Source organism: Syzygium oleosum, unplaced genomic scaffold (assembly GCF_021117445.2).
Source record: "Syzygium oleosum isolate NSW1041296 unplaced genomic scaffold, Sole_v2.1 Sole_v2.06, whole genome shotgun sequence".
Classification (NCBI taxonomy): domain Eukaryota; kingdom Viridiplantae; phylum Streptophyta; class Magnoliopsida; order Myrtales; family Myrtaceae; genus Syzygium; species Syzygium oleosum.
The window spans coordinates 4,554,314-4,691,097 of NW_026607490.1; the positions used below are offsets into that span (position 1 = coordinate 4,554,314).

The window sequence follows — 136,784 nt, forward strand, 5'->3', positions numbered from 1 at the left end:
GACCAACTTTACAAATGTCCAACCCGTCAATAAGTATCCGCCCTCCAGAGGGTTCGACCACCCTGAAAAACGCTTGGATGAGAGTGGACTTTCCGCTGCCCGTTCGTCCAACGATTCCGACCTTTTTCCCTCCAGGGAACGTGCAGGTGATCTCCTTGAGGATCACTGGGAGAGAAGGAGCATACTGGATGCTGAGGTCTTGAAGCTCGATTTTTCCTTCATATGGCCAGTCAGGGTTCGGCCTGGAATCTTCAATCACCAAGGGAGCTTCGCTCGGTATGTTGGTAAATTGAAGAAGTCTCTCGACCGAGATCATTTTGTTCTCAACATTGCACAGATTCCATATCACCCACGCTTGGAGCACGTTAAGGTTCAAACCGTATGTTGCCACTAGCCCAGCCAAGCCTGAGATGGAAGTTGATCGGTTCAGAGGTTAAGTTAACCAGTCAAGGAAAAAGAAGGTCGATACTTATCGTTTGATTGCATCATTCATAGCCCTTGAAATTTCACACATTTTTGGGGACCTGTTACACTAAATGCGTAATGGAGAGAGGGACTTACTGGGATCTACGGCTGACCTAGGGAGGCTCACCAAGATAACCAGGACAACAAAGAAACCAAAATTGAAGAGGAAGTTTATCCGAACGGAGAGCCATTCCATAGTGCTGCTGTTATGGAAGACTATGCGAGAGTAATTGTCGATCAAGCTAAGACACATCCTAAAGAAATGATCTTCCTGGTTGAAACAACGAACTATTGCCGCCCCTGTGACTGATTCCGAGAATTGATGAAGGATTGGAGCCTTCCGTATCCCAACCATCCTGGCCAGTTCTCTGGCCGTGGTGATGTAATAAGCCTGCAGAACACAGTTTTGGCATGCAGTCAGCATCACTACGTGTCAAAATAAACCTGCTGGAAGCATATGCAAAGAGCTTTCATGTCCTCAGAAATGGACCTCATCTGAATTAGTAATCTGTAACTCTATGATGCTATAAGCACAGAGATATAACATAACCGAAACTTGAAAACTTGCCTGATACCACATGGAAATAGCAAGGATTAAAAGGAAGAGAACAAAAACTTCCCACGCCACCTGGGACATTAGGACGATTATACTTAACAACTGAATTAGAGCAAACACCAACCCTGCTAACCGGTAGGGAATGTCCGTGTCCACTATGCTTTGATCCTTGGAAGACTGGAGGGAAAAAGGAGGAAAAACAATGCTGATGTCAATCTCTGGCACAATAAGTATCAGACCAGTGATCTATATAACAGAAAGCAGAAATTCAATGAACAGACCCGGTCAAGAATTCGGCTTGAAGGGGTGGAGTCAAAGAACGAAATGGGTGCACGGAAGACCGAAGAAATCATGCCGAGGAAGAGATGTTGAGCAGTCTCAATGGCAATAGTAGCCAATAGAACTGCCCGTCCCAGAATAAAGATCGAACTCCCACCAGACAGCAAGATGAATACTCCGATCAGCTTTTCTCTGCTGATCCTGCGATCGTCCTCGGTCGCCCAAGCAATCCAATAATTGCTCGCCATCTGTAACCCTTGAAAGAGAACTTGGCAAAGAAGAATAACCGGGACCAGCGCACCCTTATAAGCATAAGTCACAAAGATCGAGTAAACGCTCCATTTGACACGGCCAGTTTCCGATTCTTCTTCTTGCGTTTTCTTCGAAAGCTTTCTGTTTTTAACGTGATCCTCAGAGTTTTCTTCCATGACTTTGATTTGGCTTGCTTGGTGTGGCTTGATGGTTGATGTCCTATCTTCTTGGGCTGGGTTCACTTGATTTAAAGACTGTCTATGAGCAGACAATTGCCTAACAAGTTCACCCTGCGGATCCGCAATTAGATCTTCATACTTCCCTGACTGAATTATGCATCCATCTTTCATAACCTACAGAATTGATGTGTTAGACAAAAGACATGATAAAATGCCTTAATGGAGATAATATCTTTTATGTTGTAGTAAGGTGTTGCTTGCTCCATGACTTACAAGAACAAGGTCAGCGGCATCTAAAAACTCCAATTGATGGGTGGAATAAATGACAGTCTTCTGAGACAGCATTTGCAGAAGACATTTCTGCAAAAAAGTTTTTCTTTTGAGGGAACTTGTAGCAAAAGGAAATGCAAGAGAGAGTCAAAAAGTAATGAAGTTTTGATGCTTGCCTTGTACAGATGAGTCCCAGTGTGCGCATCGACAGCGCTAAAAGGGTCATCCAGAAAATAAACATCGGAATCACTGTAGACTGCTCGTGCTAATTGAATCCTCTGCTTCTGTCCTCCGCTCAAGTTCATACCTCTCTCACCAACCACGGTCAAATCTCCATCACTCCACATCTCGACGTCCTGTTTCATGGCACAACTTTCCACAACATTCTCATAGAAGGCGGAATTCAATTTCCTGCCAAACAAGATGTTTTCTCTCACAGTTCCAGTTTGAATCCAAGCACTCTGTGGTACGTATGCTTTTGTTCCATTGACCCTTATTGCTGCCCCAGCTGTTCTAGGAATCTCGCCAAGCATACTACACAACAAGCTTGTTTTACCAGACCCAACAGCCCCGCAAACAGCAACCTTGTAACTTTCCATTATTTTAATCTTCTCCGAGATTTTCACTGTAGGTTTTTTCAAAGTTTGATCTCCTGAATCCCAAGCATATTCACCGGCCTCAATCTCGACAGCAACATCTGATGGATTCGGGGATTGATAAGCCAATAACTTCTTGATATCCTCTTCTTCAAGGAACTCTTGGACACGACAAATGGAGACCTTAGTTTGCGCGACCATGGAAATGAGCTCAGGCAAGTTATAGATTGGCTCCTGCAAAATCCTGAACGTCGCCAAAGCCGAAAGAACTTTACCTGATGATAATGGTATTTTCAAGATAATGCAAACGCCGAAAGTAGCCACTGAAACTAAAGTCGGCGAAGCCCAGAAGAGAAAAGCCACCGCAGAGCATGTGTAGAGGTATCTCTTCAGTGAACTTCTCTCCGTCTCTCGGAGTCGGAGAATCTTGTTTATGAATGTCAGTTCCCAAGAATGCAGTTTAAGGACTCTCATGCTCTTTAGAGTCTCGGAGGTCACTTTCATTCTAGCGTCCTTAGCTTCCATGATCTTTGAATGATGCCTTTCTTGCATATTCGCTAATGGCGTGTTGCTAACCATTACAAAAACTGTGGAAGCGAGAGCGGCAATTGCGGGGGCAGCGCCGAGATTTCTGTACAGAATGACTAGGGCCAAAAATACTTGGACCGGAAGCAACCAAATCCCATGAATATATGAGCAGAAGTCCCCGATTCTCTCAACATCCACATTGATCAAATTTACAATCTTCCCATCACTTTGACCGGCATACTTGATTGATTGACACTTCCTATAAATCAATGCCATAAGGCCAGCTCTAACGCGTATGCCAATTCGCTGAGCACCAAAATACCACTGCCTTTGAGTTAGTGACTCGATAGTCTTTGAAGAAAAGAAGATGAATGCAAGAAGAAGTCCAAAACAGTAGCTTGAATCTTTGCGCTCGGAGGACAAGAAATTCACAAAGCTTGTGATCAACAAAGGGCCCGCATACGAAGCTATTGTATTAATTCCTATCAGCAAACAAACATAAAACACAAATGTCTATCATATAATTGCCTAGAGATGCAACTAAAGAAACAGAAGGGAAGAGACCAGGACAACCATAAGTACCTGCCAGTACTCCATTTTTGGCCAGCGATCTCCATATGGCAAAGCTGATTGCGTTCGGCAAAGAACAAGGTCCAAACTTTTGTTTCCTCAGCGATTCCTCGAACAACGATGAAGCATGCTCTGCACTTTCAGACTGAGAAACCAAAGGGATATGGCCTAATTCGAGCTTTTGCTTTCGACCCGTGCAGAAAAGGGGGTTCAGCCATTGAAATGTTAGTCGGCTCCAAAACCCAGCATTATCAAAGCCATCCGAATCTATACATGGACTCTCTCTCTCTTTCCTAAGCAACGGTTGGTTGAGATGACGACTACTACTAGGCTTGGTGGTGCAACTAATGACCACAACACTAACAGAAATCACTAGCGAAAAAGGGAGGGACACGAACTCAACAGTATTGGCTTGTAGGGGAAGAGGAGGCAGTTCCTTGGACTTTGTCAGTCGGAACACCAAGTAAGAAGAGACAGAAAGTGAACAGTAAACAGTGAAATAGACCCACCAAAGGATTATCACAAGAGGCCAGTTGCTTCTGCCCCCATCGACAATTGTGCTCCTAGTGTAACATGAAATGAAAGATGCGAGAACCCAAGTGACAGCCCAAGAGACACTGTCATAATCCACAATTCTGTGAGCCCAATGACGATAAACACAAAAGCCAACGTATGTCATGGAGATTATGAGACTGCAAACCAGAATCACCATTGAAGAGACTCTGAGTTTTGTCTTTATTCTGTCACTGTGGATCAACTCTGCATCACCACCACCAAATCTTCTCCGCTTCAAAATGTCAATCAGAACCCATGCCACCAAAACGAAGACAAACACTACATTCACTAGTTCAAGTGCTATATACAGGTTGACAGGTCCCAACACTCCGGGTGAGATGCTTCCCATTGAAATGGCCATGGACACAGAAAAACTCTGCAACTATAAGAACCTGCAATCCAAATGAAAAGGAAAGAAAAAAAGGAAACTTGGTTCAATTTTTTTGCGCTAGAATATCAAGAAGCTGCAGAATGAGGAATTGAACGGTTTGTTTTTCTTGCTTTCGCGGATAAACTTCAGGAACATGTACAGGTAATGGTGGGAGCTTCCTCTTTTTCTTTTCTTTTTGATTCAAACCTGGGAAGAGAGAGGAGGATGAAGAGAGCACGTGGTTCTTCGTCGTGGGTGGGTTGGTGACGAGAAAGTGCGCTTTCACTGGGACTGGTGATCACTGAGTTTGGTTTCTGAGACCGTTTAAATAGATGCCAGACAGCCAAAATCCGAAAAAGAAAAAGAGAGAGCAGAAAACAATCACATCGCATATTCTCAGTGTGCCTAAGAGGGAATGTCTATATATATTTTATAGTAATATCATCATTATGTTACCGATGCAACACAGCAAAGAGATCAGAATCTAGACCGCCGCTCCCCACCGGTGTGGTAAAAGGAAGGCTAAGATCTGTAAAAAAAAACGCTGAGTTCGGTTCACGTGGGTAACCCACCTCTTGAAGAAGACTCCGGGCAGGCCAACAGTCACGCGGCACGGCCACTGATAAAGGGATTGGGAGGTGAGGCCGGAGAGTACCAGGTCTGGAGTTCGATCCCCGCGAGCACGGCACACACGTGTACGTAGAAGAGAGGAGCGAGACCAAGAAAAAAAACAAAGACTCTGGGCTGTCACCGTTTCTCTTGATAAAGCTTTCCTTATTTGCGTTTTCCCCCTTTTCTCCTGTTGCCTCATTCTTTCGCCGCGGGACATTCCTGGTCCGTACGGGGTCGCTAGTTGTCAATCCTGAAGGCAGAGGATGTCTTCATCTGTCTTCATCTAACAACAAAGAACAGAATCTGTCTCTCGGCTTTCCTTGTTCGTATTCTCGTACCGAGATGAACACCTCCCGAAAATGCAGCACCAAAACAAAAAACAGAGAGAGAACAAAATGCGGCAAGAGAATATCCCCGTGATCGTAGTCCTATCAATATTCTCTGTCAAATAATCTGTGTGGATACCTTTTATTTTTCTATTTTTCCCAATCGGCGTGTTGAAAGCATTGCACCCACATTCGCAAGGATTTTTATGGTGGATATACTGCGAGGGATTGGGGATGGGGCCGGTGAGTACCGGGTTCAAAATTCAATCCCCGTGAGCAATGCACACACTTATACATAAAAGAGAGGAGAGAGACCAACAAAAAAAAAACTATGAATAATCGATTACTCGGTTTTATTTACGAAATACCAAAGTTTAATGGCGTGAAAACTGATCTTGATAAGACATAATTTTAATTTTATTTCCCTAATAAAAAAAAGGGAGACCACATATTATATCATAACCCAAATAAAAATAATCTCTTGTGAAGAATGGGATAAAGGTAGATAGGATATGTCTCGAGCTCACCTCTCTTCTCAATCCCCTCTATCCACCCATGGTCGCCAGTCGCTGCCTCTGCCACCTATAGCCTCCGCTGCCACCCACAACTTCCCATCGAGCTCTGTCTGCATTGCCAGGAGCTCATGGCTAGATCCGGAGCTCCCCATGTCTGAGCTCGACTCAACCTTGGTGATGGAGGAGCTCCATGGCTAGATCTAGACCACTAACCGCCGTTCCCCTCAATCCACATGAGCGATCGACATTCTAGCTTGGATATTCGTATATATTTATAAAATATCAGATATCCCATTCTTATCCAATTCGACTTATATACTATTCGACCTCAATTTATTCGATAGAGAAGTTCAGACAATCAAGCGCAACCCAAATTCACAAATAAGATCGTGGTTGCTCTCCTGTTTTTTTGGTCCAACATGGATGCGCCCCTTTCAAAAGGGTTCAAATTGCCAACTCACTCCGATACGACGGTTTGAGAGACCTTTCTGGATTGACACGAGACTAATGCGGGTGGACTACCGTGCAGAAAGAACGTCCATCGTATTCAGTCATCACTAAAAAGCAAAGTTGAAGGCGACAAAGGGGAGAAATTATAATTTTTAAATAAAATGGCAAACACGAAGCAACTTGTATGGTCAACTTTTCAACTAAAATAGACTTATTTTCTGTCCACTAGGTTTAGGAAAACATATGATGGAAGAAAGAAGAGCGTTCGAACTCAATGACAAGGAAGAATTGTACATATTAAAGAGGAGATTTCGAACAAAAAAAGAAGAGGAGATTAATTTTAAATTGTGAATTGTTAGTCTATTTACTGAAAGAGAGTTTCCATAAAGATTGAGATCAATTAACATACACACTTACGTCGCGCTTTCTATTCGGATAGTGCATTTCGATTCGTCTACCTCCCTAGTTAAATAAATACGCGACTGTCATAAGTTTAGAGAATTAGTCGAGCTGGTCAATTGACGGTCACACGCCATCTCAATAAACATAGATTTAATTTGTCCTTCTTAAGATAATCAAGAGTCAGCGACTTCACAAAGGGATAATTATTTTTATTTTTTTTGGTCGAGAAGGGACAGTTTAGTTAGATAATATAATTGGATAAGCATTCTCATGCTTATCTTTTTTTATACCTTAATTAGGATTTTTAGGGAAACTTGCTAACAAATTAAAGACATCCGTGCACCCAAAAAGAAAGCAAAGATCTCACCAAATTATGTGCAATCAATTCAATTTGGATTTTTGTACATCAAGAATCAAACCATTCAATTCTCTCGATGTACAAAAGTCCAAATTGAACAAAGGTTCACTGACCTGGCCCGACCACACCTGCATATATATATATAGTCCCTTATTTAATTATTGCACTATAGAATTCTTTCTTTTTGGCTTGCAACTCCGCCTCTATACTTCTTTATTTTAATCTTATAAATCTAATTTGTGGGGGACAGGTCACCTCATTGGGCCCTACAAACTGGACTCTTCCACTAACCACAAGGACTGGCTTTCCAGGTTGGCAAAAGAAGTGCATTTAGGCACATGTCTGGCTGCTATATATGTGTGTTCCTGTATATATATATATATATTGAAACTCAAAAAGAAAAGCCCCCTTTTATGCCTTTTGATTACTCATCATTTTGTTGTAAATAAATGTACTTATTTTTATGTGAACTTTATGACTTGACGTAATATTTTTTTCCTAATTCAAAAATATTTGAAAAAATTAATTAGACAATGATGATAAGGAGCGAGTTGGTCAGAGAAAAAGTGCTTTCCAAAACTCACTCATTGGCAACATTGGAATGGACCAAAAAGTAAGATCAATCTCACTTTTTCAAGTCACACTTTTTAGATTCATTAATGAGTCCTCTCAATAAATTTATCAGGTTACCAATTGAATAATTATCTCGTACTATTATGCTCAATAATTAAATGAGCATGTTTCTTGTAAGATATGATTAGTGAAAATTTAAGTTTTGAACTATGAATTCTTAACAATCCGAAAAGGAATTCCTTAAAAAAGTTAAAAAAATCATAAAGCTATAATTCAAGGGTCAATCTCGTTTGGACAAATGGGCTAAGCCTAGCCAATTGATCAGCACCCTTGGGATATTCGAGGCAACCTAGAACTGAATCTCAAATTATTGACTTACTTCTTCCATAAAGCATGGACATGATGAAATATGCGGGATAATGACATTATTAAACTCTGGACTTTTATTATTTTTCAATCTATATATCTGAATCCTCGATCTTTAGTTTAGTATATAATGTCAAAACTAAACTTTCAATTAAACCAATTGGATTCTTAACCATTTTTTATTCCGATGAACTTTCAATTTCGAGGACTAATTTGGTTGTTATCCTAACAAAGGGTGCTTAAGTATGATAAATAAATTTTATGTCAGAATCGGCGTTGAATAAAGTAAGTAAAATTCATCATTTTATTGAGACGGGACAGATTATTTGTTACTCACTTTCTCAACACGCATGTTTCTATCGAGTTTCCTAAGCTCGGTAGCTTACATAGAGAGAAACGCACGTCTCGAGTTGGATGGACTCAGTAGCTTTTTTTTTTCCTCCATTGTCGGGGTTCGGACCCCAACTCGGCGTCCCCGTGCCGTCGTGCCCCTAGCGGCCACGCCGTGTTATCGGTCAATTCGCCACATGCTCGAGCGGAAAACGGGACAAGATCATCAATGAAGGTAGGGATAATGAAATAAATAGTCCATAAATTATGACTAAATGTGCAATGTAGTTCCTGAACTTTTAATTTGTTCAATGTCGTCCTCGAAATTTTAGTGCATGTTCAATTTAGTCCCAAAATTTCAAGAATCACATTGAACATTTAGTTAAATTTCAAAGATTACGTTGAATAAATTAAGAATTGATGAATTATATTGCACAATAAATCAAAATTCAATGATCGGTGGTGTCGGGAACAATGAGTCGGCCACATTGGAAGCGGTGAGGTCAGAGAGATAACTACTGTAATCCGATTGGACACATTGGACACGCGGTGGGCAGGCGGAAGGAGTGTGGTGGTCAATGGCAGGCTCAGTGTAGCTTGAGGGTGACTCGTGTCGCGGTTAATACTAGTCATTAATCTCACGTTTAATCTTTCTATAATCACCTTTTTGGCCATCTCTGAATTTTTTTAATAATTTGATGATGATTTGATTCCCTTTTTACTTTTCGTGGCAGCACCCGCAGAAACTAGCCAAAAGTTTTGTGCATCTCTAGTTTAAAGAACGTTGTTTTTTTGTGATTAATTATGTGTTAATCAGTGCATCTTTCTATCCATGTACAAAAAAAAAATTTGTGGAGCTTCAAGATCGATTGGCGTCTTTTTTTAATTAATTGATTTTGGATGTTCGACACTACTTGGTCACGTGAAATTTGGCCCTTAGGATAGGATATGGATGAAGTTTTTGTTGCCCGGCAACTGGGCTTGCTAAACATGCCGCGTACCGCGTACCGTATCAATCGAAATTATGGCAAGGACCCGCGTGATCGCAACGGAATGAAAGGCTAAATGGAAAAATTTTCGTGGTTATTTTGTGATATCAGTGCGCAGCATGTATTCTACGCATTTCGTTTCGAACAATATTAGTCAAGGGTGGCTGCGAATGTTTTTCTTCCCCCTCTTAAGATAGGATTGACACAAACCGAGCAAGGTGTGATTGTGTCAAAAGAAAGAGTTACCATATTTACGTGTGTACTAACTATAGTATTGTTAACAAATTTTGATACTCAAAAGGCGAAGTAAATATATTTGAGGATAAACGGAAGAGAACGATTAGATATAAAAGATAATTTAGTTCTGCTCTTGTTCTCGGGATCTAATTCATGATAATTACTATGTGAATCTCGATTTTTAAGGAGCTTCTTATGGGATTTTTAAGTTCTTCACTATTGTAAATATAAAGTTGTATTGGCAAGTGGAAACGGGAAAAATAAAAAGTATGTTTCTTTTTGGAATTTGCATCTTGAACAGAAGGATAAAGTCACAAAAATATAATTTGTTCATGGTAAATATAAGTGAAATGGTAGGAAGCGATTGATTTGGTCCCCTCGACTTTCTGTCGCATTGGTTGCCTGAGACCGCCGCAACATCCCGGCAATGGCAGCTCGGCAGAGGTTATTCCCAATCTATATATATATATATATAAAGTAACTCTTTTCTTTCCCTTTTTGTTTTTCGTTTTATTCTTACAGCTATATCCACATTAATATCCGGCCTTTTACCAAGCCGAAGCTAGCATACATCAGATCCCCGCAATTCTTATTATACCCTAATATAATTCTTGTCCTGACAATCGAAGGCAAACTCGATTGATATGGGAATGACATGCAATTCCAAGCCGGCCTAACTAGAGCAATTTGAGCTGTGACGCATGCAAATTACCAATGGACTTTTCTAAATTAGGATTCTTTGTCGAGGTGAGAGTCGATCCACAAGAAATTTCTCAGATGGTTCTTTTTCTCTTAGCAGCCATTTTTAAGTCAATTTTTAAGTCAATTGGATTGCCGTGGAGAGCTACTTTTATAATGGAGAAAAAGAGGGAGAGAGAGAGAGAAGGCGGCAGGTATGCTCTTTTGAAATGTTCAAAGGCGGCTTTTTGATATGGTCCAACGTGGCTACACTACCCACTTTCACGTGCATGCGTCCATGGCCATAACAGCATCTATCCTTTGTTTCGTGTAAGGAAAGGGGAGAATTACTCCCATGATTCTCGTATTGCTTTAGGTTTTGATTCCGGGGCCATGCTGTGCCGTCTCTGTCACCCTCGTCCTCCTCCTTTAAGGTGGAGGGTCAAATCGAGTCGAGTTTCTTGCGAATAACTCGCGTAACTATCGGCCAAGCTGGAGCTCGCAGATATTTGGCTCGACGAGTTCGCCGGCCCGATCGAGCTTTTTATTATTATTTTCAAATGTATTTGATGGTTATAAGACTTAAAACTCATTTGCATTGCGTGGTTTGGAGCTTATTATACTTAGGCTCGAGTATTTATCAGTTGATTGTAATCAAATCGAGCTGAGCCGAGCTCGAGTATGTATCTCGATTTTCTAGTTCAGCGGAGCTCGAGTATGGTGCCTAAACTTGTGAATACTTTCTTAATTTCTTTCTAACGTGGGGACTTCGCGTCACGAGAAGAATTACCTATCAGGTTTCTCTCTTTCCAATGAGTATAGTCACGCGTGAAAACAAAGAAGAAATCATATCCATATAGAGCTGAACACGTCTTGAGGAATCTGAAGAGCTTTCGTAGATTCGGAATTAGGGTTTTTTTTTTTTTGCACGTGACTCGTTGTACAAATAAATATTAGATATAATTTAATATTAGCATAAGGCTTCATATTTCAATTTTTTTTTTCATTTGCAAATTATATAGCAGCCCGAAAAATAGCGTTTTTATTTTTTTAGTTTTTATTCTTTAACGTAGAGTCCGGCTGCGACTTGGCCGTTGACATGACTTTATAGCTTTGCTTTGGGGGAGAAGAATATTCTGATGATTCGTACTGGACTAATTAAGTCACATTTATCATGTTTAATTGATGACTTGCATCGGATCCTATAAAATTGACCAATTAATTTACATATTTAGTCGTCGAATGTCTTTTCGATTTCGGCATTTTTTCATTACCATGTCTTTAGGATTATCTTATCTTTTCAATTCAGGAGGACAAAATTGAATCGAGTTCATAACACATTATAATAGATCATTAGAAATCTATTCTAGCTGATATACTCGTGATCTTTTCTTTAAGAGGTTTGACTATAGCAATTCTAGCGTCGGAACGATTCGAATGTCATTTTTTAATTGACCGATTTATCGCGTAATATGTACATACATCCCTTTGATTTTAAGCTTATTATGAACTTGCCAAGAACCATAACGATGCTATTCTCGGAGAGAAAAAAAAGGGGGTCCGGGCCCCGAAAATGGAAATTGTTTTCAAATACATGCATCGGGTAAATGTCAAGTTTTGGTAAGAACACTGAGATTATGCACTTAATTTGAATAGAACGGACAAGTAGATTTAGTTTAACCTTGTGCGCTCAAACTAGTTCTAAGTTTCTAATTCAACATTAACATTTTCACAAAACAATAAAGAATCCGAATTAGGTGGATATATAACTTTATACTTAAATGATTCGCTAGCATTGTGCACATTAATCTCATAGCTCGCCAGAAATTAACGGGTTACATGTTATACTTAAATGATTTGATCAAACGTTGTTGAGGCACAATGAAGATGATTCGTGGAGAGAGGGACTCGAGCAACAGCGGACCCGAAAGAGGGGCAAGCGGCGGTCATCACCCCCGGTCGTTGCTCGTACCTTAAGATTCTGCCCTAGTCAATTTTTCTATGCGTTTCGTGTGACAAGTCTACCGAAAACTTTTAGATCTTTCCCGCAACTTAACCCTCGCCTTCTGTCGACCTCACGATTCCTTATCGTCGAGGCGTCTCTCTTTGAGCAATATCTGGAGCATTGATTCCTTTTCAGGACTATTTCTACCCTAAATAAAGTTGATGCATCACCGTTGAGAAGTACCAAGAACACTATGGTCATCCTAGAACTTGAGATTTCTATGTGTTTCCAATGACAAGTTTACCAAAAATTTTCAATCTGTCCCACTAAGAAAGTTACCCATCGCCTACCACCGCCCGCAGTGGCTGCGTTGGTTTGCGCTCTAGTCCCCCCACGAAGGGATCAGAATTCGAACCCCAACGTAGTCGTTAAGGATTCTTAAGTGTGGCGCCGTGGTGGTGGGTCCTGCACTAGCGTCACCCCAGATTTACCCCTCCGGCTGTCGGCCGTGCGGGGGGTTCCTGAGTTATCAAAAAAAAAAAAAGTTACCCATCGCCTTATCTTGACCTCGTGATTCCTGATCGTTAAGCCAGCTCTCTTCGAGGAGAATCTGGAGCATTGATTCCTTTTCAGGACTAATTCCACCCTAAATAAAGTTGATGCATCCCTGTCGAGGAGTGCCAAGAACGCTATGGTCATCCTAGAACTTTGCGAATTTTCTCGGATGACTCATCGGGATACCTCATTCTAAGCGACATCTCCGCGTTGGAGACGGACAATTAGTCGTGTTATCAGATAAGATACTCCAACAATCCCGCTCGCAGGATGAAGAAATGAGAGAGTCATCATGTCGACACTCTGGCGTTCGAGACAAGAAAAAGGAACTGAGACGAGGAGTCAAAGTTGGCGAGAGATTGATACAGAAAGGAGGACCCACCCACTTCTATGGTTTGGTATATTCGTCATCAGCCTTTGCGATTCAATCGTCATGCGCCTGGAAAAAGATCTCCATTTTCCTAGAGATGTCTCTGCTTCCTACCACCTTCCTTTGTCTTTTCCAAGCTCACCAATGCCTTTATCCCTTTGGTTTTGTGGTGACCATTTGTTCTTCCGCAAGGGGGAGTGACCGTGTCGCAGCTTTCATCGGTCAAACCTTGAGAATTAGAAAGATCAAATTGGACCACCACTCCATTTTATTGAGAGAGGCCGTCACATTTGAAGCAATACCACCTCCGACCAAAGATCCCCACAAAAACGCTCGCCAAAGCCCGATAACGAATTTTCCAAGCCACTGATAGCGAAATCCACCCGGATTAGTGGCTTAAAGCTGATCCTCTCGTAGACAAACGATTCGGGAAAGCTTCAATTCATGTCATGACCGAAGCAAGTAGCCGAGAATATTCGCATGTTATGATGACATTATGAGAAACAGCACGTAAACATCTTAATCTTTTGCAACGCGTTGGATTTGCGTTATTTCCACAAAGCATGTAGCGAAGTATATTCACACGTCGTAATCAGTGCAGCGAGAAATTTCGATGGTTTACTTGTCGAAAGAGAGTGTTGTGATAAGATTATGAGAGATAGTGCGGAAGCATCTAAATCTTTTACAACGGATTTTATTCGCATTATTTCGTTAACATAGCGTGGATAGGATGAAACCCCTGATGATCATGAATGTTGGTATGGCTATGATATTGGTCCTGGTGAGATTCTTGAGGTAGCTTTATTTATCCGTCTCTCAAACAGACAAAAGTAGGCCAAAAGAAAAGGTTGAGGTTGAAATGTACGTAAGCTCTTTTGATATAGTGGTTGTGAAATCATTCTTCCTTTTCCCATTTCTGTGGAAAACAAGCAAATGGCTCATGCCACTCATGAAGTCGATTAAGATTTCTTTCTTCTTTTTCTGCTTCTTCTTTTGGCTCTTGATTTTTTGGTTTTCTGCCACCTTCTATTCCTTCTAGAAAGCGATTGGTTTGGTTTGATTTGGTTTGGTTTGGTTTGGTTGTGGGTGGCAATGTTATTTGTGACAATGTAGTTTGAGTCGTTCCACTAAAAATTGTTAGCTTGATCGATGTTCGCAAACTGTACCGGAGACAAAATCGTAAGGGTGTCCGTGTTCGCTTTTGGTTGACGGTCGTGAGACATGAACTGGCCAATTCGGTTCGGTTTTCGGCACATTAAGGTTACGCTTAGTCGTCTGGATTTTTAGTCAGGATTAGCAGTGAGCAGTACCAGGTTTCGTTCAGATTCCATCTAGAACCTAACATGTTCAACCTACCCGTTGTAATAGGTTCCTTAATTTTTGGAACCTGAAACTTACCTTGCATACTCAGAAACCTGGAACCTTCTTATCACATGTTCCAAGGTCGGTTCTAGGGTCTACCTAGGTTCTTTCATACTCTTAATTGAACGATTACAGTGAATCATCACTTCTAATGAATCACAACTTATATTTAAACACATGAAAAATATGGAAAAATAACAAAGTAAAAGTCTTAATTATGGATATCGCCGGAAATGGAAGCTCATACTAATGATTTCATATTACACACCCATCATTGAATGCCATGGAATGCTGCAGGATTACACAAAAATATAGAACAAGAAAAATACAAAGACTTGTTCAGGTTCTAGGTTCCACTTGGAACCACCAATCCGGTTCTTAGATTTTCAGTTCTACCTTGGAACCATGCTCATCCCTAGCCAAGATAGGACTGAATATGATATGATATGAAATTCTAGGATTTTGCTATATCCTATCCGTTGTTTAGTAAATCGTGGTAATAATGTCAGATATTTTCACATGTTATCATGTTAATTGTTTGCTATGAACGACGTATCAGTGTAAATGAATATAAAAATTGCACAAACGAACGTGGTAAGGATCTCTTATACACTCTTGCCTACTTCATTTTTATTGCTTATTTTTTTATTATTTTTCCCTCACCTTTTTTTAATTCTTTTATTTTTTATTTATCTTTTCCCCTTCCATCATTCTCTAATAAAATTTTATTAAATAGTGAACTACACTAATATACCTAAAATATGTAATAAATATAAATATTTTATATTTGTATTTATATTTCTATATGTGAAATTTATATAATAAGATAGAAAAAATGAATTATTTATATGCAAATATGATTTTAATTTTATTAATTTAAGAAGTTTGTTATTCAAGAAAATAACTTTATATTATGGACGTTAAAAATCCTATCTACCTTTATATCACCTCTCCCATGGGATAATTTTATCTGGGCTATATCCCTTTTATATCCAATTTTATCCTATTTTGGGCAAGCATCAAATAGAAGATAGGATAAGCCGAATTTTATCCTGACTACTCAACGTAGCCTAAGCTTTATGTAACAAGCTGGGAAGGGGTTGCTTGGGCCAGCATGAGCCAGGCCCATGAGGCCCATATTCATGGGACCATGCCCACTTTCCCACTCCTTATGAGTACAGTTGCAGCAGTCTTGTTGGGCTTAATTGAAGATCCAGCCCAGCCCACTGAAATTTGTATTTTCAGAAAAGACTGCATAATGTAGGTGCTTTCATTGTTGTTTGCTCCTGCTCGTTTTAAGAACGATGCTGAAGCCATGGCGATATCAAAAAGCTTCTAACCATGATACTCTGTAAAAATAATTAAATTTGACCTATTACCAGAGAAGCTCTTATCCTAGCTTGTTGTTCGTAAAGCCTGAGCGCACTCGCAAAGTGGTTGGCCTTGGCACGTCTCAAGATTGATCCGCTTCACCACCACCGACTCCTCGTGTATGCCTAAGAGGCATGGACCTATGTGACTCTGTAATGACCCGATATGATCGGGATTGGAGGAATTTAACCGTACCCGGTGGAGCACTGGTCAGGATGTGATTGGGACGGACAGACATTTCCACACCGAGTTGAACTATGGATCGGTCGCCAATCAGTGATCGACACGGTATAGGGCAAAAAAGAGCATGTTTTTAGAGAGCTTGTATTTTCGACGTGGTACTTTTACGCACTCTGTTCTTTCAATGACAATGTGAAGTGCGAGTAAGTGCAACCACAAGTACTTTCCTCTGCAATAGCCAAGAAGAGGGCACAAATTTTGCTCGTTACATCCATTCATCTTTTCCGCGTTCTGATTAAATAGTACCTGAAGTTCATTCGGAAAACAAGGGCTTGGACTCCCCGGTGCGTAAATTAGTAATGGAAAGGTAATATCGAATTGGACTGATTTGCAAAGTATAAAGATTTCATTTATTCATCAGATTCAAACCCAAGAAAAACCACGATTTAATGAACAAATCATCCCATCGCTTCTGATCAAATCAGAAATAATCCTAGTTTTTGAGCTACATTGGCAAAAGTATAACTTCTTGTTGCGAAAACATATCAATCGCCGACATCTTTAGTTGGGATCGGAGAAGAACTTGTTGATGGATGGCATGATCTCAGAGGGTCTGTTGCGAACGAACTTCCTGACGACATGCTGCGAGTACTTCTCACCCTCTGCGAAGTTATCGAGCACCCCAGCGGCTCTGTTCTCTTTGGTAACTCTGGAAAAAGAACATTCGCGAAATCAACATCAGCTTCACAATCATGAAATGTAACTGCTGAATATTAGAAAACCCTATTCACAAAGGGACACAGATGCCTCAGGTCCAAAATAACCTTCGACAGAAAGATGTTTGAGAGCCAAAATGTTACCTGACTTCTGGGTTAGTGCAGATGTTTCTTATGAGTTGCATCCCGCAGATGCCAACCGCTACACCAACCGCGGCAAAAAGAGGGTACACCTATTTCGCGAGAACGAGAGAAGAGAGCCCCATATTAGTCCTCAGCGAGTCGCATTAACACATTCATGATAAAAAAATAAAAAAAAGGTAACAAACTCGAAACCAATGTTGCTCGAAAAGGTAGTTTAGGCTTGTGGGGCAGAATGACCCGATAGACAAATGATGAGGAAATTAGTACTAACTCTCGAGAATGTGCGAGTATCGGTGACCATTAACAAAAGCATATCAATTATCAAATCCCTACGTTTGTTATATAGCAAAGCCGCCCCATCAACATATCAATCTCGGTGACTCGAGACAGATTGAAGCTGCCATAGAAAGATCTTGAAAACTGCATGGATGGTAATTAGATGTGCATTCGAACTGATGTACATTAATCTCTGTGGTATATGCTCAGATCTCTAGATCCATGTCACGATCTTCCTAACCATCTTTCCAGATCCTAGGTAAGACATGCTAATTGAACTCTTAAAAAAGGAAAGAACTAGCACAGCAACCGCCATCTACGAGTTGCTGAACCTACAAACCCAGCCCCATGAAAGGCACGATCACACCGTCACGTACAGACCAACAAAACCAAGCTCTCAAACTTCCAGACAAAACTCAACAAAACGACTATATAAAAAAAATATAGTGATAGAACATGGCGTGCACCTCGGGCCTGATCCATCTGCTGGCGGTGGAAGAAGCCATTGCCAGAGAGACAGAGATCTGCGGAGAGGGAGAGAGGGACGAAGCAGGAGCAGACCCTTTCCTTTACTCTCCGAGCAAGAAAGCTTGGAGAGGAAGGCAGAGAAAGAGACAGACCCTACCCAGAGAAAAAACAACGGAAAAGACTCCATCTTTATGGGGGGGCACCAACGTTTTATTAATAGGAAAGAAAGAAGAAGAAGGAAGCATATCTGCCTCGATTGGAATTTGACTGAGAAGCGGGTCAACGATGAACAACCGCCGACCATTGAGATGGGCTTCGGATCGCGAACGGTGAGCTGTGCTTCTTCTTGGGTTGTCCTCCCGAATATTCAGGGGCGATCTGCTGTCCGTGGCGTGTGAAGATTGTGGCGTGCGGACCAAGAACAGGCTGTCCCCGTCCTCTACGCACGCGCGATCCAACAGCTCTCAGCATTGACGTTTCGTTGGGGGGAATTGAGGAAGAAAAAATGGAACTAGAGTTTGATTTGGTTTGACTTTTTACTCCTTTTCTTTAGGATTATTTGGGCAGATCAAAGGCTCGAAACGTAGTAATACCGAGATGTTGCATATAATTCTTCATGATTCTTTAAAGTCAATCGAGTAAAACCGGCAGTATGACTTTTTTTTCACACGGTGTGTTTTAGGTGTGAGCATGGTCCAGAGTAGAACTGGCCATAGGAACCGATCCGGTTTTAGGTTCTTACGGTTACCGGTTCGATTCCCGGTTTCAAAAAATAGCAAAGCCAGTACCGTACGGTTCGGTTCCCGATTCTTGGGTAAGAATCGAACCGGGAACCGAGAACTAGAAATTATATATTGTAAGTGATGTTTATATCTTTTTATGTTGTAATTCACTTAATGAGTGAATATTTTATTCAATCTATTCTTCTTCTTTTTTTTAGATAGGGATTGCTTGTCTTACTGAGTAGATTATCATTAGTAAATAGAGTTTACGAGTTCTGTTTTTGGTCAAAGAGTTTATGAGTTGAAGTGAAATGAATATATATGATGAAGCTTTCGAATAATTATTGTAGTTTAATTAATAGTAATATAGATTTAAAACTATTATTAAGTGATTAACTATGCTTGATGTTTCATTTGATTTCAGATGGTTATAATTTGTCATGGATGATTGAGGACTGAAGTTCTATAATTTAGGTTTTATGTTACGTGTTTTGAACTTTTTATTGTTTATTTTATTTTACTTGTACATCTTTTATAGATTGTTGTCATTGAAAATTGGAGATTTTTGTTGTTGCATTCACTTTCATTTGCTTAACAAAAAATGAAACAAAAAAAGAAAAAGAAAATTGGCCTAAAAGAATTTGGAATAATTATACCCTGGAACCGATTGACATGGTAGGTTCCAGGTTCCATGGTATACAAAGTAAGTTCCAGGTTTCAAAAACCGGTGAACATATTCCGACAGGGTTGGTTCCAAGTTTGAACCGCTCACCCCTAGTGTGTTCCATACTAAATAACCATATACGTGTCTTAGTGTGTTGAGCTCGAGATTACTTGTGTACATGAAAAACTCTATACGTTAATACTGAAAACTTTTTTTTTTTCTTGCCATCATCTAATTCTCTTTTTCTTTGTCCAAACGTTTCGTTTCAAAATATTACTTCACGTGGTAAACATACTCGTCTGCCTTGATTATAATACGAATCAATCGCTATGCTTACGTGCTTCTTTAGGTTACTTTCGATAGTGTCAAGATGAGTCGGGTGCTCAAAAAAACTTCCGACACAATATCCTCGGGACTAATAGATGTATACTTTCAAGAGATTTAAAGAATAGGGGGGTGTAGCCAAATTCAATTCATTCAACGACACGTCGTACCGCCTTCCCCCAACCGTGATTCTCGCCGCTCAATAAAAGCAAAGCGTGCGTACCCGCTGCTTCGCACGCCCGTTGCCTTTTGCTCCCCCTTCTGTTTTTTTCCGCCCGTCGTATTTGTTGACTTTGACCTCATCGTGTTATGTTCATATAATTTAATAATGCACGCGCATGCATGGAAGGTGTCGTGGTGTAGTTGGTTATCACGTCAGTCTAACACACTGAAGGTCTCCGGTTCGAGTCCGGGCGACGCCACTTTTTTATTTTATTTTATTTTTTTAATCGTTTTAATCTCAATTTCTCTATTTATTTTCATTTTTTCGCAGAATCATATTATTCTTTTTTTTTTCCATAAGAATCATAATATTTTACTGCGTAATAATTTTGAACTGTGGTCAACGGGACAATTTTGACTTCACAACTAACTAGCTCCGTCATCTTCGCCTATTTATTATAAATAGTATAATGCCCCTCGATCTCCTTTGCCTTTCTAAATTGCACGCGAGATTGGATCTTGGATCTGTGCCTAAACAATGTGGCAAATTGCCAGCGCCTAATAATAATTCGACATTCTTTTAGTGTATCGATTTTGTAACCCAGATTTAGTAAACATAATAACATTAAGCAGCTTCCATCTCGCTCTTCTGTAGGGATGGAACCTGATCCCGAACCTATAATTTTTGTCATTTTCCCAAATACATTACGGGTTTCGATGTGAGATGGCAATTCCGTCTCGTTGAAGTTGTCGAGTTCTAGTCAAGCGCTCGCAACCCGCGATACTATTCTAGTTAACATTCTCATACCAATAATTTGTTTGTTTCACCGAAAACTTTCGTAAAAAAAATGTTTTCAAGGTCAAAGAAAGTGCACCATATTTGGTATTTGTTTGTGCTGGAAAAACAGATGAAAAAAAATGGTTTTATGTTATGTGTTAATAAGTGAAATCCACTCAAGCCAGCTTGTATAGATAAAAATGACTACAAACTAGAGTCCACATCTTCTTTGTCTATTCTGCAACCCATCAAAGCAACAAGAGTTCACAAAGAAATTAGGAAATAAATTATTAAATCATGTTTGGAAGATATTATATTATATATGATTGTTTTTTAATTTTGGAATGTAGAGCATTAGCATCAATGAAGTATATTCAAGAGATGGTAAACAAGATCTGTAAAAAAAAAACTCGATGAGACTTATCGAAAGAACGGAGATGATAGAAAATCGAGAGAGAGATTCTCTCTTAGAAGCGCAATAAGAAATCACAATAAATTATTTCTTTCTTATTAGGAGGGGAAGTCGGTTTCCCCTATCTAAACCGAACAGATCTTGATATATAATAAACCGCGTCAAAATTACAAATCGCAGCAATTCATCCAAAAATCATGCTTTGTGAATCTCCAAAGATAATACGCGCAGAATTGATAAGTGTAAGTATGTAAGATCGAAGGAAGTTCAACATCAACAATTACAAAAAAAAGAAAGTTTAACAATCCTAAAATGAAAAATCAAGCTTATAATGGTGATTGCTCCTAACAATATTAAATTACAATTAAATTCCTTTAGGAGTTCACAAAATTATGTACCCTTAAAAATTTAGTAAATCTAAAAAACGTCCGTAACTCTAGTATAATTATCATAATAATGTACATTTGCTAAATAACCTAAAGACTATAAAGGAAATAAAGCCGATTTAGTAAGTAAAACGCATCAGATTTGGATATTGGAATTTCCAACTATAAAAATCCCAAACATGTATTATTGAAAAGTCTACTAAATTTCAAATTTTTTCAATTTTTCTAAACCGACCAAAATCAAGTTTATTCCACACATGCCCGAGCCATGTGCTATTTTAATAGTAAACTAAAAAAAATACCAAGAAAAGATGAACACGAAAGAACCATGGTTACATAACAAGTTCGAGAAGTGCACAAAATTTGCGATAAAATAGAGAGATCGAATTTATCCACCTAAAAAATAAATAAATGTACTTACCAAAAACATCGACTTTCCATACGCGTGATCGCACAATACATGTAGTGAAATTAAACGAGATTATTTCCATGAAAAAATGGATTTAGATTACCAAATTAGAAACTTACAAAATCTTTCGTATTCCGCAGAAGATTCTAGAACAGAGATTTCCAAAAACTTGTAGCTCGCGAAAGGTAGTTGTCCCCCCCACCCCCCGTCGCGTTGGTCCACCATCAACCATTCCTCGATTTTGACTTCGGCCCCCACCACCTAAAACCCTAATTCAATTCAAAACTCTCCACCTGTCGTTTTTGGGTGGTTTTGAAAATTCGAGGTGCAACGTCTTAAAAGGTTAATAAGTTTTCTCAATCTTGCACAAAAACCCCATTGTAGCACGACTTTTTTTTGACAATACATGTAGAAATTACGGCGCTTTGAAACTTGTTTTTTACATAAGCGGCTACGTACTCCGTTTACTTAATACAGTGAGTAGTAATGATTGTTAAATCAATAATCGATGAAAGTCGCTTATTTAAAATTTGCATTATGCAGACCGTGTAATGCTCTTTTGTTTCCTTTCAAAATTACCCGTTTCTTCAATGTGAATGTCATCGAAAGCGACTGTATCCGAAACAATTTCCAATTTGTACAAATTTTGGTAACGTAAGATGTAAACAAATTGTTCACAATTTCTTCTTAGACTTTGGAATATTTCTTTTATTTTTACAAGGGGGAAAAGGCAAAAATGAACAGAAATATGTTATAGACAAAAAGCAGCAAGAACCTTCAAAAACCTGTTCCTACCCAAAGCCCCACCTGCTCTCAGATGCCTCCGAATATTCCCACTCCCCAAAACTTTTCCCCCACGCTCACCCGAGGCGCGTGCGCCACACTCCTACCCGACTCCCGCCCCCCGCCTCCCTCGCATCCACTCGAAGCTCCCCTCGGCTCGGCGCGTGTCCGTGATGCGCACGGCGGCCCTTCTTCCGGAAACAGCGGCTCCAACAGAGTTCCGCTTCGATTTATTAAAATCAGCGGCTCGAAGCGGGCATCGTTCCTCGGTTTCGTTTTGCCCAAGCAAAAGAGGAAGGAGGAAAAAGCGAGAAGCTGACCCCGCGAGTCACGTGACCGAGCCGAGCTAACTCGGCGCTCGACTCGCTATATATACCGCCTTCTCATCTCTCGCCCCTCGTCTCAGTCACAGTCTTTCATCGCTCTCTACACCGCTTCTCTCGCCGTCGTCTTCTTCTCATCGCTCAGCCATTTCCAAAACGCTCCCGTCGCTCCGCCGCTCGCCATGGGTAAGTTCTCGATCTCTCGGTCGCTGTAGGCTCTGTCCGATCGCGAGTTTCTCATTCTCCGATCTGGTCCCGATGCTGATGTGTTTCGTCTGGATCTGTCTTCTTCGCAGGGAAGGTCAAGATCGGAATCAACGGTCAGTAGTAGTTGCTCTCGATCGCGGTTCATTCGATCATCGGGGATCGATCTCCATTTCCGTGGCTTGATCTGGAAGTGGGGGGGGGGGGGGGGAGGCTCCGGGGTTTTGATTTATGTGTTGTGGTTTTGTGTTCTCTTTTAGGTTTCGGAAGGATCGGCCGCTTGGTCGCGAGGGTCGCGCTCCAGAGGGACGATGTCGAGCTCGTCGCCATCAACGATCCCTTCATCAACACCGACTACATGGTACGTGCCTCCCTCCCGGTTGGTCCGCGTGTTGCGCTTTTTTGGCGTGGATCGATTCGTTGACTCTTTTGCGGAGTGTTGGTGAATGCAGACGTATATGTTCAAGTACGACAGTGTTCACGGCCAGTGGAAGCATCACGAGCTCAAGGTCAAGGACTCCAAGACGCTTCTCTTCGGTGAGAAGCCGGTCACTGTTTTCGGCATCAGGTAGCTTCTTCCGGCTTTGATCTTCTGCGGATTTGTTCTCTAAGAGACGGTAGTGAGATGGATCTGGGTGCGATAATGGCGTTTTGGGTAATTTGTAGGAACCCCGAGGAGATCCCATGGGGCGAGACTGGAGCTGAGTTCATCGTGGAATCTACCGGTGTCTTCACCGACAAGGACAAAGCTGCTGCTCACTTGAAGGTTCGTTTTATCTAGATGCTCTTGTGTTCTGTTCATTTAATGCTCTGGTCTGAGATGGATTAAAGATCAATCTCAATGATTACGTCTGGATTTTTAGACATTCTGTATCCTGAGTAGCATGCCCTCCGTTTTCTAGTGGACATACTGGTAGATCTAGGGCAGATTCTGGTGATTTGTCAAAAGTGACTTGATTCTCGATTACTGACGTAGTACTTGCGATGATAGTGGCCCTTAGTGTTTCATCATCTGGGTCAGTGAAATCGCGATATGTCGTGTAAGATTGACGAGGCATTTGATCTGTTTGTAGGGCGGAGCTAAGAAGGTAGTCATTTCTGCCCCCAGTAAGGATGCACCCATGTTTGTTATGGGTGTGAACGAGAAAGAGTACAAGCCAGAGCTTGACATTGTATCCAACGCCAGTTGCACTACCAACTGTCTTGCCCCTCTTGCCAAGGTTCGTAACATGATCAATTGTGTTTTTTTTTTTTAGCATTCGTAATCATTCCTTGGAAATGGTGAAGGTCATTTTTGAACTGACCTTATCCTTGCAAATTTCAGGTTATCAATGACAGGTTTGGCATTGTTGAGGGACTTATGACCACTGTCCACTCCATCACTGGTGAACTGTTTGCCCTTTTAGTCTTCTAAAGTAATTCAGTACATCTAGTCAAAGTATAAAACTGACACGGGTTGCTTCCTCGTTGGTGATACAGCCACCCAGAAGACTGTTGATGGCCCATCAATGAAGGACTGGAGAGGTGGAAGAGCTGCTTCTTTCAACATCATTCCCAGCAGCACTGGTGCTGCAAAGGTACCTTGAACTGTGAAGTTTCCTGATTACTGGAGTAGTGTGATAATAAATGCGCTCGTTTTCATTTCTTCTGGGGTTGTTTGCCGCAGCGACATATTTTTGCATTATCTGGTGGCATTTTTGGCTATAAAATTCTTTTATCTTTTATGCCGTGCTTTGCGAAGCTCAAGTTGATTTTGCTAAGGCATGTGTCTGGTGCTTGTAGGCCGTGGGAAAGGTGCTGCCTTCCCTCAATGGTAAGCTCACTGGAATGTCCTTCCGTGTTCCTACTGTTGATGTGTCAGTTGTGGATCTCACCGTCAGGCTTGAGAAGGCGGCAACTTATGATGAGATCAAATGTGCCATTAAGTAAGTTTTAAATAGTCTTTTGATTTGTCTATTTAGGAGGATATTTTGTTGCACAAGCTGTACTGAAGTCTTCATTATGTTTACATGCCACTTGCATATTCTGATTAAATTTATTGGCCCTTTTTAGGGAGGAGTCTGAGGGCAAACTGAAGGGGATTTTGGGTTACATTGAAGAGGATGTGGTCTCCACAGATTTTGTCGGTGATAGCAGGTACGACGGTATTCTGAATATAATGAACTATAACCTTAAATACTTTTTGAGTGATGTTTGGTTGCAGATTGTCGTAAGAAGGAAAAAAGATTCAATATTTATACCCTATGCACTGTCACCAATTCTTGGCGAATTGATGGATGATTGCGCTTAGTCTCTGTTTAAGCAAAGTTTGATGACAGTTTCCTTGGTACTTCTGTGCAGGTCAAGCATTTTCGATGCCAAGGCTGGAATTGCTTTGAGCAAGAACTTTGTGAAACTGGTCTCATGGTACGACAATGAGTGGGGCTACAGGTAAATGTTCTTCTCCCCCTTGTTATTGCTCTCAGTTTGCCATTGTTGTCAAAACAGGTTTTTCTTGCCAAAATTAAATCTTGTGATGTTAGTGGAGGAATATGTGTGCAAGAATACTTGCCAATTGATATTGTATTTTCTGGTTTTGCAGTTCTCGTGTTGTTGACTTGATCGTCCACATGGCGTCCACCTGCGCTTAAATGGGAACTCCATCTTATGATTAACCGAGTTCTTTTTGTTTGTCTAATGGTGGAGTGTTTGGGGCTTACTTATTTGCTCAACCATCATATGGTCGTTGCGAGAGTCTGCTCATGCTTTTGTTTAGAGGTCTTTTGGCGTTAAGCCCATGTTATTCCGGTGTCCTCGCTCTTAGATGTTTGGAGCAATAAAAGAGACACAAATTGCCAAATCCTGTTTATGGTGTCCTCTTGCTTGCTGAGGTTTTGCAATACTTAAATGGGATCTATTACTATTCGCCCTCCTTTTCATTTCACTATAGCTTTTCATCATCGGGCATGACAAGAAAATGAGTTGGACGGATGGATGTGTTGGTTTAAGTCGTTCATCTTATATTATGGTTGTTCTAACTTCTTAAAACGTGGGGTTCAGGCTTAACCAGATCGATCAATTTGTAAAGACTTAACTTGAGCCCATTTATCCGCTGAGGTTTTTGATTTGCAATTTGTTGGGTACCAAGGACCATCATGTATCATGCATATGTACCGATAGTAACACGCATGGCTTTGCTTTTTTTGTGGAGTATAATTGCATTAACTTGTTAGTTGTATCATCGGATGGAACTGTGTTTCATTAGATTCATAAAATACGATTTACTTGTGAAACAGATTTGATTTGTTAGTTGCTGTTGAGTTGGTGGAGTACGTGTCGGTCGGTTCAATGTCCGCTAGTTCGCATTTGTCGTAATATTTTACGGTAACCAATCATTGCTTCATGCGATGTAATGATTCAAACAGCGTCTTGCCGAACTTTTGCAACCGTCGCCATCGACTGGGTCGTTTGCAAGGCGATCTGCCACCACTAGCATCGCAGCCATAGATTGATACTGGTTAATAATCACCGTCATTAATCTTCATTTGGTGGCGACAACCATCACACCACTGCCGATGCCTCACCAGCAATGCAGCCACTGATGGTTAGTCTCAACTCTCACTTTAGTTGCATTCCTTGTGCCCACTGAGAAAGTATTAGGTGAGATTGTCTTGTCAAGTTAGTAGGTTCAGCGTGCGATAAGTGTTCGGACAGTTTCTCCTGTCGGAATTCTTTGAAAGTCCCTCCATTTTTTCTCTTCGTTACTTCTCCGTTTACTGTCCTCGTTAGCTAGAAAGAAAATGTGTCTCTACTCCCTCTCCCTCCCACTTCACTAGTTCACTACCTCTATTAATTTTCTCACCTTCTAAGAGAGACATCTCTGATCTTTGAAATTCCTGAGAAAATGAGAAGAGGAAGCGATAAAATTGAAAGAGGGAAGGAACTTGTGAAGAGGGAGGGAGGGAGAACGCCAAGTCAAACCCAGCACGTTGAATGGAGTGGCTGTTTGCTAACTTGGCAAGACAATCTCACTTAATATTTTCTCGTGTCCAATCTCCATGATGGAGTTCATTAGACTCGTGAGTTTGGATCCATCATTATATTAAGCTGCTGAAAAGGGGAGGGGGAAAATGAATCAATGCTCGAGGAAAAGGCGTTAAATTAACATTGCTTGAATTGATTATTTTTAATCGAATTGAGCGAGGAAAAAACGTTTTATAATATTGACGCAATTGTACTACGAAAGGAAAAGTTAATTGTCGCAGATTTTCGTGCAGAAAATTAAAATGATCCACCCGTTCGCCAGCCAAAGCAAGAAATCGCAAGCAAAAGACATGAAAAACTTTGAATTTTCATGATCCCATTACGACAAACTAAAATCTAATGTGACTTATAATTAGATATTTTTTCAGTTATGTAACCTGCAATTGACGCACAATCTTACTATGGTTAAGTTTAAGGATGATTTGCTAATTATTTAATTTCAATAAAGGAAGGCCTCAATATATGTAAAATTTGTGTAAACGAAAAAACTCTATTCCCAAAATTAAAAACAAATAAAGGGTCCAATTGAGTAAAATGTTCTTGTCCGGAAGCAAAATTGCACTTTGTATATCATGGGATAAAATATAAATTTTAGGGAAAATTCCAAATAAGGGCTCGAAGTGCTTTCATTTTCTTAGATAAGGGTTTGAAGTGGCTATAATAGTTTCAAATAAGGGCCGAATCTTGACGGCCGGTCAATGACGTTTTCATTTAAAGACAATTTTAACCTAAATTAAATTAAAAAATAAGTTTTTTTTAAGAGGAAAAATACAAGCGGCTGGCGCCACCACCCCATTGCTGTTGGGGCGACGGTGACAGCAGGCAAGGTTGCTGGTGTCTTGATGAGGGCTGGCGACCCTCGCCAAAACCGGGAGAGGATCGCGACCCTCTCTTAGATTGGGGCGAGGGCCGGCGACCCTCGCTCGGTCAAGGCGAGGGTCACCGGCCATTGCCTCGGTCTAGCGGCCCACCCCTAGACCTGGACGAGGGTTGACGACCCTCACCCAAGGTCGCAACTCTCTTCCGATTCTAGTAAGGGCTAGGAGGCCTTTCGGCTCTTGCCAACGCCCCACTGGCAATGGGGTGGCGACCACAAGAAGCGAAGAGCCCGTGTGTTCTTTTTATTTTGACTTTTTTTTATGAAAAGAAAGAAGGAAAAAAAATCAAAAAAATAAATAATGAAAATGCCCTTGCCACTCCTTCAAATGCTGTCGATGTTTTATCCCATGATATACAAATCCTTAATCCCGCGCCTTCGGTATTTCCTCCGACGGACCGTGTCGACCAGTCTCCCGCCGTTTTCTCCCATGAGCTTCTTCTCTTCCCGAACCGCCGTCGCCCGGCGCCCCCGCACCTCCGGGCTCCCGCCGATCCGCCGGGCCGCTCCCAACCTCTCCTCCTACGCCCTCCGCGACGCGCCGCCCAGGAGCCCCGCCGCGGACCGGCCGTCCGACCTCGAGACCGTCGTGTCCAGGGTCCGCGCCGGGAGCAGCGAGCACGAAGTCCTCCGCTCCCTCGAGCGCGACCCCTCCTGCGCCTCCATCGCGGTCGTCCCCCACGGCCTCGTCGAGAAGCTGCTCCATCGGTTCAGGGACGACTGGAAGTCCGCCCTCGGCGTGTTCCGGTGGGCCGGGCCGCGCGCCGAATCCGGCCGCGCCTCCCCGGAGGCCTGCGACGCGATCGTCGATATCCTCGGCAAGAGCCGGAGGATGGACAGGATGAGGGAGGTTTTGGAGGAGATGAGCCGGGGCAAGCTCGTGAGGCTCAGCACGGTAGGGAAGGTGATGAGGAGGTTCGCTGGTGCGGGGTTGTGGGAGGAAGCGGTCAAGGTGTTTGATGAATTGGGGGACTTCGGGTTGGAGAAGAACACCGAGTCCATGAACTTGTTGCTGGACACGCTCTGCAAGGAGCGCAGGGTCGAGCAGGCGCGCTCGATCATGCTGCAGCTCAAGCCTCACGTTTTGCCCGATGCGCGCACGTTCAATATTTTGATCTTCGGTTGGTGTAAGATCAATAGGGTCGACGAGGCGCAGTGGACTATCCAGGAAATGAAGGGCCACGGGGTTCGGCCCTGCGTCATTAGCTACTCGACGATCATGCAGTTTCATTGCCGTCAGGGCAATTTCAATAAGGTCTATCAACTGTTCGACGAAATGCGGGATGGGGGGAGCCTGCCGAATGTGGTCACGTACACTACGGTCATGCATTATCTGGCAAAGTCGGAGGAGTTTGATGAAGCGCTGCAATTAGCCGAGAGGATGAAGTTGGATGGGTGCAAGCCGGATACACTCTTTTACAATTGCTTGATCCATGTGCTCGCGAGAGCCGGGCGAGTTCGAGATGCCATCGATGTTTTTGAGGTGGAGATGCCTACTCGTGGCGTAAGACCAAACACGCCTACCTACAATACCATGATTTCGATGTTTTGTCACCATGGTCAAGTTCAGAAGGCGATGGATCTCCTCAAAGAAATGGAAGATTCAAATTTTGCCAAACCTGATGTTCAGACGTACTATCCCTTGCTGAAATCTTGCTTTAAATCTGGGAAAACTGACGGCTTTTTGAGCAGATTGTTGGACGACATGGTCAACAAGCATCACCTCAGTCTGGATGTCTCGGCATATACACTTCTAATTCATGGGTTATGTAGAGCGGACAAAGCTGATTGGGCTTACCTTCTGTTTGATGAGATGGTTGGTCAAGACATAAGTCCAAGGTATCAGACATGTCTTTTGCTGCTGGATGAAGTGAAACAGAAGAACATGTATGATGCCGCTGAGAGGATTGAGGATTTCATGAAGAAAATATGAGGACAAGGTAAAATCTATATTAAGCTGGCATATAGTTTGATATGGCTCGGATGTTACGATGAACAAGTAGCTGCAACCCTCAATATTCGTGATCCTTGTTGTTTGGCTGTTTGCTATTGCTCTGAAGCTTTAAATGGAAAGTGTTGTGAATCATGAATTAGAGTCCATTTCATTATTGAAAGCAAGGGTCCAGCTTGGTGAGATGACGAGAGCTTTTAAGTGCATAAGACAGTTGGACAAACTATTGGTTTGGACTGAAGCATTCTGAAATCAACGAATGCACTCAAAGTTTCTGAAATACGCACTGCAAATTCTGTGAATGGAAAATGTGAATATCCTTGTTACATGTCTGCATGGTGTTGGAATGGTTTGCGTATGAAACTTCATGTTCTCTTTTATTACAATGTAAAGGCATTATGTCGCACTTACTGGAAGCTTGAATCCTCCATACTAATTGTTTTATAGTTTCTGTTGCAAGAGTCCAACTATATCTATATAAAACCTTGGTCGATATGTTAATCAGACAGAACTCTCCTTTGGTATTTATAGAGCGCTTATTCCGTCACTGATGTGAATCTAATTTAAGAGCATCTTTGGAGCTTCGTTTCTGTTTATTTTTTCTTCCTTATAAGATTGCAGTAAGAAGCCAACAAGGTCATCTTTGTGAATCTTAAATTTTTTGTAGCCTAGAAGCGAAGAGAGTTTAAGTTAAATGGCCGACAATTGCCTCAATCAGCTTGAATCCAGGAAATTACCTCGCCTATTGTTGCTTCCTGGCTAGTGAAGCCAACCACTCAGGGATACGATTTTTGTTCTGTAGATTTGAATGCCAAAATGATGTGCCACAGTAGAATGGTGTAGATAGAGATTATTGGATTCTTAAAAGTACGATTCATGCAGAGAATGCTGTCCGTGTCGGTGGCGGTATATGAATTTCTGATCTATGTAAAAGCATTTATCACTTCAGTTATTTTATCCCAACTTCTTTGCTCTCTTCCCCTTCGGTCAACACGCACACCCTGCTTGATGTTGAAAAGCAAATAGCGTAGATGGTACTGACTGATGAACGTGCTCTGTCTCATGTTGACAACCTGATATTCCCCTAACAAGATTGCTTCTGTTGCACCAGGCGCAGGAAGCCCATATTTTGATGCCGACATTGTGAACCAGAATGTTGCTCAACAGTCGCAGGCCGTTAGGACAGCATAGGACAATTGTGGCTGGCGAAGGATGATGGACAGCCAGAGGGCAGAATCGTTATCTGCCCGCGGCAACAAAAATCCCATCAATCGATGGAGTTTCCGGTGGCGCGTACGCTACAAACAATGACGCTGTTTGCTCGCCACCTCCAACGAATTTGCTGAAAACCCTGAACGAAGGGGATTGCAGCGAACGCCCGATGCAACGTCATCATGCCACTGCAAGTTTCTTGAAGAAGACGAAACATATGGACTCGGATAATACTCGAGCCTCATGCTGCGGGGGTTTAGGGCGAGAGCTTGTTCTTTCAGTGGAAAGATTAAGACTGATGGGTACTTCACAGTTCACAGATCTGGCTGGGAAGAAGATCAAGCAGAGACCCAAACAGAGTAACATGCAAATTGTAGCATTGTGATGGAATGATTCATCTATAACGCAGCTGAGTAATTGCGTGCCAAAACTCTGTGCATTGGGATGCTTGTTACGAGGGGACGACACCCACGTGATTCCCCCAACTTTATCTCAAAATCCGAGTCCGAATCTCGTGATCCAAAGCACGATGGCGATAATAGCACAACGACGGACCTTCTGATCACTTAAAGGCCCCGCGGTAGGGGCCTCGCGCATCCTTCATCGTCATCGACATTCCCATGTGCTTTGATGGTCCACCTCCATCATAATCATCCTTGATCGCTTCTTTGGACGTGGGACTGAACCACCCACATTGTCGTCTTCCCTTTGACATGTCTACTCCTTAGGTGCTCGCTATAAGAATCGCCGAATCCGGTCACGAATCGCTTAATCGCCGTGCTTATCTTTTGACAGGGCTCGGGACCTGTTCGAAATTCGATGTGGGTTTTTAGTCGACTCGTGATCAAAGCGGGGAGAAAAGAGTTCGGAGCCAAGAAAAAGTTGTATAGTGTTGCTCAAGTGTCGCGAGAGATGACGGCGTGATGTTTTTGAACCGATCGAGTGGTCTTGTTTATTATGCATTAAAGAGATAAGTGCCTAGGAAGTCCTAAAACTTGTTACGGAAGTGTAATTGAGTTCTAAAACTTTCAAAAAGTGCAATTAAGTCTAAAAACTTATGACGAAAGTGCAATTAAGTCCTAAAACTCATCACGAAAGTTCAATCAAGTTCTAAAACTTGTCAAATTGGTTCAATCAAATCCTCTCATTGATTATATTTTTTCGAGAGTTTTAAGACTCAATTACATTTTCGTGACAAGTTTTCAGTACACGATTGTATTTTTTGTAAGTTTTAAAATACGATTATACTTTCAAGATAAGTTTTATGATTTGATTGTACTTTTTAAAAGTTTTAGTACTCGATTACACTTTCGTAACAAATTGTAGGACTTCCTGTGCAGTTATCCTGACAAGTCTTCTTGAACAAAATGAAAACGCGTAATTGGTGTAATGGCGCGACAACAGCCGACTGTTGAGGTGTAAGCTAAGCTTTGACGGGGGGGATTTTGGGCGATGTGATAGGAAATGCTTTTGCACTAATTAAACAATTAAGGATTTGATTATCATTGCCATTAATGTTGGCTTTATTAGTCAAATTGAAGTTCGAAGATAAAGTAGGCGGACCATTGTTTGCGGTCGGCAAGGCCTCGAGGTTATCTAAAGGCCGGTGACCAAAGACATCTCATCAATTTCTCTCTTCTAGATTTATTTATTAAAATAAAATAACGATATAAAAATAATAATCTCAAATGGACCTACTAATATTCGTTTTTAATCGATGATTAAAAACGTAATTATGATAATCTCAAGATAATGATGCGGAATTGCAGCGGGGTCCATGCAATAGAGCCTCTTGTTTCCTCTGGTCCAAAAAGTGGCAAATGGAAGTCTCCAAAAAGATTTAACAAGAAAATGATTTTTTTCCCTCTTATTAATTTCGCTGATCTATCAATTTTATCAGGATAAGATGCGAAGGTAACAATATTAGAACATGAATATTTTTTGAAAGGATGATGGTCATATATTGATCGATTTATAGAAATTATTCGTAACTGGTTATGCATGTGTATTTTCCATTCGGTTATTTGCGTCAATACATTTTATATGCCCGGTCATTTGGGGTCCTTATCTATTCATTACGAGAAGGTACCAAGTAGAAAGAATTTATCGAATCGGGCGCGAATTGTCGTCCCAAAGTTCAAACTTACAACATAGCCGAGCAGAAGAATGATAATCCAAAGGAAAGCATGAATTGGTATCGAATGATTCCCATTTTCTTTTTGATACGTGCGCGAGCGCGCACCTTATATAGGTAAATCCCACGTTAAGAAACACACTGCTAACCTCTCGCTGAATGGACCGAGTCGGACGCTAACTCGAAACCCGGGATGACTGGCGAAATTCGAATCGTTTGCAATGATCGAAAGGTGCACGACATTCAAGCGTAATCCTCGTGCAAATCCATCTCTGAAAAGCGCACTGAATTTTATAAGCCACCGACTAGTCCTTCCGGTCCCAAACCTACTGATGGAAGACACAAGCACTGCAGAAGGGTGGAGATTCTAAGGGGAAGGTACACATGCATGCGCCCGGGCCAAAAGACACAACAAGAAGGTCGATGCATGTGCTTCCTCGACCAAGTCCCATAATATAAAAATCGCAACTTTCACGGTGGATTTATCAAAAGAACAGTCCCGATTGATGATTGGATCACCGGATACCGCGGGCCGACGCCTTCTTTCTTAATTATAATTGGGAAAACGATATGAATGGTCCATGTATTTTGACTCGACATGCAATATGGCCCTTAAACTTTTAATTTGTTCATTGTAGTCACTGAGTTATAGCTCAATGTGCGATGTGGTTCCTGAACTTTTAAATTGTTCATGTAATCCTTGGACTTTTGATACATGTTCAATTTAGTCCCTAAACTATATAAAAATGTTCAATGTAATCCTCCATCAACTATACGTAAATGTTTAACGTTGTCCCTGAAGTTGAATTAGTGGAAGGACAACATTGAATATTTTCATATAGTTCATGGACTAAATCGAACACGTACCAAAAGTTCAAGGACTGCATTGAACAAATTAAAAGTTTAGGGACCGCATCACACATCGGGGTAAAGTTCAGAGACCATACTGGACAGATTAAAAATTTATGGACTATATTGCATGTCGGGCCAAAATTCATGGACCGTCTGTATCATTAATCCGTTATAATTTGAACATCATCTGCGAATTTTGCCATTTTTGGGAAATTCGATTGGGAGCGGAGTGTTCCGACGGAGCTGCCTTCTGCCAAAGTTGTTCATCAATTTGTGAAATGAGAGACCATGTCAAGTACCCAATCGCACGCTATCGAAAGCTTGGGGCAAGAAATTTTTTTAAAAGGTCATTTTCCATCTTTGGCCAACCCATGAATTGGAAACGTTCATCATCTCAAAAGTCAACGGACATACGTGGAATTCTCATGCTTGGCTTCAAGTTTTCGTTCTCGTCCCAGAATGATCTCTTAGTGCGAATGCGAATATAGCGTTCCGTAAATCAAATTCTTGCCAGAAATTGATTTAAATTGCTTCTTAGAAATTGATTTCGGAGAAGAAATCTGTTTGGTAAAACATGACTAATTCTGCTCCAGAAATTGATTTCTGGAACAGAAATCTTTTTTGATTTGTTGATTTTTTTTTCACCTAAAAAAATTTAAATTTTACTCAAAGTGGGTGGCTGCGGGTATTATAAGTCATTCCGTAAATTTTTGAATTTTTTGATTTTTTAATTTTTTTTGACACCTAAAAAATTTAAATTTCACTTAAAGTGGTGTGTGGTATTCTAGCCATTTTGTGAAGTTTTGAATTTTTTATTTTATTTTTTAGGCACCTCAAAAAATTAAAATTTTACTCAAAGTGGTATTCTAGCCATTTTAAAAGTTTTGAAAGTTTTGAAATTTTAATTTTTTTAATTTTTTGGGCACCTCAAAAATTTAAATTTCACTCAAAGTGCACAGTATTTTAAGCCATTTTGTGAAGTTTTGAAAATTTTTATTTTATTTTATTTTATATTTTTTTACCTCAAAAAATTTAAATTTCATTTCAAAGTAGATGCATGTATTTTAAGCCATTCTGTGAAGTTTTGAAATTTTTGATTTTTTTTTGGCACCTCAAAAAAATTAAATTTCACTCAAAGTGGGTGGCCACATGTGTTTTAAGCTATTCTGTGAAGTTTTGAAATTTTTGATTTTTTGATTTTTTTAAAAAAAAATTCACCAAATTTCATATTTTCCCGAAATCTGACTTTTTTTTTATTTTCTGAAAATTTTTATGATTTTTTCTAGAATTTTTCAATTTTTATGCATTTTAAAAAAAAAATTATGAGAAAATAGAGAGAATGCATTCGAATCGAAGCTACAAAAGTAGCTTCTTTTTCTTGCCAAAAATGCATTCCGGAATCAAAAATGCATTCCGAATCAAGAATGCATTCGAATCAACTATTTTTAACAAACGCATTTTTATTCCGAATGCAAAAATCGCTCCAACGCAATCCGTAAATTTTTTAACAAACGTCATTGTTTCGAATGCATTAGAACAATTTTTATTCCGAATGCATTCCATGCTCACCCTTATGCTCTGGTTTTAAGGAAAGTTGAACTTTCAAACGAATTCGTCGGTTTCGGCGTCGGTAACATGTCTCCGATCCGAGAACGAAGAGCGGCGAAAACTTTTAGTTTCGCGTCGGTCGGGAAATAACCTCCCGTCCGGGTTTTCGATTGATGTCTTGTTCCTTATCTTAGCATAATCAATGAAGAAGCTTTCTAAGATGTACATGTTCAGAGCATATAGCACACTTACTAACCCCGCAATTTCCACCGAATAATATTTTCATAAACAAGCAGAAGCATAAATTATCCTGAAAAATTTTCTGGCTTCCATCGCCTCTGCAAGGTCTCCTTCGGCAGGCTATCACGGGCCAGAGGAATCAGATCCCAATCAGTCATTTCTCGTCTCCAAAACTTTTTCTCCACCTTAAAAAACAGAAAGAAACAAGAAGAAGAAAAGGCAAACACCCTCCAAAAATCTCCCATCATTTTCTTGCTATCTTCTGTGAGCATGAGCGTGTGAACGAGCGGTTCCAAAGGTTGACCCTTTTTGCTCTTAAACTGTGTCTCGGTCCCTCTGTCTCTCTGTCTCTCTGTTCGAGTCCTCTTCCCTTTTGCCCCGCTTTATAGGGGCAGAGAAATCATTGTTTCGCTCGTTGTCTCCTCCTCTCGAATGAATGGTTCGGCTGTTGAAACTCGGCCTCTTCACCTGATTGTCAAACTCGCTTCTGAAGTCTTTCCTTCCTTCTGTTCAGTAGCTTTCGTCTTTCTGTTGCTTATTTTCGCACAAAGCTCCCGCCTTGCTTTCTGGGTCATCCTCTTTCTGCTCGGAAATGCCGCCGGATTACTTCCCTCTGCGGTGGGAGAGCACCGGCGACCAGTGGTGGTACGCGTCGCCCATCGACTGGGCGGCGGCGAACGGCCTCTATGACGTGGTCAGGGAGCTGCTCCACCTGGACCCCAACCTCCTCATCAAGCTCACCTCCCTACGCCGCATCCGCCGCCTCGAGACCGTGTGGGACGATGACACGGCGGGGCAGTTCGACGACGTGGCCCGGTGCCGCGCCGCCGTGGCGCGCAGGCTCCTCCTCGACTGTGAGCCGCGGAAAGGCAAGGGCGAGAACTCGCTTGTCCGCGCCGGCTACGGCGGGTGGCTCGTGTACACGGCCGCCTCGGCGGGCGACCTCGAGTTCGTGAAGGAGCTGTTGGAGAGAGACCCTTTTCTGGTGTTTGGAGAGGGAGAGTATGGGGTGAGTGATGTGTTGTATGCTGCTGCTAGGAGCAAGAATTGTGGGGTTTTCAGGTGCTTGCTCGAATCTGCGGTTTCACCGAAGAACGGTTTGAGTGTTGGTGAAGTTGATGGGGACAGAGGTTTTAGGTGGGAGATTATGAACAGAGCTGTTCATGCAGCTGCAAGAGGAGGGAATGTGGAGATTCTGAGGGAGCTGATTGAGGGTTGCTCTGATGTTTTGGTGTACAGAGATTCGCAGGGCTCTACTGTGTTGCATAGTGCATCTGGAAGAGGGCAAGTTGAGGTTAGGATTTTTCTTTTTCTTTCCTTTTCTTTTTATTTTTTTGGGATTTCTTTGTTTTCTGTACCGCATTTGAAGATTTTCATTTCACGCTTTGGCTGGTATATGAATTAGTCATCGGATTGTGAGATTGATAATGATGGTAGTTCATAGTTTGATGACTTGCAAGAGTGTGGCTATAAGAGGAGATCGTTATGTCTTCTTGGCGAATTTGGTCACTGATAAAGTTGGGAGTTCGGTTGGTTGTGTAATTTGAAGTTTTTGAATAGGGAGGGGGTTGAGGGCTGTCTCAAATTGCACTGGAAGTGCTTCTGTATTTGTTGCTTTATGGATGGCTTAAGCTGCATACATTGTGTTCTGTTTTGCATAGCAAAAAACCACTTGTTTCCAAAGACCTGGTTAGCTTCATGCACATCTCTATATGCTTGATGACAAGCGATTTGATGCTCGGACGGTATGTGCTAATTTAAGAATTCCACCTTGAAAAATGCATTTGGGATGCTTTTTCTGCGTGACATTTTGAAGCCACCCAAAGCAGACGCCCTATGATACTGCGGTTTTATAGTCTTTATTCCACATGTTAAATTCCTTTGGTGTTGATATGTGAAATGTGAGAATGGTCCCTAACGACTTTTTTTGGTAATCGTAAGAAACGCGATGCTCATTGACTAGTCAATCAGAGCATTTCTGAGAGACACACCCAGCACCTCGACTATCAATGAGTGCATCGGTATTGTGCGTTTTGAAGATTTCAGTCTTTACGGCATATAACTGGGGTATCAGAATGATCAATGAGGCCATGTCTAGACCTGCTGTCGTGACTCGTCAATCTTGTGTTTCCTGTTTTTCTTTGAAAGTGTGTAACTGTAGTGTGTGATGTGTTTTTTTTTTAAAACTAGGACAAATAAATTTCTTTCATTTGCTGGTTTACCAACCCTCTCATGGTGATGAAATCCCGAGCATTCAATCACGGATGCCCACATCGCCACAGGTTTTATTTGGAACTACCTTTATGAACACTTATGCGTGTTTTTGCCCGCTGCAGGTTGTTAAGGATCTAATAGCATCCTATGATATCATTAGCTCTACAGATAATCATGGCAACACAGCGTTACATGTGGCTGCTTACCGGGGTCATTTAAGTGTTGTAGAGGTCCTCATTCTCGCATCTCCCTCTCTAGCCTCGGTGACAAACAGCTATGGCGATACTTTCCTTCATCTTGCTGTGGCAGGTTTCCGCACTCCCGGATTCCGAAGAGTTGATCGTCAGGTCGAGCTTATGAAGCAGTTGTTATGTGGAAAGATCATAAATATCGAGGACATCATCAATGTGAGGAACAGCGATGGAAGGACTGCCCTTCACATGGCTGTAGCCGAGAATATCCAGACGAGTCTCGTGGAACTGCTGGTGACTGTTCGGTCAATTAATTTGAATGTCTGTGATTCTAATGGAATGACTCCACTAGATCTTCTCAAGCAACGGCCCAAATCAACATCTTCTGACATTCTGATAAAGCAGTTGATTTCTGCCGGGGGGATCACCAATTGTCAAGACCGCAAAGTTAGAAATATGCTCGCTTCTCATCTTAGAGAGCAGGGCGTTGTGCGTAGCCCGGGAACATCATTCAGGATTCCCGACGGAGAGATCCTTTTGTATGCTGGGGTCGATAGTGCATGTGGGTCCCGTTTCAATTCGGGCCTTCTGGAGTACGCTAGCTGCTTGAGTGAAATAAGTGACGTAGATTCTGGTAACTTGTCTGAAAATAAGATGGGAAGTTCAATCAATCGTAGTGCGAGACGCCTGAAGTTTCTCTTCGGTTGGGCCGGAAGGAAAGAAAGAAATGCCATTAAGGTGGGGTTTAGAGATGACAATGACAGCGATTCTCTTGAGTCTGTCAAAATAAGTGGCAGTTTCAAGGATCATCGAATCTCACTCAGGCAACGGTATTCGAAACAAGCATCCCTTCCAAACAATAAGAGGACTTACTCTTTGGGGACTGATTTTCCAAGTCCTTCCACGAGAAAGAAGTATACCACGGGCCTTATGCATGGTGTGCTTCAGGCGAAGCCACAATTTTTGCAAGCTGATTCCTGTCCAAGTTCTTATTCGGGGTCATCCATATCTTCACCTATATCACTCGACGGGAGACAGAACATTGATGTCTTGAGAGCCTCTGGGTCAATTAAACCCTTGAATAACGGCAGAAGCCTAGGGAGGGACCAGAAAAAGACCTCGTTCAACAGGAGGCTGATGAATCAGTACTTCTGCTTCGGTGCACAACGTTTAGCCACTGAAGATTCTATCGAGTCTGCGCCGGAATATCGAGCGTACGAGCAAGCCTTAATGGTATGATCTTGCTTCCAAGGAAGAGTACGGTAATAGTGGGTTTTCCTCGGTTAGACTAGATATTCTGAGAGATCACGATATATTGTTGATTCCTTAACCTTTCTTTGTAATAATAAACATAAAGCTCTCAGAAGTTTTTCAGCACAGTAAAACAGATGTGGTAACGTTCCAATGTTGGTTGTATAAATAATGTTATGAAGAGCAAGATTCTGAACAAGTATGTAAATTGTATATGCAGTAATCTCTGTATGGAGTGCGCTTTGATGGAGAAACTTTGAACAGGTTTGTTCTTAGGTCATGTAAGTTGCATGGACCCAAGATTGTGGAGTGATGATCGACGTATCCTTCACTCGTGGAAGTGCTCGTTTTAGGCAAACAGCCCATGTTATCTGTAGTTTTAGCCGAAAATGACGATTAGATTAGCAGACCGGCAGGGACAAGGCACGTGTCATTGAGCGCAGTTAGGTTGGTCTCGACATATATCAAAAAATGGCGTGGCAAAACAAAGTTCGTCTCAAAAGACATGCACTTGATTTGGTATTATCTCTAATCTTCCCATACGATCACATGTTTTGGTCGATAGGTAAATACCCTTCCTTTGTTATGATTCCAGCAGAGTCAGGGTACGAATAAATTCAAAGTGAGCTTGCGACTTGCTTAAAGATGTCTGCCCGATAATTCGACGTGCATAACAAGATTCACGAAATGCTCCTAAGTTTTAGCTACGGGATTGCCTGCCCTCAATTGAAATAAAATTTGAAAAAAACAAAGGTCAAGTGGTAATTCAACAAGAAGCGCACCTAAAGGTCGAATTGGTGGTTGTAAGAATCTTCAGGTTTCAGTTGAGGAGTGTTACAGAGAGAAAACAGCCGAGACCAGCGCCATGGTATATTCTTAGTAAAAGAGAGTGCTAAATATGGCTTCTCTTGATTCCAGGGGTGATCTCTCTCTCTCTAGCTATAAATCACTCATCTTCATGCAACAAGAACTCATCATTCTGTGGTTTTGGGTCCGGGGAAGCTTGACGAGCGCCTGCATTTCCCTAGCAATGGCCCAAGATCGGCCACAGAATGACGAGATCGATGAGAAGTCGATCAACAATTGGCTTCCGATCACATCCTCCAGGAATGCTAAGTGGTGGTACTCAGCCTTCCACAATGTCACCGCGATGGTTGGTGCCGGCGTCCTCAGCTTGCCTTATTCCATGGCTGAGCTTGGATGGTAATTTAACGCGTCCCATCAATTCTTCAGTTTCAATTTCTTCGTTTCGACCATACCATAATTTTTGCACCTTAAAGCCCACTAGGCGAAACTTTTCATTACTATATGTTTTACATGATGTTTGTATCCTTTTCTTTCGCCTTTGCTGTTTACATCACTTCTCTCGCATTAATGCTTCAAAGGCAGCTTTTGACCTGAAAAATCTTCAGGATCCTAGCTGCGGGATGTGATTCTTTACACAGTTTTCAGTTCATCAGCTTGAACCTCAATTTCCAGTGAGCATAAGAAAACACAATTATGATCCACAAGGATATCAGAAAACCAATGTGAACTCTCAGAAGTTTCATTTCATATTTGGCAGAGAAATTTCAAAACTTCTGTTTCTATCTTAAAAGAGTTCGAAAAACCTCAAGAAATCCTAGGGAACAGAGAGCGGAACAAAGTAATTCATTGACAAATTTCTCCATCTCTCTTTTCAATCTTTTTAGAACGCGGATATCCTAACCTTTCCTGCTCAACTGATCCCCACCGACGAAAGCAAACTGCGCCAAACAATGATATAGTTTTACATCTAGATTTTAATGTCTTGACATTGTCCTTTTCCCGTTTTCTTTTTCCGGACACTGGATGGATGTCATTGCAGGGGACCCGGTGTGACTGTGCTCATCATATCATGGGTCGTCACCCTGTACACGCTGTGGCAGATGGTGGAGATGCACGAGATGGTGCCAGGGAAGAGGTTTGACCGGTACCACGAGCTGGGCCAACACGCCTTTGGCGAGAAGCTGGGCCTGTGGATTGTGGTCCCCCAGCAGCTGGTTGTTGAGGTTGGGGTCGACATCGTGTACATGATCACCGGAGGCAAGTCCATCAAGAAGATCCACGAATTGCTCTGCAGCGATTGCCAGCCCATCAGGACCTCCTACTTCATCATGATCTTTGCCTCCGTCCACTTTGTCCTCTCCCACCTCCCCAACTTCAACTCCATCTCTGTTGTCTCCTTGGCTGCTGCAGTCATGTCCCTCAGGTAAGGGATTAACAAGATAGTCTATTTGTTCATGAGAAACCTTGAACTTCTGAGAGCGAGCCATATCGGCTTTAGCTTGTGCATTAAGAAAGGATCGAGGTACGCTTGATCCTGAGACCGCCTTGGAGGATTACACAATGGCCCGACTATAGACCTGACCATAGTTTGGACGGCTCAGGAGACATGGTAGGCTCGCTTCTGTCTATGTTCGCTTAATGAAGCCAAGCGGTACATAGGCCAACGACAGAAAAAAATGCAGACGCAAGCGAGCTTGACCTTTCCCTTTGGCTAGATCGTTTCAATCTCAAACTTTCTTGTTTTTTTACGTCATGCTACTTTGATGTATCATAGGGTTTTTAACATATTTTCATATGTCTGGTATCTACATCAACCCCGCGGTTGGTGTTGGTCCTGCAATTTTAAGGGCAGGCCTTCATCTTTCTTTCTTTTTTGTGTGCACACAGCTATTCCACCATTGCCTGGACAGCATCTCTGCACAAGGGAGTGCAACCAGATGTGGACTATTCGTACAAGGGCAAAGACACACAAACCGTAGTGTTCAACTTCTTCAGCGCGCTGGGCGATGTGGCCTTCGCTTATGCCGGCCACAACGTGGTGCTGGAGATCCAGGCCACCATTCCCTCCAGCCCAGAGAAGCCCTCGAAGAAGCCCATGTGGAGAGGCGTGTTGGTCGCGTACGTCATCGTGGCCATCTGCTACTTCCCTGTGGCCCTCGTCGGCTACTACGTGTTTGGCAACACCGTGGATGACAACATCCTCATCACTCTCCAAAAGCCCAAGTGGATCATAGCTGCTGCTAACTTGTTTGTGGTCATCCATGTCATTGGTAGCTACCAGGTGAGGGGGAAAAAACAAGAAGAAAGACTTATGATTTGCTTCTGCTTTTTGTCCTGTTGAAAAGTTTTGTGCTGTGCTGAGAACTGTTTTCCTTACACTTCGCAATGCTTTGTGGGCACAGATCTACGCGATGCCGGTTTTTGACATGATGGAGACTGTTCTCGTCAGGAAATTGCGCTTCAAGCCTTGCTTCACTCTCCGTTTCGTCACGCGTACAGTCTATGTCGGTGAGTGATTTGAAAAGCTTACCGGTTCTTGATGCATGGAAGTTCTGAATCTGAAGCTAAACTACGGACTTAAGTGGGTGTTTCCCTGCAAAAGTTAAGAGCTGTTTTTCTCCAATGCAATTGATTGTCTTTTCTGGTCTTCCTTGCTCAGCTTTCACAATGGTCGTCGCTATCTGCATCCCCTTCTTCGGTAGTCTCCTCGGGTTCTTTGGAGGGTTTGCTCTCGCTCCAACAACGTACTTCGTAAGTGAAAGCGAAATTGCTTCATTCATTACCTACCGCTCACTTGAAAATTTAGCAAATACATCAGAAATTTGATATCATCATTCCAATTTCTACAGCTTCCATGCATCATGTGGCTTTGTATCAACAAACCGAGGAAATTCAGCTTATCATGGTGTACCAACTGGGTATGCACTAGCTCTTATGGATACACATTCACGAACTTTGACCACAAAATCTTGGTTGTTTTACTGATTTAGCTTGATCTTTTATGCATTTCAGATTTGCATCATACTCGGTGTAATGCTGGTGATTCTCGGACCAATTGGTGGCCTAAGGCAGATCATCCTTTCATCAAAAAATTACAAGTTCTTCTCGTAAAGTCTTTCGCCCTAAAGAGGAGGATTGACTAACCTTGACGATTATCAGGACATAATGATGTCAATTACACGATGGTTGAGGATTAGTTTGTGACAGTGTCTTTGTTTATATATGTTGACGTCTGTATAATCATCTGGCTCGATTTGGGAGGATCGTGTTCTAGTTATGACAAGTCTGTGTAAATAAGGTCAAAGCATGCATTTGACTTAGCTATTATGGAAAACAAGGACGTTTAGAGCAAGCATGTATGTCTCCATGTTTCAAATCCAACTATTTCTCCAGACACCAAATTCGTAAGAATGCTCACAAAGTTTTCCAAAGCAGCATTAATCTCTGTGGTGTACAGCAGTTGAACGTCCGAAGGAATTTGTATTCTACAAAAGGCTGTGAAAGAAATTGGCAGATGGCTGTACTTCAATCCAGATTTGGAGGGGAGATCTGGAGCTGAAGGAGAAGATGAACAGTATTTCTAGAACTAGTGAATTCAAGACTGCAAATCACGACTTCCTGATTAAGCAAAAAATGACCATACAGTTGGTATTTCATGATCATGTCAAACATGACAAATGACTCTCTGTGATCAACTGCAGCCTATAATCTCAGAACTTGCCTAAAAAATATCATTACTGTCCATCCTCAGCAAAATAAGTGTTCAACATTGGTTTTAAATGTCATACCACTAGTCTCTTGTGAATTACTGCCCCATAGGCTAAGCTCTGCAGTTGGAAGTTCTATTCAGGCTTCAATAAAGCAGTTATAATACTCTACATGACCATTCCACCATCTATGGTTGTGACCGGCATAGTGACATCCGGTTGGCAAGCGAACCAAAGATAAAACACCGTGTGAAGGGAGAGGTAAAGGAAAAAGGCAGGAACAGCAATTCTTTGACCAGTCCCATAATGTAGCTGGCTGCAGGGTTGACGGCCAGAAATCCACCAGCCAGCAACTTCTTCTGACTGTCCACACCTTCCTGAACTCATAAAGATAACTAACATCAGTACAGAAGTCCCACACACTCTTTGACGGAATAAATTTGAAGGGCTATTCTTACTTATGACTACACAGCACAGGCACGAGGATTCTTATTCGAAGTTCCATCAGGGGATATGAATTCTCTCAATCCCTCCCCAACCCTAAAGCCACCTGAACTTTCCTGAGTATATAGTGAATACCTTCTTAACCAAGTATCATACAAAATTCATACTCCAGCATAAATGTTATGTGATCTCCTGTATATGTCCTCAACAGTGACAGGACTGGAACTCCCCTAGATCAGCAATTCCTTGGTGAAATACCACTGACACATTCCAGGCAGCCACTCCTTGCATATATCACCTAAGGGAACTGTCTCCAAGATTTTCTTTTCGACTTCTTCCCCGAGTTTGGCAGTCATATCAGACGCAATGAACCCTGGTGCAATAGCATTAGCCTCTGGGGGAAACAATGTTGATAGAAGAAAGCCGACTGCAGTTTTTGATACGGTCGAACAAGGGGGAAAAACTGACTACATTCTTAATAAGACGAGAGAATAAACAATGACAAGATGTGAAAAGCTTACATTGATGTTTCGGCTTGCATATTCTTTTGCTACAGTCTTTGTGAGGCCAAGAACTATTGCACCGTACAAAATGCCATTCCTCTAAATGCCTGAAGCTTCGCAGTCTGCATTGTACGTTATATGACTCCCACAACAAGAGCTCCATACACTGCGGCAACTCTTTTCCTCCTCATGAGGAAGGCATTTCCGAAAAGAGAAGAAATACCCACGAAGCAGAAACTAAGCAATTACCAGTCAAAAGAAACGGCGTATGCAAGCGCCGCAAGTGCGAAAAGGGAAAGAATCGATTACCAGCAACCGAGCTTCCGCTTTGGCGCCGAAGGGATAGGCAGGTTCCGGAGCCGACTCGATGGGAATCCGCCAAGAATCGGGCTCAAATTCTGCCGCAAAAACCCGAGCCTCCTGGACATTGCGAACTCTCCAAACCGGCTTCACGATCCGGCCTGAGCTGAGGGCAGCAGCGCTCGGTCCGGCGACGGTGGCCATCAAGAGATCCAGCAAGAGCTCGCGGCTTCGGAATCGAACACGGAGGAGAAGGAGAAGAAGAGAGCGAAGACGGAAACTAAAACGGTTAGGACAAAGAAGATGCAGCTGTTGAGCCGTCGGAGGTCGGGATCGTGTCGATATCGGCAATGGAAAACGAAGTCGAGGTCGTTGGTTTGGTTCAAAGAGTTAGTTACGACGTTGGAGGTTCCTAACAATCGCACGCGCGTTACGCCTCCGACAACACTTTCAAGCAATCATTGGCAAAATAGAGACTTTACTTCAAAAGAAATAAGGATATAAAATGCTCATTTTTTTCTAGAGAGCTGCAAAGTTTTAATTTGAGCTAATATAAAAAAGATAATTTTTACCCATTAATAAAAGGGAAAATGACACAGAGTCCATGAAGTTTGGCCCAATATGCAATTTGATCCCTGAACTTTTAATTTGTTCAATGTGATCCCTAAACTTTAGCTTAATGTTCAATGTGGCCTCTGAACTTTTAATTTGTTTAATATGATCTATGGACTTTTGGTACATATTCAATATAATGCCTGAATTATATGAAAATGATTAATGCAATCCTTCCATTAATTCATGTTCAGGGACTACATTACCCTCCAAGGAGTTGGTGGAGTGGTAAGGGCTTTGGACTTGTGGGTGATTAATCTCAAGTTCGAGTTCCTCTGCCTTCCACCTTATTATATTCTTGACTTACGTGGAGGCTAATCTGTGGATTTGGTTAGTTCTCCTTCAGTTAGTGCCTGGCCAATCGGACTCTTGTAGTACGGCCGGTGCGGGAGTCTGGATCATCAAAAAAAAAAAAGTTCAGGGACTATATTGAACATTTTCATATGATTCAGGAAATAAATTGAACATGTACCAAAAATCCAGAGACCACATTGAACAAATTAAAAATTTAAAGGCCACATTAAACATTAGGCTAAAATTCAGAGACCGCATTAAATAAATTAAAAATTCATGAACCAAATTACACATTGATCCAAACTTCATGAACTATTTGTTATTTGAAACGAAAAGGGCTTTGGTTTGATATTTGAAACGAAGCCGGTTGTAAAATGATCCAAAAGGATAATTGGGAAATTTTGTTAGATTTGGTCCATTTGTGAGCACAGAACAGAACAGCACTATGACATGAGCAGCATATTTTCATTTGAGTAACTTCCAATTCGTGCATCAATTACTTTCTTTAAGAATGGCGGGCTCCTCATTTTCGCAGAGAATACACGATAGCATCAACTAAACAACGGTTAATTAGAACAAACGGAATTATCTCTGGAGCTGCTCTGCGAGCTTAATCAAGCTATACGTCTCAGCGTCCGGCCTCGCGCCTCCCAGGATCATTCTTCTCAGGAGGTTGGGATCACAAGCCTTGGCCTTCAGATAAGCCTTTATCAACGTGTTGTACACGAAGGTGTAGCGGGCATATCTCGCTTGAGCGAGTTCCTCGAAATACTTCTCTGCATTGACGACATCGCCCTTCTCCGCGAACATCTCAACTATAGATAGCGTGGTCTCCAACCACGGGGTGGATTTCCTGACCCTTGCGCTTGTTGTCGACCGTGAACCCATGTCCAGAGTCCTCAGGGCTTCGTTTACTAAATTCGCCTTCATACAACCTAATGCAAGATGACGGTAAGTAATGGCATTCGGCTTGCACCCGTTCGCGACCATCTCTTTGAATAGAGCAGAAGCTTTATTAATGGAACCATGCTTGCAATACACAGATATTAGTGAGTTGTATTGCTCTGTTGATTTCAACTCTTTCGTCGACTTCATCTCCAACCAGAGCTCCTCAGCTCGAGAAAGTTGTCCAATCCTACCAAATGCTTCAATAGCCAACATATAACTCTTTGACCTAACATGGGGAAGATCTTTCACAACACACCAAGTTCTTTCCAGCTCCTTATCCTTCCCAAGATATCCATACAATATGAGAAGGAGATCTAGCGTAGACCAGTTACTTCCAGTAGCAGACATCTCTATAGACTCAACATAGGCCTCCGCAGCAGTGTATAACCTCGCCACAGCATGTGCAACAGCTAGTATGCAGTAAGACACCTCGTTCGGCTCAACTTTCTTTCGATGCATCTCGCCGTATACCTTGACAAGACCTTCGATGTTATGTTCATTAGCCTCTATTTTCATGAGAATGTTATATGTTGACACATGAGGGCCCACCTTATCTGCCTTCATTTGAGTTAGGATCTTTGGGATCATTTTCCTACGGCTGGGGGAGGAATGGAGGACAATGAGGCGGTTGAAAACCAAGTGTGAGATAGCATAACCTAGCTCCCTCATTTTCTTCATGTACGTTAATGGGAGCCTTACAACACCTTTCTCTAAGCAGATAATCACAAAATTGTTGTAAACCAGCTCATTCTGAAACTCCATTGGAATTCGAGAGAAAAGACTCTCACCTCTTGATATCCCATGAAATCTTGTCGTGAATTCCAACAGATAGGAGTACTCCAGTTCCTTTGGCTTATACGGCCTCTCGCGAATAATCCATTCCATCATCTGTAAAATGCATTTAGCACAATAGTGATTTAAGCTTTCCATATTCAGGCTACCTCGGATCCAATTATGAGAGCATCTAGATAAGGGTGCAATGTTGCTGAAATTTTCTTTAACATGGTAAAAGAGAAGGAAAAAAAATTGAAAATCATTAACAAATTTATGCCTTTAATTTTACAGTTCAGCCCAAGAGAAGGAGAATGTATACCTAAAAGGATGCTACCGAACTGGTAAATCTTTATACAATATGATGTCTCCATTCATTTGGACCAACACAAGTTGACCTTGTAGCTTCTACACTCACTTTAAAGTTTTCTCAATATTTTCGCAAGAATCAATGATCGAGTGAATAAGAACCTTCTAGAGTCCGCTCATTTGATGTAAATAGCACATTTTGCCTTCAGCATCAAACTACCACCCATGAAAATAATATCAAGCAGAGAAGACATTCACCTCAAGAGCACGCTTGTTCATCTGCAACTTCCTCAAACGATTAATAGCATGATATATTTCCCCTCTATGAATGGGGAAACCGTCCCCCATCCAACTCTGGAATGCACATCCGACTGGCCGTCCTCTAGGCAGCTTCTCAATTCTATAAGAAAGGCATTCTGCTACCGGCAGGCTTCCTTTGGCAGACTTCTCAGTAGCTTCAGTGCCAAGGAAGCTGCAATAACTAAAAGGAACCTGAGTGAACAACGAAGATATACTGTGTGCTCGACGATGGATCGCCTGAATGCACCGGCTGCTTGGCCCAAAAGCCAGTGCTAGCATGAGTTTCAGGATTTTCTTGCTACAGTTGGCTGACAGTAAAGCAACCTTTTCTGCACCATATCCCTTGCAACTGGAGAGTTGAACTATGACTCGTGTGACAGACCAACTAGTTCTGTGGTTAAGTTCTGTTCCTGTAGCAGGAAAAGAATATACAATAATGAGAGCAAATATACATCTCTAACTTCAGTCAGGTTCTGAGTTCTTATATATCAGGATTCATAAACAATTATGTCCATCCATAGTTAATAAAACCCAAGAAAACTACATGTCAAAATCGGAGAGATGCATGCAAAATTTTATCTTATTTTAGCCTGATATGAAACAACACGAAGTTCCAGGCTGCAAATGATCCCAAGTCAGATGCCCGTGTATTCAACTTATCCTAAATAATTCGAAGTAAGATTTAGGGGGCCGGAGGGCGCGGGGTACGTGGAGGTAATATATGGGGTCAAAATTGAAATGCGGGTGAGGGAAAATTTTGAAATTTGGTCCGGCATTCGTCCCCCACCTCTCATTCCCTCCCTCCGCTCCCCCTCTTCCCAAACAAAGCATAAGCATAAATTTTTTTTCGTAAAACCCAACATGGACATCCTTATGTATTCAAAACCAAAACAGTCGGGTCCGGACTAGATACGATTCGAGTTCCTGGTAATCTACTTCCCCAACCTAAACTCTCCATAATTATGCGGGTCACATTAATAGGCCCAGACACGCTAATTTGGAAGGGAAAAGGTCACCAATTAGCAAAGAGCACGGCACTCAGACAAAGAGAGACTGAACTGTCTCTGGAGCATTTCGTCGAGCACCATCAATGCGGTCACGACCGAGAGAAGATGGTCCAACGACGGAAGAGTCACGCGCAACCACAACGTCACTGAAGCATTTCTGCAACAACAACACCGCCCCCGAATAACTACGGCATTACAGCTAACAGCAAAACCTTATGAACTCTTTAACGGAAAAAAACGAATTCGCAGAGGCTGTACCCCTAAGGCAAGCATTCGAGCACGCCCAATTCACTCCCGGAGATCCGTTCAATTCGCAACGGAACCGAAATCGCGAAGCGGAATCCGCCGAAACCCGCAGCGCGGCCGCCGCGTCGGAAGAGCCCGCGAAAACCCACGAAGGATTCCCAGCCGAAGCGGCCTCCGGACACCGGCTCCGAGCTAGCGGGGGAGCTCAACTAGGACCACGGGTCGCGCCCCCCAGTGCAAGATTTCAGGGCGCGCTGGAATGCCGAACGACGCTAGAATCGAGCAACACGATCGGCGAGCGTATCGGAGAGCAGAGAAGAAACCGACTCGCACGAAGAAGAGCCAGCGAACGGGAGTTGCGCAGTGACGTTCGTGCGAAGTGAGTAGCAGGGCACTGCTGGGCCCCTCTCGCGGTCGAGTCCGCAGCATTTACGGACACGGCCCTTCGAACGTGCTTCGTTCTCGAGAGAAAAGAACACCAGCAGCACGCGAACTTTGATATAACGTGCAACATGATCCTTAAATATTTAATTTATTTAATATAATTCATGAACTTTAACTTGATATATAATATGATCCGTAAAATTTTAATTTATTCAATATTATCCTTAAATTTTTTGTATATATTTAATTTAGTCCATACATTAAACATTTTTATATAGTGCATGGACTATATTGAAAATGTACCAAAAATTCAGAAACCGCATTAAAAATTCAGGCATTACACTAAACACTAAGCTAAAGTTCATGAACTACATTGAATAAATTAAAAGTACATTGAACATTGAGTCAAAATTCATGGATTATTTATGTCATTATCTCTTCTTGGGACGGTAACCTTTTATAGCATACTACCATTCTATAGGTTCTTTTTTCATCAAATTCTCTTTCTTTAGTCACTCACTATGCTCGTAGCTATTTGCACCCCCTCCTTCTCCTTGTAGTCTTCTCGAAATCTTTAGAGGGTTTGCGAGAAAGGCACGCTAGAAGTGCAATAACCTTCGTGCAACGTTCCCTTTGGTATCAAAACTTTTCGCCGGATCACTTAAGTTCCAAATTAAAGAAAAAATAATTACTTAAGTGCCTCCTGTGACAAATTCTGATAATTCATCCCGCATGGTTTTCTTTTTATGAAATCTTAATGTCTACGTGGCTTGTCTAACGAGGACGACGTGGCCTTAAAACTCATCCTCCTTCTCTCTTTTCTCCCTAATCCTAGGACAAAGATCGCTTGGCCTGAAACTCAAGCTCTCGGAAAGTCGAGATTCATCTTCAATGACACTGAAACCCACTTCAAATCGACTCCAAAAGCGGTTTCCTACCTCTCCAACTCCACCTTCTACAACAAGCGCAACTCATTCCCCTCCTCCCCCCCCCCCCCCCCAACCCCCTTCTCGAATTTCATCTCCTCCTATTCGCACCGCGGTTCGCCGCCATCATTGACGCCTCCTCCAGTCTCGACGTCCCCTTTCGCCAAGCTCGGCACTTCATTAACTCCCTCACCTCCCCGCCTCTTTGCCATGGGCATCCGCAAGGACAACGTCATCCTCCTCCTCTCCCCCAATTCCATCTCCTTCCCCGTCATCTACCTCGCCATCATGTCCCTCGGTGCCCTCGTCACAACCACCAATTAGTTGTCCCTGGTTTTCTCCTCTCTCTCTCTCTCTCTCTCTCTCTCTAGGTCTTACTCCTCTTTTATATGTACATATGTATAGGCTATTCACGGTGATTGAATCCGAAACTTGATACTTCTCCAATCCCTTTATCAGTAGGGCCGCATGCTTATTGCCCCTTGGTTCTCTTATCTGAACATATTCTTGCTCTATTTCTTTTCCCCAGCATCTAAACCTTCATAATGGCTCTTTGTTACTATCCATCGTCAAAATTCCACTATAAAAATTGCAATTCCGGCGAGACAAAATCACACAGGTGAAGTAGCAGACCTCTATTGCAAGTTTCAGTCACTAATTTTGCCCCAAATCTACGGTCGTGAGGTTAGAGATTGAGAAATAGGCTGAATTTTTCCCCAAATCATTGATTGTGAGATTAGGGTTTGAAGAAGTGGTTGAATTTGGGGCAAGCGTGTGTTAGGGCTATTAATTCTGATTGGACATGTCAGCGAGCCGGGTTGATCGGAAGAAATGTTAGAATATTGTCATGTTGGATTTCAGCATTTCAAATCAGAGTTGACACTTAATTGATTATTTTTTTAAAAAAGTGGTTAAGTGATCTGACGAAAAATTTTGGCACTAAAGTGAATACTTTACCGAAGTTATGGCACTTCCAATGTCCCTTTCCCGAGGGTTTGCTCTCGCTCCAATAATATACTTCGTAAGCGAGAGTGTTTATACTAAAAAATGACCAACTTTTGATTATTATCAATAAGTGATAGACTTAGTTGATGAGAGCAGAGCTTAGTCATTTATAAATAGAAAAAATTATCAATAAACTTGAAGGGAATTGGTAACTTGCTAATGAAGTCATTGACAACACAACGTAAAGTTATTGACGAGAGTCCTAAAATATCTCAACAAAGTCATCAATATCGACATGTAGCAATCGACACGAAGATAACCATTGGTTGGTTATGTTATACCCGTTCAGGAAGTAAGTTCTAGTAACCACCGAAAGGGAGTTACTTGGTCTTTCACATTTAGTAACCGCCATGTATAACCGTCGTTTGTAAGGGTTATAAATACTCCAAGTGATCTGAATCAATTACAGAATTGGAGGATCTTTATTTTTATCTTTACTTTCCACAATTTATCTTTTTCGTATCTTTCAATTCCCATACTTTAGTCATAATTTCAGGTATTTTGTTGTCGATTAAATTATGATGTTGTATTATCATTATACTTTGTCATCAATTAAATTTCGACAAAGTGTTTTGTATTTCATCACCGATTATATTCATACGAAGCATATCCGTTCCTCGTGATTCATTGAGACTCCTGTCTAGAATCATCATGAGATCTGTCTCCGCAGAATAAAATCGAAGAATCAATTTTGATGAAAGATATTTCGTCCATTGAGACACATTTTGGCGAAAGAGAGCAAAAATGCTTTATCGCGTTACCTATCACTCTCTTGACAAATACAACAGAAAGTTCATTTATCTTTCCAATTTCTACAGCTCCGGCGCATCACGTGGCTTTGAAACTACAAACCTAGGAGATTCAGCTCATCATGGTGTACCCACTGGGTCTGCACCAATTTTTATGGATACATAACCACCTACTTCCACAGCAAAATCTTGGTTGTTTTACTGATTTAGCTTCGTCTGTTATGCCAATCAGATCAGCATCATACTCGGTGTCGTGCTGCTGATTCTCCGACCAAAGGGTGGCCTAAGACAGATTATCCTTTCATCAAAAGAGTACAAGTTCTTCTCGTAAAGGCTTTCGCCCTAAAGAGGAGGATAGACTAGCCATGAGGATTATCATGGCATGATGACGACAATGTAGACGGTTGTTGAGAATGACCAGTTCATGGAGGAATAGATTATGACTGTCTTTGGTCGTGTGTCGACGTTGTTATAATCTTCTGGCTTGATTTGGTAGGATCAAGCTCTTGTCTCGACAAGTATAGGTGTACATAAAGTCAAATCACACCTTTCGATTTAGCTTATCACGAAAACAGGGACATCTACCGAGCATGTATGTCGCCATGTTTCAGATCCAATGATTTCTCCAACTCCAAATTATTCATAAGAATGCTCGCAAAGTTTTCTAAAGCAGCATTAATCTCTGTGGTGTCCAGCAGTTGATTGTACGTAAAAAATTTGAATTCTTCGCACAGACTATGAAAGAATTTCGCAGATGGATTTACTTCCGTCCTAATTTGGACTAGAAGCAGAAGATGAATAAACAGCCTATGAAAGAAATTGGCAGATGGATTTACTTCCGTCCTAATTTGGACTTGAAGCAGAAGATGAATAAACAGCCCACGAAAGAAATTGGCAGATGGATTTACTTCCATCCCAATTTGGAGATGAATTTATATCCTTGAACTAGTGAATCAACACTGCAAATCGCAATTTCCTGATCGAGCCAATAATAACCATACGATGGTATTTCATGAACAAGTATGTCAAACATGAGGGATGATTCTGTGTGATCAATTGCAGCTGATAATCTCAAAACTTGCCTCAAAAACCTCTTATTGTCCATCCTAAGCAAAATAAGTTTTCAACATGGGCTCTATTGTCATACCACCCTGCGGCGTAGGCTAAGCTCTGCAATTGGAAGTTCTATTCAGGTTTCAACAAAGCAGGTACAATACTCTACATGACCATTCCACCATCTATCGTGAAGACCTGCATAGTAACATCAAGTTATTAAGCAAACCAAAGATGAAACACCGTGATGAGGGGGGAAAAAGGTAAAACAGCGGGAACAGCAATTCTTTTACCTGTCCCGTAATGTAGCTGGCTGCAGGGTTGATGGCCAGAAATTCCACTAGTCCAGCAACTTCTTCTGGTTTTCCATACCTTCCTGAACTCATAAAGATGACTAACATCAGAACAGAAGTCTCACATGCTCTTTGATGAAATAAATTTTGAAGGGCTACTCTTAGTTAAGACAACACAGCACGGCTACGAGGTCTATTCTTCTTATTAGACGTTCCATCAGGCGCCATCGATACTCTCAATCGCTCTCCAACCCTAAAGCCACCAAAACTCTCCTAAGTGTAACAAGCATCTTCCTAAGTATCAAATACAAGTCATACTTCAGCATCACTGTCATTAAATCTCATGTAATGTCCTCAGAAACAGTGGACTGGAAAATCCCTAAATCAGCAATTCTTTGGTGAAATACCACAAAGATATTACAGGCAGCCACTGCTTGCATATCTCACCTAATGGAATTGTCTCCAAGATTTTCTTTTCAACTTCTTCCCCAAGTTTGGCAGTCATATCAGATGCAATGAACCCTGGAGCAATAGCATTAACCTGGGGAAATAATGTTGTTAGAAGTGAGCCAACTGCAGTTTTCAATCGGTCAAACAAGGGGAAAAACTGACTACATTCTTAATAAGACATAGAATAAACAATGACAAGATGTCAAAAGCTTACATTGACATTTCGGCTTGCATATTCTTTTGCTACAGTCTTTGTTAGGCCAATAACCCCCGCTTTTGCAGCACTGTAGTTGGCCTGCCCGGCATTACCCACAAGGCCAACAACTGATGCAATGTTTACTATTCTTCCCTGCAAATTCGGCCTCCATTTAAATGTGATTGGACCATATACTGAACGTCATAATTCCACTTGGAGGCGTCATACTAATGAATAAGAATATCAAACTCAGCCAGTAGGCTGCCTTTTTTTCAAGGGCAGAAGCTCCGTAATCACAAATGAAAAGTCAGGATAGGAATGTTTTGCTACCTTTCTCTTCTTCATCATAATTTTAGCTACTGCCTGAAAAAAAAGTCTTAATTTTTGTAAGTGACCAAAAAAACCATTTATATGATAAAGTAAATCCGACAAGTTCACAAACCTGAGTGCAGAGGAAAACACCAGTCAGATTCAAATCAATGACCTCCTGCCATTGGGCTTTCTTCATTCTCATCAATAACCCATCACGAGTGATCCCTGCAACCACGGCTGCTACTTTATTTCGAATATGAGACATAGAACTCACTGCTTCTCTACTCATAATATGGTAAAAAATTTCTTCTCTGTAGTGACGTTCTCCAAATTCGAATTGCCATAGTAAATTCGAATAGAAGAACTTCTAATTACTAGAATGTTTAAAGTGTGACAAGTAGCTTAACACCACCATAAAATAAAGTAAAAAGTGAAACAAGCAGGTAATAGCAAGAGGCGTTCATGCTTTACCCGCATTGTTTATCAATACATCCACAGTTCCCCATGCATCCACTGCCTGCACATAAGAATCGCAAAGCATAAAAAAAGGTTCGCCAACATGTTGCCATCATTCAGAAATTTTACTTACAGTCTTAATCATAGCTTCGACATCAGCCTCTTTTGAAACATCCCCACCAAAAGTAAGAGCTTGACCACCACATGCCTCTATCTGGAAGAAAAGATTGACCAGTGTTGATCAGCTTAATCTAGCCAGCTAGGGATAGAGAGAGTACTTGCAAAAGATACGATACTAAAAGACAGCTTTGAATAGCAATTCTTTCGAACTCCACCAGATAGATATGAGCACCACATGGTAAAGGAGGAGGCAGAGTAGAGAAGATTTTGGTAAGCTTAATACCTCTTTGACCACTTCATCGGCTTCCTTTGATGATCTGGCATAATTTACTAGGACCTGCGATGGCACAAGGAATAACAACAATGGCATGACGGATGGGTTACTAAGGGTGAATAAAATACAGTTAAAATTACTTTGTCAGAATTATGCATGGCTTAATGCATGTGAAGTTTCAGAAAACTCAAAAAAAATTAACAAGTAATAAATGTCAGCTTTTGTACAAAACGCAAGTGGCAGAGTTTCTTTCATTTATTTCATGATCCAACATTTTGAGTTCCCGAGTTTAAGTAAGTCACATCAATTAGATAGCTATATAATACTATCAACCACGTCCATGTCTTTTTACATTTCTTGGAAATATCTTTCTTTCAACTTGTGGAAATTGAACGAAAAATTAGAATGTGGATATTCTGAACCAAAAATACGAGACAGAAGTGCATCTTCAAATGCACGCAAGGAGGAATGGCACGTGTGCATGCACACACCCAAACGCATACACAATTATGGTCTGGTATGAAGATATACTGTATCTTGAGAACCAACGTATGCAATCCCTTGAATTATTTCAGAATGGCTCACTAAATAAGGGAGACCGTTTACCCATATCACCATAGCCACTGTGCCAAAAGAAAGCAACAGATGTGCGTAGGAATATACATCATTCATTTGCAGAGCAGAACACTCATAACGCGGGCAAAGTACTAAGTCGCTAATAGTCAAAGCTTGCGGATTGAGAAGATCACACCGACCTTGCAACCTGCTTTACCCAGTAATAACGCAACGGCTTTACCAATACCCCTGGAGGCTCCAGTAACAATCACGACAGGCGATTCCACGCTTTGAGCACCTTCTGTGCTCACTTTTTCAACAGTGGCAACCTGAGCTCTTACACCTGCATGAACAATCAATAACCCGCGTGGTTAATGATAGATTTATCCAGCACTAGAAGCCAGAGATATATGGCCCATGTTTCCTGTACAACAAAGCCAAACCAGAATAGATCACCACTTCCCTGAGGGCTAACTTGCATGAATGCAATTACTACGCGAAGCTTGTGTTCCCTTAGCCTCACACTCACAAATTAAGGAAAAGAATATCTTGTCATTGCTAATCCTTTCCATGGAAAAACACAAATTACTCATCCCATTTTGTAACTACTCCTCATAATTTCCCACTCGTCAGCATCCCAATCATTCAACTGTATTAAAATTCCCACTCGCCAGCATCCCAATCATTCAACTGTATCAAAACTCGGAAACGAAAAACCCGCAAACATCTTCCCCGATCCAATTGTTCCGGCACCTGCACTCCACACATCCTGGGCACTCCACATAAACGCAAGACTCGAAGGACTGCCAAGACACGGAAGCACGTAACACAATGCCGCGACTCTACATGCCCGAAACTCAGCAGGACCAGCGAAAACGTAGCAAACGCATCGCACGAAGGCAAAAAACCGAAAGAATCGACTACCGGCAATCGAGCTTCCGCTTCGGCACCGAAGAGACGGCAGGTTCCGGAGCTGGCTCCATCGGGCTCCGCCGAGAACCGGCTTCACAAACCCGAGCCTCCGACCGTCAGAACTCCCGGGCCGGCAGGCGACGCGGCCTGAGGCGAGGGCGGCGGCGGCGGCGACGCTCGATGCGGCGGCGGCGGCCATCGGAGATCCGGCGAGAGCTCGCGGCGCCCGAACCGAATGCGAAGGAGAAGGAGGAGGAGATGAAGGGAGCAGCGAAGCCGGGAATGAGACGATGGTCGGGGACAAGAGCAATTTGCAGAGCTATAATAAATGCGAGGGGGGGAGAGCCTCGGGAGGTCCGGATTGCCGCCGAGAGCGGCGATGGAAACGAAGTTTGGGGTCGTTACTTCAAAGGAGGGTGGTTATGACCGACGTTGGAGAAATTAAAATGGCAATTGCGAGTCCATCAAGATTCCAACGACGCTCGCTATCGACCAATTTTTATATATTGGCAAAACACAAAATTCACACCCACCGGTTTATTTCACGAAATATTATATAAATTAGATCCGTCGAACTATTACTATTATTAGGTGTGATTGATTTCCGGTTTGGTCCGATTCTACCTAAGAACTGGGAACCGGACCGGTGAATCTACCAAATGGACCGAACGTTGATGAAGATGCTCAAGTACACTGAGATCTCTTTCGACCTTGCATTTGCACAATTGTATGATGCAGCAATGCCCACAGATATTTCTAAAACTTCTGATGTTATCGACAAACATCAAGAATGCCCGGACTAAGTTGGAGCAGCAAACAACCTTATGAGCTAACATAGATTAAAAAAATTGCTCAAGGTAATAAACAATTAAACAGAACGGGCATTCAAATGTTATATATAGCTTATATAGGTTAGTTCGGTCGGTCCGGTTCCAATCCTAGAACCGGGAACTGGACCAACCAGCTAGTTCGTTCGGGCAATTCTCAGCTCGGGTGGTCCGTTTTGCACACACCTAACTATTATATAAAGTAAATCCGTAAAACGGGTGGGTCAGGTCGGATAAAAAATGATCCAACCTAAATTGACCCGTTTTCATAAAATATATACCTAGTGACCCATACTTACCTGACCCGATCACGTATTACTAAAATAGTTCCATATTTAACACAATTTAGAAAAACTCATACACAAATTGAGGCGAGAGAACGACGTGGGGGCGAGAAAGAGGAAAAAATTATCCAAAAAATCATAAACTTATTATACATTTGCCAATTTAGTCCTCAAAATTTCAATTGTATCAATTTAGTCATGAACATTTTGACAATTTGTCAATCTAGTGCTAAACATTTTATTTGAACCTTTTGAAAGATTTGTCAATTTAGTTCTAACCCTTTAAACGACTGGCCAATCTAATCTTTCCTACCAATTTTGGCCGGAAATCACTGATATAGACGTCGGCATCCTACGTGACATGACCAACACTGACACGAACAATTTTTTTTTTTTCCTTTTCTTCCTCTTTGGACTATGTTTGTGCTCAGCCATGGTTAGCAATTGACCACAAGTGAGAGCCGCGCAAGGGTCAACGCTAGTCACCCCACATAGGATGGTGGCCAGCGGCAACCAATGTACAAGTCAGTAATTTTCGGCCAAAATTTATCGGAATGACTAAATTGGCAAGTCATCATTTAAGACTAAATTAGCAAATCTTCAAATTGTTTAGGGCTAAATTGACAAGTTGTCAAAAGATTTTGGACTAAATTGATACAATTGAAATGTTTATAACTGCATTGGACGCTTAAAACTTTTTGGACAAGTATAGGTCGATTGGGTTTAAGTATATTATGAACCCATTTAACATCTATATTATTTTGGGCTTTACATATAACAATATAGCCCGTCAAATATGGGTAAAGAATTGGGTTTATGGTCAATTTTGATAGGTCTAATATAAAGGAATGATTGAAGCTAATAGTAACGTGACAAATGATAATTCAAATTTGAAATTCTATTAAAGGGAATGAAGACATTACAACAATTTTAAAAAAGTGATATTATGTTCATAGCATGAGAATACAGAAACAGACTCTAATTGAGAAGTTTAATGGTTAATTAATGAATTTATCATGCGTTAATGTCGTATGACGTAGGTTCAATTTAACGCCATCAGCCGTAAACAATCCTATGATCGAGATTTCCGAGCGGAATTTCTTTCGCTTTATAGGTTACTCAGGATACTTTATAGGTTTGATTCACCTAGAATGATCCTCGTCCTAGTAAACGGAGACAATTAAGGTCATAGGGGTACGGTCAAAAAACATTTGGTGCCTACAAGGCTAAATGCCCAAAACCCACCGCTAAACCGACTTAATTTATTCAAATCTGGGCTTTCGGACCACGACCTCAAGCAAATATTTGGGTTTTCCAGGCCCATGGATAGAAAGCCCGACAGGGTCAAACCAGCCCACCCGTTTAAAAAAATTAGGAATTTTTATCGGATCTACTGCCGGTGCAAAAAAAAAAAAAAAAACTTGCACATTTTCGTTGGATGGATGAGATGTGTACTTGAAGATAGTTGCGTTACCGGTTCATCCGCGTGTCACTAATTCAACGGTGAATGTGTGAAAAGTTTTTTACACTTGCAATAATAATCGTTCATTCGTATTTTATATATCCTGAGCAAGCGAGCCAACAAAAAAGGTTTGAGGTGTAAAGGGTCTAATTCTTTAAAGTCGCCCAAACCATTGGAGGGCCAAAGTAGGCTTGATAGTAATGGAAAAAGTGATGGCATTAGGGTTAACTTCCTTTCTTTAAATGAAACTTCTATATCTTCTAAGCACTATTATGTCAATTACTTAGTAAGTGCATGATCGGTAGAGGTGTCAAAATGGGTCTTAAACCCATATATGATCCATTTAAAAATAAATGGGTCATATATGGGTCACTTAATTTTAAAGAGTCAACCTTAAATGGGTTTTAAATTTTAAAACTTAAAGATAAATGGGTCTACATGGGTTGAGTTTGGAACTCATGTCCAATCCACCCACTAGACCCATCCACACATTCTCTTTCTCTTTATAAAGATGTTTAAAAAAAATCGAAATTTAATTATTTTTATTTTTTCTCCTTTTCTTTTATTTTTTATTTTTTCTTTTCTCTTCTTTCTTTTTCTTTTTTTTTTTATTCCGGCCGGTGGTCGGCCACGGCGACCGGCCACCGGGGCGGGACGACCTCGCCGGAGGCCGGCGAAGCTCGAGCTCACCGGCCTCCGGCGAGGCTCGAGCCTCGCCGGCTGTGGCGAGACTCGAGCTCGCCGGCCTCGGCCGAGGCTCCACCTCGCCCGGATCCGGCGAGGTAGAGCTCGCCGAGGCCGGCGAGCGAGCTCGAGTCTCGCCAGATCCGGCGAGGTAGAGCTCGCCCGAGGCCGGCGAGCTCGAGTCTCGCCAGATCGGCGAGGCTGGAGCCTCGCCTGAGGCCGACGAGGCCTCGGCCTCGTCAGATCGGTGAGAACGAGCTTCGCCGGCCTCCGGCGAGCTCGTCCTCGCCTGTGGTCGGTCGCCAGCCACGGCGGCCGGCGATCGGCCAAAAATAAAGGAAAAAGAGAAAAATAAAAATAAAAATAAAAATAATTAAAAATTCGATTTAAAAAATAAATAAAATATTAAATTTTTTTATTTTCTTGGATAATGACTTTATGAAAAATATTTTCTAGAAATGTCGCATTTTTCGTAAAACAAACAGAACCTCAATTTTAAAAAAAATTATAAAAATTTTTCACTAGCTTTGTATTGCATAAAATGTTTTAGCAGTATAATTTTTTAAAAAAAAATCATAAGAAACAAGTATTCCTAGATTAGGTTAAATATAAAAGTATTTTAGCAATATGGGTCGGGTCGGGTATGGGTCGAGATATTTACACTAAGAATAAATGGGTTATAAACGGGTTAATGGGTCAATTTGGATCGGACCATTTATGACCCGACCCAAACCCGACCCGACCCACCCGTTTAACAGGTCTAATGATCGGACACCGGAATTTGATAACCGAAATTAATAGAAGAACGATTTCCAAGACCAAGCCATGCTCAAACGAGTGCAAACTAATTCAAATCGATTTAGCATATGCAAATCTTTCTCTTTTTAGGCCACCTATATTCTTTGCCCAAGCCCATCTCCTACCCTAGCGGGAAAATTCTCCAAAAAGCCCTTAATTTATTGTACTTTTGTCAATTCGGTCATAAACCTTTTAATTTTGCTAATTGAATCTTAAATAATTTCACATTTTGTCAATTGAGTCCATCCGATCAATTTTAACCAGAAATCACTGACGTGGATGTCGGCTGTAGGATGGCCAGTGTTGACATGGAAAATTTTTAATAATAATTTAGTACTTTTTGAATTTATTTATTATTTTATTTTTCTTTTCTCTCTCTCTTTTTCCTCTCTTTCTCCTCTAGCCGGTCACTAGGGGTTGGCAATGAACGATGACCAGCCAGAGGCGAGGGCCGACAAGGTCAACCTCGCCAGCCTTGGGCGAGCCTCCCCTACCCCTGGCGAGGCTCAATCATTGTCGCTAGGTGAGGCTAGGCCTTGCCATGGTTGGAGAGGTTATGCCTCGCCTAGCCATGGGGAGGCCGAGCCTCGCCCAATGACGACGAGGTCAAGCCTCGCCATGGTTGGGCGAGGTCCAACCTCGCCAAGGGCAGGCGAGGCTTGTCCTCGATGGTGGCCGGTGGGGGCAAGCTTTGCTAGAGGTTTGCCTCTGACTAGTCGTTAGGCCTCGGCAACCAGCTAGAGGAGGAAGAAGGAAAGAAAGAAAATGAAAAAAAAATTGGAAAAATATTAAAATATTAGTGGAAATGTCCACGTCAGTGTCGGTCACGCCGCATAGGACAGCCAGTATCCACGTTAGCTATTTCCTGGTAAGATTGGCCTAATGGACTTAATTGGCAAATCATGAAAAATTTTAGGACTCAATTGACAAAATTGAAAGGTTTAGTATTGAATTAGCAAAAGTACAATAGGTTTTGGACTTTATGGACAATTTTCCCCCATGCTAGCACATTGCTCAAGTTCAAAACTCTTATTGTTAGAATCATGATTAACTCAATGTATGTCATGGAGAAAATTAACATCAATGAGTTTTGCTACTAAAAGAAGCAGGGGAAGTACATAAAGCATACCCACACCATCTAGTGGTAAGGAAATTGAGTGGGAGGGGAAGGTTTAGTTTCAAGTGTGGAGTCTTGAAGGGCAAATTCCGAAGAAGAAAGATTGGAGTCAATAATTGTAATGAGGCGACACTTTCTGTAAATCGTGTTCGAAGGGTGTAGATAGTAAATCTATGCCGATTTTGTGTGTGTCTAAAGTTTCATCTCACTCTTATGTGATGAAGTACTTATATCGACCTCGATCGTACCAAAAAAATCCCGATTATTCACCCGTGTCGACACGAGAACATTCACGTAAACAACCCAAACTTAAAGAAATCTCGGTTAAACCGGTGGTCAGTTGCCATCGAGGCCATCACTTCACCTTCATTCTGGTTCCCACTTTGTTTAGTTTTTTGCATCATTTCCTTCGCTTCCAAAACAGTGTGAACTAGAAGAAAGGAGGAGGGTCCACTCAAGAACTTAGGCAATAGATAAGGCTTTTGGGAGGAGCAGGTTGGTGCAAGGACATCATTGCTGCTTAGGAGATGTAATCCAATAAGTACAGCCTAACCTCCAAGGGAGAAAACGATATTGAATGGTTGGGTGTTGGGGAAGGAACACGAAAGGGAGGAGGACATTAGTTAAGGGCAAGTAGAAGCAAAAGGTCAACATAACCGAACATGAGCCATGATTAGCCTAATCATCCCACTCCTAATCTCAATGATGTCGCCCCTAATTTGGATGGGAGAGCATTGACAATTGAGATAATGATTGCACCTTCATTTTATTCCATCTTTAAGGTAAAGTGGGTTCTTCAAAACATTCTCAAACCTAACATTGAAGTTTTGTCTTCATCTTCCTCTCCTCTTCCCACCCATTTGTTGATAGCTTTTCATTATCTACATTTTCTTGAAAAATTAAGTTGTGAAGGGTTAATGACAACTCTGAGATTTGACTCATAAGAGTTAATTTTTTTTTTGTCGGTACTCATAAGGGTTAATGAGAAGTGTTAATACCGAAAAACTCCAAACCGGTACACTTGTGATAAATTTATCCCAAACCAATGTTTTTACTACGAAAAACCCTAAATTGGCACACATATCACAAATATACCACAAAGTAATTTTTTGACCACAAAAAACCACTAAACTAGTATATTTGTGATAAATTTAACCTCTATTTAATATGTTAAATTGGATTAATATCATGAAAAAACATGAACCGATACACTTGTGACAAACGGAGGGTAAAATCCCAAATTGTTATATTCGTCAACTGCCACGTATCATCCAATTCAGCAATTTGACGGTAAAATTTAACAGGAACTGACTGATGGTAAATTTGTCGTAGGTGTACTAATTTGGGGTTTTTAGTAGTCAAAAATTAATTTGAAATAAATTTGTCACTGGTGTACCAACTTGAGGTTTTTCGTAGTATTGATCCTAATGAGAACTTGGAGATCTGACTCTTTCCCCTTAAAATCCACCCCTGTTGGATGTCTAGTGAACAACTTCCATCTTCTTTTTATTCTCCAGTCCTATGTTAAAAAGTCCGTTCGTCCTCGTCGTTCATAGACCGGAAATTCTCCAATTCGTCCCTCGAATTTCGTCGTTAATTTTTTTCAAGATGCCTCGCAATACAGTAATGGGCCGGCGAGATTGAAGTTAGCAAACATGTCACCAGCTACAAATGAATCTAGAAACTTCCATAAAAGAATTGGTGGAATCTTTTGCATGGCATTTAATAGTGAGAGTCGGTATAATTAATTTCGTAAGACATAATCAGTGGCAATTGCGCAAAGAGATGGAAGCAAGCAAACACAGATGCATTTGGGACTCTTATTACATGAAATTTATTTCGAAGGATCTTGTTAACAAATACTTTCAAAATGCTCTTTAATCATAAGGAAATGATTTGATTTTTAATGTATTGATTATGCACAACAACACGAGAAAAATGGTGCATCGAAAATATCAAATTTGCCTTAATTAAATGTTTAACAAATTCCTATTTTTAAAGGACAAGAATCGGGCTAAGGGGTAACTTTCATGTATGATCACTATACTTTAGGGTCAATCGCATCGAATTCCAGTCGTCTATTTGACATCACATCGGCATCTTTACGATACGATGAAAAATGATTTTGAGAAAGCAGTTTTCATATTAAATGAGCAATGTAATCGGGTTAAATCACGGTTAGTCGGGCGCTTGACACGACACCCGAAGTATGTTCTCCCTCTTAGTAGCTATGCTATGCTCTTTGGCTGTGTTTGGTAGTCAGGATAAAATTCGGGATGGGATAAATTTTATCCTATCCAGGTAAGTTGGGCCTACTTAAGAGAATTGAAAGGATAAGAGTTAATGGATATATAAGTTTATTTAGCCTTAATTAAGGACAAAATTATCCCATGGGGAAGGTGGGATAAGGGTGGATAGGATTTCTAATATCCATAATATAAAAGTTATTTTTCTCGAATATCAAACTTGTTATATTGATAAAATTAAAATAATATTTGAATTTTAATATAAAAAATTCAAAATAACAAAAAAATAATAAATTCTTTTTTATTTATTCTTATTTTTATTTATATATTCGAATTTCTTTCTATCTTATGATATAAATTTCATATATATACACATTTATTATTTACATTTATTACATATTTTAGGCATATTTGTATAGTTTACTATTAAATAAAATTTTATTAGAGAATGATGGAAGGGGAAGAAATAAAAAAGAAAATAATTAAAAAAGAGAGGGAAAAATAACAAATAAATAAATAAAAATGAAATAGGTAAGAGTGTCGTGAGAAATTTTTATCATCTCCGTTTGTGTAATTTTTAGGTTCATTTACACTGATTTAATGTTCATAGCAAATAATAGACATGGTAATATGTGAAAATATCCGGCTTTATTACCGCGATTCACCAAACAGTAGATACGATATAGCAAATCCATTGGATTTCATATCCTATCCTATCCAATCCTATCCTGACTAAAAATTCGGACGACCAAACGCAGCCTTTGGGTCTCTAGTAGCTCCAAGGGAAAATTCAAGCATGACCCAAAATATTTCCACGAAGAAAAACTCATCAAGGATAAGAAAGTTGGGCATAATTAAGAGAATTGCAAAGTCTAGGGAGTTAATGGAAAAATAAGTTTTAGTTTTAGCCTTAATTAAGGCCACGCAATTACGGGCCACACGACACATGATTTGCAATGCATGCATGCGTGTGCAAATGATACTCCGGCGCATTTATGGGGTGCGAGTGAGTCGATCACGCTGCGTCCGTGACATTGTTCACGTTCGTGAATCTAATTTAAAGAATCTAATTTAAACCATGGGCTTTAAAATTAATTCACTATTTACCCTGCATTTTTTTTCCGGATTAATCTTTTTCCAATTTAGGCTCTACTTGTTTCGAGAAAAAATGAACGGTTTGTAAAATATCTTTCTAAAAAAAATCGCCCCGTTTTTTTCAATAAGACGAGAGCTCATTTCGTGAAAGACCATGTTTCGGAAAATTTTTTGGAGCCGACAAGAAAAAATTTTCGTGAAAGATATGGCCCCTCACGAATGAAAGGCTCGATCGTAGCCGATGAGAAAATTTTTTCTAGAGCTGAACGAATCTTAATTAGGAAGCCACCATTGTAAAAGACTATGTTTCGGAAAATTCTCCAATCAGTTTTAAACTTATTGTACGGATGTAAATTCAGTCTTAAGCTTTCTAATTTTGATAATTTAGTCTTAAATCTTTAGACGAAATTCCATTGTAATCCTTTTGGCTAATTTCCGTCGCAAGGCCGGCAATGATTAGACCGTCATGTCAACTATTTTCGACGAAAGTGGGCCAGAAAGACTACATTGAAATTCCGTGTAAAAGTTTATTACTAAATTGGTAAAATTGAAAAGTTGAAGACCGAATTGACATTTATACAACAATTTCCCCGATTATGTTGCATAGGAGGCAAAAGAGGCCTAATCCAAAATCCTGAATTCGATGGTATCGCCATGCAAACTTCATATTCATCGTGTATTCAAAGGCCTTGAGTTATATGCTCGTGAGCAAAGGGGCAATAAGTTTGTTCGGGCCCGACCCCGACCGCGACCCGACCCGACCCTATTCTCATCGAGCCCGAATTCACTTGATATAAAGCCGTGATGTACAGCAATGTCGATGTTGGAAGAACAATTGGGGAGCATTATTTTTGGTACGCCAATTCATTCGGGAGGGGGCCATATCTATAAATGCCGGGGACATGAATGAGAGGACCCAGCGCCATGCCAGTTTTCTTTTCGCTAACACTGAAGTGACGAGGACAAGTTAATCCCTTCTTCTCTGTTTTTTTTTTAAATAAAAAAAAATAAATCACGAAAATCGCTTTCCTGTACTTAAAATTTAGGAAAACGACATGAACAATCTCTGAATCTTGACTCAATATGTAACGTGGTCCCCGAATTTTTAATTTATTCAACTGGTCTCTAAAATTTAACTTAATGTGTAATGTGGTCACTGAATTTTTAATTTATTCAATGTCGATCATGAACTTTTGACACATGTTCAATTGAATTCCTGAATTATATGAAAATATTTGAATAAACGGAATGACTACATTGAACATTTTCATTTAGTTCAGGAACTACATTAAACGTGTATTAAAAGTCCGTGAATCACATTAAATATTTAATTAAAGTTTATGAATCATATTAAATAAATTAAAATTTTAAAGATTAAATTATATATTTGGGCAAAATTTAGGGAGCGGTTGTGTCATCGCCCCTTGAAATTTCGGAATTGCCCCGTTCAGAGAATTTTCACGAGAGCGTTAATCCCAATCATCAGATACCATCGGATATGAAAAAAAAGAAAGAAAGGAGGAGATTAAAAAAAAAAAACAAATAAGATGGGAAAAAAGAAGGAAAAAGCAAAAAGCAAAAAAAAAAAAATATTGCAGTTAGCAGAGAGAGAGAGAGAGAGAGAGAGAGAGAGTGAAAGCTTGCTTCAGAGGGAAGAAGAAAATCTGAGGCCGCAGCACCAAACAGCAGAGCAGAAGGCGACGTTCGTCGAGCTTTTCTCCGGAGACTCGGGATCGCCCCCCCTCATTTGCTCGTCGCCGGAGGACGGAGGTGGAGGGAGGCGGAGGGGGAGAGAATGCGAGGAGGCTCGGGGCTGCCGCCGCCGCCGCCGCCGCCGCTCCCGGCCGATCCGCCGCCGTCCGCTCCACGATCCGCTCGCCAACCGCGCCGCTAGATCCGGGAGTCCCGTCCGGCGGCTCCGCGCGCTGCGAGTCCCCCCGCCCCCCCTGCATTCGGGTGCGATTCGCGTTCCCTAATTGAAGAGCTCCGCGAGCTCGGCGTCGTCGGTGGTGTCCCGAAGAGAACCCCCGTTGACTCGGGGAATTTCGGGTAAGTTTCGCGTGGCTCCTTTTGGGCAACCGCTGATTTGGCCGGATTTTCTCTTCGAGATTTCGATTTCCGTTGCGAATTGAACGGATCTCCGGGCGTGAATTTGGCCTGCTTTGCGTGCTTGCTTCGAATGGTACAGTCTCCGCGAATTGGTCTTCCCGTTAGGGTTCCTATCGCGCGGTCAATTTGCGGCTTTTGGTGGTGCTGAGTTGAGTCAGCATTTGTGCTGAGCGTCTCTATCTGGGTGTGTGTTGACTCGTGCTGGTGATTGCGTGACGAGTCGTGGTGCTCTCGGAAGGTGAATTTTTGGTGAGGGGAAATGCCTCCTTCTCCGGCATTGAGATGCTCTCCGGGGAGGGAGATGAGGGCGGAGAGCCACAAGCGAGGTCGCAGCCTCGAGGGCGGGCTGCTCTTCAGAGAGAAGGACGACGATCTCGCGCTGTTTAAGGAAATGCAGACGCGAGAAAGAGATAATTTTCTGCTCCAGTCTGACGATGATCTCGAAGATGTATTCTGTGAGTTGCTGAATTGAAGTTCCTTTTGTTTCCACAGTGTGGAGTTCAGGTTTCTCTTGGTTTACCTTTGCCATATCTGATGCCTTTGCATGTTATTTCTTGTTGTGGACTTCCCGACAGCTACGAAACTCAAACACTTCTCAGACTATAAACTTGGGATCTCAATTCCTGTTAGAGGAGAGAGTAGTGACCTTCTCAATGCGGATGGAGAGAAAAATGACTATGAATGGTGAGTCACATTCTCCCCACATTATACATGACTATGTAATCCAACCAAAGGTCCCACGGCACTTTCAGAATATTTAGTCATTGGACAACGCGATTGTTGAATTTTGTGCTTTACAGTTTAGACCAGAATTCGTGCATCTGGAGTTATTTGAGTTCAATTGATGAGCTAAATCCTGGAAGATTTGCTGCAAGTTAATTTTAATATGTTTGTTTCATGATGGTAATCAGGTATTGTAATCTCTCCTTGTTCTCATGGTTCTTCTAATTGACATTATTATTTGTGAAGGTTGTTAACTCCTCCTGATACCCCGCTCTTTCCATCTTTGGATGACGAGACACCACCAGCCAATGTTGTACCTAGAGGACGTCCCCGGAGTCAACCCATTTCCATATCAAGGTCATCCACGGTAGGTCATTGGATCACTCGATGGAGTGTAAATATGATTGTCTCGCACCATTGCTTTTTCTATGCAGTATGTATCCATCTTCTCAAATTTGATCTTCTTATCAATGTTTGGTTGTAGATGGAGAAGAGTTACCGGAGCAGCAGGGGTAGCGCAAGTCCAAGTCGTTCTAGCCCATCTCCACGCTCTGGTAACAGTGCTTCCCAGTCAAGGGGAAGGCCATCATCGGCTCGTCATGCCAGTCCGACTCCTAGCCTGCGGAATGCCACTCCAGCACAGAGGCCATCTACTCCACCAAGCAAAACCTCTACGTCTGCTCCAAGGTCTTCCACCCCTACTAGCAGGAGGATGAGCGGTGGGTTTAGTACTACTGGTGGTTCAGGGGTTAGAGGAACATCCCCTGTAAAGACAAGTCGAGGAAACTCTGCTTCGCCCAAAATAAGGGCATGGCAAACCAACATTCCTGGTTTCTCTACTGAAGTGCCTCCCAATCTGCGGACTTCCTTGGCTGACCGGCCAGCCTCATATGTGAGGGGTAGTTCTCCAGCGTCTAGAAATAGTCGGCAATCGGTTTCTCCAACTGCTTCTAGAAGTGTGGCATCATCTTATAGCCATGACCGAGATCACTTCAGCTCACATAGCAAGGGTTCTGTGGCATCATCTGGTGATGATGATGTGGACTCTCTACAGTCGATTCAAGTGGGAAGTCTGGACCGATCAACTTTAATAAAAGTTGGTGCCTCTCCCAATAGAAGATCTTTGGTCTCTTCCAGGAAAAAAGTTGTCTCCTCGGTTTCTGCTCCAAAGAGGTCCTTTGATTCAGCTTTAAGACAAGTGGTACGTGTCTAACCGAATCATTATGTCCTTGTTGGTCGCATAAAAAAGAATGTTCAGTTGATTTGCAAGTTATAGTGATGGTATTTGTACTTCCTTAATAATTTATTAAACAATGGCAATGACATCTTACCATTTTTAGTCTCGTACTCTTGAAGTAAGGAGTAGTTGGCATTTAAGAATTCTAGAACAGATCTTCAATACATCATGGTGCTGTGGCATTTTCTAGTGGCTTAGCTTCATAGGTAGTTCTCTTATAAGCTCTTCATGGAGTTTCTCTTAAATCAATGTTCCTTATAGTTATATCTTGAAAGGGGAAAAAATATTTTGAAAACGCATGGACAATGATTTTAATGGTCTTAGCTTCATAGGTAGTTCTCTTATAAGCTCTTCGTGGAGTTTCTCTTAAATCAATGTTCCTTATAGTTATATCTTGAAAGGGGCAAAAATATTTTGAAAATGCATGGGCAATGATTTTAATGGTCTTGGTGATGTTGTGGCCTATTGTTTCTGAGTCCTTGTTTCAGGGTTGCGAACTATTTAAATCAACTTTTATACGTCAGAAGAAGTGGAGAATTGGGAAAGCTGAAATGTTTCGACAGGCCTTTTTGAGATTAAGTCTTTACCTATTATAAACTCACATTTGATTGGGTTTTGCTACTTTATTGTAGGATCATCGGAAAGCCCCGCAGAATATGTTTAGGCCCCTCTTATCAAGTGTACCGAGTAGTACATTCTATGTTGGAAAAGCAGGCTCTACGCATCGTTCTATGGTATCTAGAAACTCTTCGGTGACAACAAGCAGCAATGCCAGTTCTGACCATGGCACAGGAACTGTACTTGACACTGAAGGGATTGACCAGAACCATGATGATATGACCTGTGAATCAGGAAGAGGAACGTACCCTACTGTTGATGAAGAAATTTTTGAATTTGACAAGGTTGATACTGCTAATGAAGACACAGGCAGTGAAATTTATGCTGCACATCAATCACTTAATGTTCCAGTCAGTGATTTTGATGTTGGCGCTATTGTTGAGAGTGGCCATGCTAATGCTGAAGATAACTGCCTAGACAGTGTTATCGAGAAAGTAACTGCAGCTTCTGAAGTTGATGGTTTTAGAGATACGGTGCTTTGCTCTATATGTGGTTGCCAGTATGACGCCTCCGAATCGGTGGAAAATGAAGAGAATCTGTGTCCCAAATGCAGAAAGATAGATAATATTTTTCTGGAGGCAGACATGGTTGTTGCAGAGGACTTCACACCAACACCAATAGATACTCCAGATAAACATCAGCATTTGGATCAAGTGAAATTGCTGATGGTTGAGAGTGAGTCGCAGGAAGTAATAGATGTGGAAGAACCAAAGGTTTTACTGGGAGAGGAATATATTCACCAAAGGGAATCTTTCTCAAAGGAACAAAGCCAGGTCCATCTACTAGAAAATTCTTCTCCAAGGCACCTGATTGCAGGAGATAATGAGAGATTCAGCGATGAGCGAGAAATTTTTGCACCAAGAGTTGGCTCAAGTCCATCACATGCAGATGCAACAAATCAGGGGTTGCAATACACAGATCATAACACGATCGATGTTACTGAAGCTGCGGGAATTTCTTTGTTGCTTAAGAGATCGAGCAGTAGCAAGGGGCATGTTATTCAAGGTAGGACATATACTGTTTCTGCAATTCCTCGAGACGATCTATCTTATGCAAGAGATAGCACAACCAGCATGAGAAGCTCTTATGGCCGGGAAAGTGTTTCTGGATCATCTTCTGTTGATTTCAGCTCTTCTAGACAAACAGATGTTCGCATGCATCGGCAGTTAAGTGGCCTCAAATCTGAGAGTGAGAATTACAAGTATGACATTAAAACTCAAAGCATCGGATCGTCATTTTCGGGGTCATCAAACCATGCTTCCCAGCGTTTTGGTCTGGCAGCAAGCACGCATGACTCTTCTGAGGATCATGTTGGCAATGAGGATACTGATGCAGAAGAATCAATTTTAGCTTCTCTAGAGAAGAAGCATGCTTTGGAGACGATGGATGCTGTTCATACATCCACAATGTCCACCTCTTATGGGGAAGATACTTTTGAATCTAATGAGAGCAGTACAGCCCTGAATGCTTCTACCACAGATTTGTCAAGTCATGCAATTGGAATGGGACTAGAGGACAGTACAGTAGCGTCTTCTAATGTCACAGACACTATTTCACTTGAAAACAGGGCAGTTCTCCAAAACAACTCAAGGGTTATAACTGATACAGAGGCATCAGCTGTTGCTGCTCCAGGGTCTTCTGCAGGAGAGGGAAGTGATTTGCTGATCCCTTGCGCCAGTGCTTTAGACTGTTCAGATGTTCCGGCTGACCGCTCCCTAGTCTCATCATCTGAAATGGAAACGATGGACGGTCAAAGTAGGACTCTTTCAGAGTCTGTTCATAAATCAGAGAGTAAATCTCCAGAGACTTTAGATGCAGAAATGAATGCTTCAGCTCCAGAACCCAAGACATCTGACCATGGGCATGGCATACTAGGTTGGTGTTTGCATAAGATCTGTTCTACAGATAAAATTCTGAATGTTGCAATCTTTTTTCCGTCACAGCCTCAACAACCCCCCTGCCCCCAGACCACAGAGAATAGAACCCAAGATAATTCAGTGAAGACTGAAGCAGAAGTTTATTATGTCACGTGCTGTTGTTTATGGCCATATTTGTGATTTTTATGTCTGCTTTTAACATGCGTGGAGAAGTCATCTGTTGCACTAGCTGTCAAAAATCATCCTTGACAGTCGATCAAGCCACAGAAAGTGCACCTTACATGAGTTACTTCAATTTGTTGACAAAAATTTTTTTGAAGGAAAGAAGTTGCTTGATGCTATTAGAATGCTAGTGATCTCTTCTCCGGAAGGGTATGGAAGGTTCTAGTGTACCGTGAGATATAGTTATCCAATTTGATGATTGGGAAGGGAAGGCATAGTATGGTAGACTTGATTTATGAGAACTTGGTAGAAGGGTTCTGGTGGAGCTTGAAAGATTTAGTTATCTAAAAACATGAGTCAGAGGGAAGGCATAGTATGATAGGCTTCATATATGAGCACCTTAATAATGTGAAAATTCATTTCTTGTTTCGTCTGGTGATGTCTTCGTCAATTGTTTTCTGTCGATTAATTTTTTTCTCCTGTTGCAACTTAACGTTTTATTTATGTGTTAATGCTGCGTCATGGTAACTAATCCAGTGATTCTGCGTGACAATCTTTTTTCTTCTAATAGATAGTGGGGAACATTATTGGATATCTTGGGTTGCATGTTGAAATTGCATCCTTATATAATGAAGCGTCTGTTTTTAAACCTATCTGGTTCACTCTTTACTAATTCAAGTTACTACAACTAGCACCTAAATATTGTATCCTTGACCAGATATTTCGCCAATTGGCTTTCTGGTCCCTGCTTTACAAATTGTCTCAAAGCCTCTTTTTGATGTTCTGTCACTACTGACTAGCTTTCTATGACGTTGACAGAGGAATCAACTGTTACAGTGGAGGCACGAGCTGGAAGAAGAGGAAGAAGCCTTACCCTCGATGAAGCAACGGATACAATTCTTTTCTGCAGCTCCATCGTTCATGATTTGGCATATAAAGCTGCAACTATTGCGATGGAGAAAGAACCTGCTGTTCCTCTGGAAGGCTCGCATCCTACTGTAACGATATTGGGGAAGTCCACCATGGAAACGAGGGATCCACGCAGAGGTAGGATTGTAAGTAAACGCAGTTTGAAATCCCAGAAGGCGAGGCAGAGGCAGGTAGAAACCGAGAAGAACCTCCTGTCCGGCAAGACTGAGAACGATGAGAACATTGACGAGTCTTTGATGCGTAATGTCGGGATCCCGAACAAGTTGGACAGTGTAAAGCCACCAAAGCTCGAATCCAAGTGCAATTGCACAATAATGTGAAGAAGGTACACATACCGAGTGCTCCCTTGAAGCCGGGTTGCGACCTGTCTTGAGGGTCTTGTAATTCGAAAAGCATTGGCTCTTTAAGTTAGTACACGTTTAGCTCCTGTTTATTCCAATTTATTGGTAGCGACCACTGTATTTGTGCTGGGTTCCCAGATTTGTAAATTTTTGTTTAGTATGGTTAGGCTGATGGTAGTGTAGTGAGGGGCATGTCTGTTTGAGTGCAACCCCACATTCTTGTATTTGGTCAATCTGTCTTAAAATCCTCAATTCGAGAGCAGTGTGATTTATGAATTCAAAGCAAAACCAATATTCATTCAATTACATGGGCGCCAACAACTCTCGAGGTCCTCGGATGACCTAACAGCTTAAAAGAGCCACGGTTGTGTCTCATTCGACTCGCGATGCCGAGCTTCACCTCACGACATGCTACTGCTCTTGTTATTACGATTTTAACACATGATTTAGCTTGGAAAAACAAAGGGGCAGTAGCATAAATGATCTTTGAATTCTGGTCTCGATTTTTAATTTGAGCAATTTGGTCCTTGAATTTTAGCTCAATGTGCAATGTCGTTTCTAAACTTTTAATTTGTTCAATGTGATCCCTAAGCTATTGGTAAATATTCAATGTAGTTTCTAGACTGTATAAAAATATTTAAAAGTTTAGGGGCCACATTGAATATTAAGCAAAAGCTCATGCCTGATATTGAATAAATTAAAAATTTAGAGAAGATATTATACATTGAATTAAAATTGAAGGATGTTTGATGTTATTTTTCCGAAAACAAAAGTGGGTTTGGACCGTGGAACAAGTAAAACCAAATGAGAAGAGTCAAAGAGAAGAAAGAGCCACAAACCAATCAAACTCTACACGCAATAACATGGTGTACCTCCTACTCCTCGCGTCTAAACAGAAGGTCAAAGACAAGGAAAAAGTAAAAAGGTTGGGAAAAAAGTTGAAAAGCATAATGGAGATATCTCAACTCTCTCTCCCGATTTGTTCGGGGATTGTAATGGGTATTTGGTCTCAACCATGCTGTGGAATAAGACCTGTGATTGAACGACGACCGGTTCACCAGCTCCCAAATTCTCAACCGATTGAGCCCGACAAGGTCAAGATTTTTATAGCTAAAATTTGACAATTCTTCGCAAATAGTTAGGGAATTTTCCTTTTCCGCTCGGGTCCATGAGGTTAAATTCACATCGATTATTAAAGTGAATGATATCAAACATGCCGTGACAAACATAGACATGTCGTCCGCACACGCCCCGTCTTTTCTCATCTGCCCACCATGCGAGAGTAAACTTATGTGCTTGTCCATTATACCTATGTGTATTTACACATGCAACTTCGTTCTTCCGCATAGTGGAAAACAGGATATCAGTGTGGCCGATGTAACGTTGATACGACCATCGCATAAAAGACTTGATGGGCAAGATAGAAAGCCTAATCTTAAGCTAATAAATGGAGGGGGACTACACGTATATAAAGATCATGTAATTCCAATAAACAAGCAAATCTGAGATGCTTTAACTCCCCATCTCATGTGTCGGCCTAATTAAAGTTGGACACACGCAAAATAAATTGGGGCAGAACTTGACTCTAGATAGAGGAAGGCCACATACGGGCTACACGGGATACTTTAACACGTGCCGTGAATGCGAATTCTTATTTTCCACCTCCCACAGATAATAACGGACCCAATTAAGAGCTTAGAATTAGAGAGAGCAATTCCAAGAATATGATATGAATGAATAGAGCCAAACAAGCAAAAAGAGTTAAAATTGCTCTATATGGCATGAAGCATGTCCATCGACTGTTCTCGCATCTTATCGGTATCCACGTGATTTGAATATGACTTACACAAAATAATTGAACCTTTAGGGATGTAAGAGCGCACGTTCTCCTTCTTGTTATCTTATCCATATCATAACTTTGACTCGTCGAATTGGTTCAAATAAGGATCCGGGAAAACATATGTTTCGTGCCCCGTATGATTTATTGCCCCCGAGCCTTACCCGAGTTTGCGTATTTAATAAAGATGGACTTTCTTGTTAAATCCGGATTTGCAAATTAGAGTTTAGGATGACCAAGTCACGCCAAAGAATCTAGAGACGTGAGGTCGAAAACGACGACGGATCCGAAAATAAAAAATATAATAAATAAAATAAAATAAATGGTGGCGGTGAAAAATGGCATATTCTGGTTGGAATATGAGAGGGAAGGACGCATCTTCAGACTCTTCTCTCTCTCTTGAAAAGACCGTTAGTTGCTCTCTTCATGTCCAATCCAGAACTCGTATAAAAGAACGACGAAGGGGCCGGCGACGACGACGGCGACGACGACGACGACCGATATCCTCTCTCTCTCTGTGCGCATTTGAAGATCGGACTCGAAGAAGAAGAAGAAGAAGAGGAAGCGGCCTGTCGAGCCAACGTCGGACGGCGATGAGAGGGATGCTGGATGAGGTGGCGGCGTCTGGATCGTCGATCCAAGGCTCGGTTTCTTCTTCGTCGACGTCGTCGTCGGCCGCGTCCTCGTCGTCGCCGTCGTTCTTCACCAACTACGCCCTCATCTCCGCCCTCGCCGCCTTCACCATCGCTCAGTCCATCAAGTTCTTCACCTCCTGGTACTCCTTCCTTCCATTTCTCCTCCCCCGGTAACGTAGCTTTTGACTTCCGCGTGTTGTTTTTGTTTGTGCGCGCTTTTGATCTCGTGGCGCGTTGCAATGATGACTGTTCATGTTTCGCGCGACGATCGAATCGAATGTCCGCGCTCGATTTCTATTTCGGGAAGCAAATTGAGCTTTGCGCAAACGATGGCGAGTCGATCCGTGATGAACTCCATTTTTTTGCGTAATTCTTTGGCTTCCAAATCAAACCTATTGCTTATTGTTTCTCCGAAGCTAAAGAACGCACCAAGAAACAAACTCTGAGCTGATTGATCTAGCTCGTTGATCTTTAGGTCACGTCTGGTAAGGCGACCTAGGTGTGTGTCCCAGGCTGTAGATATTCGCCAGAATTGATGCATTTGTCGTTTAAATTTGATCTCCCCCCAATCTGATGCTTATATGCGGTTCGCTTTTTCTACAAATTGCCTCGATTTGATTGTTTGAGACCATGGATGTCGTAATGAATTCGCTACGACCAGATGGCGGTGCAGTGGAATTGAGAGGGTTTATTTGTTTCCTACTTTCCATGTATATAGTTCTCCATTTTAATTTGGTTTACATGGTAATATGTCCTAAGAGTCTTAATCTTTTCTTAGATTTGCAGGTATAAGGAAAGGAGATGGGATCTCAAACGGCTCGTTGGATCTGGAGGGATGCCGTCTTCTCATTCTGCGACCGTAACCGCTCTTGCGGCGGCGATTGGGTTTCAAGATGGCTTTGGAGGAACAACATTTGCCACCGCATTGATCTTAGCATTGGTGGTATGCCCTTATTTCAATTTTGTCCCATCTTCTAAGAAAACCATGGAAAATCTGATTTGAAATCCTAACCTTCATCCTATGCTCGTTGCATCTCAAAGAATCCCTGGGGGAAAATGGAGTAGTTTGGCATTGTCTTTGCTTCTGCAGTTACCTAGTTACTGCAATGCCCGGGAGATAGTATAGTAATGCAAACCAACAGATTGTGTTGATTACCTGTTCAAAGGATGCCATTTAGTGTGCTGTCTGTTCCTAGAGAATGTTAATATGGAAAAAAACTGTGCAGGTGATGTATGATGCAACTGGTGTTCGGTTACAGGCTGGACGTCAGGCAGAGGTTGGGTGTTTTTGCCATTTTTACTATTCTTCTGCACTTGGTTATCTTTTACGATCTATTTTACAAAAATGATCCTTAAATTAGAGTGCTTAGATTAAATTAGACTATTTAATTTCTTTAGGACACATCTTTTCTGCATTTTAATTTTCCAGGTGTTAAATCAAATTGTGTATGAACTTCCTGCTGAGCATCCCCTTGCCGAGAGCAGGCCACTGCGCGAACTTCTAGGCCATACTCCTCCTCAGGTCTGCTATATGCTCGACTGTCCTGGTTCAACTTGTATTTGTATACATTTATTAATCACTGGGAGTCCTCAGAGTATGGTTAGGGATTAAACACGTGAAGGATACACTAGGTGAAAAACTACTGTAAACACATGCTAATTTACCATCCCTTATCTGCTGGATTGATTATGGGAAATGCTGCAAATGATGATTGTGAGGCTCACTCTTTGCTTTTGCTCATCTGTTAGCATACAGTAGCTTACGTCAAATTCTCTGATTCGATCTTTAGGGGGTGACTCTTTTTGGGATGCTCTAGTTGCCTGATAGATGACCTGTTACATTATCGTCAAGATTGTCTCGGGCAAAGAGAAAATGTCAAATTTGCAGCTTTACGATGTTGCAGGGTCATAGAATTATTCACATTCATTATCTGTCCTAAGGAGAGGATTTAGAGTAGTTGGCACTTCTTTTAAACTTTCTCCTTTTAAAACGCCTTAACGTTTAGGCAACTTGAATGGATATTGGTAAGCGGTTCACATTGTTAATAAGATGCGATGAATTTTCACATAGTAATTACAGGGGAAACTAAATGACATCTCTACCATCCTCTGCTTATGTATTCTCAGAAACTTCTGATGTCGATGCTCTTGTTTTTGCTTCTTTTTTGTGTGTTCTCCTTGCTAATCACAGGTCGTCGCCGGCGGGTTTCTCGGAATTATTACTGCATCTCTAGGGCATATGATCTTCCTGGTATGCAGTTGATGTTATCCATCAGGTGATTGTGCAGAAATCCGAAGCATCGCGCTTCTACATCTTCGACCACGACTCAAGCCGAGGTCACGGATGAAAGGATGTCCAAGCACATTCCCTCCTTTCTCATACATGCGTTTCTTAATGCCTTAATTCAGCATTTGTTCCTGATGAACTGGACACTGTAAAAATAGTACAAAATGAAAGATTCAATACAAGTTACGTCTGATATGGTGTCGAATTGTCTGTCCATCGCAACCAATCATGGGGTTGCAGATCGCAAAAAACAAGAGAGCGGGCGATTCAATTTAGGTCGCAGGGAAAGAAAATGAGGACGTGATTTAATCTACAGACACCAACATGAATTGTTGGATGATACATATTAAACATTGGGTTCTTCCCTCTGGTATGTCCGTCATGTATCATTCATCCGAGAGCATCAGAGTACTTAGTGTCAACACCCAAATTAACAGGGGTGATCGGTCCCGGTCCAGTAGGACCACCGGACCGGAAGGACCGGTTCCCAAAATTGGGAACTGCGGACTCAAATCCAATGAAACTAGTCACTTTTTTTTTTCCACTACTTAATGAAGAGAGAGCTCCTCCAAATCAATTGCATAGAAGTATATCAAGTTCAATTTGTGCCATTAAGTGAAAACTATAGAACATGGCATTCACTTGACCGAGGAAAACTATCAAGTCCCTTTCTATGAAAATGATGAGTGAATCAGACGACTTTTGGCCTAATTGCTTCTTCGTTGACCAAAAAATATAAAAAATTGATTCTTCGTATACAACTTTCCAAAAAGCTCCATATTTCTATGATAATGATGAGTGGAACGGCTTTCCCCTAACGGCACATTAGCTATTTATTAAAAAAAAAAAAGAATATGTAGTCGATCCGGTCCGGTCGGTTCGGTTTGCAGTTCCGACACTCCCGGGAACCAGCTGGTTTGGTCCGGTCCGGGAACCGCCCGGTTCGAGCAGTCCGTTTTACGCACCTACAAATTATTGACTGTGGAGCAGGCAATTTAATGCACACAAAATACTAATCGTTGTTCTCCAAAGCCTAATCGATAGAAAATGCCAATATACGAGATTATTCTCTTGCTACTTCTGAACTAATAACAACATCCATGAAGATAGGAAAAGTTTTTCTAGACCGCCCTCAACTTCACACCCAGCGCTGCAGAAAAAGCCTTTCGCATCTCCGACATGGGATCTCCTACGATTTCAGATTTCACACGCCAGGCGATATGCTCATCAGGCCTGACCAGGATCGCCCCCCTGTCGGTCATCCGGCACAACTCCCACCAGGAGGAAGAAGAAGAAATCGATGGATTCTTAACTTCCTGAACATCCAAGTAATTTTCCCAAGGTGCCAATACAACCTTGCTACCTTCTCCAAGCGCATTACCAGCTTCAACAGGCCACACTACACAGACTCTAGCGGATACTCTAAATTCTTCAGCCACCTTGAAAGCAGCACGAGCAAGATCGTAGGAATCTTCCATCGGGGCAATGAGGAGGAGGAACTCGATCTTATCTCCACGTACGAGGTCAAGAGTTGACATTTTTTCCTAGAAGACATTTATGAAGGCACACTCAAGTTAAGTATATGGCGTATCAAATGAGCATGTCAGGAACTGATAACTAGATATACCTCATTGCCAGAATCTGAGCATACCCTCACATTCATGTGGGGAAGCCTTGATCCTGGATCTGCAGATGGTATATAGTCCCTACGACGGCCAGTAGGCACCGGAAGTGGAATCGAGGTACTATTAACATCAGGAATAAGTGCACCATCAAGGTACCTGAAATATAATGGTTGATTGTCACGTTCATGCTCGCAACAACATGTAACAGAAGCTTCCCAAAATAGACTGGTGGATTCTCAAAAGTCAAATGAATTGTAAGTCAGGAAATTAATGAATAGTTAAGATCAATCTCTAATTCCTAAGAGAACGCAGGACGAATATACATGAATATTTCCTAACCAGGCTCAAAGTTAATCAAGATGGATGACAAATGATCAGAAATTCATGACAGAACAACTAACATTACCCAATTGACAAGTCGCCGAGCAAGCGGAAAACATCAACATGCAATTTTTCACAATAAACAACACTTTTATTGGTCAATCACAAAGATTCCTCGATTATTTGTCATATTAGCAGAATGAAAGGTCAGAATATGAAGTTTCCACATCAGAATCTTCTTCTTTTAACTTTTATCTGAATATGAGTGATACCTGAAGCCAAGATCCTCAGCAGGAAACTGCAGTTGGAGGCTTTTCCCCTCGTCAAATATACATTTCAGTTTTGCCAGTCTTGATGATCCCAGGGGGTTGTTTTCGTTAAGAAAAAATGTTGAAAGCTGTGCACGGCCGAAGCTAAAAGCTCCATCCAAAATTGCCTTCTGAACTTCAGACGGTAGAATGGAACCAAAACCGTCACTGACAACTCGATGTACTGTAAGACAGAGCATAGAAAGGAATGAAGAGTTAGGCATAAATTAACAATAGGCAACTGCAGCAATGCTTGTGAGGACTTCAATAAAGATTGATAAGTAAACTAACTAATTATGACAAAAGAAAAGAGTCTTTCGCAGAGAATGAAAGCAAGCATCAAAATACCTGAGTTTGCGACAGCAGGATCAAGACCTAGAGCAGCTGGAACTGCCATGGCTGCTTTGAAGTTTTGAACACTCAATGTAGTATTAAAGATGGCAATCTGATCAATTATCCCAAGGTCAAGGATCCATCCGATTCACAGAATAAAACTTCCACCACTTACAAGGAAGAATCAAATAGAAGTACCGGCCTACGTTCTGCTTCATAGGTATGAAGAAATGAAGATGGTGAAATACCCTCCAAGACAGAAGCCAATTTCCAAGCAAGATTGTGTGCATCCTGGATTCCAGTGTTCATACCTGCAATAATTTCATGGAAATTTTACTAATCTAGCAGTCTTCCTCTAACAGACTTTGACAAGTCGAACTTTCCTGCTCCTAAGCTATTGATCATGCCATCGACTGGCCAACCACATGCTTGGGCCCATTCTTATTGAGCATTTCTTAAGGATAAAAAAAGCGTGAGAATTATCAAAGTTCTTGTGTAACTCTTTAGGTACTTCTCTTTTCTCTGCAGGTAATGATTTCGTTGATATATTTCGGCCATTTTTTCATATTTAGGGTGCAAGGATTCTTGGAAACACTAGAAAAGTGGCAGTCTTTAGGGGCCACCTAAAATGGAAAAAGAAGACAGCATTATATATTTCCAATCTTTGACAAATGATCCAGTGCAATGTCAAAATACAAAAGATTTTGACTTCTATCAGCAGCTAAAGCTAGAAAGAAAGCACCACCCGCCTGGGTGGCACTGCTGGAAAGGGCACTCTTCCTCTCGCAAAAAGTTGGGTGTTCAAATCCCGAGCGCCGCAGGGTGACTTAACCGGTGCACGTGTGTGGTGGCTAGCACGTGTCGCCCCCAGGGTTTACCTCCCGGCTGTCGGCCGTGCGGGGGTTCCCTGGGTTACCAAAAAAAAAAAAAAAAGCTAGAAAGAAAGCTTCAGTTGCTATAGCTTAGGAGCAGTGACTAAAAATTTCTTGAGTCAAAAGTAATGTTCCATCCAACTAGAATTGAATTACAAAAGGCATGGGCACAAGATCAAAGTGGATTCCCCCAAATAAACTAAATTTGGTTAATAGAAGTGTGATTAGCATAGAAACGATTGAGGAAAGATGCAGGATTTAAACCTGAAGAATCGTAACTAAGTAGTCAACTGATTAAAGGATGCCACTCACCAAAACCACCAGCTGGAGGAAATCGATGAGCTGCATCACCAGCAATTATGACTCGATTGTCGCAGGAAAGAAACTTCTCTGCAACTTCAGCATGCATCACCCATGGTTTTACTTCAATTACATCTATGTCCACAAGTGCTCGGCCAACCAACTTGAAAATTATCTTCTCACATATCTACAACAGGTTGAATCCTTCAAAAAACATATTGTTTCCATCAACAAGGAATTATAATCCTATCGACGTATCGTAACTTAATGCCGCATGGAACAAGCATCTATATTGCACAGAGAGCACCCGAGAGGATATCTTATCAGTCAACCTAACTGAGGGCACATACTTTGAAAACGCACTAAACCAGAATTTAATAAATGGAGTATGTAACAAATATCCAGCTCAAAAATATAACAGTACCTTCGGCTCAAAATCCCGTACATTTTGCTGAGGCGGATAGAATGGCATCTACAACATGATAAGCAAACTCGGGTGTTATCCAGTGGGGATCTGAAGCAGGCGAAATGATCAACTAGACATTTTGCATGAAATTGCAATGTATACCTGCAAAACAAATTCTCCTTGCTCCAGATCATGAGCAACAAGAACTCCAATAGCTTCAGTATTGAAGATAAAGTATAACATACCAGGCCTCTCCCTGAGGAGATGTTGCCCAAGGTCTTTGCTAAGAAAATGAACACTGACAAGCTTTTGTAAATCCTTTTCACCTCTCAAACTAATTCCTAAAAGCCTTCTCACACTACTTCCAGCCCCATCTGCACCGACAAGAGTACTGCACCGGAATTTTCTCTCCTTACACTTTCCTCCCTCAGTATAAGAGACAGTTGCAGTTACACATCGGTTAGAAGTAGTATCGATGGAGATGCATTCGTGCCCCATCAGTATTTCTCCTGCCCTGGGAGCTTCACAATCCAGGCCTTCCAAGTTGTCTGCTTCACGAATTTGGAAGTTGAGCTTTTTCAGATGCTCAACTAATAATCTTGTTAGTTTGTACTGCGAAAAGTGCGCCACAGAGGCAGGGCTGACAACTTTTTCAAAATCTGCTTAGCAAAGGATGTATTAAGCATGTCTTAGAACACGAATTCCCCACATTCAAAACTATGTTAAGGGGAACCAGTTAATAACTATTTCCTTTCACAGGCAAACGATACCACCGCAACATTTGCGAAGACCGAGAAAGAACGCAAAATGACATGAATATTAGCCTAATTTTTATCAATAGATAAGCTGAGGAAAAATAATGGGAGTATTCATACCTTGAGGTTGCATATGGTCAACTATCCCTAGAACTGAACCAGTGAGTGAACTGCAATATATGAACTTTCTCCACGAGTCAACAGGCGGTTGAGATTTTTGAATTTCCTCAGCCAAGCCATTCATTTTGCGGAACACCTGTAATTGTTTTATACATCGAGGAAATCTCATTATTAAAAATCCCAAGAAAAAACAAACAGACCTTTCCCCAACAGGAAGAAAGTTGACCTCCATTGTACGGTTATTGATGAAGTGAGCCTGTGGATGGCTAGAAAATGTCTCACTCTTCTCCACAATCGCACACTTCACTCCTACAAAAAGCCATAACGCAGGAACATCATTCGACGCCGACTGGTCACGGCAAAAGTGCACCAGACAAAAGAAGAACGAGGGGAAAGGCACGGAGAGGACTAAGCCGTCTCTTTGCATCAGTATATCACTTTTGAACTTCGACAAGTAAGCGCAATTCTCTGACATTCGGCAAATATGAAACATCCCCATTAAGGCAGTAAGGCAGTTGGAGCTCTTAGTCCTTTAAGGAACCCCAAGTAAGCGGTACTGAACCAGCTCCTAATAGTCTGGTCTGGGAACAGATTTAAAATTTCCGGAAACCATTAAGCTACACATAGCTGCGAATTCCTTCTCAGTTTACAATGGATCTCAAACTGGAGCAGGACCAACAGTTGAGGCACCGTTTCCTAGCTTCAAGCGCAAGAGTATACGAGTCCAAGTCCTTCATTCTTTCCATCCCTTAGGTCCTTGAACATACCGTGTCCTCAACGAGCTAGCCGACGTACATTCACACGCTCTCATCCCTCTCATTCGATTCCCTCCGCAATCAGGCAGAATCATCGCGGAACGCACCCACACGAGGAAGAAAAGAGAAGAGCGGAGGCTTCGGAACAGTACCTAGCTTCGTGAGGAGGATGGAGAGGACCAGGCCGACGGGGCCGGCGCCGACGATCAGAACCGGAAGCGGCGCGCCGCCGCCGCCGCCGCCGCTCGCGGAGGCGGAGACCGATAGCCCTCGGGCTCGAGAGCACGGGGGCGGGTAGGATTTGGTGACGGATCCAATGTGGAAGAGGCCATTGCGAAGCTTGAGCGAACGTGCAACCGCCATGACCGAGGAGAGAGAGGAAGCTCAGGGAAATGCCGCCATGGGAAGGGCTTTAGGGAGGTTGATTGGTCAATTAAACGACGTCGCGGTCTGCGTTTCGACTTTGAAAACGGCGGTTTTGCAACTTCCCTACGGTCACGTCGAGATATCAATTGAGTTTTTTGGATAATGGCATAAATAGTCTATAAATTTTTAATTTATTCAGTTAGATTATTGAATCTTAACTTTATATACAACGCGGTCAATGAACTTTCAGTTTTGTTTAAAGCGATTCATGAATTTTTTATACGTATTCAATCTAAATTCTGGACTATATAAAAATGTTTTATATTGTTTATGAACTTGAATTAATAGATGGATAAAATTGAACATTTTTATATAGTCCGAGATTAACTTAAACGTCTACCAAAAGTCTAGGACTGTTTTGAACAAATTAAAAGTTCGGGAACGATATTTAGGAATCATATTGAACAAATTAAAAGTTCATTGATACATTATTGGGTTAAAGTAGATGAATTATTTGTGTTATTATCCTTGAGTTGAGTTATTTATGACTCACTAACACTTGCTTAGGCTCACTACATTAGGGGATGGAGAAGCTCAATCGAGTTATTAGTGTCCATTTGTTTGAAAGGAAATTATTTTCAAAAAATTATTTTTCGATTTTTGATATTTGGAAATTGTTTTTCATGAATTGAAAACAACAAATTTAAATTAAAGAAAAACTACTCTTAAAATGCCGAACAAATGAAAACTAACAATTTTGCTTCAAAATGATATTCATGAAAAATACTTTCCTTTATCATAAAATTTTCAGTGAAATAAACACATCCTTAATCGAGATTAAAAATTACTTAATTTTTTTGGTCGAAGAATTACTCGATTCAATTTGATGGTTTTCGTACTTAGTTGAGTTAAAAGATTTGCCCGTTATCGTTTGTACCCTTTTGTTGTTCGATGATGAATACCAAGTATCTAGCGTCATTTCTCGATTGTTATACTTTTAGAATTTGTGAATTGGAGTTCAACCTCACAGCTTAAGCTCGACAAACTTATGGCTATTTGTCTTGTTGGAACTTAAATTTGAACTCGAGTTTAGAAAATGATGGTTGACTTTTTTTTTTTTAGGAATTCTGTTATACCCTAACTCTCATCTCACTCTTAAATTTTTACTTTGCCTCTTTGTTAAGTATGGGAGTCAAGCCCCACAGCCGAAACTGAACATCCTCATCGTACCTCACCCCACCCAATTCCCTTACCACTGATGTCGACTTAACTTGAATCGATTACACGTCTAATTATTGCTAAGTCAGATATGACGACATTAACGCTTCCGTTTCCTTGTTAACCGGCAAAATGTTGGAAACCACAAGTCGAGAGTTTTGAGAGTACTTGCTTACATATATAACATGCCATCCCTCGAAAAGATTTTGTGAAAGAGAGAAAGGTGACCTCAGTAGAGGCAAATCAAATGGATATGCTGTTTGGAATCCCTCGGCCGGTCACCCCCGGGCCGGACGAGGGAAGCAACAGCTCGTAAGGAGGGACGCCGGCCCCGGTTCGGTTCTTCAGGCGCTTGTCCTTGTTCCTCTCGTCGATTATCTTCTCTATGTCCTCGAGCTTGCTCGAGAACCTCTCGAACAATTCCAAGACTCGGTGGTCGTTGATCCAATGCCCGTGGAGCTGGCTCCCCTGGCCCAAGTACTCTTCGTCGGGCGAGTGTGTCGACAGAGTGTCTTGCACCGCCATCACCTTGGTGGCCTGGAGTTGGGTCGGCAACGACGTCAAGAACATGTGCTGCGGGTTCAGCAGGAACTTCTCGTACTCGGGCTCGTCCTCCTGAGGGATGAGCCTCCGCATCAGCGTCGGCCTGTTGGGCACGTACCCTCCGAACGGGTACTGCCCAAAGTTTATGGCTGCATGCTGGCCTGACGCCGTCCATATCATAATGGCCAGGACGGCGCACAAGTCCTCTTTGGTGTCTAGCTTTGGCCACCAGGGCTCGTTCCTCTTGTCGTAGTGGCCTTTGTTCTTGACCTCGTCCCACCAGGCTTGGAGCTCGACGTCGGACATGACTGATCCGGGGTCTGAATAGAAGTGGTCAACATAGGATTCGACCCATTCTTTTATGGCAGTCCATACGAGGAGGCCGTCGTCCGCATAAGGATAGTCTTCGAGTATGAGCCTCAGGCCATGGGGCGCCGAAGGATCTTCCACTGCCATTCCCCTGAAAGATACCACATAATCAGTGAATCAGTTCACAAATACTTCCTCAACAAATAGAAGGCGATCCAGGTTGATTCAGCATAGCTCGCGCTGTTTCTCATGCCACATGTGGCTCGACCATAAGACCGATTCTGAGCAATAACTCGCTATGAAAGAAGAGCGACTATATTGAACTCGAAATGAAACAAAAAGAGAGCTCGAAACCGGGGCAGGTTTTGAAGGATAACTATTTCTTGGAATGTACTACGATCTTACCTCCGAATGAGATCGGCAGGCAATGCCTCCATGTCGAACCGCCACATGCTCTTGTATGCGGCGGAACTTAACTCCATGGCATACTTTCCCGGGCTGAAACAGGCCTCGATTATCCCTCCTCCATTAATTAGGCTCTGTCGAGCTAGTGCGTTAATTTCTAACGTGTAGCGCATGTGCGGGTGAAGAAGCTTGTAAATCGGATGCATCGAGCTGAGCTGCCTATGGGTCGCGATTATATAGGGCTCCATGGAAGCATGAGTCCTCAACCTGTAGTTATTTGAACAACAAACATAGGATTAGACAAAACATTGCATTGTTGAAGTACTAACACCATGGTCGTCAGTCTGCACAAATTGTGAAATGCGAAATTCAGTCGAGGCAACCTCACTGTCGTGAGGTTTCCACATCAATGCAAAAATTAAACTACAGTTAACAGCGAGTCAAACCCACTCATGCTTGATCTATAATAATTCATAAACTCTTTCAGACTTTCCAATCTTACCAGTGATTTACTAGTTGATGGATCCCGGCATCACTGGCACAGACATGGGCTTTGGCTTGCTTCCAAATCCAGTGAGTTGTGGCATCGTGCCCTTGGGTGTAAACCCTTTTGTTCCAAGGCTTAGAAGGCATCGGAGGCAGCGAAAGCTCGATAGCTATTGGCTTCAAACTGCCAGCCAGATTATAGAAGAGGATAGTCCTGGAGGCATAAGTTTTTCTGTCCGACAAGGAGTTGATCTTATCGACGAACGGCAGAAGCATATCGTGGTAATCAATTATGAACAATCGCTTCTCCTCTATAGCCTGCATTTTTTAAATAGCCCGTGAAATTAAATTGTCCAAGCTAATAAGCGCTCATAGAAGAAGCAGAGAAGATAGTTTCATCTACCCGCTCAACACTCATTCCATGGAGTTCTTGTTCTATCAAGTCCTTGGTGAGCGCCGATTCTGGAGGGCCATAAATGGCAGGATCCAACTGGCTAAGGATAGGAAGTTCCTGTCACACGACATCAAAAAGATCAAAAGTTTGTTTATATGCTGATTGAATTAAGAATTATGCTGCGATGGGAGTCTTTTCTTCGTTTTGTCGCTTTGACTACCTTCAAAATCTGAATGCTGACCGGATTAACCCCCGCCAAAGCTTGGCGTGCAAACTCATTGTCTCGAAGCCAAGCAAATCTATCCCCTAAAAGATGCAGACATTTTGCAGGGCTTTAATGAGATGAAAGACCATAGTTGGCAAATCAAAGTTCTGCGAAACACATAAAACAATAGTCTCGAACAGACAACAGAAGGAAGAGATAACTACTTGATATGATAGCAGGAATTTCGTACTTCAGCAACCTCTCGCCTACTGTCAAGACCCCTTTCATCAGATTCCCTAATGCCAGAGTGGCCGGGACCTCATTCTGCTCTTCATCTTTCAGAAGGAGTCCGTCGTTGTACAGCTTATCGATATCCGAGAAGCACTTGAACGGAATATCCGAGTTTGACAACGAAGCAGCGATTTGTGGCACCAGATTATGGAGCAGAGCTTTTAACCTCCCAGCAGCAAAGGTGTTCTGCTTGATCTCCTCGAAAGTCTCATCCCGAGGCACATACACTGGGTGGGGCTTCTCGATTCTACTCTCACAAAGTGGGTCTTTGGAAGATTCAAAAAAAGGAAATTATTACATCATTTGAGAGGAAGGCCGAAGAGACGATTGTTGAGGTCAGTACCTTACTGAGTTCAAATTGAAAAGTTCTATTACCTGTTCGCATGGGCGGACGGCCCGTTCGACACCGCCTTGGATAAGGTCTCTCCTCCCCAGCCAGTACCGGCCTAGCAAGATCATCATCTTTGTCAGGATTTCCCAAGTCATTATACAAAGCATAATCGTATATCCGTTCATGAGGCTTTCTCTCGCCTTTTCCATTGCCCCGAATGCTCAACAAGTCTTCCCGCCGGAGATCTCTAAGTCCTGCTGGCGTTTGCGACGGTAAATACGCCTATTTACAAAGGAAACCCACATCGCTTAAGCAAAATGAAGGAACAACTGATACACTACTAAAAGGAAACCAATTTGTAAGAATGCAATCGGCGGGTCTCACTTGGTTTCGGAAGATGATTCTGCTCTCGGGATTGTCCTTCCGAGCGTGGATCCAAGTGTTGGCGGGGAAATGAATTGGACCTTCACTGAAACCATGGATCACAATCTCGAGCAAGTGAAACTCCTTGCCATGGAGATTGGTGATGAGGACAGCTCCTGGACAACCAAAGTCCTGAGGGACCGTCAAATCAGCTGCATACTCAGCTATGTACGAGCATTGTGAGGGGTTTGGCAACCACCCTCTCACACTGGACTCAATGGTCTTCCCTGACCGTGTCACTGCAATTGCAAATTAAGTGAAAATAGCGTTGAGAGAGAGAACAAAACAGTGTGATTATGACTAAACTAGATATTTGCAGCATTAGAGACATGTTGAAGAGCAAATCCAGAACAAAACAAAAGAGAAAAGAAAAAACTAGTGGCCAACCATGTGAAGAACCTTTTTCTTTACGTGATATGCCTTGATTGGTTAGGATAAAAAGGACGTCCTCGAACAGGACCAGTAACGTTCCTGGACTTCTCTTTTGGCCAAAAAAAGACAATTTAAATGCAATTATTGAGAGGGAAAATATCACAGATTTACAAGGACTTCAAGCCCAGGAATCTTTGTGAACTGGGATCAAACAAGAACATAAAGGAAAAAGGACAAGAAAACAAAGCATAAGAATAGCTTTAGTTCAAGCAGGATCTAATTGTTTATCACCAAAATCATCTAAGAAGCGTTATGATGAGCCTTTCCACGAGGTGCTGTGGAAGATCTGGATCAGCCTGATAGTTGACCGTACACCAAAATGAAGAAAGGGTCCTCTTTTTCAGCCTTCTTTTTCCAGAAACTAATCTTGACCAATAACCCCCAACAAAAAAACCACTCAAATTTTTCCAGCATTTCCATCTTGCAGAAGTAAAAACACAACCTCGTAGAAGAATGAAGAAATGAAATCTAAACTGTGTTGCATTTTTTTTTTCCAGCAATTCACACTATCAAAAAGGTCATATAACAAACAGTTCAAGTTCTGCCACGCAAAACCCAGTAAGGAAAAGAAAAAACTTTAAAACAGAAAAAGATTAATCTTGGTTGACAGACTGACCAGAGTCGACCTCCTCGCTGACAAGCTGAAGCATGATGCCCTGACCAATCCCATTCATGAAAGACTCCAACGAGTCCTCAATCTTGTCGACCAGCTTCTGCCTGATCTTCTTCCTTATCGAAATCACTGCTCTCACATCAATCTTCCCTGAAGAAGAAGATGATGACAATGACGATGAAGATGATGGCAATGACCCATTCAAGTCCTTCCCATCATCCACTGGCTTCTCAGCCTCCACGGTCTTGTTGTCCCCGCCGCTAACCACTGCCCTCACCCATCCAGCACCCCCGTTGACCTTTAACCGCCGACCCACCACCGCCCTCGACCGCCTACCGCCGCCGGAGGCAGGCAGAGGAAGCCGGAAGACCGGGCCGGAAACTTCTGACCTGAAGGGGGAGAGTGGTTTGACAGCAAACATTTGCTCGTTTTCTCCAGCTTTCTTTTTGCAGAGTGAACTCCACAGGGAAGAGTCGAGATTGCACTTATAGAACTTCTTTTGAGCGTTGAGAGATGACTCGGTCTTTACAGGGTGAGGAAGAGTGAGAGGGATTGGTGAGTGTGATCCGATCTGACAGGTTTCGATCTATGTTTGGTTAACAGGGACTTGGGGTTGATGGGTTTGTCCTGGCTAGGAAACATTAGCAAGTTCTTTCCTTTGACAGAGATGGCCTGAAAGTGAAACTTGCTGAAAAAAATCAATAAATCTGGCAGTTCATGATAATACTTCCTAAGATCAAGACGAGATAAATTACGATGAAATATAAAATGCGAATCGCTTGTTTAAATACTAATTTATAATTTGAGATATCACTTATTATATCCTACAATTCAAACTTCTATATTGATTTTTGGGAAAATTTCATTTTGGTACCCAAAGTGGGGACCTTTTCTCAATTTGGTACCCAAAGTGGACATAGTCTCAAATTCGGCACCTAAAGCATCCATTCAGCCTCAATTTGGTATCCAAAGTGCCCATTCAATCTCAATTTTTTGATTTCTGATAGGTCAAATGCTCACCGGCCTAGCAAGAAATTTACTGTTCGGCTACCGGAATAGTATTTTTTAAAAACTTTTTTATTTTTTTTTTTTTCCTTTTTCTGTTTTTTTTCTTTTCCTTTTCCTTTTCTTTTTTTTTTCCTTCTTCCCTCCGCCGGCTATAGCCGTGGCCGGCGGAGGTCGCCGGCGTCGGGCGAGGGCGGGCGGGCGAGGGCGGACCCTCGCCGGATCTCGGCGAGGGTCCGCCTCGCCCGACGCAGTGGAGGCGACCCTCGCCGGATCCGGCGAGGGCGGACCCTCACGTTGCCCTCGCCGGACTGCGGCGAGGGTCACCCTCGCCGGCGTCGGGCGAGGGCGGCCCTCGCCTGCGTCGAGCGAGGGCCGACCCTGGTGAGGGTCAAGGACGCAACCGAAGAAGCGAGAGCGGTAGGCGAGAGAAGAGAGGGAGTATGATGCACTTAGGGGACCGGCGGACCCGTTATGCGATTGGACAAACCGGCGGGCTTGAAGTCAACGATGTCGGATTGAGCTCAAATTTGGTCGGCTGAAGCGAAACGGCGTGCTGATCAATACACATAGCCTTTGGCTATGAGTAACGATGGATTTTCGCGATTCGGGGTTGTTTAAATAGTTTTTTTTTAATTATTTTAGTAATTTTCGAATTAAGGGTATTTTTGTATTTTTTGCGTTTTTTTTTGTCATTAGGGTTAACACCCTTTATAAACTCGTTTTTAGGATTTTGAGAGGCGTAGTTTTTGGATGTTTTGAAAACTTATCGATTGTTAATCGATTGAGAGAACGTTTGTTCCTCGTTATCGTTTCGATTCTTCGTTTAGCCTAATTTCTATCGCACTTCGGCATCAATTGGTATCGAGCACAGGTTGCTTGAATCAATGGTGAACAGAATTGCGGTCGTGGACGGCGGGCTCGTGGTGGCCGGGGCGTGGAGGCGTTCTAAGCGGATGACCAACCGCGTCTAAGAGATCGCGTGAGACGTAGAAATTGAAGAACAAAGAAGACGAATCCAGGATTTGGAGCGACAACTTGCGGAGGCGAGGTTGGGCGTTCAATCCGAAGAAGGATCGGAATTTGAGGATTCATCCGATGATGAAGAGGATGACGTAAACCCTTTCGGGGTTCTGAACCAGGGGCGGAATCGAGGAGTACGACCTGGAAATCAGCGTTCTTCACAAAATTTCGGAATGAAGATCGAGACTCCTGAGTTTAATGGTAAGGCTCATCCTGATGAGTTTATTGATTGGTTGCATACGATAGAACGGATTTTTGATCTTAAAGACCTAACTGAGGGGCAAAAAGTGAAGTTAGTGGCTATTAGGCTGCTAAAACATGCTTCGATTTGGTGGGAACACGTGAAAAAGCAACGCGCTTGAGAGGGCAAGCCGAAGGTGGATCGCTGGAAGAAGATGAAAAAGTTATTGCAGAAAAAACTTTTGCCTACCCATTATAGGCAAGAGGCGTTTATCGAATATCATAACGTCAAGCAAGATGATAAAACAGGTTGAGGAATTCACGAAGAATTTGATCGCTTGCGGATGCGTTGTGATGTGGCGAGAGGAAGACGAGCGACGATTGCACGATATCCGGCGAAGGTGCGATATGAGATCTACGATGTTGTCCAATTGCAGTAGTATTTGACATATGAGGATGTGTGCAGACTAGCCCTAAAGGTGGAGGGGCAGTTTAAAAGAAAAAGCAATTCTAAGTGGTCAGGCAGCAGTTCCAAGTGGTCAGATAAAGAATCCCAAGGAAAAGCGGGAACATCTGCAGATAAATTCGACACCGGTCACGATTAAGGATGTGAGTTCTAAACCGCATCCAACGAGGGGCGAGTAGTCTTTGGAACTAGCAAGGGAGGAAGCCTGCCAAGCGGTGTTTCAAGTGTCGGGGATTCGGGCATTTTTCGCCGATTGTCCGAACCAAATGATTGTGATGCTTGTTGATAATCCAGTTTTTATGAAGGCCCGGTTTATGATGAATCGAAGGCGAAGAAGAGGATGCGGATGCGGAACAGGGAAGAGATTATCTATGATGATTCCGTGAGTCCCTAGTCGTTAGAAGAATATTAAATGTTGTGTAGCGGATGATGAATCATGGCTTAGACATAATATTTTTCATACTAAGTGCACTAGTAGAGGAAAAGTATGCGGCATGATAATAGATGGTGGGAGTTGCGAGAATGTGGTGTCCACGACTATGGTGGAAAAGTTAGGGTTAAAAACAGAATATCATCCTCAACCATACAAGCTGTCGTGGCTTAGAAAAGGGAAAGAGGTGAAGGTGAGCAAAATGTGTCTTGTGCAATTTTCGATTGGAAAAAATTACATCGATGAGGTGTGGTGTGATGTAGTACCAATGGATGCTTGCCATATTTTATTGGGGAGGCCGTGGCAGTTTGACAGAAAGACACAGCATAATGGTTTCAGAAATACCTATGCATTCAAGAAGGATGGTCGAACCATTATCCTAGGTCCTTCAGATTTGAGAAAAGAAGGGAAAAGTAATCTGCTTTCCAAATCAAAATTTTCAAGAAGAGGCAGTGAACGCGCTCGAGTTTTTTGCCATTGTGGTGATGGAACGGAATTCTGACAGTCTCGAAATTCCTACCCAAGTTCTGCCCTTACTTGAGGAGTTTGCTGATGTCGTACCGGAAGAGTTGCCACCTGGGTTGAAATTTTATTGGGTGAAACGGCGTCTTGATCAATACACATAGCCTTTGGCTATGATTAACGATGGATTTTCGCGATTCGGGTCGTTTAAATAGTTTTTTTAATTATTTTAGTAATTTTCGAATTAAGGGTATTTTTGTATTTTTTGCGTTTTTTTTGTCATTAGGGTTAACACCCTTTATAAACTCGTTTTTAGGGTTTTGAGAGGCGTAGTTTTGGATGTTTTGAAAACTTATCGATTGTTAATCGATTGAGAGAACAGTTGTTCCTCGTTATCGTTTCGATTCTTTGTTTAGCCTAATTTCTATCGCTCGCATCGAGTAGGAGAGAGGCGGGACGAAGTGGGAAGCCACGAACCGGGTCCTGCTCGAGCTCCATGACGATGATCGGGCGTGCCGGTGGATGTGAGAGGAGTTCTTGCGGGACTTGAGGAGGGTGACGATTGACGCAGCTTGGCGAGGTCGCGGCATCGGCCCTCGCCGACGCCGACGAGGGTCGACCCTCGCCAAATCCGGCGAGGGCAACCCTCGCCCTCGCCAGATCCGGCGAGGGCCGACGCCGGCGACATCTGCCGGCCACGGCTATGGGCGGCAGAGGGAAGAAGGAAAAAAAAAAGAAAAGGAAAAGGAAAAGAAAAAAAAACAGAAAAAGGAAAAAAAAAAAAAAACTAAAAAGTTTTTAAAAATCCATTCGGTAGTCGGAACAGTAAATTTCTTGCCAGTAGGTGAGCATTTGGCCGGCCGGCGAACTCAGTACCAAATTGAGGCTGAATGGGCACTTTGGATATCAAATTGAGACTATGTCCACTTTAGGTACCAAATTGAGAAAAAGCCCCCACTTTGGGTACCAAAATGAAATTTTCCCTTGATTTTTGGGACACTGAGTATTGCGTCGGTTCTTTACGTACATTGGGAATTCTACCATGATTGATGTGCGAGGTGTATTCAACGATTTATACTTTTTATTAATCTTATGGTACACTTTTTTTTTTTCAGTTTTCTCACTAATATTGGGTAGACAGCTTGTGCAACCTTATTCTAAACATCTCGCATCCATTACTGTTGATCTGAGTAGCCAGTTGCTTGCTAAAAATAAAACCACTCGTATTAACAGTAAGAGATGCGAGAGGTGTAATAAGAATGATTACACCGTTCATATATTTAAAATGAATAATGTAAATCCTTATTCTAATCCTAATTATTTGAAATTAGGACCTTCATAATGCATGATAACATGACTCGTCTATTTAAATATTTATCTATAAACTCTCCCATATCTTCTTTATGGCAATGAAGCCCATCTTAATCAGGTAAATTCCGACCCATTAAACACATCACTAATCTTGTATACCCCGCTAGACCTGTCAGAATGGCCATACACTCATTTCTTAACCTATATTAGGCTAAGTTAATTATATTCAGTAAATAAGTTTAAAATGGTAAGGCTCAAAATAATATATGTGTTAAATGGGTTCGCAACTTACTTAAACCCAACCTACCTATATGACTCTCTCTTCACTTCATCTCGCCCTCATTCGATCTCGCGCTTGCTCACTCCATGCTCTCACTTTAGTTTAAGTATAAGTTTTCCTAGATTGAGTTAACTATAGAAGTGCTTTAGCAATATAAGTCCGGATAGATATGGGTTGCTAGATTTGTATTGCACGAAAATGAATCAAAACATGTTAAATGGGTCAGTTTAAGTCGGATCATTTTTTATCTGACCCACCCGTCTAACGGGTCTACACCCCAACTAATCACTCACATATCTCAAGCATAGGTTGTAGAACCACCTTGCACTCGGACTTAAAAAGAAGAAAAATGATGCAAGTGAAGATGCCTTGTGGCTTCATTGTTTTCTCATGAATGCAAATGATTGAGATCTCCTACTGGAAAAAAGCAGGTGAAGATTCAGGAACACGACTCGTGATCCGCATGTTACATGAATCTGAGCAGTGTCGTGTACTGATATAGACATACACGTGAGGATTAGTGCATGTTGAGGTGCTTATTACGAGGATTAAGTTAAACTAAGCTTAAGCCAGAGCAGGGCTTTCGAGGAGAGAAGCTGGCAGTCAATCATTCTAAATATGGACAGTTTGAATAGCATTTGTTTATGAACATGTGGTGTCAGTAAGATTGGCAAATCTTTGGATGGTTTCACCTACGGATTCGTTGGAGCGTATGGGGACTTGCTGCTGACACTGATATAACATTTTGAAAATCCAAGGACTATGAATACAACCGTTGTGCGGCCGGGATGCGCGAAAATTATTATAATCTTCTTCTTCTTTTTCTTTGGATTAGTATCGGAAGGGAGAATCAGGGAAGAAATTAGAGGGAGTTACTCGACGACTACTCTTATTGAGATTTCGAAGAAAAGCAAAGATAACATGAATTAACACGACATGCTCGCAATCTATTGTTAACATAGGATTTCTGATGATATACAATTATGCATCAACTTTTTAAGTTCAAAAGATGTCTTGTGTTTTTGGGGCAAAGTTATGCCTGAAATAGTCAGAACAGCTTTTTATTCTCCAGAGTTGATGACAAGAAGTCAATTTCCTCTGGATCTCCAAAGGTAAAAAAGTGTGTCCAAGTCCAATCGCCAACTTCAATGCTTAAGAAATGATTAAGGATGATGATCACTTTTCTAGGCCATGAAATACATAGTTTATGTTATTACAGTTCACTTGGATTTAACTCGCATCTTACCCGATACACGAGATCAATGCGGTATTCGATAGGTTTGGGATTTATTTACCTAAAATTAGATTTGCTCACCGTAAATCAAATGATTTTCAACGTGGAGGGACATTGAGAATGGATAATTTAGAATATAAAACTCTCCGCTTTTATATATCAACGCGCAATTTGTTAGGATGCACATGTGAGTTGTGTTAGAGAAATCTCACATCAAAAAATTGATGTAGTGTAGAGCAATTAATATATCTTAGTTGGCTCATAACTTATTGGCTTAAGCTTTTGAGTTACAAGAAGTCCAACTGGATATGTTAACAGGCTCGGACTTAGGCTCCCTCTTGGTGATCTCCTCGGGCGAAAGGTATCGGGCTTCTAATATGCACTCCTAACACAATTTAATATACAATGAATGTTCTTCACATTTATATTGTGTATTACTCGATTTTTTTATAGGCTCAAGCGAGGATTTTGAGCTTGTCCTATTTTTTTTATTCAGGTCGCCCTAGGCCTTTGGCCTCAGTGTCTCGAGCCCAAACTAATTTTCAAAAATAAAAAATAAAATATGACAATATAATAATAGAAATTACATTATAGAATCAATAAGCCTACATTACACGCAATAGTACCTAAAAATTAATTACTACTTGAAAAATATATAACAAATCACTAGGCCACGTGTGTTCTCCGTAAAGAACCAACGCAATACTAGACTTTATAATAAGATCAAGTTGGTAAGGATTAAAATATCTCTTCCTTTTTATAGTCATTTCCTGTGGTCAGTGGGGCAATTAAATAAAGTTATCTTTTAGTCAAACGGGAAAATTAACATCAAATGAAGAAGAATGATGTACCAATACCGATTGTAATAGTCTACGAAAATTATTTTCATTATCGACGACAGGTTGTATCTAGATATTTTAGCTAAAGAAGAAAATATTTTTTGTTCGGTTGTTATCATAAATTATACGAATGATTATTTTTAGAAGGTTGTTTTTCAAATCATTTATATCCATCGCAATAAATGGACACCGTCCTGACTAAAAGGAGAACGTGCTAGGCGCGTGGGACATCACATGGGACACGTCCCATCAGAGCCAATTGAGGCAATAGACAGCAGCCACTTGGCAGCGGCACATCGCCGTGGTCCTAGAAAACAATCTCTTTCCGGGGTCATGTGATCCACGGCACCCGAAGAGAAAGAAAAGCCACTTTAGTGGTCCCCACCTTAAAATAATCATTAAACAATAGGTGATCCTCTTTGGTTATTGTATGGCCCACTTCCCCCTAAAAAAAAACGAAAATCAACTTTACCTCGTGTCCTCGTTCTGATCGAGACTTTGTTTTTGTTTCGTAACATCAACTTTTGGTTGATACCTAAATTTGGCCCCATTCGGTTTCCACCGAGCACATATTAAATGGCACTCCAAATCTTTCGTGGCATCATTTGGACCGCAACTTAACAGGAGTAAGATTAGGGTACAACCGAAAGTTATGCTTTTTTTAGGAGATAACAAAAAAGTTAAGTTAGAATTGAGATATGACCTAAAATTAATATTTTTTTCACGAAACTTGCACAGGTTAAAGTTGATGCTTTTATTCGAAGCAAAAAAAGTTTTGGCCAAAATGAGAATCCGATTTAAAGTTTGTGCTATTTTAAAGAATCAAGGTTATGTGTTTTCTTATCACAGCGGGGGCATGTGTACGGATGTTTAGGATCGATGGCTCCCGTTCATTGACCGGGTCTACTCACGAGGTATCGTACTGTGCATTTTAGAAGGGGGCCAAAGCATAGACCCACTTTGGCGGGTATCCAAAACAATCAAAGAAGAAAGAATGGGAAAAAAAAGGCAGTGAAATCTAGGACCACCCATGCTTCTCACCGCACCAACAGGACAAAACTCTCGAGAGTACCTTTGAATGCCCACGGAATACATATGATTCGTCTCTTTGTCAAGGGTTCGTGAAAAGGAAAAAGTTTAATCTATTTTATAATTACGGATTACATCAATATATATAGTGCGAGTATTAGGGCTCACTAACAATGAAAAGACTAAACTACCCTTTAACACTCCCCCTCAAGTTGGGGCATAAATATCAAAGAGCCCCAACTTGTTACATAAAGTAGTCACTCTACTTCCCCGCAATGACTTAGTAAAAAGATCAGCAAGTTGGTCTTCAGTCCGTGTGTATTGAAGTGTTAAGTCCTTGTTCTGAATCTTTTCTCGCACAAAATGGCAATCTACTTCGATGTGCTTCGTGCGCTCATGAAAAACTGGATTTGAAGCGATATGCATAGCAGATTGATTATCACAACACAGAACTGAGGAAGTTGAAGATGGCATGCTAAGTTCGGATAACAACGTCATCAACCAAAGCAACTCACTAGTTACATGAGCCATGGCCCGATATTCTGCCTCTGCACTTGATCAAGACACTACCTGTTGCTTCTTACTTTTCCAACTCACAAGATTGCCTCCCAAGAACACACAATAGCCAGAAGTTGATCTCCTATTAGTAGGACATCCGGCCCAATCAGCATCAGAGTAGCCAGTAACACTAAAATGTCCATGATTCTTGAATAGGATCCCTTTACCTGGTGCTCCCTTTAAGTACTTAACAACACGTAGCACTGCCTCCCAATGTGTAGTACGAGGAGCACTCATAAATTGACTAATCACGCTAACGGCAAAAGAAATATCTGGTCGAGTGACAGTTAAATAGTTGAGCTTACCCACTAACCTTCGATACCTACTGGGGTCATGAAGTAGGTCCCCATGTTCTGCATCAAGTTTCACATTAGGATCCATTGGAGTATCGACAGGCTTAGCTCCCAGAAAACCAACCTCACTGAGGATATCCAGAACATATTTTCACTGTGATAATGAGATACCATCACGTGAGTAGGCCACCTCAATGCCCAAGAAATACCGTAGACAACCCATATCTTTTGCATTGAACTCTGCCTGTAAAAACTGTTTCAACTTTTGTATGCTTAGAGTATCACTACCGGTGATGATAATATCGTCCACATACACAACTAGGAGAACACACCCCGCAAAAGAAGTGGAACTAAACACAGAATGATCCACAATGCAACACCGCAAACCAAACCGAATAACTGCATCACTGAAACGACCAAACCAAGCACGAGGAGACTGTTTCAACCCATATAATGCCTTGCGTAGGCGACAAACACTAGTAGACTCCCTCTGAGCAACAAACCCTAGAGGTTGCTCCATATATACCTGCTCTGCCAAGTCGCCATGAAGAAAGACATTCTTGACATCAAGCTAATGGAGAGTCCAGCCATATCGGACAGCAAGAGAAATGAAAACACGAACAGAAGGTATCTTTGCAACAGGAGAAAATGTGTCATCATAATCAATTCCATAAGTCTGAGTGTAACCTTTGGCAACCAAACGTGCCTTCAGACGCTCAATAGAACCATCCGGTTGAAACTTCACTGTGAAAACCCAACGACACCCTACAACCTGTTTGCCAGCAGGTAACGGTGTAAGATGCCATGTCCCATTATGCTGCAGCGCCTGCATTTCATCCTCCATAGCCCGTCGCCAACCTGGATGAGCAAGAGCCTCTGCAACAGTACTTGGCACAGACACTTCAGATAAAGAAGCAACAAACGAGGAATTTGTAGGAGAAAGATAATCGTAGGATAAAACCTGAGAAAGAGAGTATGTGTATGACAAGATAAACCAGTATAGGGGGCAAACCGGAAATTGGGTTGACCAACACAAGAACGCGTACCTTTGCGCAATGCAATAGGAATATTAGTAGTAGGATCAGGCTCAGAAGAAACTGGCGGATCAGAGGCCGAGGCATAAATTGGTGGAGAATCATGCATATCCAATGCAGGCGATGACTGTACTACCTCACGTTGAACAGTACGACACCGTTGATAAGTCTTGTCGGCAAATTGAAAATCTGGCGACATTCTAGGTATGCTAGACAAGGGGATAGGTGGCAGGGGGACCATGTCCGAGGACAATGTATCTACATAAGGAGACACCGGTTGAGTAGAAGAAGAGTAATATAATTGATCCTCGAAAAAGGTTACATCTGCCGAGACATACAACCGCCGACTAACCGGATTATAACACTTGTACCCTTTCTGAGTTCGAGAGTACCCAAGAAATACACACTTGTCAGCCCGTGGATCGAGCTTATCATGACCAGGAGCAAGATGATGCACAAAACAAACACAACCAAACACACGCAGCGGTAAAGAAAAAAGTGGACTCACAGGATGGAGAGTAGAGAAAGGTATCCCTCCACGAAGCACAGAGGATGGGAGACGATTTATGAGATAGCATGATGTAAGAATAGCATGCCCCCAGAACATTTTAGGGAGGTTCATATGAAAAAGTAGATAGCGAGCAACATCCAAGAGATGGCGATTTTTTCGTTCTGCCACCCCATTCTGCTGGGGAGTATAAGGACAAGAGGTCTGATGCAGAATCTCATGAGATGTAAGAAATGGCTAAAAACCAGAGGAAACAGCCATATATTCTTTGGCATTATCGGAGCGCAAACATTTAACAAAAACATGATACTGATTGAGAATTTCAAAGTAAAACATACGAAAACTAGAAAAAACTTCAGTTCGATCTTTTATTAAATATAACCACGTTACACGAGAATAATCATCTACGAATGTAACAAAATACTTATAACCAGATATATCACTGATACGACATGGTCCCCAAACATCAGAATGGACCAACTCAAAAGGACTTGACACACGACTCTGGACACGGGAAGGGAAAGATACTAGATGATGTTTGCCAAATTGACAAGCATCACACTGGATAGGACTCCTAAACGATGAAACATTAGCAAAATGACGAAGTATGTCAGGCGGTGGATGACCCATACGACAATGCATCTTAAAGAAGTCAGAGGTGGTACTCTTCTGAATAGTGGTACTCTTCTGGACGGCAGCAGCAATAAGATCTTTGTTTAGATAGTACAGCCCATTGGACTCATGCCCTCCACCAATCATCCGTCCGGTCCTCAGATCCTGAAAGACACAACCAGTGGAGGTAAAAGTCACAGAGCAATTCAAATCTTTGGTAAGGGAACTAACGGAAAGCAAGTTATATGGAAAAGTTGGTAAATGGTAAACAGATGAAAGAGAAAGAGAGGGACCCAAGGTTACATTCCCTTGGCCAGTAATGTGGGATTGTGAACCATCGGCAAGTGTAACAGAACTAAGTGACATGGAGGTGATACTAGATAATAAGTTAGAATTACCGGTCATATGATTTGTAGCACCTGAGTCTACGACCCACGAAGTGGGCGCAGAAGAGAGTAAACAAGACGAACTACCTGAAGAAGTCTGTGCCAAAGTAGCAGCAGGAGTTGAGGAATCCTCCACCTGGTAGGAACGTACTAAGGACTCATACTCAGCACGAGACAACATAATGGTGTTAGGCAGTTCTCGTGACTGATCAGGAACCTTCTGCACTGGAGACTCACATACATCAGCATAAGCAGCCTGTGGACGAAGCTAGGGATGTAGAGTGTTGCAATAATTCTCAGTATGGCCAGCTCGTTGACAATGGTTGCAATAACGTGAACTTCCAGTACTCCTACCACCATCTCGGCCACGACCAAGAGAAAGACCAGATCTACCACGACCACGAGGACCACGCCCTCGGCCTCCACGACCACCAGACGACTGAGAAACCATAGCATTTGCTACTGTTGCAGAATAGAGTGCAGATGATGAAGTAGGCATGTATCGAAGGACCCGAGAAAAGACCTCATCAACTGATGGAAGAGTACTCTGAGAAGTAATCTGCTGTCGGAGAGAAGAATGAGTAGGACCAAGCCCTCGAAGAAATAACATAACTCTCATATCTTCCTGACGCTTGGCCAACTCTCTAACGTCATCAGTAGCAGGCAAATAAGTGTCAAGTCTCTCGCAAAGAGTGGTAAACCTAGAATAGTAATCGGATATAGACATATCTCCTGCACGTAGATCAAATAACTCTTCCCAAACATCACAAACACGGGTCATGTTATCTCTTCCTGAAAACATAAGAGCACACTTGTCCCAAATGGTTTTGGCTGATGTACACCGCATAAACTGAGGACTAATCTTGGAATCCATAGTATTCCACAACAATGTCCGAATGGCTGCATCGCCGGAGCGCCAATCATCCAGCTTTGCTTTATCCGAATGTGGAGGTGAAGTCAGATAACTCAACTGCTTGGTAACCAACAAATACGTCTCAACCGCCATAGACCAAGAAGGGTAATTGGTCCCATCTAGCTTGACAGAGCTCAACTTCAGATTAGTAAGGCTGGTATCCATCCTCACACTTGATTCAGGGTTTCTAGCCATGCGAAAAATTTAGTGGAAAATTGAAAACACTATCATATATATGTGGCTGTGCATGAGTGGGGCACTAATACACCAGACCATCAAATTCGCAGATGCATGTCAGGAAGAGATCCTAGCCGACTGTTGCACGCCTGCACCATATATCTTCTCTTCATTGGTGAACTTCTACGTCTGCACCATATTCACTCAGGACAAAAGAAAGAGCTTGATAGCATGTCGATGTTCGAAGGGCCAGAGCGATTTAAAGGTTAGTGCGTGTATTTCGGGGGCTAGTGACAACCCTTGTCTGACTCTTTTCCCAAAATCACGAAGTTTCCCATTTAATCTAAAAAACAACTGAACAGAACTCCACCAACAGAACGGAACAATGCCAACGAATTTGCCTCGAGAATTCCCGACGAATAGCAGAAGACAACAACGCCCATGAATTTTCCTCGAGAATTCGAAATCTGCCTATTTTCCCAAAAGCAGCTTCGATTCCTTCTCCAATTTCCAAAATCAGCTTCAATTCAGAATCTGCTCTCTCTCCCCATTGACTACCAAGTCAATTCCTACGGCCTTGGATCACAATTAACTCCTAATCTTGGCCATGGATCACAATTAACACAAACAATACACTCTAATGCAAGAAGGAGAACTTTACCATTGGATGTGCATATCAAGTACGACGGTTTTGATGCGACCTAGCGTGACGCGGGACTCGCGCAAAGAGGGTGCGCGACCCGCGCGAGGAAGACGCGCGAGAGGCGATGTACGAGAGGAAGAGACGGGCAAGCTATTCCGGCAAGGTGTCGATGGCGGCGAGTCGTCGCTTCGTCAACTAGGGTTAAAAACCCGCTCTGATACCATGTGAAAAGGAAAAAGTTTAATCTATTTTATAATTACGGATTACATCAATATATACATATATATATATATATATAATGCGAGTATTAGGGCTCACTAACAATGAAAAGACTAAACTACCCTTTAACAATCCAGAATTCCAGATTGATGAACGGAACCGATGTATTATTGGATGGAATGTTAAGGACATGAAACTGCTAGCACATAGCATACCTCATTCGTATCGTATGGGTTGTTGCTGCATTATTTCTAGCAATTAAGTGGACTGACTGTTTACGAACGGGGTTTCGGACAATTCGGGTTTTGCATCATCTGTCTATAGGGTTGTGTATCGGTCCGGTCCAACTCGGGAACCGAACCGGATTGGTTACTGAAAAGTAGCTCAGCAGTCGGCACACGTACATACCCACAACCGCTCTTCAGAGTTTGCTGCAGGTTTTGGACCGTAAAATGGAAACGCTGATGATAGTTTTCCTTTGTTTCAGGGGACATGGAGCGAAAGCTTTCTGCACTGTGTTATAGAAATGGCGGTGTTAGAAACTTTGCTAGTGTTGCAATGGCGACTTGAAGCTAATAAGCAAGCAAGAGAGCAGAGGACTGTGTGTGTATATATATATATATATATATGTACACACACAATTAAAAACATACTGGCATATCTAAAACTGATTGCAGGCATGTCTCTCCAACATCATTAAGGTCTCGAACCGTTCCACTGAGTATATACCGAGCAATTTGTGAAGGCATCGACCACCACTCTGTCGGTTCATCCTAGGATGATGATTATAAACTTCTCGTGATGTTTCACTTCGAGTAAGTGCGAGATATTTGGTCGATATGACAATTTCTTTCTCGGGGGAATAAAGCAAAAAAGAATAGTATATAGTTTACGTGCATGTCCTTTCACTGATCAACTGAATCAACGTTGCAACATGCCACAATCAATATGATTCCGCAGATCTTCCCCTTTTCGAGTTCCCTAAATTGTGACAAGCAAATGCATTGCAACCAAGTTCAAGAATCGCGAAGGCTGTCCTTAAGAAGCATCGGAACAATTCGCAATCTCCACTTTCCGATTCACACAAGTTTCGACTGGAGTTTTGACGAATTCCCCATCCAACATTCTGCTCTTAGCGAACGACTGCTCGAAATTGGACGAATCGAGCAGCAAAACAGCGCTCCCAGGATGGAACGAAACACACTTGTTCCATAGGACTGTGTAAAGAATTGTCATCTAAACTAATTTGCTAGGTGCTTCTCATGGGGAGTTTGCCATCAGACCCGAAGGAAGCGACAACAAGAGAAAACTACTCAGATCCGCGAGGGCGCAAACAGAACCGCATTAGATTATCAGATCTGCACAGCCGTTTGGCGGCAGCAGCAACAGCAGTCCTTGTCGCTGCTGCTAACAGCTGACCATTGGCTTGAATTGAATTGGAATTAGCTAAGCTAGGCCAATCCTCCTTGGTGCAATGACCAGACTCTCAGCACTCGCTCGGACTAGAGAGAACCGACAAGCGGCACTTCTTCTTCCTCTGGGTATGGGAAAGAGGACAGAAGAGCCTCTGGAAATACACAATCTACTTTGCCTTTTTGGGGGAGAGATGGATATCTGCGAGTGTGGAGGAGAAGGTGACAAAGGTTTTCTTTGCGCGCTGTGCGTGCGTATGTGTGTGTTCTGAAGTGAAAGAGTCCCACATGGACTGAGCGATGCCTTACGGGCTCTTTGGGCTCCAATAAACAAGGTGGTAGTGCCGTCGTACCGAATTACGCAGCCGCGCGGTGAGCACAGAGCGAACTATTCTTTCGCCTTTTACTAAAGAATACCGTGTGCTCGCCGCATACAGCGGCATACGCCAATTTTTGGAGGGCCTTCTCTGTGGAGTAGGCCCACACCAGATCCAGTTCAAAATTAGTGCGGTTTGCATCTCGATTTCATGGACTTCGGAGGTCCTTTACTTTTTTGTAGTGAAGCATTGTAGCTTCGAAGGTATTTTTGAAAGTCTGGGCCTAGTGCAAATCTTCCATCGTGGTGGTGCAAGATTTGCTCTTAGGACGGTAAGTGAGTAGGGCTGAGGATTTGGTGAAACAATGGACGATAACATTGATTTGGAAGCTAAGAAAATCAATGGCAATTAGCGTGTTGTGTGTTAAATTCGAGTCAATATATAAGTTTGTCAGTGTTTGATCATTCGCATTTGGCTTCATCGCATTCCGAGTTTTGCCTTTTTATCGAGCCCGAACGACTAAGATAAATTGTGTACAGTGTTTTCAGCCCCACATGTGGAATCTCCCCTGATGCACCTTTTGCTAACTGCAACATGTCGGGACGAATGGCAATAAAAGCATGGGCACTCTCCTAAGATGAGGATGTCCACCAGTCTAATGGTTACACTAATGGGATGTCGCCTGGATCTCATCTCATTCTTAATTAGCTGCGACACTTACACGACCAATGATGCAGCGAATAACAAGTTTCCTTTGGGGAAGGAATACAAATAGAACACTTTTTGTTGACCGGCTTTTTCTTAAACATCTATTGGTGTGAAGAGACTAAGCAAAATGATAAAACCCCCAAGCCTGCCCAATTCCAGCGGTGAAGGGGCCGTTCTTTGTAACCCGGGAGAGAACCTCCCGCAGTTTTTGCACAGAGGAATGATGAGATCAGAAGCCGACCATGTTCGGCATAATGCGAATAATCTGGAGGGAAAATAAGCTATGTGGTCTCTTGGAGAACAGAAATCTTCAGCTGGTCAATCCTGTGGAACCACATCCACCCGGTCTATTTTATCTGAAAATATCGGGAGAAACCCAGACCATGGAATGTGTCCATGTTCCTCTCACCATCACAACTTGTCCATGGAATGGCCTTCATTGTACACGGGATCTCAATGGGAAATTGACGAAGCATGATGACATCTTGCTCTGGGCCACTGAAATATGAGTGATTGACGTTCCCTTTGGCAGCAGATCTCACAGACTGTTCCTCAGCAATCAACTGAATTGTCTTCTTCTATAAATCAATTCATACCTCAGTTCAACTAGTATGAGCTCATTTTTTGGCTTTCCGGGCAAGAAAACGTTCTCTCGCTGCCTGAATTCTGCTTTCATCGGCAGGCAGAACCTTAGTTGGGCTAACATCTTCCTTCTGCAAGAATGCTATTTTCCCATCATTTCCCTCCTCAATTTGACTATACCCTCCGCTGCTTAAAAGAGACACAAGTTACAGACAAAAGAGAGTCAACACGTTGCATCTTATGGGACATTGTGAAAACAGAACTAACTACAATCACGTTACCTCAGCTTATTGACATTCACTTTCTCGAGCTTCCTTAAAATGGGCACAACCCATTTTATGTCTATTGCACATACATTACGCATGAAAGGGCGTGAGGTGGTTATCAACTCATGGTAGACAACAAAATCTGGGTACATTCCCTGTTCATCTGTCCCTAGCACTGAGGAAGGATGTACCTAAGAGAAAAGTAGGTCAATATCATTACCTTCCATTGCAACGGTACAAGCACACTGATACAAATATATAAGAACAGCTTCTACTTACTTACAGGTCCCTATGATTTAGGTGCCCTCTTTTTCCTATTTAAGCACCTTGTTTTGGTACTTGGTATTTAGGTTGTGGGAACCATCCCTTGTAAGAATGAATCTAGCGAAGTTTTGATGAATGTCTCCACACTAGTAATGTCATCATGTTCAGAAGTAGCAGCTAAATGTTTATAAGTACCTGAACCAGCTGGGACTTAAATCCTATTGTACGATATCCGTTGTGGAGAGTCATTCTTTCTGCAAGCTGATTTGCAAAACCAACGCATAGAGCCTTCCTCAAGTTCCTATAATCATCCCTTCTCTCCTTCCTACTTTCAGATGTCCGTACATCTAGAGTTCCTGTTTCAGGCGAAAATGGAAAAGAATGCCCAATTATTTACAACCAGAAGAGCATATCTGTTAGATGATATAACAACCAAGCAGTTCTAGAGCAAAATATGTCATAGGGATTGGAAAAGCACACAAAGCTATGCCAAAGCGCACAGTTTTGGCACGAAATTTACAATAGGACTGGGTTGGGAGCTGGGGCTGGTCATACAAAAGAACCTCAGGCCAGTTTACACGTGGATTCTCCAAAAGAGGAAAAGTCACACACACACTCACAGGGCCCATCAAGAAGCATTATTACAGGTAGTGATATTCTAGTATCAGCTTAAAGTAGGTAAAAAATTCGTGTAGCCCCGTCTTCTGAATGGAATTCTGTTCATCATTCAAATAAAAAGAATCTCTGATTGACAGTCATTTTATGTGTGCGCGCTACACCAAAAAATAAATCTTTATTTCACAGCACAATCTGGATGTAGAAACTGAATTTATCACACAGAATTTATTAAGAAAATATATCACACAATGCTGCTTGATTATATTACTAGAGAGTATGTTGACATGGACATAAATATTGTTTTGTGAGTGCTACGTATGGGCGTGTCGTGAAGACAACTTGTAGGTGCCACTAAAACATACCACCTGATTTGAACCACAAAAGATGCTCCCAAAATTTAGAATTTTGGTTCCTGATGCAAACCTCGATTCAGGACTTATGGGGTATATAGAATCTCTTCCAGATGCAACCATAAAGACTGATTACTACACCTGGTTTGCTCACAAAAGCGAAATTCTATATAACAATGCAAACTGACCTTTTGCTGTTTTTTGCATTATCTGGCATAACTGCTTCCGAACATCTTTGACAAACAGCATCCCCCGAACCTGCAAATGACAAAAATTATGCAGAGCCATCACATTAAGTTTTGAAACCATTTCCTCCCTCCTCTCACAATATTTCGTATACATAACAATGAAAATTATGCACTCATCAATACCAAATCGAAGGTATAAGGTTTTTTTGCAAGATCATTTGACCTAGAAACTGGAACTAATGTCATCTAAAGGTGTTTCCTGCTTCCTAAAGTGGAAGTTAAACAAATACCTGTAAATTATTTTCCTTGCACCAACCAATATCATAATCATTTTGATCCCACTGCTCATAAATTTGCAGCAATTGAATGTGATCTCCCAAGCCAGATCCATCGGGAAGATCTGGACTGTGTCTTCTCTTCTTTTCGGTACCTTTGCTGCGATCATAATTAATTCATCACTTATTTGTTGAAATAAATGATGGTTACTTCACCAGATTAACTTCAACTTGGATGCTCAACTTTCAGAGTGACTTATAGTTGGTTTAATAAACTAGTGACATAGTTTCTCCTCTCATTTTTCATATCAAACATACCCAGACTCATTTAAAAACAATAGACTCCCCTTATAATCCACTCAAACATACAAGATAACCACGAGAACCTAGTGAGGACAGTAACAAAAACTCTAGGTCATGGACCTTTTGAGATATAATGTTGATAAATGCCATTTTGGCCGTGAAGCTGGGATGCCAATGGTCACGGTGGTCAGCCCTCCGACATCAACAACTGTATCTTTTGATTAAGGGTGTAAAATATGCAATTCACATGAGCATTCAAGATGAAAAACTTACAATTCAACTTTGAAGGAAGTGAAAGTATTTATCTACCATGTTTGTAATCGGTGGAGGGGAAGCCAAACTTCATATCTACCAATTTTGTAACAGTGGAGTTCAGAGTGTGATCAATGGAGGGGGAAGCCAAACTTCATGGAAACCAGTAATTATCTACCAATTTGTGATTTCTTCAATTCCAAATTCCAAGAGACAAAGATATTAAGTTGTCAAGTTCTGAGCGTCAGCTGCGGAGTGCAAGCCAAACTAAACGAACCTACTACTTATCTACCCATTTTGCAATTTCTCCACTCTCTTTTTTATGCAGTATCATGAGGCACTTGATGCCACTCCCATTCTTTCAAGCTGAAAAAAATCTAATAGCATGCAGAATGAGGGACAGTCAGATACTGACCTTCGACCAGGAAGCAGAGAAGTCTCTGCAGATAACATGGCAGCAATTGTCAAAGCCTGGGGTAAGCAACCATATTCATTAGCTTCCATCAATGTTCTTGATAGCGAAGGCTCCAAAGGAAGTTCTGCATTAATTTCAGAAAATAAATAATGAACAAAGTGAATGTATTTACAAGAGATGACACTCTGACTGAAAACATTTCTAGAGCTTCACTGCTATAGCACAAAAAAGGAAAAGATTTTGTATAACTTATTAGGAAAGCACAGATTAACTTCAATTTCTTAAAACGTGATATCATAGCAACATCATTTATGGTGGCAGGATGCTATTATTGTTCAACCGTGTTCTTTTCCTGAAATTGTGAGAGCAATCTGTGAGTAGCGGTGGATAATGTTAACAAGACAATTATAGTTTCTTTCACAAGAAAGCAAAGTTGCATGACTATACCATTGCATGAGACAATACTTGGAGAAGACGATCCATGAAGAAGTCTCTCTATTAATAGAAAGATAATGATTCGAAAACATGGAGAAGTCTCTCTACTAACAGACAAATAATGATATGACAACAGAACAGGGTTTTACCAAAAGAGCTTCCGGGGAAATCAATTTTCAAATTTATAATCTTCTAACTTTGGTCGAAACTTTTTGGTTTTAACTGTAACTTTTGACTTTTGTTTTCAGCTATAACTTTTACTGAGTCTAGGTTGAGAAAAGGAAGTTATCTAAATAACTGTATTTGAGGCTGAAGTGTGGAATATTATGGAGGATCCATGTAATCGATTGGAATTCTTTTCGGATATTTTCTATTTTTGTGGCTTCAACTCAAAAATAATACAAGAAGAAAGATATAACTTTACCTTTTGCTATTTAAAGAACAATTTTTCCATTTTTGACATTTATTTCTCTCAAAAGCCAAAGTAGAACGTTCAAAGCTGGTGGAGCAACTTATGCTTTTGGCTTCTAAAGTTGCCTATTAATGCTGGATAGCTTAGTCAACAGCAGAATTTGTGAACAAACCCCCCCTCCCCACCACATAAAGAAAAATTCCACAAGCACCATCATATATGCAACTGGAAAAAGTTTGTGGCATTACTTCACAAAAATCTGGAACCAAAATTCAAGAAAGGCCATTTCTCCAATCACGCTAATTATGGTTAAACTTTAAGGCATTCCATTTATTTCTTAAGTAAGACAGCAGCATGTTCTACAATATCGTGGAAGGAACTACCGTCACAACTTTTACCAATGACTAAGCCATCTAGTGAAACAGGAATGCACTCTGGCGCACAGACAATTATTTGAAGCAGAGCACACTTAGAAGGATTTAATGCATTACCGGCCATTGTCTGTCCAATGCTTGTAATTGATCCATTTTCATCAATTGCATCAATAAGGTATAACTGCTTTAAAGCATCTTCCAAAGAACCATCTGCAGCACGTTCAATATTTCATAAGAACCAAAGAAACAAATATACCTCAAGAACATGAAAAGGTTTTTTGAGCTATATGCTTTCGCTTTTTGAAATTTCTGATCACTTTCACCGTCGACAAATAGAAACATTATGATATGGAGCTTTATAGTGTATATCTCTTTGCTAGTCAATTCATTTCTTTATTCCATATTAGGGAGAAAGAAGCTGATTTTTACATTCACAAGCGACTTTTAGCCACGAACAGAGATATAAAAATAATACAACATATATGAAGAGAAAGCAGAATATACGAACAAACATACGTGAAGGAGGATCAAGAAAATCAAATCTAAGGATGTCGATATCAGAAAGATCCAACGACTTCAGATAAAGAACACTGCCAGCAAGAGAAGATCTCTGTATTTCAGGAACTGTTACATCTGGGAATTCATCTTGATAAACTATGGATGGATATAATCGGTAGCACTTCCCAGGACGTGTCCTTCCAGCACGTCCAGCACGCTGGTCAGCTTGCACTCTGCAAAATTAAAATTCAATAAATAACTGAAAAAATTAAGGAATTATTATTTCCATAAGGAAAACCCAAGAATCATCAAGCCTCAAGTCCTCGACCCCAAAATACACAGCAAGTTTATTGAGAGCGTGCTGTAAAGGCTTCTACTGGTTGATCACACATTCAGTACCATGTCTCATTCTATTGAATATGTTAAAAGTTATAAAATTTGATAGTATTCTACAGACATTCAGGATTACAAGCTCAAGACAGAAGGCTGCAAATTTTTACTAGGCCTTTTCTATGATTAAGAACCTGACCTTGGAAAAGACCAGGAACATATCAGCTCCACTGAATAAGTATTTCTATCACCAATTAAAAGGAAGAAAGCCACTAAATGAACTGTTGAGCAATATGAGGAAAACAACATCTAACATTGATAGTATCATCTGCTTACTTGCTAACTTGAACAACATCAAGGGAATACATTCCAGTAGATGGGTTGTATCCACGTTGTTTCACATAACCAGAATCAACAACATACCTGTCAATTTAAACCAAATGAAAATGTGAGGGCAACTAATTGGTGCCAGTATTTCAACTTTCGAAAAAACGAGACAACATAGCTATTGAGTTCTAGCTAGAGCTATAACCAAATTGTATTGAGCAACCCAACTCCAATTATGAGTCCGTTGGTTAAAAGATACTCCTATCTTTGATTTGAATTTCCATCCTCCATCTCAAACTCTTATAGAAAGGTATCCAGGATCCAGCCAAGCCAATTAGCATAACAAGGAACCAATTCAGCTCCATCAAACTTTATTTCAGGCATTTAAAGTAGAGTAAGCTCTAAGACCGTTCAAATACTAATTCTCACTTTCATCTACTAGCTCAAACTTTCAGACAAGTAGTGGCCTCAAAAAGTTCTACATCCAATTGGAACAGGAGGCCAGCATCCACGTTTGAATTAAAAATAAATTTCCATGCTTTAGTCTTACACAACAACCCAACTTACGCGATGGAGAGTGTTAAAGCATTTAAACATTAAATCATGCTTCATCTAGCAGACTTAGCTTTTAGATAAATTTGTAGTGATCCCATAAATATCTGCAGTATGAATGTCAAAAAGAATATTCCTATCATATAATATGTTTGGCACATAAGAAACTCTAGCAGTTCCCAAAAAAAGTGACAAGCGTGCAAATTAACTAGAAATTTATATTCTTTGCCACGCAAATTCGATAGCAACACAGTCAAATCTTTAATCAACAAGCGAACCTAGCTCTATTAACTCTGCAAGAGCTCAGACTCATTTGCACTGAAGGTTTGAACAAGAAGAAAGATTGATTTAGTTAAAAAAGTTTACTTACTTTGTTATAGGCAATTATAAATTGAGATAGCACCAACAGTTACAGCTTGCTTGAGCAATTTAAAATGATAACCACCCACTATTAAGGGCCCGTTTGGTTCAGCTTTTGAAATACTACTTGGGGGAATGCAAATACCTTTAGGTTAAAGCCCCTTGGGGAAATGCAAGTGGCGTTTGGTAAAAAATCATTTGTAAAGCTACTTTGGGCCAAGTAGTGTTTGGTAATTTTTTTTTTACAAAAGGGCTTTGGGAATTATCTTTTTTATTTAAAAAAAAAAACCTACTTTACCCTTCGCTGGAGCCGGCCTTCCGATGAAGGCCTACGGCCGCTGGCGAGCTAGATCTGGCGCCGGCGGCCGTTGCCCGAGGTCAGGTGACCCCCGGCGAGCCAGATCTGCAGCCAGCGGCTATCGCCTGAGGTCGCGCGACCCAGGCAGTAGACGGCGGTCACGTGACCCAAGCCAGCGGCGCCTGGGCGGTCGCGTGACCTCAAGCGGCCGTCGCCTGGGTCATGCAACCTCGCCGGCCCGATTCGGTGCCGGCCTCCCTCGCCGGCCGCCTCACAAAGAAAATGAACAGTAACAAGAGGGGCAAAACCGGAATAAGTCAAAATAAGTGAGGATAGTTTGGGGACAAAAAATTTGGCTTCAGCATTTGTGGAATGCCGAAAGCCCAAAGCTCGTCCGGACCAGCTTTGGGCTTTTAGCATTCCAAATGCTAGCATTTGGCCAATGCTAGGCCCAAATGCTGAACCACGGTTCAGCATTTTGGGAATGGGCCTTCGAGGCCGAAAGCCCCTTCCCAAAGCTGAACCAAACGGGACCTAAATAACAAGAACCGCCTTACAATAGGAAAAAGGAGGATTTATAAGAAGCTACAAAGTACATTTCAGTACTCTATCTCTTGGCCTTTTAAGCTGATAAAGAAATCCTGATCTCTTGGTTTTTTGTGTCTTTATCATTATGCTTCTCCTTTAATTGAGAAAATAATTAATTTATTATCAATACTGAAGCACTAAATAAAAGATGTCATTATGTACTAGTCACGTAAATCAGCAACTTAAATTTCACAAGCAAATGCAACATAAATGAATCTAAGTTACTTACACAACTTCATCAACAGTTAAAGAAGTCTCAGCAATATTGGTAGCAACGATAAATCGCCTACAGTTTGGAGGTGGAGGAGTAAACACTCGAACCTGCATGGTTCACAAAGCAAGTGAAATTAAGAAAATGAAATGAAATCAAACAAGTCAAAAATTCAATTTTTCCCAGTTTGCCATTGCCAGCATTTAATACACTATATTTTTTCTAGTAGCACCATGAGAAATGGATGGATAATCTACCCCCAACAGAATTAACTTTCTTGAGAGATAACTTTTGGGATACTTAAAAAAAAGAGAGAATTCCATGTCTGTAAGCAAATTATAATACAGTGAGAAAAACCATACTGATGCTATTTTCTCTTAAAACACGGCATAAAAGCATATGTTTTCAAAAGTAAAGTACACAAATGAGAAGTTTGCATTAATAAATTGATCTACTTTCTTAATTCTGCAAACATTTCTCCAAGCACGAAAATAGCGAGAAATTGCCTGTGATTCTGGGGGCAGTGAACCGTGAAGGGGTAGAATAATGGCATCCATGCATGATCCTTCTTCTAGGCTTCGAACTTCATCTTCCAACTTGGAGACCAACTTCTCTATATCATCCTGTAAGACCAAGTAAATTCAACTATTTCATTTATCAACCTGTAACTAGAGGGAAAATCAAGCAAAATTTAATTTCACCTGTCCAGTCATGAATATCAAGACATCACCTTCTGGTTCCCGAAGATGTATGTCTACATTTTAAATTAGTTAGAAATAATCGATGAGTTAGTATTGCAATTCAAAACTAATAGAAAAGGCAACAAGCAAGAATGACCTATTATAGAAATTCATTTCGTTTTGGGCAAGAAGTTCATAACAAACTCAAATATTGTGTACTAACAATAGCTTCCACAGGTAAAGTGAAATTTAGAGGGAACAAAAGGAAAAGATTGCTGTGACAATAGATTGAGCTTTGACAGAGAAGATAGACAAAAACAATGTGTCAATTATAAATTAGATTAAAAAAATACAAAAACAAACATTAACCACACTACAAACCAACAATCAATAATTGACAAATACATGGAAGCCATCATCATGCTTGGTCATGGCATTAAGCCAAAAAGATCAAAGTGCAAGTTTGCATGTATTGTACGGTAAGAATATGATCAAAGTCGTATCATACTGAGGGCCGTTCTCAAAGAAGACTCAAGATAGCTTGTGGGACGCTCTCTGCTGTATACTATTTCCACTGGATATAACTTTCCAGGAACATTTAGTACCGGGCAATCTGAGAAAAACTTAGAGACTTTATTGCCATCAAGAGTAGCCGAAGTTATCAGAACCCTCAAATTGGATGAGCGGATCTCGACTAGGCGCTTCATCAGTCCAAGCAATATGTCCCTGAAGGTTCATCACCAATAATTATAAAAGGAAAAATTGATCAGAAGCAGCAGACATATACAGTCGGGGGTATACATATTAGAGACTAAAGATGTATCCCATTCACATGACACAGAAAAGCCAACAGACCCTCAATGCAGAAATGAAGTATAAGAATCACACATAGAACTCACGTATTTAAACTCCTTTCATGGGCTTCATCCAATATTATAACTGAATATTCACTGAGCTCTGGGTTGGATAAACTTTCGCGAAGAAGTACACCATCAGTAAGGTATCTGAGCAAGTACAAAGTCCATCGTTAGAAACCGCAAGGATGGAGAGCACAAGATTCTATCCAATTTCCCCAACTGAGCAAACAATGGAGGTCGGAACATTCATATATCTAGGAGAAACTCTACAAAATCGAAGCTGAATATAATTTGGACTTTGGAAAGCGTTCTGAGAAAACTTTACTTGATTCTTGTCCTCTTCGAAGTCCTATCCTCAAACCGGATGGCATAACCCACTTCCTCCCCAAGCTTGACCCCAAGCTCTTGCGCCACCCGTCTGTGCACATTAAGTATTAGGATCGCATCAATTCCACAAGTATGGATCATCACAAAATCGACAATGAGGAGAAAAGCAGTCGCTACAGATTATAAGATCACTCGAACACCAAAGTAAGGCCTCATGACAGAAGCCAAACTGTCTCGCTACCACAAGCCTAGAAGCATGTCAATTTCTAATATCGCGGTCTAAGCTATCAACTGATGAAAGAACCACAAACACTAGACATAGCAAGAAAATTCAACATGGACAGCTCCCCCATGAATACACACGCTTGTTGATGTTACGAGAGGATACGAACTAGTCCCACGATTCTTCGTTACTACACAGGGATGCCGAAACCCTAGGACGGCGTGCCCCCAAATGAGAAAAAGCCCAGGAAAATGGAGCCGGAAGGCGAACGGCACCTGGCGACGGAGACGGCGGCGACGCGGCGGGGCTGGGTGACCCCGACGATGCCGGATTTGGTGTAGCCCCTGCGGCGGAGGATCTGGGAGAGCTGCGTGCTCTTACCGGAACCGGTCTCGCCGATGAGCACCACCACCGGGTTCTTCTCGACCGTCTCGGCGATCTTCTCTTCGAATTGGAGTACGGGGAGGTCTGGGAGCGACGACGATCGATCTGCCATCTTCGCGAACACTGGTAAAACAGCGAGGGCGCGAAGGAGACGAAGAAGAAGAAGAAGTGGCCGATGATGGTGAAGCTCTTGAGCGCACTGCTGTTACGCGGGCAATGTGGACATGCCGGGAAAAAAAATTGGGGGGAAGAATTTATTTTATTTTTTTACTCTATCTCATATAAAATAATTTTTATTTTTGTTTTTCATGATAATGAAAATGAAAGCAACATTTCAATTTTTTGAGAATTAACATGGACGTTTTGACATGAATAAAAATTGTGACTGTGCTGTTGTCAGAATTAAGGAAGCGTATTTTCATTTTAAAAGTAAATTATGCTTCCATCCATAATGAGAATTTCTAGATATTGGTGTTTTATTTTTTTAATTTTTCATATCATAGTTACTAAGGGTGATATGTTCGAGGGAAGGTAGTAGCTGAACCCTATTGTATCATGGTGAAACCGGCCCAAGCTTTTTTTTTTTGTTTTTGTTTTATTTTATTATATATACAATATTCATCTGTCAAATATGATTACAATTCTTCTATTTGAGGATAATACAATTTTTCATTTTTTATTATATTTTATGATTTAAAAAAATTAAAATAACTTACTTAGAAATGGAAAACCGCATTCCAGATTTCGAGTAAAACTGACCAATTGGATTTAGAAATGGAAACTGAACAGGTCAAGGTCTCATCCCAATTGGAATTGAGAACCAGACAAATCATATTATAAATCAGTCCGGTTGCTCACCCTTAAATAATTACATAAAGTGAAAATACTTAATTCTCAGAGTTCATTTTTTTTACAAAGAATGAGTAAAAAAATGATCGCATGTATCGCTTAAAATAATTAGTCAATGAAAAATATTTATCATTATCAACAACAATTTATGTTTAAACATTTTCGCAAATAATGAAAAAAATTTCGTTCATCATTTTTGCAAGAGATATAAGCAATATTTTTTGGAAATTGAAAGCCAAATTAATACCAAATCAGCCCAGAAAAGATGGTTGGGTTTGGGCTTATAACTCAAAACTAGGTATGTGCATGGCGCAAAGGTGATGCAATTTCTGTGATGATGCAGAGATGAGAGCGGTAATGGAGCTTATTAGTTTGACCATCGTCTCAAGAAAAATCTCTTTCTCGATCGCTACATAAACCGAAAAGGTCCTACAAGGATGACTAAAGATATAACGTGATCAAGATCAGGCGATCTCCTTTAGCCTTCCGATACACATACACCGTGAATAGAGCCCTCGAAGCCCGACGAGTCACGACGCTCCCCGTTCGCTCTTGCCGAAAATGGCTTCCCTCGTCACCAGCTTGATTCCCCTCACCCACAACCGAGCCGCTTCGTTGCCTCCCTCGCAGACAAAGTGGATTTCCTTGTTCTTGGTCGTCACGACGTGGAACATCCCCAGTTCATCCGTGTCGAACTTCCGCCTCCGGTTCCAGCGGAATGACGAGCTAGGCCCCACCTCGGCGTGCTTGCATATCACGTTCCTCTTGCCCGACTTGCCCCAGCGGAGAACGGCGGCGGCCCCGACCATCCTCAATACTTTAATGTGCGGAGTTCCTTTGCCGCATTTCGTGTGCTTCTTCACACGGGCGCCCTCCAACACAAGCTTCCTAGCAAGCTCATCTAAGATCACTCGCTCTACATCACTTCCGATACGGTTTAGTCTTGAGAGTGAGAGTGCGGTTTCGTGTCTCGCATTCTCGAAGCTGCACCTCGCTCCATGCGAGAGTAGGAGCTCGCACAGCGCGCTGTGACCTCCCTTTGCAGCTAACATCAGTGGGGTGTATCCCTCTGCATCAGGGGCATTCACATCGTGACCTTTGCTCACTAGGACGCGAACCAGATCAATCAGTCCATTCCGTGCCGCGTGGTGTAGACTATTAACGCCAGCAGAATTATTGAGCCGTTTTTGAAGCTCGTACTCATGCGTAATTGCTTCAAATGTTTCCCCATTTTGAGTCAACTCCGATAAGCTTCTCACTGTATCACCTTGCTTGTTTTTCATTTTTGTGTTGGCCCCGGCAAAGACAAGCACCCTGAGAGCCTCCATGTGACCATTTGCTGCGGCCCTCATGGCAGGTGTATATCCGTCGGTATCCTGTTCATCGAGATTAATGTCTGCATGCTCAATAAGCTTTTTCAAAACTTCGACTTCATTCGCTTGAGTTACAAACATCAAAGGACAAAACATCTTGGCATTGCTTGATTGAGGAACTTTGCCAGCTCGAATGACATCCACAACCGCTTGCTGGAAGCCAAGACTCCATTGAACTGATTCTGCGATTGATACTGCCGATTGACCAGATGAACTAACCGATGCTATGTCTACGCCAGCTGAAGCCAAAACCTTCACACATTCCTCATTCCGACGTCTTGCAGCAATCATTAATGCGGTCTCTCCACATTCTGTCCACGAATTCAGATTGCAGCCAGCAGAGATCAAGCATTGAAGAACTTTCGGATACCCGAGGCGTGCTGCCAAATGAATGGGTCGTATTCCAGTTTTAGGAGTGGTTTCCAAGGGACATTCTGGATCCACACCACACTTCAGCAGCACATCTAATGCTTTGCTATTGTTACATAGGATTGCGTGGTGGACAAGAGTTCTTCCATGATGAGAAGAAGCGGGGAGCCGTTGGAGGAGCATGCGCAAGATGGCACCGCTGCATTCAAAGTACTCCACGGCGCACCAGGTGACGTAATATGGCTCAGCTAGGCCTGCACCCACTCTAAATTCCTCTCCTGTGTTTACATCCCAGGACCAGGCCCCCAGCCTCACCTCAATGTCTACTCTAACGTCTGCCTGCATTGCAAACCCGAAAAGGTCACAATCTGCAGGTAACAGACAACTAGTTCAACATGCTACCCCATATTTTTTTGCTGGTACCACAAGTAGCTTAAGCAAAAGCTCAGTTCTACTATTGTAGCTGTAATAACCTTACCTGTAGCAGTCTTTGGACCACCGAAACCTGCCTACTGATGATGGCAGCAATGAGTGGATTGCAATCCACATTAATGTGGAGAGATGGCTTAGAGGATTGAAGCAATGCCCTGTCAATTCCATTGACATCCACACCACACTGCATTAAGCGATATCGCAATCTCAGATGACATCTCATATTTATCAAATAGAATGAGATTAGTGTCTTTCACATGGAAGTAATGGGTAATTCGCTTAAAGAGACAGACGCAAGTTGGAGTAACACAAGTGAACATTCCCTGGTAGGGATAGCTAGGTTATTGCACTCAGTTCCTGGCTATCGAAGTTGAAAACTTATTCATTTTACCCGCAACTTTGAAACTGGCAATATACATCTCAGGTAATTGTTGAGCCAAATAATGAACCAAATGACGGATGAAGACTTGATTTCACAAAATTCAATTCTGCTTTAAGCCTTAATTGGCGTTAATATTTCCTGATTCTGCTTGTAAATCTCTGTAATTACTAGAGTCCACAGAAGATGAAAAGGACTAATACTAGTGACTGATCAGCATACCTTGATGAGTGCATCAACAACCGCAACAAACCCTCTGCAGCACGCAAGGACAAGAGCATGAACAGCAACATGTGGACGAATCATTTGGGATCCCATGAGCATTTCGGAGATCCTTGGCTGCCCCACGTAGCTTGCCTCCACTAAGGCCTCCTCACATGCATCACGAGATGCCCCTGCAGTCATAAGAACCTCGGCAACCTTAATATGACCCTCTCGTACGGCGGCTGTTATGGCATAGCCCCTGAACAGTTTCTGGTTAACGTCAGCTCCCATGCTCTGTCACATGGACATGTGAAAAAATCGAAGTTAAATTGATGCAGAAGATTGATAATTCTCTTGTTCTACTAAAATTCTCTCCTGTGTTGGCAAGGAGAGCCAATACAAAGTGTCAGGGAGCTTGGAGCAGGAAAACCCTGCTGTAGTCTGGCGCCAAGATACTAGTATAATCAAACCACTGTAAAGATACCACAAATCCAGACAGAACTATAAGACAAAGCCAGAGGTTCAGACTATGTCGCACAAATTGAATGCAGTCATTCAATATTCATTGATGAGATAGGCCAAGTTAATCAAATAGGGACAGCAACCATCCTTGTTGGCGACATGTTCATTGAGGTCCACAACGAGGGTGTTTGGCGAAAGAGTCACACGCGTGGGATTCAACATGGTCTAGAACAACAAATATATTTAATCAACCCATAACTTATAAGTTTAAACTTCTAACCAGCAACGAGACTAACTACTAATATGTAAATAAGGTTAGACCATTTTCTAACGCGGGACACTTGAAACCTTTCAATTCAACATATCTAAAAGGGGATGCCCAAGCTGAGAATCCGTGCTGTAAAACATCAAAATCAGAAAGCAAATTGGAGTGCAAAAATTAGAAAAAGCAAAACTAGAGTCAAGTTTGTTTCCATTAGTAGTCTACATGAGCTCAGGGCTCTGGATCTGGCGGCAAATTTTTGCTTCAGTACGGCAGCATATTTTCACGTGTATGACGCTGAAGAATCATAACACTCCTGCATAAATCTGAAGCAAGTGGAGAGATGATTCCATCTCACAGGCCGTCAGGTTCTGTACTCACACTGCTGTGCAGTATTACCTGAGGACAAGAAACTATCCGCAAATGCCCAGATCTTTGTCTTTTTTGCGTTTTCAATGAAAATAAATTTCAATATATTTTATCATCGATAATAATTTATGTGTAAATATTTTCATGAATAATGACAAATCTTTTTCTTTCATTCATCTTTGTAAACTATACAAATGATCATTTTTAGAAAAATATTTTTCAAATCATTCATTTTTCGCGAAACATATGCGTTGTTAGTTTAGATGGCTACCGAGCAATAACCCCATGGTCAGACAAGCTGATTAATCCCCCGCCAACGGACCTCGTACCTTCAGAGACAGGAAGTAATGACTATTACATGTACGATTTATTGCAAGTTAAATACCTATTGCAATATTTTCTTTCGGTAATGGCTATCACGGTGTAATTTCTACTATAGCCAACGTAGTTATTTCATAGATCCCAGTATAATGGCTATTACGACCAGAATACTCTTGTATTTTTTTCGCACTCACTCTGTCAATGTTAAATTGTTAATTATAAATAAAATTTAAATTAATTACTACTAGATCGATTTAAATAATGATAACACCAACTATAACTATTTTGACTTAATCATATATGTGATTAATGAATAAGATATTAAATAATAGGTAAATCATTGAAGGAATAGTACTTATGCTATCCGGATAATACATAATTATTTATTACATTAAATATTATTCGTGATATAATAATCAGCATAAATATGTACTCACTATTTGGGACGATGATCTAAATTCTCATAAATATCATGTTATATTACTCGTAATATGTTATAATCTTGATTTCAAATGATATCAATTAATGCTAGAATTTTATTATTCAACCATACTATTAATTGTGTAATAAAAAATATTTTTAATATAATCGCATATTATATTATTAAATAAAAATTATGCTCTTAAATTAATTATTAGTTATATATTAAATAGTAATTTCTTCATAATATAGATAGAGTATTACACTCATGATCGATATCAAGCAATAACCACTGCGATATAGTATTTAATTTAATGCAATCGCACATTATACGATTAACTTTTAATCATAATCGATAAATAAATAATTAGAAGTATAAATAAACATTTGATATGACAAATTACATATCTAATAATTTATATAGGAAACTAAACTCGTGAATTGTAATTGTTATTGCATTACAGCCTTATTTCCGTACTACAAATCAAATGGGTTGGAAATATATGTTATCAATTCAGCTGTGGTGCACCGGTTTACATGACACCGATGCACCAAGTAATAGATCCTAACTTGAGCTCATGACCAGTCGAAATCAACCCGGTCAGTTGGTCCAATTTCAAAGAAAATCAGTCCAATTCTCGATCCAAAAAGTTGGAACAAGCTAAACCCACAGACTTGACAATTCAACTCGCGAACCAAACCAAGGTCGATCCGAGTTGAACCGGCCTATATTTGGTTTTAAAATCTCCTATTCCCAAGGTCATTTGTTAAATTCTGTAATTTGAAAAAATAGAGACTGAGTTTTTCGTTTTCTTTCAACCAGAGGAGAAATTATTGATGAACAGAGGAAAATTTACGTGCTCAAGCTCGACCCTGTCCTGACTTCGCTGGATAGATCGACAACGATTCAACACGACAACGATTCCTAATGATGGCGAAAAGGACATTCTTGAAATGGTTTCCGTCGCTGGTGCGTAATAACGACAGACACAGCAATAAATCGCAATCAAAACAATGAATAATGGCAGAAATAAAAAATAAATAAATTCTGAAAAACAACGAGCGTTCAAGAAACGAACATAATTCACGAGAACGCGAACGATATGCAAGGAACCGATCGATCGAGCAAAACGAAGGAGCTGAAGCTACAGTATGTGCGGTGCGTGTGTTTACCAGCAGCTTCCTGACGAGCGTCATGTTCCCGGCCTGGGCGGCGAGGAACAGAGCGGTGACCTCCGTCCTGAACTCCTCGTACTCCACCGCCACCTCGTGGGGTCGCTCGCCGCGCGGCACGATCTCCGCCCTCCTCGACCTCAGGCTCACCGCCCCGACGAAGCTCGCGTCCACGAACGGGTCGATCATGCACTCGTACGCCGTCCTCAGGTCGCCGCCGTGGGCCGCGTCGACGAGGCGCTGCGACACCTCCGCCTGGTAGTCCACCGGCACCACCTGCTTCCCAGCGAAGTACCCCGCGCCGGGGCTCGCGAACACCGTCATGCCCGAAGCGCGATCCCCTCCCCCTCCCCCCCCGGCCCTTCGCGAACTTCTCTCTACTGCGTCTGAACACAGCGAGAGAGCATGCGCTTGGCGCGTATGGCTTCCTGCTGTTACAGGGAGGGAGAGAGAGAGGGAGATGCCTGCAATGCTTTCGTCGTGCATTTTATCTGGAAACGAAGGACGGGTTTTGACCGGGTCGGGGGGTGGGGCCCGCCGGCGCTCCAGATTCATGATTTTTCTATGTTTTTTTTTTTTTTAATCTTTTGAGGATTCATATAAATCCTTTTGATTTTGTTGGGAAAATATAATCCGTGTAATTACTACGGTAAATCTAAATCCTGCCATAATTGTCCGGTCCGCCATTAATCCAAGAGAAAAATTGTTGTGATTCCATGGCAGTCCTCCTCTTGTGATGACAGCCTGAAAGAAGTAGCGCAAGAAATGCATAATTGATTTTGATCAATAGATTTGAACATTCGTAACATTGTGTGCTAGTTAGAATATGATCGTATGTGTAAAAAGATTTGGATTTCCTTATAAGGATACGATTTTTCTCTATTTGCAAAAGAATACGAAATCTCTTACATTGAATACGGAGCGAGTCATTGAATATGAAATCTTGGTGATCTCACGAGAATTGTCCTTTCATTTTTTAGTATAATTGAACACAAACCCGATTTCTTCACACGTAATATTTGTGAATATGAATTATATAACTAACCGAAGTGTACACATTACATGTTTCCTATCTAAACATACCCACATAACTCGCTAGTTACCGCGACAATCGAGCTATTACAATTCTTAAAATGTGAGATTTGCTTGCAACACCCTTACGAGGTTCCTTACCGATCATATTTGATTTCTAAAATATACATTGAACCACCTCAAAATTTTAATATGTGTTTTACTTTCGATATGTTGCTAATATGAATGCACTTTCATGACTTTCACAAAAATGGCAACTTGAATCATGAGAAGCTCGTGTATAATCGTCGCACACACCCCATCAAGTCCCCGTGTTTAACAGAACTATCTCTTCACAGGAGTCGCATTTTCCTTCATTTTTGGTCGACGGAAACTCTAGAAAGATCGGTAGATCACAGAAATGAAAATCAACCATATTAGTATTTGCATGACAATATTCATAACTCTCAAATATCGAATATAATCATGGAAATATTGCGTCATTAACTTGATAAAAAGAACTTTTTTACGCAAAATCTTTATAAGCTCTATTGGGATTTGCCATAGACGTTGGATGCTACATCACACAAACTTACCAGATCTCATCATCTCCATACGAAGCTGATCAAATCAAGTGCGCCCCCTGCGTAACAAAGAATCATCAGAAAAGCGAAAGAAGATATTGGGAAAGAGTTGGCAAATGTCTAGTCGTGGAATTTCGAAGCAGGTAGAGACAAACCTGCATGACCCTGACGCCCCAAGATCCTGCCTCGATATGAACTAAAGCCAGCTCGTTCCAATTGGCCTTATCGAAGAATTTCTTGAATCTTAGGAAGTAAAAAAAGGGGGGGAAATCTCAATGTCATGGCCGGAAATGGCCTGCAGATTCATCGATCCTCGTGAATGGACTGAAATCAGCAAAGCCCTCTTTCTTTTCCTTTTTCTTAATCGCCGCCTGAAAACGACGGTTAACAACATATCTCGCGGCAAACGCAATTTAACCCCATTTTTTTTTAACCCCGAGCATATTGAGGTTGTCCCACATCGGTTGTGGAAGAGGCTGGTGGTCGGTTTATAAGTATGAGAGAAAGCCTCACCCTTTAAGCTAGCTTTTGGGGTGAGAGAAACCCAATTCCACCCAACACTGATATCGGAATCCAAGGTTGCCAACAAGTCTAGACCCAATAGTCACACAGGAGAGTTACGAGTTGTTGCGGCTCCGATCCAGGCCCGATGTATGAAGGGGAGACTGTTGAGTTTGTCCCACATCGGTTGTGAAAGGGGCTGATGCCTTTAAGCTAGTTTTTTGGATGAAAGAGGCCCAAGACTATCCAACAGTATTTGTAATAGGTATATGAACAATGAAAACCCAATTTAGGTTCACCAACACGAGAGTCCATTGTCTGTCGTGTCTTTTAGGAAGCTCAGCTTTGTCTCGTTCGGCAAAACAATGGAGCAATCAAGATATCACGGGGCCACTCCAATCTAAGCTTAATCACTTCATAATCTCAATGTCTCTTGGTTAGCATCGCCAGCATTTTTATTAACCAAATAGCTTCTTTGCCAGCTAGTTGAACTTGTTATCTTTCTAATAATCACTCCAATTAACATTTAGTTAGGTTACCGAGGTTCCTTTTTCAGTCAGGTTGTTCATTTTATCTCGAAAAAGTTTCGGTCTCATAAGAAGCTCGAAAAATATTGATTTATTCATATGGTTCTTGATTGATATGTGAGAAGAATGCAACATTGCACATAAAAAGTACCTCAACCTAATAGTTTTAAATTTTTTAAAGGAAAAATGACACAAATAGTCCCTGAACTTCAGTCCATATGTAAAATGGTCCCTAAACTTTTGATGTGGTCTTTAAACTTTAACCCAATGTGCAATGTGATTCTTGAAACTTTTAATTTATTCAATATCATCCTTGAACTTTTAGTACATATTCAATTTAGTCTTGAACTATATGAAAATGTTCAATGTAGTCCCTGCATTGAACATATACCAAAAGTTAAGGGATCACATTGAACAAATTAAAAGTTCAGATATCACATTGAACATTAGGCTAAAGTCCAGGGACTACATTGAACAAATTAAAGTTCAAATACCACATTGCACATTGGACCAAAATTCAGGGACTGTTTGTGCCATTATCCCTTTTTTAAACGATTGACAATAATCTCATAACACATACATGTCGTTAACTCTTCTCGACGTGGGAGACTTTGGACGATGATAAATTCATCATGTGGTGTGGAAGCGGAACAACGGTCTTCTTTTTGCATGTGATTTGGCAGTATTCTTTTTTTTTTGGTTAAATAAATAAATATTGTATCCATAGTCAAAATGAGTACACAAATAAATCAGCAAGCATGAGCAAAATTAATATCGGTGTTATTAGGACAAAAAAAAAACCGTGAACAAGAGCGTAAGCTTAAACAAGACTAAGGCCAAAAGAGCCAGGAGACCCTAACGGAAGCACGAGGCCAGAAGGCCCATCTGATAAGAAACGGCCCAATGAGAGGCGTGTTCGCATTGTGATGACTAACGTGGAAGCGCAATCAAATGACACAACTTGAATAATAAATAATTTGCAGAAATAGAACCCGAACATGATGGATTTACATGATTCGGTGATGTGCCAACCCAGTGAGGATTGAGGAGAGATCGACGAGATGTTGCCACAATAATTAAAATGAGATTACAATCGTTCAATTACATTGACTCAAAATGTGTTACCTGATCTTGAAATAAATTTGAACCCACGAGAATACATTATTCTCAATGCTTTCATGTCCCTCGCAAGTTTTTACATATATCAAGCACACTCACTGTGCACTTCGGAACAAAACTCAAAAAATAGAATACTTACGTGCAAAAGAATATGGAAATCCATATAGGCAGATTACATATTCAGATTACATATCCTCCCGACATCAACATGGACTTCATCTTCAATAGGAAGTAGAAGTCTCCGGGGAAATTAATTTCCATTTCTGCATCACCCCCGATTCCGCTGGAAAGAGTGTAATCTGGACTTTCCTAATATGGCCTTGATTACCGTGCAACTCTATCGTGTGGGTCGGATTTCAAATCAATCGGGGTTATAATTTCGAGCCATAATCAACAATTTTATTATATAATTATCAGACTGAGTAGTAGTCAAACGAAGGCATCAATTCTCGAATTTAATTTTCCACCAAAAATATGATTCAGGAATTATCAGATGACGAAATTGAGAAAGAGAAAAGTCTTGGAACATATATGTTTTGCTCATTTTGCACGTATTAATCGAATATATAAAATACCACAGACATTTGGAGCGAAGCCCACAACAAAAGGACAGGAAGAGGCCCACGTTTGTTCATGGGCCGTGGGCCATTGGCCGTTGACCGCTCTCATCCCAGGCCCATTACTCGTTCCTCGACGTGGAATCATTTTTCATCACTTAGCACCCGCGGCAATCCCGACCGTCGGATCACCGGTTTCCCTTGATCAGCGTTCATCACGGGGCCCCATCTCTCGCAGCACAGGAACATTTTCGTTCATCTGCCCCCTTCGCTGTGGTCACCATCTCTCGCTTCGCTCCTCGACCCTGGAATCGCCCCCCACTGAGTCGGAAGCTCATCCGCGACGCGTCCCGTGCCATGGTATGCGACCCGCGTCGTCTTCATCTCCTCTTCCCCGCGTCCTTCGCATTCCTCGCTCGCGTCCGCTGTCCGTCGTGTTCTCGTCGATCACGACTGTGCAATTGCTTGCGTTAGGACTGATCAGAAGCTCGCGGGAAATGTTTGTTCGAACTGGATCTGTGGGTGTGTCCTTTTGACGAGCTTTAGGGGGGGGGAGGTGGGATTGTGGAGGATGGAATTTGATTCGAGGGTTTGAGTTTAAGGTCGCCGCGCTGTTCTGGGTTTTTGCGAAGTGTTGTTTTTGACGAGTGAAAGGGATTCGATGTCACTTCTTTACCCCCTTCCTTGGGGAAATTTTCGATTTTTTTAGGGTTTAGTCAGGAGGTAGCTTCATTTCTCTTGATCTTTCAGGGTTTAAATCCTCGAGATTTATTGGAAGAGGAGGCCTAGGAGATGTGTTCGAATTGGCATTTTCACGCTGGGTAGCTTAAATGTAATCCTGGGTCGAATTCATCGCGAGCTGAGGGCCGTTTCCTCTTAGCTTATAGTCTAATTCTAAGTATTCAGTTTCCTGAACTTTTGGGTTAAGTACCTTTTTTGTTTTTGAAACTGTGATCCGGTTTCATCCTTAAAAGTTGACTCGTTGGAATGCAAAGTCGTCTTCGCACCATCCTCTAGGCTTTTGTTTTTCACTCTATGCTGCCATGTGCTGTCACTGCGAAAGTCGGATTCATGAATATCAGCAGAATTACCTGAATACGACGCTGCTGTATTCTAATATACGAGGCTGTATGGTTATTTAGGGAGTGATTCTTGTAATGTTGTTACATGGCTTAATATGCATGATTTACTTCAGGTTGAGTCATTCATGTTTTCTTACTTCTAGCAGGCACCGATGAGGGGCCTACTTTCTCTTCGAAAGACTAGTTTGCTTCGGGGGCAGGCCGACAGGTGGGGGATAGGTGTTAGGTCATTCAGCACTGAAGGTGCCAAAACTGCTAGTACCCCTCCACCGCCGCCGCCTCCTCCTCCAGAGAAAACCCATTTTGGTGGACTAAAGGATGAGGATCGAATTTTCACCAACTTGTATGGATTGCATGATCCTTTTCTGAAAGGTGCCATGAAACGTGGTGACTGGTACAGGACAAAAGATTTGGTATTAAAGGGCACTGATTGGATTGTGAATGAAATGAAGAAGTCTGGTCTCCGAGGGCGTGGTGGTGCTGGTTTCCCATCTGGCCTGAAGTGGTCTTTCATGCCAAAAGTATCAGATGGCCGTCCTTCCTATCTTGTAGTCAATGCTGATGAAAGTGAACCAGGAACATGTAAAGATAGGGAAATTATGCGTCATGACCCTCACAAGCTTCTCGAAGGATGCTTAATTGCTGGCGTGGGAATGAGGGCATCTGCTGCCTATATTTATATAAGGGGTGAATACGTAAATGAACGTTTAAATCTTGAACGGGCCAGAAAAGAGGCTTATGAAGCTGGACTGTTGGGAAAGAATGCATGTGGATCCGGCTACGATTTTGACGTCCACATCCATTATGGTGCTGGAGCTTATATTTGTGGTGAAGAGACTGCACTATTGGAAAGTCTCGAAGGGAAACAAGGGAAGCCAAGGTTAAAGCCACCTTTCCCAGCTAATGCCGGCTTATATGGCTGTCCTACCACTGTTACCAATGTTGAAACTGTGGCTGTTTCTCCTACGATTCTCAGACGTGGTCCAGATTGGTTTGCCAGTTTTGGAAGGAAAAACAATTCGGGGACAAAATTGTTTTGCGTGTCGGGTCATGTAAACAAGCCTTGCACAGTCGAGGAGGAAATGAGTATACCATTGAAGGAACTGATCGAAAGACACTGCGGCGGCATTAGGGGTGGATGGGATAACTTACTTGCAGTAATACCCGGTGGTTCATCTGTACCACTTCTCCCAAAGGACATATGCGATGATGTGCTGATGGACTATGATGCTCTTAAGGCTGTCCAGTCTGGTCTAGGAACAGCAGCTGTTATAGTGATGGATAAATCCACCGATGTTGTCGATGCAATTGCCAGGCTTTCTTATTTCTATAAGCATGAGAGCTGTGGGCAGTGCACACCCTGCAGGGAAGGCACAGGATGGCTCTGGATGATTATGGAAAGGTTGAAAGTTGGGAATGCAAAGTTGGAGGAGATTGATATGCTGCAGGAGGTGACCAAGCAGATTGAAGGGCATACAATATGTGCTTTAGGTGATGCGGCTGCTTGGCCTGTCCAGGGTCTCATTCGGCATTTTAGGTCAGAACTCGAGAGAAGGATTAGGGAGCGTGCCGAGAGAGAGTTGCTGGAGGCTGCTGCTTAGTTTTTATACTCAGGTTTCTTCTCCAATCTCTTCTCAAATTATTTCTTGTGCTATCGTATAAGTAAGTGGAAAGAATTTATGGCTCACATTTTATGCATACTCATGTGCTCTCTTTTTTTTGCCTTTTTCTTTCTGTCAGTGACTAGACTCTGTTAGATTATTGAGTGGCTGGTGAGATGATGATGGATGGATCAAGTAACTGTAAATTTAAACCACCAAGATGAGAAATGCGGGGTGCGGAAGGACTAAATGTTGCTTTAGTATAGTTGCAAGTTGAAATATTCAAAAAGGGAATAGTCATTGCTTATATTTCAATATTCCTTGCTAGCATTTGGCAATGGTGACGCAGAGGGGCTTGAATATGACATATTGCTGAGCTCAAGGGGCAATTTGAATCTGCTATGCGGACATTCTTATGGTCTTTTACTTGTTCAAACATGGTTGTATTTTTTAGCTGTGATTGTGAAGTTACTACCTACATTTCTTATTGGGACCTATTTTGGTCCTTTTTTCTTCATAGGTAAATCCCTTTGTTGGTGGTTTATGTTGGAATAACAAGAAGAACTACCCAAAAATTTGGGTTGATGGGTGGATCTGGCTTCTGGATCTTCTGCATTTCTATTTCTTGCTAAGCTGCACGGTGAGTTTATTCACTGCCGAGGAAACTTATTCTCTCTCTCAAATATCTGGACCGAAGTTATGTATTGTCATTTCATGTATTATGGGAACACTAAGTAGCTCCCATTTTCCTGAGAGTTTGTCAATAAATCTTTGTATGTCGTCCTCTTTGGGTGATTTTGCTTGTTTGTAAGTAGACGTGGGAAAGCATTTCCTTTGAGACAGTATTAGTGTGCGGCCTGTCCAGAATCTTGAATTTGAGAATGGAAACACACATTCACGCACCACATGCTTGGTGCATTTCAAGTCCGAGCTCCGCCTGACTCAATTTGTCGGCTGCTACGAAGCTCTCTGTCCTTTGGCCTTGTCTGTTAAGTCCTGATTTCTGTCTTTTTGTCTGAACCGGAGGCCGTGCATGGGCGGCTAGTCCGTAGTGTCCAATGAGCTCTTGGTCCCTGATGAAATTGGCATCTCGAATTCTCTCCCGTCCCTTGTCTCGGCAGAGCTAGGTCGCAGGAACTACCTTTTTCTGGCACTAAATATATCAGTTACTGTTGTCCGAACTTTTTTCAAACTGCTCAACCGAAGGCATAGCCATAGGACATGTGTGATTGGCCTGGACTTGATGAAGTATTGATTGGGTTGCCCTGAAACAATGTTTGTTCTAAATATTGAGATCTTAACTTCCAGTGAGGATCGTCACCCTAGAATTCACTTTCCTCTTTCTTTCTCAATGGTTATCCAAGAAAGCTTGGATTTCTGTTTGTCTTGTCAAATCATCATGCTTCTATGTTGGGCTTTCTGAGAGCTTTCTGAGATCCCCTTGACTTAAAAAAAGGTAAACTGATCAAATCTTATCACCTAACAATCATAGAACATCATTTGCGAATGTAACTGCGTGGTTCATCTACTTGTAAGGGCAATGTGTCGTAATCTCGGATGCTTAAACGAGTCGGCACTCAATGAGATCAATCTTTGCATCAAAGTAAACATTTTAAGTTCGTCTCAGTGAGATCAATCTTTGCATCAAAGTAAACATTTTAAGTTCGTCTCAGAGAGGCAGTAAGTGAAAAGACAGGCAAAATCCATATCAAGCTTTCAATGATAAATATATATATATATATATATATATATATATATATCGAACGTATATATAAAATTGATCGAGTCTGGACTGGCCGAAGCAGGGGCTAAGGTAGAAGGGTCAAGCATGATAATGGAATCGCTCGTCCAAACACATTTTTCCTTTTCAGACCGACTGAGCTTAATCGGATGAGCTGGTCTACGGCGCCCGATCCATCATCACATTTAGTACAATGCTCTTAATTGTGTTTAGTACATGTCACATGATCCAACGGTTGAGATGCTTTCACGAGCGCCAAATTGGTTTTCTAGTATTTACGTGAATTTACTGTTATATTCAAAAAAAAAATCTCTTTATCAATGTTTGACTTTCATTTAATGAACATCTACTCAATCTTTATAATTTATCTATAGGACTTTTAGTCATTTGCAACCATGTACAATCTTTTCGTGATCTTTTTCAGTGTAATAATTTGCATGATTTCAACGAAAAGGAAAGTAAGTAACTTTTATTTAGAAAAAAAGTCGAAACAAACAAATCCGTGAAGAATCATAACATGCGTTAGATTCATGTAAGCACAATGCACAGTTGACCCTGATTTTTTTTGCATTTCATGTGGGGCCCCAATAAGTTGGGGGTCCAAGTATGATGCAGTCAATCTATTAATTGGTTTATAAAAAGGGTTGAACTAGACCACCACTTAATAGGTACATAACACGATATAAATTAAAATTTATATTAAATAATTAGAATCAATATAAAGTTAGATAATCACTCGCTTAGCAAAGTATTCCTTTTGTGATTTAGTAATAAAGGAGTGAGGCTTTTACTAAAAAGAATATGTTATTTCCATTATAAAAATATAAAATTTGGGGGAAGGCACTCGTTTTTGTCCGAGAGACTATGACCATAACGTATAATTCCACTGAAATTTTTAGAGCCAAGGCCCCCCTCGAGATTTGTCGCTGCACTGGAACCCTATCGCATCGAATCTCAACTGCTCAAAACATGATCATCACAAAGTGTATTTTCCACGTTACTGTAGCGCATCGATGGCGATGGATCTGCTGAGGCCGCTTTGCAGAATCGATATCGAGATATATCTAGCTCATTTGCCTCTTTTTTTTCTCCTCTTTTTGACCCTTTTTCATTGGTAAAAAGGTAAAAGTAAAAGCAGTACAGCTGGAGGCATTGCAATTCGCATTTGCAATAATGCCAGATATTCCTGACTTTTTCATTGAAACTTTTTTTCCCCATCTCCCCTTTTCAGTTTCATATTCGGTTCTCGCCGAAACACGACACACACACACATGCTTCCGCACTATCGCTTTGACCTGCGAGGAGCAAAGCTCGTATCTAAAAGCTGCTCTGACAAATCTCTCTCTCTCTCTCTCTCTCTTCGCTCTGTACGTTCTCTTCCTTCCACGTTTCACGCACTCTTCTCTCTCTCTCTCTCTCTCTCTCTCTATCTCTAATGGCGACTTCCCGACAACTGGTCGGCTCGTGCCCGTACGTAATATTCCCTCCGTTTCGATTTCCAACCCCTTGAACATCGCATTTAGCCGTCGTCTCTTTCGGCTTCGCGTTTGCTGGTTTTGCTTTGGATCGGTTTCTTTCTGGGTTCTTTTATTTTTTTTCCTGAGAAGTAGTTGGCTTTGTCCTGTGGCTCTTTTGCGGTTTCTTTATATTCACGGGTGCAATGCGGATCATGTAGAGACTTGTGTTTGGTGGGTTTATTGATTTTGACTAGGATTTATTAAGATTTCTTTAAATGCTCTCGCTTGATGTGCATACCGCGTCCTTGCTCTATGTTTCTCTTAATTTTATATTTGGAAACACCGCGTCTGATGGTCTCTCTCCCTCTAGAAGGTAAAGCGTATGGAATGGTCAGGAGGTGATTGGCTTGATCTCTAGTTTCATCTTCTTGTATTGGGTTTCTCTGCTCTTCAGACCCAATGAAGCAGAACGCTTCTGATGATGGAAGTGTTTGGCGATCAGCTGATTAAGTGGGGTGGGGTGTACCCAAGAGTTGTAGTGTTCTTTTGTCAATTTCTCATTCTTCAAGTAGCTTAAAAGTTTGTAATTTGAGCTGTTTCAGCAGCACGCAAGTTTTTCTTTGTTGCTTCCGGTGCATAAGATTGAGGTTGTTTTGGTTTCAAGCATCTTGCTTCTGGCATAAGTTTGTAGACATTCGGGTGATTGCTCTTGAGCACCATTTATGCCACTTTCCTTCTTGTTGTCCTGTCTATGCTATGAGGTGATACCCAGATATTTTCTGGATGTAGAAATGCTGCAATGGATGGTAATATCGACTGAGACTTGATTGGCATTTGCTGTCAAAAATGGTTCTCGGGTTGAGATCGAAGAGCCGAAAAAGCGTCGCACTTCAAGTCGATTACCTTATCCACGTAGAACAGATTAAGCCCTGGCCCCAATCTCTGAGATCTGCTCAATGTCTTTTGGTTCAATGGGAAAACGACGATAGTTCGGGATCCTTCCCTTGCAGTGCCGAGGATGGAAAGGTCGTGATTGGCGAGTCGCTTAAGCTTCCTGTTACTCTGTGCAAGGAAGCGTCCAAGAGAAGAAGCAGCAGTGATTGTTTCCAGAAGAACTGCTTGGAGTTCTCTTTATATGAGTCCCTAAAGAACAGGGCGGTGAAAGGTCAACTGCTGGGATCTGCTGTGATAAACCTTGCAGATTATGGGGTTATTCAAGAGACCGCAAATGCTAGCATTCCTGTGAGCTGTAAGAAAAGCTTGAAAAATTTGCCACAACCTGTGCTTTACATTAGCATTCAGCCCTGTGATGTGGATAGCTCCAGCTCTTCACCAAAGAGTGGACTTTCGAAAGAAGTATCTCTTGAAAAGCCTGGAAGTGGATCTGTTTCGGCTCAGGTCAATGAAGAGGATGTTGAGGTCTCGTCGTTCACTGATGATGATTTAGATGGTGATGTCCCCGTGCATTCATTGCGAATCACTTCCACCTCTCTTCCTGCAAATGTTGTCACCCTACTGTCTCGAGATGATAAGGTACTTGAAATCCTTACAAGAAGACAATGTTAACTGGTATTTTTTTCCTGATGATGGAGATTTGTCCTGCTAATAGCAGGTTTTTCCATCTCTTCGGTGTGGACTTCTTCTGATATTTATTCCCTTGGCTTACTTAGTTTATATACTCCAGTCAGGAAATTTAAATGCTTTTCATCATTAGTTCTCGTTCAGGAAGGGGGCTGACATTGCCAGTAGACGTTCCTGTCGTTAAGAGATCAATGACCTCACACATTGCTGGAGAATTGGGATATCATGTACACATCGGCGTCATTTTGTTTAACTGTTATTATAATCATTGCCCCTTCCAAGTTTGGTAACCCAACCATGTGAGCAAACTCCTGAACTTGAAGCGTGACTCACCGTCATAGCTTTCATACTTGAATTATCAGATCTTGAAATTTGAAATTGAGAAGCTCGTTTCCTGTTGTTTTGCGACTTTTCCCCCATGGTGGATAATATGCAGACACATGTTTTGGTGGGAACTGTCAGATGTTTCAGACACTATAGCCTTTTTATTGTTTCTGTGAAGCATGTAAGGAGTTTGCTTCCTGAAGTAATTGTCAGCATAACAGATTCTTGCTAGCCGAGGATATTATATCACCAATAAATTAGTTTCCGCGTGTTATAAATGCTTTATTTTGTTCTTTAGCTTTCAGTCCTGTTTGTTAACAAGTACATCTGCTATTCTTGGATTGTTTTTGGTGCGCAGAGAGAACCAGGAACATCACATAATGGCAAACAAGTTGCTAATCGAGAAGATGCACTACTACTAGAAGTAGCAACTTCAAGCCAGGAAAAACATTTTGTGGCTGAAGCAAGTGAACATGGAAAAGCCACCTTTTCTTCACCATCTACAGACTTACTTGACACCGGCAACTATGCTCAAGGTTTGCTTCTTTTCTTACATTCCTTAGAAAAGTCTTATCTTATACCCGGAAGCTATCCACTATCTTCAAATATAAATTCTCATCTACAGGTCTCCAAGATATGAGAGAGTTGCACAGCAAGGAAAACACAAGTTTGCCGGAACCAATAGCTTATAAGCTCCATGAGAGAATTCCTGATGGAAGTGATGGGATTAGAGAGGGCTCTCGAGCAGAAAGTGAAGGTGATGTTATTGGAAGCTTTTCCGATGGTTCATCCTCTAATGCTCCTAATTCGGAGGGCAATATTGACACAGAGCTTGTAAGAAGCACCCTCTCTCGAGATCATGAAAACAATTGGAGTTCAAATAAAGTTGGCCTATCTCCACCCCTACATATGCTGTTAGGTTCTTTGACAGTAAAAGATGAGAATGAACAGCAAGAAAATGGCCTAGCAGAACACACGCTAAAAAAAAAGAAACATTTTCGAGATGTAGCTGCAGGTTTTCTAAAGCGTGACACCAGAAAACAGGTTGCCTTCTCGAGAGATGGTGCAGATGAGATGGGTGATTTTGTTGATGGCAATGAACTAAAACATGAAAAAGATGCGAACCTGTTATCTAATCCATCTGATAACTTTAAACTGCTTG

General features: G+C 41.6%; 17 protein-coding genes and 2 non-coding genes across 34 annotated transcripts in view; 10 read left to right on the plus strand and 9 right to left on the minus strand.

Moving 5' to 3' along the window:
- Positions 1-5,623, minus strand: part of LOC115680310 (ABC transporter C family member 3-like) — a 6,846-nt gene extending 1,223 nt beyond the window's left edge. The window contains exons 1-8 of one of the 4 annotated variants that reach the window (XM_056312512.1): positions 5,193-5,623; positions 3,708-4,642; positions 2,178-3,607; positions 2,005-2,091; positions 1,303-1,905; positions 1,034-1,198; positions 562-856; positions 1-405 (exon numbers count right to left, since the gene is read on the minus strand). The exon at positions 1-405 is cut by the window's left edge and continues 116 nt beyond it. In XM_056312512.1, the coding sequence (XP_056168487.1) occupies positions 1-405; positions 562-856; positions 1,034-1,198; positions 1,303-1,905; positions 2,005-2,091; positions 2,178-3,607; positions 3,708-4,611 (3,889 nt within the window). In that variant the 5' untranslated portion in view covers positions 4,612-4,642; positions 5,193-5,623. Of the gene's footprint in view, positions 406-561; positions 857-1,033; positions 1,199-1,302; positions 1,906-2,004; positions 2,092-2,177; positions 3,608-3,707; positions 4,643-4,780; positions 5,152-5,192 lie in introns of those variants that run through there. The other 3 variants (XM_030604112.2, XM_056312513.1, XM_056312514.1) reach the window with 3 other exon arrangements.
- Positions 5,624-16,626: 11,003 nt separating this feature from the next.
- LOC115680190 (uncharacterized) lies at positions 16,627-18,200 on the minus strand. The gene is made up of 3 exons (XM_030603945.2): positions 17,843-18,200; positions 17,100-17,188; positions 16,627-16,948 (listed from the first exon to the last, which is right to left on the minus strand). The coding sequence occupies exons 1-3, from the start codon at positions 17,879-17,881 to the stop codon at positions 16,801-16,803; spliced, it is 276 nt and encodes a 91-aa protein (XP_030459805.1). The 5' UTR covers positions 17,882-18,200; the 3' UTR covers positions 16,627-16,800.
- Positions 18,201-19,901: 1,701 nt separating this feature from the next.
- TRNAV-AAC (transfer RNA valine (anticodon AAC)) lies at positions 19,902-19,975 on the plus strand. The gene has a single exon. It is a non-coding gene; the product is annotated as a tRNA-Val (tRNA).
- A 2,889-nt stretch (positions 19,976-22,864) lies between these two features.
- Positions 22,865-25,912, plus strand: LOC115680189 (glyceraldehyde-3-phosphate dehydrogenase, cytosolic). The gene is made up of 12 exons (XM_030603944.2): positions 22,865-22,992; positions 23,103-23,126; positions 23,271-23,371; positions 23,463-23,578; positions 23,677-23,776; positions 24,084-24,230; positions 24,335-24,395; positions 24,490-24,587; positions 24,793-24,935; positions 25,063-25,146; positions 25,351-25,440; positions 25,592-25,912. Exons 1-12 carry the CDS (start codon positions 22,989-22,991, stop codon positions 25,638-25,640), a joined length of 1,017 nt encoding a protein of 338 aa, XP_030459804.1. The 5' UTR covers positions 22,865-22,988; the 3' UTR covers positions 25,641-25,912.
- A 2,321-nt stretch (positions 25,913-28,233) lies between these two features.
- Positions 28,234-31,612, plus strand: LOC115680188 (pentatricopeptide repeat-containing protein At3g04130, mitochondrial). The gene is made up of 2 exons (XM_030603943.2): positions 28,234-29,850; positions 30,973-31,612. The coding sequence occupies exon 1, from the start codon at positions 28,239-28,241 to the stop codon at positions 29,841-29,843; it is 1,605 nt and encodes a 534-aa protein (XP_030459803.2). The 5' UTR covers positions 28,234-28,238; the 3' UTR covers positions 29,844-29,850; positions 30,973-31,612.
- Positions 31,613-35,888: 4,276 nt separating this feature from the next.
- LOC115680204 (uncharacterized) lies at positions 35,889-39,702 on the plus strand. Its single transcript, XM_030603960.2, has 2 exons — positions 35,889-37,141; positions 38,184-39,702. The coding sequence occupies exons 1-2, from the start codon at positions 36,440-36,442 to the stop codon at positions 39,489-39,491; spliced, it is 2,010 nt and encodes a 669-aa protein (XP_030459820.2). The 5' UTR covers positions 35,889-36,439; the 3' UTR covers positions 39,492-39,702.
- Positions 39,703-40,174: 472 nt separating this feature from the next.
- Positions 40,175-43,711, plus strand: LOC115680205 (lysine histidine transporter-like 2). 2 transcript variants are annotated; one of them, XM_056312257.1, is made up of 8 exons: positions 40,175-40,423; positions 40,506-40,706; positions 41,350-41,733; positions 42,198-42,591; positions 42,713-42,818; positions 42,970-43,061; positions 43,160-43,228; positions 43,323-43,711. In XM_056312257.1, exons 2-8 carry the CDS (start codon positions 40,534-40,536, stop codon positions 43,419-43,421), a joined length of 1,317 nt encoding a protein of 438 aa, XP_056168232.1. In that variant the 5' UTR covers positions 40,175-40,423; positions 40,506-40,533; the 3' UTR covers positions 43,422-43,711. The 2 variants fall into 2 exon arrangements, with proteins under 2 accessions (XP_056168232.1, XP_030459821.2); XM_030603961.2 differs by lacking the exon at positions 40,175-40,423 and having other exon boundaries at positions 40,435-40,706.
- LOC115680206 (uncharacterized) lies at positions 41,018-46,006 on the minus strand. 4 transcript variants are annotated; one of them, XR_008816785.1, is made up of 4 exons: positions 44,983-45,909; positions 44,597-44,855; positions 44,099-44,394; positions 41,018-43,103 (listed from the first exon to the last, which is right to left on the minus strand). XR_008816785.1 is itself a non-coding variant. In XM_030603962.2 (2 exons), the coding sequence occupies exons 1-2, from the start codon at positions 45,466-45,468 to the stop codon at positions 44,206-44,208; spliced, it is 384 nt and encodes a 127-aa protein (XP_030459822.2). In that variant the 5' UTR covers positions 45,469-45,963; the 3' UTR covers positions 43,903-44,205. The 4 variants fall into 4 exon arrangements, 1 of the variants encoding a protein (XP_030459822.2); XR_008816784.1 differs by lacking the exon at positions 41,018-43,103 and having other exon boundaries at positions 43,903-44,394; positions 44,983-45,838; XR_004005612.2 differs by lacking the exons at positions 41,018-43,103; positions 44,597-44,855 and having other exon boundaries at positions 43,903-44,394; positions 44,983-46,006.
- Positions 46,007-46,545: 539 nt separating this feature from the next.
- LOC115680318 (pentatricopeptide repeat-containing protein At1g07590, mitochondrial) lies at positions 46,546-50,149 on the minus strand. 5 transcript variants are annotated; one of them, XM_056312786.1, is made up of 5 exons: positions 49,764-50,149; positions 49,515-49,662; positions 48,457-48,908; positions 47,907-48,006; positions 46,546-47,828 (listed from the first exon to the last, which is right to left on the minus strand). In XM_056312786.1, exons 3-5 carry the CDS (start codon positions 48,775-48,777, stop codon positions 46,756-46,758), a joined length of 1,494 nt encoding a protein of 497 aa, XP_056168761.1. In that variant the 5' UTR covers positions 48,778-48,908; positions 49,515-49,662; positions 49,764-50,149; the 3' UTR covers positions 46,546-46,755. The 5 variants fall into 5 exon arrangements, with proteins under 5 accessions (XP_056168761.1, XP_056168760.1, XP_056168759.1 ...); XM_056312785.1 differs by having other exon boundaries at positions 46,546-48,006; positions 49,558-49,662; positions 49,764-50,148; XM_056312784.1 differs by having other exon boundaries at positions 46,546-48,006; positions 49,764-50,148.
- A 3,549-nt stretch (positions 50,150-53,698) lies between these two features.
- On the minus strand, positions 53,699-57,904 carry LOC115680148 (3-oxoacyl-[acyl-carrier-protein] reductase 4). Its single transcript, XM_030603884.2, has 11 exons — positions 57,449-57,904; positions 56,725-56,867; positions 55,979-56,032; positions 55,709-55,789; positions 55,591-55,636; positions 55,250-55,344; positions 55,138-55,170; positions 54,826-54,960; positions 54,609-54,702; positions 54,162-54,244; positions 53,699-54,066 (listed from the first exon to the last, which is right to left on the minus strand). Exons 1-11 carry the CDS (start codon positions 57,633-57,635, stop codon positions 54,034-54,036), a joined length of 984 nt encoding a protein of 327 aa, XP_030459744.1. The 5' UTR covers positions 57,636-57,904; the 3' UTR covers positions 53,699-54,033.
- A 9,643-nt stretch (positions 57,905-67,547) lies between these two features.
- Positions 67,548-74,234, plus strand: LOC115680192 (uncharacterized). Its single transcript, XM_030603946.2, has 6 exons — positions 67,548-68,513; positions 68,634-68,742; positions 69,028-69,148; positions 69,266-69,982; positions 70,651-72,511; positions 73,495-74,234. The coding sequence occupies exons 1-6, from the start codon at positions 68,318-68,320 to the stop codon at positions 73,923-73,925; spliced, it is 3,435 nt and encodes a 1,144-aa protein (XP_030459806.2). The 5' UTR covers positions 67,548-68,317; the 3' UTR covers positions 73,926-74,234.
- A 2,016-nt stretch (positions 74,235-76,250) lies between these two features.
- LOC115680241 (uncharacterized) lies at positions 76,251-78,910 on the plus strand. Its single transcript, XM_030604012.2, has 5 exons — positions 76,251-76,558; positions 77,205-77,361; positions 77,645-77,695; positions 77,848-77,940; positions 78,610-78,910. The coding sequence occupies exons 1-5, from the start codon at positions 76,377-76,379 to the stop codon at positions 78,679-78,681; spliced, it is 555 nt and encodes a 184-aa protein (XP_030459872.1). The 5' UTR covers positions 76,251-76,376; the 3' UTR covers positions 78,682-78,910.
- Positions 78,911-79,439: 529 nt separating this feature from the next.
- Positions 79,440-84,899, minus strand: LOC115680240 (uncharacterized). Its single transcript, XM_030604011.2, has 11 exons — positions 84,653-84,899; positions 83,972-84,054; positions 83,746-83,881; positions 83,033-83,529; positions 82,889-82,936; positions 82,477-82,651; positions 81,491-81,603; positions 81,308-81,404; positions 80,924-81,143; positions 80,333-80,486; positions 79,440-80,249 (listed from the first exon to the last, which is right to left on the minus strand). The coding sequence occupies exons 1-11, from the start codon at positions 84,861-84,863 to the stop codon at positions 79,827-79,829; spliced, it is 2,157 nt and encodes a 718-aa protein (XP_030459871.1). The 5' UTR covers positions 84,864-84,899; the 3' UTR covers positions 79,440-79,826.
- Positions 84,900-86,196: 1,297 nt separating this feature from the next.
- On the minus strand, positions 86,197-91,130 carry LOC115680211 (lipoxygenase 6, chloroplastic). Its single transcript, XM_030603973.2, has 9 exons — positions 90,520-91,130; positions 89,433-89,710; positions 89,093-89,330; positions 88,651-88,983; positions 88,442-88,527; positions 88,231-88,338; positions 87,844-88,145; positions 87,342-87,608; positions 86,197-87,087 (listed from the first exon to the last, which is right to left on the minus strand). Exons 1-9 carry the CDS (start codon positions 90,935-90,937, stop codon positions 86,328-86,330), a joined length of 2,790 nt encoding a protein of 929 aa, XP_030459833.1. The 5' UTR covers positions 90,938-91,130; the 3' UTR covers positions 86,197-86,327.
- Positions 91,131-105,893: 14,763 nt separating this feature from the next.
- On the plus strand, positions 105,894-106,010 carry LOC115680329 (U5 spliceosomal RNA). The gene has a single exon (XR_004005632.1). It is a non-coding gene; the product is annotated as a U5 spliceosomal RNA (small nuclear RNA).
- Positions 106,011-106,875: 865 nt separating this feature from the next.
- Positions 106,876-117,106, minus strand: LOC115680266 (probable pre-mRNA-splicing factor ATP-dependent RNA helicase DEAH4). The gene is made up of 16 exons (XM_030604060.2): positions 116,816-117,106; positions 116,316-116,408; positions 116,033-116,137; positions 115,642-115,859; positions 115,155-115,207; positions 114,960-115,076; positions 114,472-114,563; positions 112,454-112,540; positions 111,806-112,020; positions 111,407-111,499; positions 110,069-110,192; positions 109,114-109,258; positions 108,824-108,893; positions 107,863-108,023; positions 107,419-107,594; positions 106,876-107,323 (listed from the first exon to the last, which is right to left on the minus strand). The coding sequence occupies exons 1-16, from the start codon at positions 117,034-117,036 to the stop codon at positions 107,173-107,175; spliced, it is 2,121 nt and encodes a 706-aa protein (XP_030459920.1). The 5' UTR covers positions 117,037-117,106; the 3' UTR covers positions 106,876-107,172.
- A 1,049-nt stretch (positions 117,107-118,155) lies between these two features.
- On the minus strand, positions 118,156-124,006 carry LOC115680267 (uncharacterized). Its single transcript, XM_030604061.2, has 4 exons — positions 123,538-124,006; positions 120,549-120,824; positions 119,994-120,131; positions 118,156-119,854 (listed from the first exon to the last, which is right to left on the minus strand). Exons 1-4 carry the CDS (start codon positions 123,859-123,861, stop codon positions 118,304-118,306), a joined length of 2,289 nt encoding a protein of 762 aa, XP_030459921.2. The 5' UTR covers positions 123,862-124,006; the 3' UTR covers positions 118,156-118,303.
- A 4,031-nt stretch (positions 124,007-128,037) lies between these two features.
- Positions 128,038-131,443, plus strand: LOC115680210 (NADH dehydrogenase [ubiquinone] flavoprotein 1, mitochondrial). Of its 4 annotated transcripts, none has more exons than XM_030603967.2 (3): positions 128,038-128,196; positions 129,062-130,532; positions 131,040-131,443. In XM_030603967.2, the coding sequence occupies exons 1-2, from the start codon at positions 128,194-128,196 to the stop codon at positions 130,517-130,519; spliced, it is 1,461 nt and encodes a 486-aa protein (XP_030459827.1). In that variant the 5' UTR covers positions 128,038-128,193; the 3' UTR covers positions 130,520-130,532; positions 131,040-131,443. The 4 variants fall into 4 exon arrangements, with proteins under 4 accessions (XP_030459827.1, XP_030459832.1, XP_030459828.1 ...); XM_030603972.2 differs by having other exon boundaries at positions 129,065-130,532; XM_030603968.2 differs by lacking the exon at positions 131,040-131,443 and adding an exon at positions 130,848-131,036.
- Positions 131,444-133,588: 2,145 nt separating this feature from the next.
- Positions 133,589-136,784, plus strand: part of LOC115680209 (uncharacterized) — a 6,417-nt gene continuing 3,221 nt past the window's right edge. The window contains exons 1-4 of one of the 2 annotated variants that reach the window (XM_030603966.2): positions 133,589-133,730; positions 134,507-135,250; positions 135,981-136,158; positions 136,248-136,784. The exon at positions 136,248-136,784 is cut by the window's right edge and continues 373 nt beyond it. In XM_030603966.2, the coding sequence (XP_030459826.1) occupies positions 134,564-135,250; positions 135,981-136,158; positions 136,248-136,784 (1,402 nt within the window). In that variant the 5' untranslated portion in view covers positions 133,589-133,730; positions 134,507-134,563. Of the gene's footprint in view, positions 133,731-133,796; positions 133,949-134,506; positions 135,251-135,980; positions 136,159-136,247 lie in introns of those variants that run through there. The other variant, XM_056312370.1, reaches the window with a different exon arrangement.

Bases quoted from the DNA above. Each gene is read 5' to 3' on its own strand.
- LOC115680190 (XM_030603945.2), bottom strand. From the start codon at position 17,881: ATGGCTTCTTCCACCGCCAGCAGATGGATCAGGCCCGAG. The intron at 17,189-17,842 runs GTGCACGCCATG...CTCGCGAAATAG, and splicing joins GCAGATGGATCAGGCCCGAG to GTGTACCCTCTTTTTGCCGC. The intron at 16,949-17,099 runs GTAACATTTTGG...TTCTTTTTCCAG, and splicing joins TGCACTAACCCAGAAGTCAG to AGTTACCAAAGAGAACAGAG.
- LOC115680189 (XM_030603944.2), top strand. The intron at 24,231-24,334 runs GTTCGTAACATG...TGCAAATTTCAG, and splicing joins GTCTTGCCCCTCTTGCCAAG to GTTATCAATGACAGGTTTGG. The intron at 25,441-25,591 runs GTAAATGTTCTT...CTGGTTTTGCAG, and splicing joins GACAATGAGTGGGGCTACAG to TTCTCGTGTTGTTGACTTGA.
- LOC115680188 (XM_030603943.2), top strand. From the start codon at position 28,239: ATGCTGTCGATGTTTTATCCCATGATATACAAATCCTTAATCCCGCGC.
- LOC115680204 (XM_030603960.2), top strand. From the start codon at position 36,440: ATGCCGCCGGATTACTTCCCTCTGCGGTGGGAGAGCACCGGCGACCAG. The intron at 37,142-38,183 runs GTTAGGATTTTT...TGCCCGCTGCAG, and splicing joins CTGGAAGAGGGCAAGTTGAG to GTTGTTAAGGATCTAATAGC.
- LOC115680205 (XM_030603961.2), top strand. From the start codon at position 40,462: ATGCAACAAGAACTCATCATTCTGTGGTTTTGGGTCCGGGGAAGCTTG. The intron at 42,819-42,969 runs GTGAGTGATTTG...TTCCTTGCTCAG, and splicing joins CACGCGTACAGTCTATGTCG to CTTTCACAATGGTCGTCGCT. The intron at 43,062-43,159 runs GTAAGTGAAAGC...CAATTTCTACAG, and splicing joins TCGCTCCAACAACGTACTTC to CTTCCATGCATCATGTGGCT.
- LOC115680206 (XM_030603962.2), bottom strand. From the start codon at position 45,468: ATGGCCACCGTCGCCGGACCGAGCGCTGCTGCCCTCAGCTCAGGCCGG. The intron at 44,395-45,273 runs GTAATCGATTCT...TTATGAGTTCAG, and splicing joins AAGCGGAAGCTCGGTTGCTG to GAAGGTGTGGACAGTCAGAA.
- LOC115680318 (XM_030604126.2), bottom strand. From the start codon at position 48,777: ATGCTAGCACTGGCTTTTGGGCCAAGCAGCCGGTGCATTCAGGCGATC. The intron at 48,007-48,456 runs GTGAATGTCTTC...TGCATTTTACAG, and splicing joins TGAACAAGCGTGCTCTTGAG to ATGATGGAATGGATTATTCG.
- LOC115680148 (XM_030603884.2), bottom strand. From the start codon at position 57,635: ATGGCCGCCGCCGCCGCATCGAGCGTCGCCGCCGCCGCCGCCCTCGCC. The intron at 55,171-55,249 runs GTTTGTGAACTT...CTTTTTTTTCAG, and splicing joins GTGTTTTCCTCTGCACTCAG to GCAGTAGCTAAAATTATGAT. The intron at 54,245-54,608 runs GTGAGATATGCA...TTATGAGTTCAG, and splicing joins CTTGGAGACAATTCCATTAG to GAAGGTATGGAAAACCAGAA.
- LOC115680192 (XM_030603946.2), top strand. From the start codon at position 68,318: ATGCCTCCTTCTCCGGCATTGAGATGCTCTCCGGGGAGGGAGATGAGG. The intron at 69,149-69,265 runs GTAGGTCATTGG...GTTTGGTTGTAG, and splicing joins CCATATCAAGGTCATCCACG to ATGGAGAAGAGTTACCGGAG. The intron at 69,983-70,650 runs GTACGTGTCTAA...ACTTTATTGTAG, and splicing joins ATTCAGCTTTAAGACAAGTG to GATCATCGGAAAGCCCCGCA.
- LOC115680241 (XM_030604012.2), top strand. From the start codon at position 76,377: ATGAGAGGGATGCTGGATGAGGTGGCGGCGTCTGGATCGTCGATCCAA. The intron at 77,362-77,644 runs GTATGCCCTTAT...AAAACTGTGCAG, and splicing joins CATTGATCTTAGCATTGGTG to GTGATGTATGATGCAACTGG. The intron at 77,941-78,609 runs GTCTGCTATATG...TGCTAATCACAG, and splicing joins TAGGCCATACTCCTCCTCAG to GTCGTCGCCGGCGGGTTTCT.
- LOC115680240 (XM_030604011.2), bottom strand. From the start codon at position 84,863: ATGGCGGTTGCACGTTCGCTCAAGCTTCGCAATGGCCTCTTCCACATT. The intron at 83,530-83,745 runs GTATGAATACTC...TTTGCTAAGCAG, and splicing joins TGACCATATGCAACCTCAAG to ATTTTGAAAAAGTTGTCAGC. The intron at 81,604-82,476 runs GTGAGTGGCATC...AAATTATTGCAG, and splicing joins TCCTCCAGCTGGTGGTTTTG to GTATGAACACTGGAATCCAG.
- LOC115680211 (XM_030603973.2), bottom strand. From the start codon at position 90,937: ATGTTTGCTGTCAAACCACTCTCCCCCTTCAGGTCAGAAGTTTCCGGC. The intron at 89,331-89,432 runs GTGAGACCCGCC...CTTTGTAAATAG, and splicing joins GAATCATCTTCCGAAACCAA to GCGTATTTACCGTCGCAAAC. The intron at 88,146-88,230 runs GTAGATGAAACT...TAAAAAATGCAG, and splicing joins ATGGAATGAGTGTTGAGCGG to GCTATAGAGGAGAAGCGATT.
- LOC115680266 (XM_030604060.2), bottom strand. From the start codon at position 117,036: ATGGCAGATCGATCGTCGTCGCTCCCAGACCTCCCCGTACTCCAATTC. The intron at 115,077-115,154 runs GTGAAATTAAAT...TTGGTCTTACAG, and splicing joins TGATATTCATGACTGGACAG to GATGATATAGAGAAGTTGGT. The intron at 107,595-107,862 runs GTACTTATAAAC...CTTTTCTCTTAG, and splicing joins TTAAGTCCCAGCTGGTTCAG to GTACATCCTTCCTCAGTGCT.
- LOC115680267 (XM_030604061.2), bottom strand. From the start codon at position 123,861: ATGACGGTGTTCGCGAGCCCCGGCGCGGGGTACTTCGCTGGGAAGCAG. The intron at 120,825-123,537 runs GTAAACACACGC...TCCATGTGACAG, and splicing joins CGCTCGTCAGGAAGCTGCTG to AGCATGGGAGCTGACGTTAA. The intron at 119,855-119,993 runs GTAAGGTTATTA...TTTGCAATGCAG, and splicing joins TGGTCCAAAGACTGCTACAG to GCAGACGTTAGAGTAGACAT.